The sequence below is a fragment of the Engystomops pustulosus genome, chromosome 1, assembly GCF_040894005.1.
Source record: "Engystomops pustulosus chromosome 1, aEngPut4.maternal, whole genome shotgun sequence".
Lineage (NCBI taxonomy): Eukaryota > Metazoa > Chordata > Amphibia > Anura > Leptodactylidae > Engystomops > Engystomops pustulosus.
In genome coordinates, this window is record NC_092411.1 from 202,549,310 (window position 1) to 202,693,488 (window position 144,179).

At 41.3% G+C, this 144,179-nt stretch overlaps 3 protein-coding genes across 5 annotated transcripts; 2 read left to right on the forward strand and 1 right to left on the reverse strand.

Moving 5' to 3' along the window:
* Nucleotides 1-11,727: 11,727 nt before the first annotated feature.
* Nucleotides 11,728-83,426, reverse strand: MTTP (microsomal triglyceride transfer protein). The gene is made up of 18 exons (XM_072118255.1): nucleotides 83,272-83,426; nucleotides 61,129-61,316; nucleotides 60,276-60,419; nucleotides 42,178-42,285; nucleotides 41,520-41,636; nucleotides 40,805-40,944; nucleotides 37,900-38,050; nucleotides 37,227-37,384; nucleotides 28,479-28,647; nucleotides 25,634-25,741; nucleotides 24,048-24,260; nucleotides 22,710-22,921; nucleotides 20,331-20,428; nucleotides 19,316-19,437; nucleotides 16,667-16,894; nucleotides 15,475-15,599; nucleotides 14,572-14,742; nucleotides 11,728-13,597 (listed from the first exon to the last, which is right to left on the reverse strand). Exons 1-18 carry the CDS (start codon nucleotides 83,333-83,335, stop codon nucleotides 13,429-13,431), a joined length of 2,685 nt encoding a protein of 894 aa, XP_071974356.1. The 5' UTR covers nucleotides 83,336-83,426; the 3' UTR covers nucleotides 11,728-13,428.
* Nucleotides 83,427-89,881: 6,455 nt separating this feature from the next.
* TRMT10A (tRNA methyltransferase 10A) lies at nucleotides 89,882-107,155 on the forward strand. 3 transcript variants are annotated; one of them, XM_072118275.1, is made up of 8 exons: nucleotides 89,882-90,037; nucleotides 98,991-99,274; nucleotides 100,921-101,083; nucleotides 101,168-101,239; nucleotides 101,569-101,643; nucleotides 102,929-103,078; nucleotides 105,567-105,672; nucleotides 106,696-107,155. In XM_072118275.1, exons 2-8 carry the CDS (start codon nucleotides 99,030-99,032, stop codon nucleotides 106,920-106,922), a joined length of 1,038 nt encoding a protein of 345 aa, XP_071974376.1. In that variant the 5' UTR covers nucleotides 89,882-90,037; nucleotides 98,991-99,029; the 3' UTR covers nucleotides 106,923-107,155. The 3 variants fall into 3 exon arrangements, with proteins under 3 accessions (XP_071974376.1, XP_071974366.1, XP_071974385.1); XM_072118265.1 differs by lacking the exon at nucleotides 89,882-90,037 and adding an exon at nucleotides 90,047-90,133; XM_072118284.1 differs by lacking the exon at nucleotides 89,882-90,037 and adding an exon at nucleotides 90,047-90,133 and having other exon boundaries at nucleotides 106,767-106,905.
* On the forward strand, nucleotides 93,457-97,901 carry LOC140128590 (uncharacterized). The gene is made up of 3 exons (XM_072150292.1): nucleotides 93,457-94,328; nucleotides 95,096-97,205; nucleotides 97,278-97,901. The coding sequence occupies exons 1-3, from the start codon at nucleotides 93,457-93,459 to the stop codon at nucleotides 97,578-97,580; spliced, it is 3,285 nt and encodes a 1,094-aa protein (XP_072006393.1). The 3' UTR covers nucleotides 97,581-97,901.
* Nucleotides 107,156-144,179: the final 37,024 nt, after the last annotated feature.

Consider the following 144,179-nt stretch of genomic DNA (forward strand, 5'->3'; position numbering starts at 1 on the left):
CTCCAAAGGTTGTGCAACAAAATATTAAGTTCAGTGGCGTAACTTGAAGCTGATGAGCCCCAGTGCAAAGTCTGTGCAAGGCCCCTGACTATAATTTATGGTTTATAGTAATAGTCTTCTCATATTGGAAAGTGACACCATAAGGGCCCCCTAAACCTCTTGGGCCTGGTTGTGACCGCACCCCCTCAAGTTACGCCCCTGATTAAGTTAAGGGATCCATCATTTCTGTCCAGACCTGTTTCATGAGTTTAATTTCTTTAAAAAAAAAATCTGTTGAATCATGGATGAAAAGCAATGTCTGCCTTTCATTTGTTAATTTTTATAGAAATGCAATTTATTTTTACTTTTGTCAGATTTATTTTATTTCTGTGACCATTGTGAGTTTTTCTTTCATTAAGTGAGGGGTACCAACAATTATGTCCACATGTGTGAATGACAACATAAAGCTCTAAAATCTTCATCATGTCAGAAATGTATGGATTAGACCCCAATTTATGTCTGGAAAGCCATTTACTTTGTTTACACAAGAGTGGGATCACATTGCTGTTGAAGCACACTTATTTATTTTTGGACTGTGAGAACCCTATTTGGCATCACCCTGTGAAACTGAAAACTACTGTATGTAAGATTTACGGTTGCCTGCACAGATGGAAGATTAGTTCTGATGGAGTAAAATATTCCAACACCAATGAGGGCAAGAATGAATGTGGACCTTTCAAAAATAATTTGATATCTTAAAAAATTGCATTTACATATTTCAGAACCAAATACAATGTCTGCTCTGCAGACTTATCGCTAGAAACTGAATTTATGATCCTAAATAGCAGAAATACCCATAAAACTAACATGAACTCTGATCCTGAATACATTTAGGTGAACCTATCCAGTGAATTAGTCCTGAGGCTATACTACTTCTAGATTATTCTCTAACGCAAAATTTTATATTTGGATCTATATGCGGAAATATACAAATCTTATATCATAACTGAATAGAGCGGGTGATAAGAGCAAACTTTGTAATACACTTCATTAAAGGGGTTTGCCCATGAAAGAAAGTTCACATATTTTAATCCCCTAGTGATGTTTACACACAAAAGATAAGTTTAAATCACTGTATATACTCGAGTATAAGCCAAGTTTTTCAGCACATAAAATGTGCTGAAAAACCCCAACTCGGCTTATACTCGGGTCTATATACTCGAGGCTGTATACTGGGGGACAGGGGCTGGCAGTCTGTATACTGGGGGACAGGGGCTGGAAGGCTGTATACTGGGGGACAGGGACTGGCAGGCTGTGTACTGGGGGACAGGGGCTGTAGGCTGTATACTGGGGGGCATGCACTGGCTGGCTGTATACTAGGGGTAGGCTAGGACCAATGCATTTCCTACCCTCAGCTTATACCCAAGTCAATAGTTTTTTTAGAGTTTTATGTGTTAAAATTAAGTATCTCGGCTTATACTCGGGTCGGCTTATACTCGGGTATACATGGTACTTTACAATTTTACTGTTTTATTGCTGTTGTATCTCCTACAACTCAGTGATGGTCAGTATTAAATTCCAGAGTGTGGACGGGGACTCTCTAAGAGGACACTTCATGATTCCAATGGTCTTAGATCATCAGGGTACAGGGTTTATCTATACTTTTATTTAGCTTTTGAACATTCTACTAGTATCTGACACACAGAAAAAGTCAGATGAGACAGATCAGAGATGAGAGATGATAAGATCCTTATCTTGACTGTAGCTTGTAAAGTAAGTCTCTGTACGCTGTTTGATGGCAGGAAGTGCCTGTGTCTAAGCTTGTCTTGGAGTGGGGAGGGCAGGATGTAGAGCACTGCGTCGTGCAGAGAGAAGAAGCTATTTATGAGAAGAATCTGCCCTACCCGAACATACTCAGAAGATTTACGGTTGGATCCTGGGGCAACTGATATTGGAATTATATCTATGAAATTAGAGAATATGAGAATTAGAGAATACAGGAGGTCATGTATTGCAGGTGACCCCTAGTTACAAATGGACCTCTCTGCCCACTGTGACTTCTGATGAAGCTCTCTGGATGCTGCTACTTTATTCCCAGGCTGCAATTATCAGCTGTAATGATAATCATTGTTCCCATGACAGCACAAAACTGAAAATCCAGTTGTCATTCGGAGCTACAATAATAAAATATACCAGTTTAGACATACAAATTAAGAATTAAGAACCTATCTTGTATGTTACCCTGGGACTGCCTGTATGTTACTTTGTTATCCTGAGTATATTTAAGAATCTTGTCTTTGTGGGAATACCTCTTTAAGTAAAACAGCTTAATTGGACCTTGTTTCTGCTCTTTCACTTGTAGTCAGCAGTATACCTGAAAGCATTCTGAGGTGGTATTGGTTTGGGATACTTGGTGCTCCTTGTAGGGTATGGCAGTTGGCATAGCACAGGATTGGTTGATGGGTCTACCTGGGCAGTAACCATCATCTGATTTCGACATTGACCTTGGGCACCATGTAAAATTTCACATCATTGGGTATCCTTCATTATGAGGAAGGTGAGAGATCAGCCTAAAACTACACGGGGAGAACGTATGAATGATCTCAGGGCAGCTGGGACCACAGTCACACAAAATACCATCAGTAACACATCACGTAATGGTCCCACAAGGTCTCTCTGCTCACGAAGGCACAGTTGCAGGCACCTGGATGATTCTGTGAGTGATTGGGAGAAGGTGCTACGGTTGTATCGGACAAAAATGAATCTCTTTGGCATTAACTCAACTTGTGTTTGGAGGAAGAAAAATGCTGCCTATGACGCAAAGTTCACCGTCTCCACTGTCAAGCAGGTGGAAACATTGGGGGAATTTATCATATGGTGGGACTTATGGCCCAGCCTGAAAACTCGCGTAGAAGCAGTGATAGATTCCCCCTATTATGTTTTGGTCGTTTTTATCTGCTAAGGGCACAGGACTTCTTCACTGAATCAAAGGAAGAATGCATGTAGCCATGTACTATACAATGGCAAAGAGACAACCTATTTCCCTTCCCAGGACATCAAAAAGAAGCACATTGTGGTCATGGAGTAGCCATAGTCTCAACACCCTAATCGCATAGAAAACTTATGGATGGAGCTGAAGCTCCCTGTAGCTGAGTGACAGCCACAAAATATTAATGATTAAGAGGAATGGACCTGAAGCCGAATGTTCTGTTGTGGTAGTTTAATAGTAGTTTTGTGGTAGGGTTTTTGAAGAGGGCTAACTGTCTGAACCCTCTTAATGCTGAACAGATGTTTGCTGCATAATGCAGGCCGGCACCAAATGTTGGCGCTAACCATTTAAATGCTGCTGGCAGCATGTAGACACCGCCATCTTGGCAGCAATTATCGTGCACTGTGACATCATTGGGGCGAGACGATCAACAGCCATTGCAGCCATTATGTACTTCAAAATCCCCATTTGGTGCAACCTAGGGGGTCTAAAAATGCAGCAAAAAATGTACATTTTTTTTTACAAAAATAAAAAAATGACAAAAAAACTAAAAGTTCCAATCACCCTCCTTTTTCTATAATTAATATAAAATAAATAATAAAAAAGTAAAATCACAAGCATTGCCATGTGCCAAAATGATTATTCTCGACGATCAATGTACACAATGGAAAATTGCACCCAATTGTCATACAATACGATGCAATACAATTTTTAATAAAAAGTGTCTAAATGGTCAAACAGTCCCCAACATGGTAGCAATGAAAATGTAATCTCATCCCTCAAAAAAATCACACCTTACACTGCAGTACACCAAAGTCTAAAAAGTTATTAGTGTCAGAATAGGGCAAAATGAAGACTTTTTGTACAAAAGGTTTGAATATATTTAAATCTTTTAAAACATCATAAAACATATCCAAATTTGGTACCTCTGTGTTTGTACAGTACCAAAAAATAAAGTGGAGGTGTCATTTGGAGTGCACATTAAAAGTCCTAAAATCCGAGCCCACAAGAAAATGACACATATGTTTTTTTTTTGGCTAATTTCACCATATTTGTATTTTTTCTAGCTTCCCAGTACATGACATAGAATATTAAATATGACCGTGAGAAATATTTGTGTTTGTGGGGGTTTGTTGTGAACTTCTTTCTTATTTACTTCATTACCTCATTAAGAAAATGTGCTTAATTTGTAAAAAAAAAAAAAAAAAAAATAGGCTACACAATGCCCCTTAGTAACAGTGTACTTCTCCATTGTCAAGGCAGATCCACTCTCCCTCTTATCTGTTTGTTTACACAGCTCTAAGCAGTGAAATTAACCCTTTCTGCTGTCTCCCTTGCAGTAGTATTCTATGAGCATTACTTTCAAACATCAATCTGAAAGTGAAGAGTTTAATCCTCAATGCCCAGCAATATAGAAACAAAGTTCTTGATGTTTTGCGGCATCAAGCTGCATTTATGACATTTGATGTCTAAGTAACAATGATATTTTGTCATATCTAATGTTTTGTCATCAATAGGGTTAGTAAACAAAAATACAAAATTTCACAGATATAATTCAAAAAAGTCTCTATCAGTCCTGGTGTACACAATTTTGGTTGCCCCTGAATCTGATCACATATCAAAAGTCTAGGGTCGGGCAGGACACATTGTTCTCCTGTCTGATGCTTCGCTGAGCTCCTCTCTGCAGCAGCCCCCACCCTTGCATTCCAAGACAAGCTCACACACACAGACTTCCTGTCAGCAAGCAGTGTGAGGAGAGTAAAGCTACAAGCTACAGACAGATAAGGTCTTAATCCAGGGGAGGGGGAGGAAGGAACAGCAGAGCTGACTGTGTATGTTATGGCTGTGATCGCAAAGCTGAGAATTTCATATGTAGTATGGATCTCATGGATCTAATCATCTCTTATTTCTGATCTGCCTCATCTCTCTCTTTCTGTGTCAGATACGAGTGCATTTTCAGAAGCTGAAAGTGAATGAAAGTGTATGAAAGTGTAAACCAGGACACTGATAATGTAACCACATTATCAGCACACAGCATTTCACAGCACTAGAGGGATCATAATGTGTCTGCTTAGAGAGTCCTGGCCCACACTTTGGAATTTGACACTGACAATGAGTGATAGGAGCAAAAACAGCAATAAAACTGATTAAAATTATAAAGTAAGTTAAACTTATCTTTATTGTGTAAACATCACTAGGGGATTGAAATTTTAGAATTTTCTTTCATGGGCAAACCCCTTAAACCCCTTTAGGACTCGGCCTATTTTGGCCTCTGGGACACAGTACCATTTTGCCCTGTGTCACTATGTCACTAAGTGGCTATAGCATTTGAATGTTTTAAACAGGGGTGTCACTAGGCTAAAAGATGCGGGACTTGTGCCTCAGATCTTCTGGTCTGTGCCTTGGATCAATTGGACTCTGGTCCTCTCCCCACTCTTACTTCTATCCACATCCCTTCCGGATGCGGATAGAGGCAAGTGCTGCAGTGGAGAACGAACCATTGGCTCCTTCCTTCACTACAAATATCAGGCGACATGGTGACGTCATTAAACCATGTCTCCTGCTTCTACCAGTTGACTACAGTGCTAGGAGGCAGAGATGTGGTCTGGTGATGTCACCGCGACTTGTCCTGCACACTGAGGAAAGGAGAAGAGGACAGAGGAAAGAAAGGAAGGTGAGCATTAGATTGTTTTTTTAATTCACAGTTTAGGAAGTTGCTAGGGGGGCCTCAATTTGCTTGGTGCACATTAAATGACCGGGGGCATATTTTGCTGTGGTACATTTATTTAATTTCTGTGGGTATTTAAACCATTGCTGGGGGGTATATTAATTTATGGGGGGGGGGGGTGATATCCATTGCTGTGGAACCCATTACTGGGGAGCTAATGGGAACATTAATTTATGGGGGGATATAGCTGGGGTGGGTCTGGGAGCAACATCAATTGCTGAGAGGGGCTAATTGGGCAAAATCCATTGCTGGGGGAGGCATCCCATGCTGGGGGCTGGGGTGGAATATTAATTTTGTGGGGTGGGAAAGGCTGTGGCTGACATCCACTGCATGGGAGGTAATGGGAACATTAATTTCTGTGTGGGATTTGTGGGACACATCAATTGCTGAGAGGGGGGCACATCCATTGATGGAGGTGAGGCTAAGGGCAACATCAATTGGTAAGAGAGGCTGGTGGGGGGACATCCAATGATAAGGGGCTGGTGGGGGAGCATCCATAGGTGCGGTGGAATATTTATTTCTGGGGGGCTGTATATGACATCCATTGCTGGGGAGCTAATAGGAACTTGTGGGAGGGGGGATTTGTGGGAAACATGAATTGCTTGGAGGGGGAGAACACCAAATGCTGGGGGTCTGTGGGGCACATCCATTGCTGGGAGTGGGGACAACCATCTCTGAGGGGAGGCATCCATTGTTGGGGGTTTGGGGATGTATCCATTTTTGAGGTGGTTGTGAAGGACAGCAATTGCTCTGGGGCTTTGGGGGACATCAATTACTGGGAGGGAATGGGAAGGCATCAATTCATGTGAGGGGCAGGAGGGACATCTATTGTCGAGGGGGCTGCAGAGAACATAAATTTCTGGTGTCTTCGGGGAACATCAATTTCTTTGGGGATTGTTAAATACTTGGGGTGTTGTTGGGACATTATATACTGCAGGGTTGTAGTGGACATTACTAAATTGGGGTCTGTGTAGACATCACTTATTGGTGAGACTTATTTCATGTGTGAGAATTATTCAGTCAGTGTGGATATTATTATGTGTATCCAGCGATTCTTAAAGTGGCCCGAGCATGGCAGAGGCTGCCATCAGATCCTTGTCTACTTGGCAGACTTAATCTAGAGGCCGAGATGCTCCATCATCTTTGCCTGGCCTTAACCTGGGACCGCCCTCCCAAACTGCATCTGAAGGGAAGCAGCAGCGTTCAGAGAGGCAGCCGAGATAGACTTATCAACTCTAGGAAGCCTAGAAAGCAGGAAGCCTAAGTGTTGTATCAATGGACATTACCCCTAGCTGTAAGTTAATGTGGGGAGATTCTGTATCTTCATAGGGTGAATGTTTCTGTTATCTGATGGAAAATGGGGATGTCACCAAAGGTTTCTGTGTTGAATCCACACCAGTGGACATGGATGAATATTCCTGATTTTTTGTCTTATGCACTTGAAACGCTTACAGGTGGATGTGTTATTATTGCAAGAATCCCATCTAGTCAGCAAAGAGACCAAGTTCATGAAGCGACTATGGGTGGCCGATGCTTTAGGCTCCTAATAATCCAATGAGGGCGGGTTCTGCTTTTGACTAACAAAAACTTTTTGGAATCCCACTCGATCTCTGATGATAATAGAATATTACAGGTTGTTCTAGATACTCCTGCAGTGGAATTGAGTATCTATATTGTCTATGCCCCTTACATTGAACAACAACCGTTCTACATATGTCTGATGTCACAGCTAGCGCTAGATATGTCTCAACACTTAGTGGTAGTGGGAGACTTCAACCAAGTGATGCATCCTTTAGAGGACAGATCGCAATGAGAATACGTTTCACAGACACAGACTGACCTGGCATTGGATTCGGGGTTAACCGACAGTTGGAGATATCTGCACCCAGATGATAGAGAATATTCATTCTTCTTGGAGATGCATCACTTGTCTTTGCGCTTAGACCACATTTTTTGTGCTGAAAAACTTGGCTTAAACATGAGTATATACGGTATGTTTCTAGTTTTATTGGGTAAAATCTGATGACAGAGTCCCTTTTAATACTTATTTGTACTAAATAACATATTTTTTGATGATTCTGAACCTTTTTTGCATGAGTACATGATATCCTCAAGAAAAGGTGTCCAAGTACTGTGCTAGAACGATAGACTGAAACGACACACAGACTTATATATAACCATGCTTCTGGAGTGGGAAGGGGCAAACAGATCTATAATCTCTTGTTTCATTCTACTATAGTAGCTCTGTTATCTTTGTGGGTTTATCTGTGTCTCTGTCTCCAATGAAACTGTCATCCGGCTTTGCAGATAACATAAAATATCCCAGTGATAATCCTCCCTGACTTTTTAAATCATTTGTAATCCAAAGGTCCAAGCATGACCTGCAGCCATTTTTACATGGTTGTCATAGTGCACTGTACAGTACACACATTTGCAAGATACCATATTTTTGGAAGATTAACAGTTTTGTTGTTCTTGTAGTCATGGTGTCTGTGAGTTTTAAGCAGTTACCTCAGGTCCCACAGCTGTTCAGAATAAAGCCACAGGCACTCTCATTATGCTCAGCTGTCGGACAGCTAATAACCAGTCATGTTAACTGACCTCATGGATATTGTATGCATTTACAGAGGACTCATTTACTCCACAAAAGATGTGGGTGACAAATGCACATTTATAAAACGTATTACTTCATTCACTTCTGTGAATTTCCTGTCCTTACACAATTCTATGTCAGTAGTAATCCATGTTTCAACTGATGTCTTGTATATGGAACGGCTTTCCTACTGTAAATATTTAATTCCACAACTATTCGGATCAACTAGTCAGCTCGACTTATGCTAGTCAGATATTTGGGGGATAAGATTTTAAATGTTTCTTTTAAAGATGATTAATTGGAGGAGGAGGAGACACTTCAAAATATTTATGGTAATTCAACTAAATAAAGAAAAAATAAATAAATAATAAGTGTTTGACTACCAGGAAGTAATTACCGTGTTTTCCCAAAAATAAGGCAGTGTCTTATATTAATTTTTGCTCCTAAAGAAAAGTTTTGTGCCGTGTTAGCCAGTTGAAGGAATTCCTGTTGCTTTTGATAGGTCAAATAAAGTTACCTCCTTGAGATTGTGATAGATTTACCACCTAGATAAGTTGCTGAATAACATTTCCCATATGTCTAATTTACATTTTCATTATTTCGATATCACGCGGCTTAGCATTAAAAGCCCCCTACATAGTCAACCCATTTTCAAATCTTCACCCCTCAAACTATCAGAAACAACTTTTAGAAATGATTGTTGATCTTCATAGTAATTAAATCAATATGGAAGTAAAATTTAGAATGGTCAGATTTTGTCGGTTATACGTTCATTTAGCCCTAAAATTTACACATTACCAAAAGATAAAACCCATCTTAAAATGTGTTATGCAATTTCTCCCGAGTACAATTTCCTCACTGGACCCTTTTGTAGGTTATAAAATTTTAGCTTTTTCGTTATTGGGGCCATGTGACAGCATCAATTTTTGCAGAACGAGATGCTTTTTCTAGTGTTTCCATTTTGGTAACCAATTGTTGAAAATTTAGGAACTTTTTTTTGAGGGCAGGAGTAGAAAAGCATCAATTCTGTACTGAATATTGACTTTTTTTTTGGTGTTCAACGTATAGCCTAATAAACATGCCTCTTGATGTATCGGGGCAGGAGGCTGGGCCGCGTTTATTCTTTGCCAGGCAGGGACCTGAAAGTTGCCGGCGGCAGCGAGTGCGCCGATGGGACAGTAACGCCCCATACCGGCCCACTCCCGGACGACCGGGCCCCCCCTCACGCCCTTTCAAGCTCGACTGGCATGAAGGTGGTGGAGAGGGCTAAATAGTCGCAAGTGCTAGCAATAGGCTAGCATTTGCGATTGTTTCAGGGCCTCTGATAATTATGCCCAGTCTTTATTCTATGGGTCACTTCGATTATGGGGATACCATACTTAGATATTTTTTTTCTTATGTTTTACTAAATTTGCCAAACAAAACCCTAATGTGGGGAAAAATCTATCATTTTTGCATCGTTGTCTTCCGAGTGGCATAACATTTTTACTTTGTTGGCTACGGAGCTGGTTGAGGGCTTGTTTTTTGTGGGACATGTTGTCCTGCAGAACGGGAAGGGGTTAAGGACCTGTTGTCTCAACTTTGTTATTGGTATTGTCCTTTCATTTACATTTTGTTTGCATTACGTCTGTGTTCATGGTGTACACCTGCCTGATGAAGGGACCTAAGATGTCCCGAAAGCTTTTAACATCTTATATTTCAGTTAGCCAAGAAGTTTACTTTATCGTCTCATAAAGAGTCATAAGGTCTTATTTTCAGAGGATGTATTATTTTTCAAGAACAAGAATTCACATTTAGTGTTGAAAAAATCAACAATTTCTCTAACTCTCCAATTTCCTTATAATTCTCCAAACTCTGATTTTCATGCCGAATTTCTTGTGACTCCATTCCTATTAGAATCATTGACCGCAATCTCTTATGTTTAGCAATAAAACTTTTTATAAATGACCCCTCCTTGGGATGGTAGCTGCTTGTAGAATATTTGCAACACATAGTCAGTGATTTTATCCCATGAATTCTTCACCTATGTCACTACCTTTTCTAGTATCTAAATAATCTACTAATACTGATGTATGGGTTGGGGGGAGCTGTAGAAATGACTGCCCCTAGGTCTTATTTTCAAGAAGTGTTTTATTTTAGGGGAAACAGGGTAGTTCCAAGAATGGTGGAGTATCATCCTTCCAATCCAAGCACGATCACAATATACACTGATTATAATAATATTTCCTTTATTTACACTTTTCAATAAATCTCTTTTATTAGATGTGTCTCTGCATGTACCCGTGTCTTAGCCTCTTTTGAAAGCTTCAGCCTTTCCCCGTTTTTACCATGCCCTCTGCATATTTACACAGCTTCCTCTCTCTCATTGCTCTAGGCGTTCCGCATTACTTCACCCATGTCTCACTTTTCACTAAAGGAGACTTACAGAGACTGGAATAGGGGAGGGAGAGGGAACAGGATGAGTCCTAACTCTCCTATTGCAGCCCTTCCTATTCAGCAGAGCTCAGACATGTAAACAAATAATGGTGGAGAGTCTGCACACAGTACAAAAGTAAGTAACAGGACTGCTAGTCACTTGATGAACATTCAGGGATTATCCACAAGGCAATAAAGGCACATGGGCAGCTTATGTAAAACAGTGCCTAACCCATTTAACATTATCTCAGTGGTTGATTCATCTCGGCCAATAAAATGTTCATTAAAATGGTCTCCTGGAAAATCTTCAAGGAGGCCGTGGTTCTAGCCTCTACTGTCTAGGATCTGTATTTGGTACATCAACCATAATAACAGGCACAACCCTTATAAAAAGAACCACTGTGTGCTTTGTAACCCTTGGGTCTCATGTCGCTCCTTTAAAAGAAATGTATGACCTATCTGTTTTGTAATTAAATCTATATACTCTTACATAATCTTGACAATCACTTTGAATTACCTGATTGTAAAATTATGGATAGTAAATCGATGGATCTGCATACTTTTCAATTCTATGCTGTGGATCTGCTGTAAATTTCTTCTTCCCATAAATTCTGCAGAAAAATCTGCACAATAATGTTCAGCTTGATGTGATGAATTCTGATTGCAGAACCCAAGTACTTTTTATTTATCACTGTACATACTTAGAAAGTTACATTTTTGAGGATAAACAAAAAGATAACTAGAAACATATCAATTTTAAATTTTACTTTTTATTTTAAAGTCTTTTTATGCTACACTTGGTTACACTTGTAGAGATATACTTTACATTCACTTTCACAGCTGCATATTAAGGTTTTTACACTTAATAATACACTTTTATCACAAGTATTATTTTAAGAATGGCATCATGTGGCAGTGCTTAAAAGCCAGGGGAAGCTTTGACATTTCCAAATACTGTTGGGTAAGACAAAATGTGAGGCTGAATTTAACCTACTGTCTGATTCATACCTTATAAAGCAGGTTCTGGCCTCTAATAGTTTTTATGGTCTCCTTTTCCTAAAAAAATGTTGCAAAATATGCTAATGTGTTGCAAGTGCTCCAGTGGTGTGTAATTGCCTCTGCAACCAGAACCTGGAGGGACTCTGGTGATGCCCACCGCTGCACTTGCAGTTTATTAGAATCTTTTTAAAACATCTTTTTTTACGAAAAGGAAACCATTAACATTATTACAATGCCAGATCCTACATCAGGGTGCAAAAGTGGATTCTTTCAGTGATGTTACTTAAGATTGTGTGAATCAGAAGGTAGATTTCCTTTAAAGGGGCTTTCAAGCCACATACATTTATAACACTACACTGGATAGGTTAACAATTATAGGCTAGAAGGTGGATCAATGACCGGTTGCACACTTGGTTTTTTTTCTCACTCCCATAAAGTTTCAGTAGAGTAGCAGGATTAATACTTAACCAGTGTTTCATTCAGTCATCTCCTTCTCATGGTCTTAGAATATAATATTTATCACCTATTCAGTGGAATATTTGCAAAACACTTGCTGCTAGTTCCAAAACGCAGTTGTTTTGGTCTAATTGCATCTGCGTTGGGGAATAACTTCTCCCTGATTTAATTGCGTTTCAAGAGCAATATGTGCATGTGGTTTTATGGTGTGTGTCGGATGGCTAGTAGGGGGCAAATCGGTCGATAGCAATGGATATATTTTGCTTTCCTCTGCATCAACTAGGGTCTGTTCTGTTTACTAATCTCAGTAGTAAACCCTGTATTTTAACCACCTATGTAACTATTAATGTATTTATCTTAATCTATAAAACATTCTGTAAATGTATTCACTGTCAGCTAAAGATATTGGAAGGGCAACAATGGACTGCCTTAACAATAATTAGCACGACCCCTAGTTAAAGACGGATCCCTCTGCCCACTGTGACCTCTGGTGAAGCTCTCTGGATGCTTTCCTTTAGTCCCAGACTGCAATAATCAGCTGTAACGTGTCAGTAATGAAGCTTTATTGATAACCCTTGGTCCCATTACTGCAAAAAAATGTGAAACTCCAATTGCCACTGGGGCAAAAAAAAATTTGTCCGGAGCTACAATTTCAAAATATACAGTTCCAACTTACATACAAATTTAACTTAAGTACAAACCCAGGAACCTATCTTGTACTTAACCCGGGGACTGTTTGTATTTTAAAACACACGGAGTCAGCAGGCCCGTAAGTTGGTGTATTTGGTTGAAAGTTTGTTTACCCCAGTGGTAGATTTCCTTAAAGGACAATTCACTCCTGCCTGTAATGCCTCACTTTAGGCTTTATATTTTAATACATACGGTATGTAAATGCAACTATTGGCCATTCTTTATAAAATATATTAATAAGTTCAGATGTTCTGTAAAGATTAAGTGACTTCACAAAGCAATAACTCAATTTGTACAGTATTTATTGAAAAGCAAATAACCAAATGGGAATGGAAGGGAAATTGTCAACTTATTTGGTAATGTACTGTATTAGGCAGCGTCAGCACTGAAGGGGATAATACAGAGTCACTTTTTACAACATCAGTGCACTTAGTAACCACCACAATTTATTTATTTCCTAACACTTTACAAATGACTTAAATAAGTGTAAATATGTAAACTTCATGCATGCACCAAAGACATACAGTACATACACAACTCTCCAGTGGTACACAGTGACGGAATGCAAAGATCTACTTCTTAAAACCAACTGTCTGTGGAGTCTTCTTGTTCTCCGAAAACTACCCTGCACATATTGGAGTTCTCTTGATGAAGTGGAAGCTCAGAACCTGCCACATTTTGTACTTTTCCTTTTCTAGATACATATGACTTGCCATAGGATGATCTCTCATATTTGGTGACGTATCGCCTGCAAAATCAAAACCAAGCATATTCATTAAACATAATGCAATTGTGTTACCTTTTATTTATATGTGTCTATTGAGGCATGACACGTAGATCAAGTGTTTTTGTATGGTATCTAGTTGTATCTATTTGTGGCTTTTTCTGCTGGTGCACCTACTTCTGGAAAGTTTATGAAGTGTCCTACACAATGCAGGTCGGTAATAGACTCCATTTAACATTAGGTCATTTATATTGATTTGTTGTGGTCTATCAACTGGAAATCTTACAGATCAGATAAAACAGGAAGCAGGTCCATTTTCTGTGTATTGGCCAGACCTCTTGAATGAGATATGAGCTGCAGTTACTTAGCTCAGCCACTACACAGAGAATGGAGCTTCCTGTTTTCTATGCAGTGATTCCTGAGAATGGATCTGGCAAATACCAGTCTTAATTAATATTTTCACAGTTTCTCTACTAACCTTGTAATTTATTACAAAAAATAACACTGCATTTATTAATAGTGTCATAGGTTCTGTTTTTTTAACAAACTAAATATTAGAAAAGTTAGATAGGGATGTTAGATTGCGGCTCAAGGGATTAATAAATTGGTGCATAACCGGATGGTTCTTAAATGACTCCACATTCATGAAGTGGAAATTGAACATGGTAGACTTGCTTTTTGTGGGTCTAAGTGTGGACACAAGTCTCTCCCAAAAAAGTGTCGGGATCCCGGAAGCACAGGAAATGAGTCTGGATTCCCAGGCTGCGCCCTAAAAAGGTGTGAGTGTCAGAAAAGGCAATATTGTGGCGCCAACATTTCATAAATATGGAGCAAAAGACGCAGTAAGGAAAAAAAAAGCCAACACAAAACTGGTGTAACTCCTATAATAAATGCCCCCCACTGTCTCTATTATTACTATAACTTTCCTGACAATACAAGCATGATTTTATAGATCTACGAATATACAGATCAATCTGTTACAGCTGCAAAGAAATTACCTCATCGGAAATGTCCCTTTATCCATTTGCATGCAAACCAAAAATGGATAGGATGAAAACTTTACAGTTGTAATAAAGTTGAAGGATGACTCAGTTTCAAGACGGCTTTCCATCCCAGCATTTGCAAATTCAGAATCAATGGTTATGTTTCCTACTATAACCATGGCCCCACTGCAAACGAGAAGTCAATTTGAATAATATATGTGTATAAGTAAATGTATACATGACCTTAAATATGACCAAAGGGAAGACATCACATAGATTCACTATGCCTTCTTTCATTTTGAATCATTTTGAATTTACTTAGCAGACTCCTAAGACAAAATGGGGGTAATTATCACAACTTTTTGCATCCAATTCAGTATCCATTCAGTAGCAAAAATACGGACATGTGTAATGCAAAAAAGTGAAGAATTACAGAGATGCAACTTTTTGGTGATAATACACTTATGTCAGTCCAGTCAGAGTTGTCATAAATCCCACTGAATATACTCTGTTTCCATAAAGAATTAAGACCCATTTACATATACCCTATCAGGGAATAGTATGTGCTTGCTCAGTGTCACAGCAAAGTTTGGGTTTAAAGCTTAAAGGGCCTTTTTGCAAGGCAATAGTTAACTGGAGGTGCGACATCGCTGAGCACACAGAGCCAGAGGAATTTGTCTATGTGTCCCTGTGCTGTCACTGCTGTCCCAACTACCATTGAAAATCAAATAGTCCATCAAAAGTAACTCCTGAAAGACCCCTTTAACTTACTGTTTTGGGTAACATGAAGTTTTCTGCAATTTCTATTTTAGTTTAGGTGACATCAAATAAATTTACTAAGATTATTTCCTGTCACTAAGATTTGTCAGTAATCTACTGAAGAGTACATAAAGATAAAGAGTATTAAGTTTATTTTACCGATTATTAACACTGGTTTTGGATTCTCGGTACCACAGGCTGAAATCCATTCCTCCAGAGATATCAATGGCCAGTCCACCTTGGAACTCTGCACTGACTTGTAGCCCAGATTGCAGCTGAATGGTCTAGGAAAGTTATAGGACAGTATTATTACTGGCCCCAGGGTGGACCATTTAAAACATGTTTTCATTATTGCACCATATTATATCTTTGACCAAAATTAATGTATGTGACATCCACCTATAGCTGCAATGACAGTTGCAAGTTTGTTGGGTCATGTCTATTCCTGCTTCGAACTTCTAGAGGCTGGGATATTTGCACATTACACTTTGCTATAAAGCTTAGCTCAAATAGGGACTACAGGGGTGGAAATTATTTTTTGTAACCCTGGAAAACCACTTTATGTCCTTCAAAGTTCACAAAAACAACTAAATTATTACTACTACTACTAGCAGATCCAAACTTTATCCTTTAATTTTTGCTTTAGGTTACACGTTTAAACAGGCGGTCCCCTACTTAAGAACACCCGACTTACATACGACCCCTAGCTACAAACAGACCTCTGGATGTTGGTAATTTCCTGTACTTTAGTCTAAGGCTACAATGATCAATGAACATACAATACAATGAACCTGGTTCTGATGACAACCCAACATTTTTAAAATCCAATTGTCAAAGAGACCAAAAAAAATTTGTCTGGATCTACAATTATAAAATATTCATTTCCTATTTACATACAAATTCAACTTAAGAACAAACCTACAGAACCTATCTTGTACGTAACCCGGGGACTGCCTGTACTTTTGTAAGAAGTATTCCAGTCTGTACTACTTGATATTTCAATAACCAGAGCATCAACATACAACATAGGAACAGATAGAATATGAAAAATTCCTTGTGTATTTTTGAGCGACAGGGTTGCTGGAGTGGTGATATACAATACTGGGAGGTGTTGTATGAGCTGATGTAAAATATAGAGTGTAAACATGTATGCTTGCAAAACGCAAGCCCGTGTGAAAGCACTTTAGCACTATGAAATGCAATATGAGATAGAACTCAATGAGGTGTTGGAAATGTATACATGGCCCTCTTCGTGTCTCATGTAGCAGGTAAGGAGTAGATCATGAATGCACTGAAAACACATAAACCACCTAAAGGAAATGCATATATATATATGTCTTTTTTAATTTACCTCAGAATGATCTGTGAGGAGCACCAATCCTTTCACAACACTTATTGGGGCACCCGTTGCAGAAAACATCTTTGACATCAAATCACTGTATCCTTGAAAAAAGGTTACAGGCCGAAGCTGAACATCAAACAAGATGGCGGACATTCCAGCAAAGGACTCCAGGTCTTCTTCTCCTTCATCGGCAGTGGCAGCTATTAAGCTTTCAAGTCCTTGAGCTTCAATTACAACCTAAAATCAAGAGCGCATATGTAGCCATTATTAGTCTATTGTATATACAGTATTTTGACTCTGCCTACATAACATTTTTGCATTCAGTTGTAAAATAGCTTGCTTAACATGTCCAGGTCTAGGAAAATAATTTTTTGACCATATGATAATTGTACAGTACTTTAACAATGAATGTTGATCACAGAAAAAATTTACATACATGAATACCATACCTATTTTCTTCTATGATGATCATGAAGAACTTTAACCTATAGACACTATCTAGCAACTCTAAGCTTAAAGCTAGCACCCTTGTAAATGTACCACCTGGGAAAAAATTCATTGCAATGGAAACATCTACCTTAGTTTTTTTTTTGCAACAGCAGCCCTTAAATGGCAGTGGGACATGCTTGCCTTAATAGTGATAATAGTATTAAACATAAATAAATATACCTAGTATACACCGGTCCTAGTAAACCAAATAAATTCAACCAAAGTTTGAATAAACACTTTATTATGCATCATTTCAAATAATGATCAGCCAAAAAACCAAAAAACTATCTATTTACAAAGATTCACTGTGGTATCCTAGTGTGACTCTAACATTATGTCCACTCTCCACCTGACATGTAAACTTTCTAAGGGCTCATTGAGGTGGCCATGATCTGGCCTCACCAATTGAAGTGTATGCCTCCCAGTCATGGATCGGTGAGCATACGATGCACCGTACCGAGTCTGCCGCTCGTCTGCCTATGTAGGGAGGAGGGGTGAAGAATGCCTACCCCTCTTCCTCCCAACCCTGTGTTTATCCAGGATCCAGTACAGGTGACCACTCGGCCATTTGAATGCACCCTAAGACTGAACTACTTCTTTTTCCACCATCTAATAACCATGTCAACCCTGACCTTTCCATCTCTGTCTGTGGTATCACCATAACCCCAAGGCTTAGATTTGTGCAGGACCATGACCTCTCTTTTGCACTGTATATCACTGGGATGCTCTTACCGTATGAACTTCAAAAAAATCTTTTGTGAATCCGCCCTTTTCTTGGAATAACAAAACATAAATAGGACATACTTGTATATCCAAAAGACCAGAAATTCGACATACATCATAAAAAAGTAATGCAATATCTAAATAACTACAATACAATTATTAAAATATAAAACCCTCTAAATCCCTCTTGCCCGGATTGAGTCTCGTCTCAACTACTGTGACTCCTTCTCTTCTACAATCTATTTGTAATGGAGCAGCCAGACATGTCTTTCAGATGCTACACAGATTCTTCCATTGTTATTGCCCTTCTCCTTCAAAATACAGTTTAAACTTATAACCCACATCCACAAAGCTCTGCACAATGATGCACCTCCCCATCTCTCTTTGTTCACCTCAGTAACCCAACCTGTGGGCCTCCCTCTTCCAGTGGTTTAGATTATTCTTTTCTTTGATTTTAACCTCCCACTCTCTTGTCCAGGTCTTCTCCCAGCTCTCTGGAATACCCTATTGTCAATAATCAGACTAATATAAAACCCATGTCTGTAGGCAGGCCTATCACATTCCTAAATGCATCTAACTTTAACTTTTTCTTCACTGACCAACCCTGTGCACTCCTCCTGTATATATTATCATGCAAGCACTAGATAACAATTATAGGCTACTCTGCGGTCCTATTCATCTAGTCTATAAGATGGCGGCTGATGACTGGTTCATGCAGCAGCATTATTTATTTAACTATTTTATCTAATTATCATGACATTATCTTATACCTTCTGTATTCCCCCTTTCCGCCTCATACATTGTAAGCACTTGTGAGAAGGGCCCTCATTCTTATTGTTTTATATGACTATGTTATTAATCTGTAATGTATTATTTTGTTTGTACCCCAATGTGTTATATGATGCCGCTGTATAATTTAGCTAATTTAGGTCACAAATAAAAACTTTTCATATCTATATAATATAAGGATTTGATATTTATGCACCTACAAATGCTTGTTAATTTTTATATTTTATATATATACCTGTCCCTCCTCCTTTCCTGCACAACAAATGTAAGTTCATAGATTCATGTATGTTTTTCATGTGTAATATTAAAAATAAACTTTTAAATATACTTTTTAGGAATAGTATTTTGTAGGTTGCTACTTTTGTATACACTGGAACAGAGGTAACATAACAGAAACACTGAACAGTATGTGCTCAGTATGTAAACATTTTGCCTTCTGTTTAGGGAATGGAATACAGTATATGCACTTTACTAGTCCTCAAGGTGGATTGTAGGAATAGACAGCTGCTGGGCTGCTAATTTAGCATGGAATATGACATGTCAGACTGCAGATCTTCCCGGAAGTTCTTATCGCACAGAGCGGGGTCTAAAGGACAAGTCCGGCAAGGGTAAGTTGTAGGCTGTTTGGATAATTAAGTTAGGTATGTATCCAATTACCTGAATGGCATGCAGCTCTGTGTTTTTGGAATAGACAAAGGTATCCATGTTACTTCTTCGCAAGATGCCAGATCCAGAGTATAGAATATCAAGACTGTATGTTACTGATGAGGCAGGGCCACCTAAAGGATGGAAGCATTGATAATGTTATTATCAGTAATATTATACATTGATTTTATACAAATACTAAGTACTACTGCTAACAATAATATGTGAAAGGGAACCTGTCACCAGAGGGCCATTTTTAGCAGGAGGTAGGTTTTTAGAGCGCTGTACTGTATAAATCAGACATGTTTTAAAAAAAGCTCTGCAATATAATGATTTTTGAAATAAACTATATGAAACTCTACATGGTTCCCTGCCAGATTCTTCCGCTGAGTCATGGGACAAAGGAGGGCAATTCAAATCAACGTTTGTCTGCTACTTTGCATCCCTCCCCCCATCAGCGTTGCTTGTCACCCCTCAATTCTCATTGCACATGCTAGAGGAAGAGGCCTCACTGCAAAAACGTGAGAATAGCTTGCTGAGGTGAGAGGAGGTCATCAGGGGGAGGAGGAGAAAGAGGATGTGGGAGGGGTGGAGATCAAGCAACGCTGATGAGAAGACGGATACAAAGTAGCAGACAAACTTTAGGATTTGAAATGCCCCCTTCCCTGGAACTCAGCTGAAGAAACTGGCAGAGAGGCAGGTAAAGTTTCATATAGTTTATTTCACAAATCATATATACGCAAAAAATATTTTATAACAACATGTCTGGAATATACAGTACTGTGTGTGTGGAAACCTGTCCGATGCTAAAAATGGCCTTCTGGTGACAGGTTCTTTTTAATAGTGTAATTATATTACAATTTTAACAGACTCTCTCTAACGGTTAGCAGGTAAGAGCATCCTATAATGTAGCAGTCCTTGTTCTTTAAAGACACAATGCACCCTCTACAAGCTATACAATAAGAATTTGCTTAGCCTTGAGATTGCAGATGTAAAGGTATAAGGAAACAGAGGATATCCAACATACGTGTCACATATCCTGAGTAAGCAGATGAAGATCCAGTCTTTGAAAAACGATCATAGTTATGGACCCGCATATCCTTCAATACTTGGCGAATAAGCTTACTAAAATAAAGAATAAAAGTACACATGTCTGTAAAATTACTAATTCTACTTTATTACTCCTACTGATCTATTCTTCAAACTAGTACATTACTATATATATTACAAAATGTTTTAGCCAAAATTTAAATAAAGATGAGAGAAGTTTCTTTCAGGAGTCACTTTATATTATATTAGTGGACACAGACAACCGGTCACCAGGAATGTGATTTTTAGCTGTTGACTGGTTTCAATAGCATATGCTATACTGTTTTAAAAAATGCCTTAGTCAGCATTCTGAATCATTTTAGTACCTTATAAACCTTTATTTCACATTATGTGTCTCCCTGCCAGCAGCGTATTGCTAGTCCTGGGTGGATGGGGTATGTACCTGTGTCTCAGTCTTCTCTCCTCCACACCACCTGTCATGTGCATTGAGCAGGCAGAGGAGGGAGGGGGGATGGTGTAGTGGAGGAATGCATGAGGAGACTTAGACACAGGCTGCATATGCCCCTCCCCAAACAAGGACTCACCGCACGTTGCTGGCAGGGAGCCAAGTAATGTGAGTTTTATGAAGTACTAAAATGAGGCATATGCTTTCGGAATCAGATAAAAATGACATTCCTGGTCACAGGTTCGATTTAAGCAACACAATGTAACGACATGCAAATTACAATTCTGTGAAATCAACTTGTCCAGTTATAAATGAACAATGAATGTGGGTCAAATTCTCCTGCTGTTGTGCAAATGGAACAGACAACAATTAGCATTAATATGTAATTAGAAAGAAAATCCCTATAAAGGATCAGCCCTGAAGGTTATCAACCCTGTAGAAGTTACTTAGGTAGTGCACATCAATGTGAGCTATTTGAACACAAGATTGGCAGATTTGACAATTGGTGCCTTGTGCTCTTCAAAAATGAGAACAGATTCACACTGAGCACATGTGACAGACTTGAGTCTGGAGACACTGGGGAGAATGTTATGCTGTCTGCAAGATCCTTCAGTATGACCGGTTTGACAGTAGGTCAGTATTTATGTGGGGAGGCATTATTTTTGTGCCTTACACAAAGGTACCCCCTGACTGCCATTAAGTACAAGGATGAGATCCTCAGCCCCATCTTGAGACTATATGCAGGTGCAATGGGCTATGGGTTCCTTCTGATGTATGACAATGGTATATCTATAAATTGATATACAGATAGAGCAGTTTTACATCATACCACAATTCTGTAGTATTGTTGTATTGTATTGTATTGCTGTATTGTTTGAGTGACCAGACCCCCTAAGGGTCAGGTACACTAGGGTGTCTAACAATACAGTAAAAAGAAACTCTTTAAAAGTTTTAAAAACTAAAATATTTTTAAAAAACTAAAAGTTTAAATTTGCCACCTTTCCCTTGAATGCAAATAAAAATACACATATACATATACATCTCAGATATCCAAGTGTCCCAAAATGCCTGTTCTAAAAATTGTTATTCCCGGTGGGGTACCCTGTATTGGAAAAATGGGCCCAAATGTCTGAATCGTCACTGTTTTGCAATGTTGCAACACATAACATATTCAAGAAAAAGTGATTAAGGGGTCAGACCATCTCCAAAATGGTAGCATTGAAAATGTCAGGTCATCCCGCAAAATATGACACTTTACAAAGTATGAAAAAGTTATTTGCCTTGGAAGATTGTGAAATGAAGAAATATTTTTTGCACAAAAGATTTTCATATTTTAAAATCTCTGAAAACCTAATACAACCTATATAAATTTGGTATCACCAAAAAAGTGCATAGGCAGAATGAGTTTGATGCCAAAATAGATCAGAGGTGAATATTTTCATATAGCTGCTTGGTCTTCCAGTGGACAGGATTGCGACGTGAAGGTCTACATATGGAGCTACAATTATGTAAGGTAGAGGTAGAGTTGTATACATTGTATTCACTCACATAAATCTGCAGCATAGAAGTATCATCACTGCAGAAACAAAGAGGGAGTAAAGAGGATGCACCCTATTCAGGTTGGTGGAGATGTGTGATGCAACTCAGCTAGAGAGTACATCAGTAAGGGACTAATATTAATGCATGTAATCCGTTTTCAGTCACAAAAGTTAAAAAAAAATTCTAAATGGCATCACTCATTCCATTTTGACTAGTACTGTGAATATTATATTAAACATGAAAGGGAAAATATCTTCATACAGTAATAACAGATCTTCTTTGCATGCTCCATATATTGCCCTATTGTATCATGAATATTGTTTGTCAGCAGCATCCAACTTCTAATCCCAGTAAATCCACACATACACATACCTGGCTGGCATCTCAAATTGCAGAATATCCTGAAACACAGAGAGCATATACTTGCTCATCTCTAGCGGGAGCTCTCCAATAGATAGAAGTAGATTTTTTATCTCCATGTATGTAGGCTTGCTGTTAAGTATAATATCTGCTGCTGCCGTTCTCACTGTCTTTTCATGAATTTTATAATTCTGGTGATAGATTCTGTTCATGACCTTTTTCACCTAGTTTAATTAGAAAAAACTATTTTAGTAGGTCACCACTTTAGTTAAAATTGTCCTACATTTAAAAGGACATCTATCACCAGATCAAGGATTGTAAACCAAACACACTGATGTACTGGTGTGTGCCCCCTCTGACAGGATCTGCTTTTAGCTTCTTATGCACTTGTTTTTTAAGAAAAAAAAGGGCTTTAAAAATTATGCAAATGAGCCTGAAAATCTCCAAGCTCCATTAACCTCTATGGAGCATGGAGCCACTCAAGCTCATTTGCATAATTTTAAAAGCCTTTTTTTCTAAAAACCATGGCACGAGAAGCTAAAAGAACACCAGATCCTGTCAGATGGGGTACAGACCAGTTTGTCAGTGTGTTTGGTTTACAATCCTTGATCTGGTGATAGATGTCCTTTAAGCAAGTCAATAGCAAGTTGTATTAGGACTTCCATTGCAGTGCATGCAGAGTTAACTATAGATTCATAACCCCTCTGCCATTATTATTGTTGGTTTATGTATAACCGTTAAACTTCTTGTGGTATTATACGTTCTAGTTCCTACATGGTTTACACTGGGCACTGCACTGTAATCCAATGAAATAAAACTCTACAACTGTGTTTTCAGAACTCCTATTAACCCTATGGGAGCTGGAATGACCATTTGGAAGTCTCCAAAACTTGCAAATTGGAAGATCGCAGAAGAGCTGCATATTTCAGCCATGTTTAGCCAAAATTGCTAATATCTATTTATAGAGATAATAACATAATGGATTCCATTTTGTGTTTTTCATGGGTTGTATTTACATAATTAAGACCTTCTGAGGGCCATTCGTTTTTTAAATATAATACCATTAGTGTGTGTATAGCAATAAAAATTCCTCCAGATTCTCATTCAAAAATGAAAAAATTTGCTATAACCGCATCTCCACATAACACAAATGATTAATTCTATTTTTCATGAGATGCTGCTTGAGAAATTTTTATTGCAAGCTCAGAATTTGGGACTGTTGGTCTACATGAATCCAATGGGAGGGCTCCCTTAACTTGGTACTTTGTTTTTTATACATAAATGTAGATATGAACATCACATACTATATATCTATAGTATAGCAGCCAAAAGGCCTCTGTGTTAATTTACCTCATCAGTGATGTAGGAGACATGATATTTCTGGAGCGCACTAATAGCAATGCTGCTGACAGGACCCTCCCCAGATTCTGAATATTTCAGCAGCATCGGAATTCCTTCTGGCAGATTGGCATTTTTCAGGGCTAGAAGATACATCTTAACTTCAGAGGGTTTGTCCGCATTTTGTAAACCGTCCAAGATTAACTTCTTGGCTTCCAAAACTGCCTGTAAAGCAAACAATGAAGATGACTTAATATATCCAACATATTACTTAATTTTCATTTTTAGCTGCCCACACCTCATACCTGACAAAAGCATAAAGGCAATCGCTCAGTGTAGTGTACAACTTCTAGAAGTCAATTCAAAGAAACACAAATCCTCTCTACCCCAGGAGCTTGATTCTGAGTGACGCCTTTCACTCCCTTGAATAAGTATACAACCAGAACAATTCAATCAGCACTCACTTATTCGTCTATAACGTACAAATATAGAGCCATGTAAATGAAACATCTAGATGGCATCTTTCATTTTCATGCTTGTATAAGTGCTTTTATCCTGGAGAAATAAAGACTGTACTACATTTTATACGAACAAGTGAGTGCTGATTGAGTTGTCCTGGTTGTATAACTGCTAGAACCAAGGTAGATTCCTAGTCTAGAGGCGTTAATACTTTCTTGTCATCAGTCTCCTAATCCAGAAAGAAAAGGTTATGTAAAACATATTCTTCACCTGTCTTCAGTTAATGAGCACTTAAGGAAATTGTGGCATACACCTCTTAATAAATTTGGCATGTCTTTTACCTGTTGTGTACCAGAAAAACAAATCTATTCCAGTGGCCGGCTGGTGTAGAATTGTGCTCTAATTTATGCCATTTTCTGTCATGGGAGCCCATGTATCAAATTTTGTCCTTTATTGATTCTATTAAAGGGGTTTTCCCATGAAGGAAAGTTAGGCCCTATCCACGGAATAGGGCCTTACATGCTGATCAGTGGGGATCTCTGTGCTGAGACTGGCTGAGGCCCCCGCAGATTGCGAAAACGAGGGGTCCGTCGTTGCTCCTCAGACTAATGGAGCAGACGGCCGCACATGACCGTTCTGCTCCATTAGTCTCTATAGAACTGACGGAGATCAGTGAGCGCTGCGCTTGGCAATTTCCGTCAGCTCCATAGAGATTAATGGAGCAGAACGGTCATGCGTCTCCATCTGCTCCATTAGTCTGACAGAGCAACAGACCCCTCGTTTTTGCAATCTGCGGGGGTCTCAGCACTGAGATCCCCACTGATCAGCAAGTTAGGCCTTATCCCGTGGATAATAGAGCACCATTAATTCTGTGGTGTTTCACAAACATTACATTAAGACACAAACAAATTCAAGCACAAATTAAAGGAGGACCATGTCTATGAGGGCTCACAATCTATATGGGCATAAAACAATAAGGAAATGTATTGGATTGTTTTTTTTTAATTATTTACTGCCTAAAATATTTACCTAAATTAAATAGGGTTTAAAATCCATTGTTCTGGATTGACAAAAAGTAAAAAGAGACTCACCACCAAGAAAACATAGAAATATGCATTCAAGTAAACTTGTTTATTTACCGGTAATTCAGAGCCTGTAGCCTGCTGGAGTTTCTTCATTAGGGCACCAATGATTATAACCACAGTTTCTCTAATTTCATCATTTGCTATTTTTCCTTTGTACTTATTCTGTAAAATGATACAAAGAAAATTGCCATAAAAACAGATTATAATGTACTTGCTGTTGTATAATTCTTGGTATTATGTATTGAAGTACTCTAAAGATGGTTATATAACATCGCATTCTACATGTCATTGCTGTGTCAGTCGTATCTGTGCTTTATGCCCACAAAACAAATATCAATGTGTCATACTTTGAGGATATGCAAAAAAAATGGTGTATCACCATTAAAAAAAACTTGTAAAAGAACATGGTAACACAAAAATAAAGGAGTTATTCTAATAAAGTACCGTATATACTCGAGTATAAGCCGAACCGAGTATAAGCCGAGACCCCTAATTTCAACACAAAAATCTGTGAAAACCTATTGACTCGAGTATAAGTTGAGGGTGGGAAATGCATTGGTCACAGCCTCCCAGTATATAGCCAGCAAGACCCCAGTAGTGTATACCCTGCCAGTCCCTGTACTGTATAGCCTGCCAGACCCCTGTAGTATACAGCCTGCCCAGCCCCTGTAGTATATAGCCTGCCCAGTCTGTATCTGATGCTCCGGTGCTGCCTCGGGTCCTTCGGCCCTCTTCGGATTCTTCCGCTCCTTCTTGGGTCTTCGCGCTCAGCCGGCACACAGAATTACTTCAGCTGCTTGCCTAAGTCATTGATTGTGAGCTGCCGGCATTGTGAGGGGACCCGAAGAGGATCCGAAGGACCCGCGGCGGCACCAGAGCATCAAATCAAGGATAGGACCTACGGGTGACGTCGGAAAGGTGAGTTTTGACTATTTTTTTTCTTGACTCGAGTATAAGTCAAGTTAGGGTTTTTGAGAACAAATTTTGTGCTGAAAAACTGGGCTTATACTTGAGTATATATGGTAGTTATTTTTTTACAAAGTAGTACAGTAAAACATGAAAAAAAGTTTTACAGTTTCACAGGGTGAACAGGTCAAATGTTTTACTTTAATAAAATAAGTGTTAGAATAGCCATTATATTTTGCTTTCCCACAAGAAAGTTATTTTTTTTTTTACCATAATGGTAATTTTGCACTAAAGATAAATCCACTGGTAAACACAACTTTTAAAGGGAACCTGTCATCAGGAACAGGCACAATAAACATTACATAACCCTTAAAGGACTCAGCCCATTTTCGTTTTTGCATTTGTATTTTACTTCCCTCATTCCAAATGCAATAACTTTCAATTTTTTACACTTGCAGAGACGTGTTAGGGCTTGTTATCTGCGGGGAAATTTGTACTTGTTAGCGGTGCCATTTAATATTCCATGCAATGTGCTGGAAAGCTGGAAGACAATTCCAAGTGCAGTAAAATTGACGAAAAACACATTTGTGGCATTTTCTTTTGGGCTCTGTGTTTACAGGTTTTATTCTGCGCCCCAAATGACACTTTCTCTTTATTCTTTGGGTCGGTACGATCACAGGGATATCAAATTTACATAGGTTTTATTAGGTTTTAATAGATTTTTAAAAAATAAAAATCTTTTGTACATAAAAAAATATTTTCCATTTTGCCAAAATCTGAGGCCAATAACTTTTTCACACTGGTGTAAGGACCTGTGTAAGATATAATTTTTTTTTCGGTATGTTAATTTGGGTGGTATGTTCTAGCGTATTAATTTATATAAATTTGGGACCTATATGACTGCGCGATAATTTTTTATTCAAGTATTCATGGATGGAAAAATGGAGAAAAAGTGGCGATTTGGACATTTGGTGGCTATTTTCTGTTATGTTGTTCACGGCTGGGAATAATCTTTTTTACATTTTGATAGAACGGGCCTTTTAGGATGCGGCGATACCTCTCATGTTTATGATTTTTACTGTTGATTTTTATATGTGATCTAGGGAAAGGGGGGTGATTTAAACTTTTACTTTTTTAACATTTTTTTTAGCATTATTTCAGACCCTGAAGGGTCTAATTGCTAATACTATATACTGCAATATACTGTATTTCAGTATACAGAAATTTTACTGCTGATGTCTAATAGCCTGCCATCTGATGGCTATTAGAGATCATTACACATGGCAAACCAGCAAGTCTCAATGAGACTGTAGGCTGCCATGAGACTGTAGGCTGATGTCACGGGGGCGGCAATCCAAGGTGGAAGCGCCCATGGAATAGTAAGTTAGGTGTGCCCACGGCAGTAACAAGAGGGAGTTAGCTGTATTATACAACTGACACCCGCTGTGTATAGAGAGAGCTCAGCCTGTGAGCTCTCTCCATACACCCCCCGCAGCACCAATTCATCAAACAGTGAAAGGGATAACATTCTGGTAAGGAAAGGAAGTGGACAGGAAGAGGATTTCCTGCTTCTCATATTTGAATAGACTCTGAGCTGTCAGTCAAAATAAGGAAGCGTGGTTCATTTGCAGCCTGGAGAAAACAGGACTCTTCTATTCAATAGTTGCCTCATCTACACTCATTTGCATATGATAAAAATGGCTGTTATTAAGGTACAATGCCTCAGTGACATATATATTTAGGTAATAAGGGGAGGACTTGTATTCCTCATACCAGTAATACCTGCTTGTCAAGGGTTACATTTAAAGCAAAAAAGCAAACCCCCATATGTCTTAAAGATTCTTGAGCACGGAAAAAAATGAAATAATGCTTTATACTGAGAGCACAAACTGTGTTCTCCAGGTGTTAATATTTTAAGATTAAAGTAGATTTTATGTTCTTTTGTGCATATTTTCACAAGTGTGTTTGCTTTTAACAAGTCAAATAAACTTACAAGTAGAACTCGTAGCATGCTTTCATTAGGATGTGAGGCGAGGCCAGTAGCATATAGGAATCTCTCTTGTAACAAAGGTCTTGTTCCATTCTCGAAGTCCAAAAACTCCAAGAGAGCATCCAGAGCATCAGGTGTTTGGGCAAACGTTACAGCATCAACCAGCTGAGGACTGTGGGAAAAGCATAGTTACAGTATGAACATTTTCTCTTGTTTACAATTATTATTTAATTATTATTCAATAACTTTAGCATATAAGGAAATCTTATTGCTATCAATGTGTACATTTACTGGACCCTTGTCATCTCTCCTTTGATGCATTTTATGCATGATGAATTTTTCAGTTTACAAAACCCATTATTATATACCATATTAACCCCTTAACCCCTTAACGCTGAAGCCACTTTTCACCTTCCTGACACGGACCATTTTTTAAAATCTGACATGTGTCTATTTAAGTGGTTATAACTTTGGAACACTTTAACATATCCAGTTGATTTTGAGATTGTTTTTTCGTGACACATTGTACTTCATGCTGGTTGAGAAATTTAATAAATATATTTAGTATTTATTTATGAAATAAATGGAAATTTGGCAAAAATTTTGAAAAAAACAATGTTTTCCAAATTCAAAATTTTCTACTTTTTGGAAAGTTGGTCATATCACTAAAATAACTTGATAACTAACATTTTCCATATGTCTGCTTTAACTTGGCATCATTTTTCAAACATCTTTTCCTTTATTTTGGATGTTAGGAGGCTTATAACTTTAGGTGCAATTTTTCAGATTTTCACGAAAATCATCAAAACCTACTTTTGGAGGGTCAATTTAGTTAGAAGTGACTTTATAAGGCCCACATGACAGAAACCCCCCACAAATGACACCATTTTAGAAACTACACCCCTCAAAATATTCAAAACAACCTTTGGGAATTTTGTTAACCCTTTGAGCGTTTCATGAGGGTGAAAGATAAATGAAAGTGAAATTAGAGAAATGTAATTTTATCTTACTATAGATTCATTGAACACTAAAATATGCACCTTCACAATGGGTTAAAAAGGAAAATGCATTTTACAATGTTGAGGGCAATTCCTCCTGAGCATGCCAATACCCATTTTGTCACTGTACCCTGCTGTACGGGCACAGGGGGGCACTTGGAATGGAAAGAGCGTTGTTTCGTTTTTGCAGGGTAAATATGGCTGAAAAAGTTTACATGTGTCAGGATGCATTTGGAGAGCCATAATGGTACCAAAACAGAGGAAAGCTCCAACATGAGACACCATTTTGGAAAGTACACCCCTTGGAGAGTTTAGCAACGTGTAATTTGTGTATTTTCCCCAACAGGTGTTTGATTCAATTAGGCCCCAAAAGGGAAAAAAGGTGAAAATTTTCTCAAAAAAGTCACTTTTACCCCAAATTTTTGTAAGCCACAAGGGATAAAAGATGAAACAACCCCATAAATGTGTAAAACTATTTCTCCTAAGCACAGAACTGCACCACTTTTGCATATAAAGTGTTGTATGGGTGCAAAGTAGGGCTCAGAAGGGAAAGAGGGGCTTTGGCCTTTTAGAAGCCAGATTTGACAATCATCCTTTACATGTGTCAGGATGCATTTGGAGAGCCCTAGTGGTACCAAAACAGAGGGGAACCCCAACAAGTGTCACCATTTTGGAAAGTTCACCCTTTGGAGAATTCAGAAAGGTGTAATATGTGTATTTACCCCTACAGGTGTTTGCTTCAATTAGGTCCCTAAAAGGAAAAAGGTGAACATTTTCCCAAAAAAGTCACTTTTACGGCTAATTTTTGTATCCCATAAGGCATTAAAGATGAAACAACCCCAAAAAATGTGTACTAGCATTTCTCCCCAGTATAAAATTGCCCCACACATGCAAATAAAATGTTGTATGGGTACGCAGTGAAGCTCAGAAGGGAAAGAGGGGCGTTGGCCTTTTAGAAGCCAAATTTGACAGACATCCTTTACATATGTCAGGATGCATTTAGAGAGCCGTAGTGGTACCAAAACAGAGGGGAACCCCAACAAGTATCACCATTTTGGAAAGCACACCCCTTAGAGAATTTAGCAAGGTGTAATATGTGTATTTGTCCATAAAGGTGTTTGATTTAATTAGGACTTAAATAGATAAAAGGTGAACATTTTCTTATAAAGGTCATTTTACTCCTAATTTTATATAGCCACAAGGGATAAAAAAATGTAATAACCCCTCAAAATGTGTGAACCTATTTCTCTCGAGTGTAGAAGTACCCCACATGTGTATATAAAATGTTGTATGGGCGCACAGTAAAAGGAAAGGGGAATGTTTGCCTTTTAGAAGCCAAATTTGACAGAAATGTTTGACATGCATTTGGAGAACCCTAGTGGTATAAAACAGATAAGAATCCGAAAAGTGACCCTAATCTTTGAATGCACACCCCTTAGAGAATTTTGCAATGTGCAATATATGTATTTGCCCCTACAGGTGAATGATCCAATTAGGCCCGAATCATTAAAAAGGTGAAAATTTTCCTATAAATGTCACTTTACCCCTAATTTTTGTAAGCCACAAGGGATAATATATTAAATAACCCCAAAAAAGGTGTAAAACTATTTCTCCCGAGTGTAGAAGTACCCCACATGTGCATATAAAATGCTTTATGGGCGCACAGTAGAGGAAAAGAGGGGTGTTTGTCTTTTAGAGGCCAAATTTGTAAGAAATCCTTCACATGTGTCAGGATACATTTGGAGAGACGTAGTGGTACCAAAACAGAGGAAAACCCGAAAAGTGACCCTAATTGTTGAATGTACACCCCTTGGGGAATATAGCAAGGTGTAATATGTGGTGTAGGGTAATACACGTGGTGAAATGAGCATTTTGAACATATAGGTGGTTTCCAAATACGATGTGCGATGGAGTCCAAGATGGAAATTGCAATTATTTCTGGAAAGTTCAGTGCCCGTTATGTGGCGCCCCTTATGAAATAATCGAGGGGTATAGGGAGCAACGGGACATAACAGTTGTTACAATTATTCATTTTACCGAAATTAATTCACAATAGGTTGGGCGTGAATTGTGAATGTCTAGTGTATAAGGAGGTAGAGTATACCAGGGGACCAACTAAACTTTTGTCACTCTGGAGTTGTCGCAGGTCTCTTAGTAGTATATAGTGTCCATCCTTAGTATGTAGTGTCCATCCTTAGTATGTAGTGTCCATCCTAACTTCTCTTTTGGAACAGACTCTTTATTGAGTCCTACCATTAGAAGCAGCAGAATTCACCGGGAAAATGCTGTCCTGGCAAAACACAGGAACATCTAAACCAGAGGTACTGGGGCCCCGTCCTTCTTGTCCCAATATTAGTTTCCTAATATCTTCCTCTTGAAAACAGAGAAATGATACGGCAGGACCTGCACATTGGAACAGCTTGTAAGAGTTGTACAGCGTAATCTGTACAATGTGCATGGCCAGCGCTTTTGTACCATATCTTGGTTTTTCGTAGGGAAATTATCGCCAAGTGTTGCTCTTATTCACCCTAGCGATGCCCATTGTGAAGAATATTGCTGCTTTTGGCTGGACCATATCGACCAGCAAATAGCGGCTAACATGGACAGAGGGGGGCAACAAAACCCCTCTGGACCGCAAGGCAAAATTGGTGGCTGTCAGGAACAGCCGCCACCCTGCCCCGATCACCGTGTCTATAGACATGGTGACCGGTGTTACTGACGTCATAAGTAAATTCGCTGCTATCGGCTCGTCTGAATTGATGAGCCAGTAGCAGCGATAATAAACTGGGGGTGTGTGGGGGGGACGTAACCCTTCTGGTCCATGGGGCAGGATGGATGGCTGTCAGGAACAGCCGCCGTCTTACCCCGATCAGTGAACAGCCGCCGTCTTACCCTGACCGGTGTTGGCAAGTCACTACCCGCCGCACCGTTCTATAACAACGCTCGTTGGGAATAGGCTATACAATCTTTATTTATTTTTTAAGCAATTTAGACAAATAAGGGCTTATTTTTTGCGAGACGAGATGCACTGTAAAAAAAACCTTAATTTTAGTGGGTTTTTAGCTTATTGAAGAAATTTTATTAACTTTTTACGTGTGGAGGAAAATAAAATCATCAATTCTTGTTTTGGATTTTTAGCATTTTTTGGGGGGGTTGTTCACTGTAGCATAACAATAATATATTATCTTTATTCTACGGATCACTACGATTACGGTGATACCTCATTTATATAGTTTTATTTACATTTTTCCAATTTTATTGAAGGAAAACTAGAATAGAAAAAATTGCATTTGTTTTAGTATTGCCATTTTTATAGTGGCATAATTATAGTATTTTTTGGTTTACGGAGCTGGTTGTAAGCTTATTTTTTGCGTGACAAGTTGCTCTTTTTATTGGTATCATTTTGGTGCTTGTAACTTTTTCGGATCACTTTTTAGAACATTTTTTGTAAAGCAATTTGATAAAAAGTTTTAATTTTTGGCAAGTTTTTGGTTTTTTTTTTTTACCACGTTCACCGAGCGGGTCCAATTATGATTAGGATTTATTGTACAGATTGTTACGGACGCGGCGATACCAAATAAGTGGGGTTTTTTTGTGATTTAGTGTTTTTTATACTTTATTACTTGTGTAAAGGGAAATGTGGTGTTTGGGGGGACTTTCACTTTCTTTTATTATTTATTTTTACTGTAAAAAACCTTTATTTATTTATTTTTCCTTTTTTTACAGTTAATGACATCTAAGCTTGAACAAGTGATCTTCTGATCACTTGTTCAAGCTTTTTTACAGGTTACACAGTGCAATACACATGTATTGCACTGTGTAATGTAAGACACTGAGCATGCTGCGCATGCCCAGTGTCTTACAGCCGGGTCCTGCCAGGAGGCAGGGACCCGGCACCGAGACGAGGATCGCGCAGCCCCGGGCACCGGCAGTCCCGGGGCTGCGATCGGAGGAGCGGACCCCCCCGGTAAGCGCCGCGGGGGGGTCCGATTGCCATTTAAATAACTTTAAATGCCTCTGACACGCCGCGGTCAGCGCGACCGCGGCGTGTTAGGGGTTAACACCCGCGATCGGAGAAATCTCCGATCGCGGGTGTTAGAGGCGGGTGTCAGCTATAACATATAGCCGACACCCGCAGCTTCTGGCCCCGGCTCCGTTCAGGAGCCGGGGCCAGAAGCTTGACGTAATAGTACTGCATTTTGCGGGAACGCACTTCCCGCGATGCAGTACTATTACGTCAAATGTCGGGAAGGGGTTAAGGACGCAGCCATTTTGTAGCTTAAGGCTCAGTCCCATTTTTTGTATTCTAACCTGTGTCCCTTTATATAGTTATAACTTTTGAACTCTGTTATTTATGTAAACGATTCTGGATTGTTTTTTCCCCACATGTTGTACTTAATTTTAGTGGTAAATATTGGCTGGTAAGTTTTGCGTTTATTTACAAAAAAAAAAAAAGATGAATTTTTAGAAAAATTTGCCATTTTTGAAATTCTAAATCATCGCTTTTTCAGGCAGATAGATTTACCACCTAAATAAGTTGCTGAATAACATTTCCCATAAGTCTACTTTACATTTTCATAGTTTTTGAAATGTCTGGATAATTTATTTTGACGTCACGCAGCTTACAAGTCGAATAGCGATTTTCCATATTTTCAGAATTGACTATTTTGGGGATAAATACTGTTTGAAATTAAATTTTACATATTTAGCATTAAAACCCCCGATATAATCAACCCATTTTCAAATCTGCACCCCTCAAGCTATCAGAAACAGCTTTTAGGAAGTTGTTAACCCCTTGAGATCTTCATAATAATTGAATCAAAATAGAGGTGAAATTTAGAATGGTCAAATTTTGTTGGTTAGACGTTCATTTAGCCCTAAAATTTACACATTTCCAAAAGATAAAAAGAGAAAATCCACCATACAATTTGTTCTGTAATTTCTCCTGAGTGCAGAAACCCCCACATGTAGCCGTTACTTGTTTTATGGGCGCACAGCGAGGCGCAGAATGGAAGGAGAACCCTGCAGCTGCCAGGATTTTAGTTTCCTCATTGGCCCCTTTACAAGGCTATAAAATTTTCGCTTTTTTTTTGTGGGATGAGATGCTTTTTCCAGTGTTGCCATTTTGGGGTTGGTATCACCTATTGTTGAAAATTTAGGAACTCGTTTTTGAGGGCAGGAGTAGAAAAGCATCACCGTTTAGCCTAATAATCATGTTATCTTTATTCTATGGGTCGATACGATTACGGGGATACAAGACCTGAATATATTTTCTGACATTTTTTTGTCAAATAAAACCGTAATTTGGGGAAAAATCCATAATTTTTGCATTGCCGTCTTCCATATGGCATAACATTGTTACGTTTTTTGGCTACAGAGCTAGTTGATGGCTTGTTTTTTGCGGGACATGTTGTACTTTGGAACAGTATCATTCTGGAGTACATATGTTTTGTTGATCACTTTTTATTGCATTCTTAGTGGGATTCAATAGGTAAAAATCATAATTTTTGGAGGGTTTTTAAAGTTTTTTTTACAGCGTTCATCTTACAGGTTCAATAGTTATTTAGTTTTATTCTACGGATTGTTGTGGACGCGGTGATACTATATATGTGGGGTTTGTGCTATAATTTAGACTTTTTTGGGCGTTCTATGTCTCTTTATATGTTTTGGGGCTTATGGGCATTTTTAGTGATTTATTTTTTATTGAAAATCATTTTTTTTTTACATTTTTTACTTGATCCACCATGGGACATGAACAAGCAATCATCTCATTGCTTGTTCATGATAATACTCTGCAATACTAATGCAGACGCCATCTTAAAGGCACTCCCTTCAGGCATCTCTGGGGTCCCGATCAGACTCCAGAGATGCCATAGCAGTGATTGACGGCCCCGAAAATGGCGCGGGGGTGCTGATCGTGCCCCGGAAGGCATGTTAAATGCTGCGGTCACGTTGACCGCGGCATTTAACGGGTTAAACACCCGCGATCAGAGCCCACTCTGATCGCGGGTGTTAGCCGGGGATGTAGATTACCGCTGACATCCTGCAACCCCCGATGCCGGTTCGGCTCTTGTGCAGAGCTGAACCGGCAGTGTCTCTGCGCAGTAGCTGTACTGCGCTGAGTGCTATTCGCAGGACTCAGCGCAGTACAGCTACGGCGCAAAGTGCTAAGGGGTTAAACTCTTTAGGATGCAGCCAGCTTAAAGGGAACCTGTCAGAAGAAATTAACCTAATTAACCACTATCAGTTTGTTGCCAAGCAGCTGAACACCTTCTAGATCGTGTTTTTTTCATGACCCAGTGTGGTGCAGAAAATCGACTTTGAAGTGAGATGGAAATTGGTTGTATAAGGAGAGTTTACCGCTGAAAATCAAGATCTCTCTATCTCAGAAAGTCCCTTTCACTGTAATTGAAGATCCTGAATCCAGAGACATCACTACAGATGTCCTGAAGTCTGATCCATTGTCAATCACAGAGGGGAAGATGTTCAGAGTTCTCCACCTTGACTTGGTGTATAGGAGAGTTTACCGCTGAAAATCAAGATCTCTCTATCTCAGAAAGTCCCTTTCACTGTAATTGAAGATCCTGAATCCAGAGACATCACTACAGATGTCCTGAAGTCTGATACATTGTCAATCACAGAGGGGAAGATGTTCAGAGTTCTCCACCTTGACTTACTGAATCATGTAAGGGCAGTTGCTGATGACAGTTTCCCTTTAAGGCTCCACACCATTTCTTGTAATCTGACATGTGTCACTTTATATGGTTATAATGTAGAACACTATAATTTATCAAAGTGATCCTTCATGTTAGTTGTAAAGTTTGCTTTTTTTGTACAGAAAATTAAACAATGGTGAATTTTTTTTTAAAAAAATTGCTACTTTTAAACATTAACATTTCCCATATGTCTCCTTAATGTTTTAATAATTTAATAATGTCTAGATATTTTATTTAGATGTCAAGCAACTTACAAATCGAACATTGGTTTTCCATATTTTCAACTTTAAGGAAGATTGTTAAGAGGGTGATGCATTAGCCAGTTTGCCCTACCAAATAGTTTTTTTGTTACTTTATGGGCACACTTTTTTGAGCTATAAAATATTTGTTTTACCATTAATGTTGCCATGTAAGTTCTTATTTTTTGAAGTATAAGATGCATTTTTCAGTGGCACAAGATAGGTAAAAATCTTAATTTTGGTGTTTTTTTTAAAGTTTTTTTTTCACCCCGTTCATCCATGCTGGTTGAATAATGATTTTGTTTTAATGTACAGGTCATTACGGAAGTGTTGATACAAAGATGTGGTGTTTCTGTGGTGATTTGCACTTTTTTAATGTTATATGTGAAAAATTTTATGTAATGGGGGCATTTGTATTAATTTATTATAGGCATTTATGCATGGTATATTGTATATGATTAAACTGCATTAGAGGATCACTTTTTGATATTGATGCTTCCAGATTTTGTTAAATATATTGAATATTTGAAATCTCAATGTCATGGACTACGTTTGTAATTTCTGTAATACTCATTCATGTTTCTTATTTTGTGTTTTTATTAAACATTTTTTTTTCTGTATGACAACAGTTGTCATTGTTTCTGTACAAATGAAAAAAAAAAACACACAAATAAAATTCCATGTGAAGCAGGTGGAATTTAGAAGTCGATTAATAAAATTAAATAATAAAAAAATATCAGGAAACCACTGATAAAACCCCACCCCCCTAATGTGTACAAGTATGTCACTAATACTTACAGAACATTCTCTTTTTCTGACTTTAGAAGGGCAACAATGTCAGATTTTTTAGTTCTCCGAAGACTCTGTATCAGTTGCAAAAAGCTACGTGCTGCACTGGCTTTTGAAAGATTTTCAGGTTCCAGGTCCTTACGTATAGCCTTCCATTGCTGTAACAGCTAAAATATATAATTTGGACATTTATGAAATTAATTACATAAATAGTTTATTCTGTCCATTATTACCAATAACCATTATATAAAGGGCATATTACAACTTACCATAATAATTTACTAAGGGTCTGCGGCTACACTTTCGTCGGATTTTCATCGCTGTGACAGGTATTTAACTGGGGATTACATATCACGCGATTGGATTGTGGATGAAGAAGGGGAACTCCGGCGGAGCTGAGCGGGCAAGCGACACATGCAGGATATCGGGCGCACGATGTTAGTGAATCACAGCAGAGTGCATTATCGTCGGACAATGCACTTTCGAGGGAACGCAGCAGGACAGGTAAGTAAATGTGCCCCATTGACTCTAAACCCTATCTTTATGGTGCGCTGTGTATTTCTTATCTCTTCATTTATAAGGTGTAACTCAATAGAAATTATGTTAGCAACTATTTATTTATATAAATATCAATTTGTTTTACAGTTAAAAAAATGTTTATAAAAAGATGAATTGTACTTACCAGTGGGCAGCTTTTACACTCAGACTTTATCTGATCCGCTACTAAAGGGGTGGCTATATATTTAGGATCTACTGCCTTTACCACATTGGACAGCTGCTTTCCTGCAACTTCTTTAGGTCCAACTTCACTGGATTTTAGTTCCAGTTTTTGTCTATGGGAGAGAAGAAATGAAATGTTAAATAACTAACAGAAATTTATTAAAAAGATTTTTGTACACAGCTAAGATGGTTAACAACTACAATGTATTTTAACATATTGTCAATAACATTAGCAGGCTATAAGAAGGGGGTCAGCAAACCCATTCCTGAAATAGATGCAAGTCCCAGAGGTGGGATCCACATCTATCATGTACTTATGACATATCCTGGGGAAATGTCATGAATAGTCTAGATGGAAAAAACTTTTAATGTGTTGTAAAAAAAATAACAGGGAAAAAGTTTTGATAACGCTTACTGAAATTCATTTAATACTTTGTTTCAAGACCTTCTGTAAGGGGAAACTAGTCACATGCATTGCAGACATGATTTTGGGCCACTCTTCCACACAAGCACTCTTCAAATACTGAGGGTTTTGTGGGCTCCTTTTGTTCCTTCCATAAACCTTCTATTGCATTCAGGTGATTGAATTGGGCATCCTAGAAGATTAATTTTCTTTTTTTAAAATCAATTGATTAGTTTCCTTGGCTGGGTGTATAGGATCACTGTGAGAAATTCATAATGGAACAGTTTTCTGGCAGAGAAGGCCGATGAATCTGCCATTCCCAGACAGTTTTCTGGCTTCTGTGACCCTCACTCTAGTCTTAATTAATTACCCCCATTGAAATGTCCACTCTTGTTTCATCATGGCAGCAAATTTTTTATCAAGAATATCTACAGTACTCACTTGAACCTTCAGTTGTTGAGAAATTCTTCTGTAAACCTATGCCATCAGTATGAACAATAAGGTTGCGAAGATCTGGAGACAGTTTACTAGTTTTACTCCCATCATGAAATGTTTCATGTGTGGAATCTTTGTTATGAGACAACTTTTTATAGTTTATCATTTAAATGAGCTTATATTATTTCTTACAAAGTGGCAGGTTTGCTTTTTAATTACTGTTAGATTTAATGTGATTTACTAAGAACTGGTGTCATGACTTTCTATTGCTTTTTGAATCTCTCTTTCTTTGTGTGTTTAATACCTTTTCCTTATGTCGTGTTTCATTATTACACATTAGTGGATTTATAGACAAGTTTATTAATGGAAATCTATGGCTTAATGGGTTGTATGGTTTTTGCAAAACCTAGTGATAATTTCATGTCAATAGCACCCATAGAAATATATACAGTACAGACCAAAAGTTTGGACACACCTTCTCATTCAAATGGATTTCTGTATTTTCATGACTATAAAAATTGTAGATGTAGATCAAAACCATGAAATAACACATGTGGAATTATATACTTAACAAAAAAGTGTGAAACCGAAAATGGGTCTATATTCTTAGTTTTTTAATGTAGCCACATTTTGCTTCAATTACTGCTTTGAACACTTTTGGCATTCTCTTGATGAGCTTCAAGAGGTAGTCACCTGAAATGTTCTTCAAACAGTCTTGAAGGCGTTCCCAGAGATGCTTAACACTTGTTGGCCCTTTTGCCTTCACTCTGTTGTCCAGCTCACCCCAAACCATCTTGATTGGGTTCAAGTCTGGTAACTGTGGAGGCCAGGTCATCTGATGTAGCACCCCATCACTCCCCTTCTTAGTCAAATAGCCCTTACACAGCCTGGAGGTGTGTTTGGGTTCATTGTCCTGTTGAAAAATAAATTATGGTCCAACTAAACACAAACTGGATGGAATAGCATGCCACTGTAAGATGCTATGATTACCATGCCATTTCTGAGGCTAATGAACTTTTCCTCGGCAGTAGAGGTGACTCTTCGTCTTCCTTTCCTGGGGCAGTCCTCACATGAGCCAGTTTCTTTGCAGCACTTGATGGTTTTGGCAACTGCACTTGAGGACGTCAAAGTTTTCCCAATTTTTTGGACTGACCGAAAGTAATGATGGCCACTCGTTTTTACATAATACAAATTCTAATAGTCTATTCAGGAGGACTATCAGCTGTGTATCCACCTGACCTGATAGAAATGTACAGTTACTAAGTTACTACACGCGTTATGGGACAAATTAATGTTCTAATGAAGAATGTATTGAGGTAAATCCTTGAAGTAAAAGTAATACGTTTTGCAAAGTTACTTGTGTGTTTTGGACACTGATCATTGGATGCCATAATTGGGGAGAGTTGGAGAATTTCCTGTCCTAGACCACTGTAATAAAAAGAAACTCCACATACTGTCTTTCTGTTTTATGAAGTTATCAACCTGACTTCTGCACAACACAACTGATGGTCCCAACCCCATTTATAAGGCAAGAAATCCCACTTATCAAACCTGACAGGGCACACCTGTGATGTGAAAACCTTTTCTGGTGACTACCTCTTGAAGCTCATCAAGAGAATGGCAAAAGTGTGCAAAGCAGTAATCAAAGCAAAATGTGGCTACTTTGATGCCTTCAGTGTGTATCTAAATTTTTTTATAGTCATGAAAACTCTTTGAATGAGAAGGTTAGTCTGCACTGTATATTGGTGACAGAGTCAATACCTCACCTGTTGTATGATGTATTTTCATTTATTTAATATCATACTAAAATTCAAATCACTAAATGCATACATAAATGTTCATGTACACAGCTCCCACAGAATTTTCACTAGGAGCCTCAATTGCAGATTTTGTCCTTGAAATATGCTACATTGTTTTTTTAGAATACTGACATATAATACAGTCATTATTCCAGAACTAGATAACAGCGTGGGTCAGTTGCTGTTGTTTTCCATCTTTTGCTGAATCTAGCACTTTAAGAAAAACTTACCTACAGGTGACCTTTGCAGAAATAGCTTCATACACGTTGAGTATTAGCACATGGTTTTCTTCTGCCAGCACATATTTAATGTTATCATCTTCCATGTGGTAAACTGTACTTGATGTTAATTTATTAGAGATTCCCAGAACCTGTTGAGAAATGTATTAGCATAAAGACTGAAAGATATAATACTGTCAGATGTAGGTAGATAGAAAGCTTAGACTACTGTATATAAATAAGATAACACAATGAAGATTGAAATTGATAGACTTCTACACTAAAGTATCTTTTTGTAAAATGTACTTTTGGACAATGAACAAACTAAAGAAAGAATAATATTCTTATGGCAGTCAACATTCAACACATGACAAAAGATTCTATAAAAAGTAAAGATGGCCATACACACAAGACTTGGTGCCACTGGGGACATCTGGCTTTCTTTCTTCACTGTATGAGCAAATCGACAGGCAAACATGTCTGATCTGAAGTGTAAGGTGAGCTTCAACCAAACATAGTGGCCAGAGAGCCATTATTGGTTTTAGCATGAAGCCATGTCTATCAACAATATACTAATGAGAACCGTATGTATCATAAAGACCACATGATGATTTTTAGAAATATTTTGGATGTTTTCTTCCACTGGGGTGCTACTTTTTATTGAGGTACAGGAGCCCAGACAGTAGGCCGTATAGCAATACCTTAACAATAAGAAGTCATAAAGTACCTTGTTGGAATTAGTAAATCCAGTTTTGGAGATTCTGCAGCTGTCAAGTTCCTTGATTTTGGTCACCTGATTTTGTTTTGCCTTGTATGTAACTTTACAATTTCCAGAAACATCAACCTAAAATATACAATTAAATTATATCCCAGCATCTTTAACAATAAACATAAGTTATATGAGAAATCTGCCACAACCTATGTGAAATAAAATGTTTAGGTAAAGTAAAACACTACGTTGAGTGCCCTATTACAGCAACTTAGAGGTTATGGACGCTAATATCTGAAATAAGAGCACTTAAAAATGCATGGATATCTTGTGATTACATAATTATTAAAACTTGTTTGCTAAATACTTAGGCATCCTACTGCCATTCCTGTGGCACTTGCTGGGATGTGTCACAGATAGGAAAATGATTAATGCAGAAACAGGTTTTTCACTTCATGTATAACCCTACACATTCCATTATACACTTCCCTACCCACTGCTACATGATTATGATTCTACGCATCCCATGTTTTGCTTCCTAAGAATTATAAACCCTCACCAGGCACAGGAGATGACATAAGCAGGAAAATTAAAGGACTTTTATGGCCTGACCAGCCTCCTGCTGGGCCACAAGCTGCCACTTGTGTTTACTGCCCACATCTTGTAAGACTATTACCTCAGTGACTGTACCAGGGATGAGCTGGATCTGGAATAAGCTTGCCAAGCCTCTCTTGATATTCACTAGGACCGTGGGTTCATTCTGGTACAGATACAGTGTTTTCACCTAGGGAAACAAACAAGCACTTTGTAACCAGACACTTCACTTAATTACACAAAACAAATAAACACTCAGAAAAGGGTTATTGGTCAGTTTTACACCACTCAGTCCTCCTTTTAAAAGTGGTTTGGAAAGTAGTTGTGATGATCCATTTGCTATAAGCCAAATATTGTAACTAATAAGTTGTTGTTTGTGTTTTAAATATTGTGGCCAACATAATTTCTTCATGTGGGATTATTAAAGATTTACCCTATCCTAATATAACCTATGCCACTTTTACAGAGGTCATACCCCTTTGTTGGACCAGTTGAAAAGTTATCTAAAATCTGTCTAAAGCTCCTGAAAATTTTGCTGCAAGGTGTTTCAGATGCTTTGTGGCACATATCAGGATGGCTAACTGAAAATGTTGCAATTAGCCTGATAAAGCATATCAGCATTGGTAATAAATTTAAATTTACCCCTTACCATTTATTCATATTTCATTTTATAATTAATGGCACCAGCATATTCCACAGTGCAGCATAAACACTTTCCTTACTGTATATGGTTCCTTCCCCCAGTGGGCTAACAGTCTCATTATCCTACTAGCAGTTTAGTCAATTTCATAGGAAACCAGTTATTCCACAGCTATGTTTTATTGTTGATAGATGGAGTCTGGAGAAAACCAATGCCATCTCCTGATGTATAAAATTAGTTAAATATTTGTAATGCATAAAAAAAAACTATGGGGTATTTGTCAGTCTTTGGCACATGGTGCACTAGCACTTCATGTAAACCCCATCCCCATTAGATATATCTAGAGGCTCTGGTCTTCTGATATGATCGGCAGCTGGTGTGCAGACAAGCAATTCAGGCTATTGCATTCCTTACCCATAACGACCAACTCCACAGCCTGGGATTGTTCCATTCACACCTATCTACGCCCTCTTGGCTTGCAGGTGGTGTAAGGGGATGTCAGACTCACAGTGTAGTGAACCCCCTGGACCACTGCAGACGATAACGTAAGCCGACACCTGGGACCGGAATCTAAGTGGTACCCGGTTTTCACCAGAGCCCGCTGCAAAGCGGGTTGGACTTGCTGCAGTGTGGTACCACCAGGTAGTTCCACAGGTGCGACTTTGTCCCCGGTGGCAGCCAAGGCGAGGTACAGAGACATTGAGCAGAATCATAGTCGGGGAGAGGCAGGAAGGGATCAGAGTCAGGGATGTACCAATACGTCAAGGCAGGCAGAACGGGATTAAAGTCAATAACGGAACCGGGGTAACTACAGGAAATCATAACAATAGCACAAGGCATCCAACAAGCTTTTTCTAAGGCTGCATTTACACACATGTATGGGGGACGTATATACGGTCGACGTATGTATGGCCGATATACGTCCCCCATACACTTCTATGGGCTCACGGCCCTGTACGGGAGCGGTACGGTGCAGCACACGTGCGGCACCGTACCGCTCCGTAGCCCGTAGAAAGATAGGACATGTCTTATCTTTCTACGTGATACGGCGCAGTGTGTTGTATAGTCCTATGGAGTGGGGCGGGGGTGAGCTGCGCTCATCCCCTGCTCCTCTCCACAGCGCCGATGTATGCACGGTATACTACGGTACGACGGGCATACATCATGTGCATGTAGCCTAAGGCTGTGAGGCACAAAGATCCGGCGGAGAGCAGAGAAAGGCTGGGTAATATAGGGTTCTGGGAAGGGCCAGCACAAAATCAATGGTGAGCTGGCCCATTAAATCTTCGAGAGCTGGGGTGTTCCCTAGGAGTCAGGGACTTGCGCGCATGACCGTTCGGAAAAGGAATAGGGACAGGTAAGTGGTGCGGGCGCCGCGCTGTGGCAGGGAGAGGGGCACAGGTGAGCCTGTGACCCGACACATAAGAAATAGTCTTCTGGAATTGAGATTATTTCACGGCTTGTACAGCAGAAAACTGTTATACAAACTTTGATAAATATACATCTCACTCTTATTCCTCTGATTGGATGATGTCAGAGCATATAGAGGAACACTTCACTGACATGAATGGTAATAATCATATGTCAATTTTTTAACTAAAGCTTAGCCCCAATTCATGTGATTTATCCATTACATACAGTTGTCCTGTCGAAAAACAGATTAACAGTATCAAAAATGAAGATGGGACTTTAAAACAACAACTTTTGTGATTTTAAAACTAGTAAACTCCCTTTAAAAGGAAACTGCCAAGTATTATAAGATAATATAGGTAATGGCATGTCATCAGTTTAGTAGTCTTTGAACTACTTTTATCTACTGCTATGTGTTGCTTTACACTTAAGGACTTTGTATCCAGCATTCCAGCTAGATTGTAAGAATATGAAATGGTATGATCTCCAATTATATATTACAACACAAAACAGACATCAATAATAAAATGGGAAAACTCCTTCTAACAGAATAAACAGTAAAAGTTTAAACATAGCAAAGTACAAGTGTGTGCTCAAAATTAAACCTTTATGTGTAGATATGAAAAGAAGATTTTACACTGGCAATTTTATATCGTTCTACAACATTCTCGGTTATAACTTAGGAAGAAAACATTATAGCCTTATGCTCATTGCACACTCTGTACACTCCCTACAGGTGTGCATTATGGACTGTAGTCCAGTATAAATCTCAAGTGCCAAGGGCTCGTTCAGGTGCGCATTAGACAGTCTCATGCTTCACACCTATACCATTCCTGAAACGGCACAGACACACATTTTTCTTTTAGATAAAGCCCTTTCCATATTCACATAACAACAAAAACCTCAAGATAATGGTGACTCTGGACCACCTTCAATATGGACCCATGAGAGAGGATACCAGACGGCCTGAATCTGCACCTCAGTAACCATATATGGAAGCACTGGCTAGTTGAGGTGCTGTGTGTACGGTGCACTATTCATACAGAAGGTGGGGGCGTAGGAGATCATGTGGGTCAGAAGCAATACTTGGGACCCTCAAGATCAAGTGATTTAGGCTTCATCCACTGAAGGAATAAAACTTGGATGGAAGAACAGATCCATTCTCTGTGCAGTGAATGGGTTGTATAAGTGCAATAACATAGTTCGACCTCTAATCTAAGAATAGTGCTGTTCTACAGGTTCTGATGGTCCTGATGCCCCCCTTTTAAAATAAAATTTTTTAATAACCCCTTCAAGTCTACATTTTTTTTTATTGAGGCTTTGTCATCAACTAGAGCAGGCAGTAATGAAATTAAAAAAAGATAGGTGAGTGCACTCCAGGACTGTCACCTTACTGTCACTTCTTTGGTCTGAGATAACAAATGAACAATCCTGAAGATAAATGATAAATGATTTCAGGTGATGGCTATCTTTAGTGCCTCAACATTTCCATATAAGGTACAACAAGGCAAACAAATGAGGGGAAAAATGTCAGTTCATGCAAAGCTTATGTACCACATACCATACATAATACGTATAGGCAAAATATACTGTGCGGTGTCACAGTAAAACTACTGAATATTCTATATCTCTACCTAAATCATTTTTCTATTGAAATGTATTCACATGTGTTTGGGGGAATCACTGAAGTTCTTTCTTTTTGACTTTGTTCACATGATTTACGGAAGTTTTACTTCATATGTTGGGAAGGACTCTTTTTCCATTGATGCATAATCTCACACAACAGTGGCTTATGTGATGAACCCACTCATTATGTGAAAGTAGATTATTTTATCAAAATAGTTATGGTTATAGTGAGGTCAGCTATCTGAATCATTTACACAGAGACACACTTCACCTCCCAGAAGCCAACATTTGGACAGATCATCTGTCCAAAACTCAATGTCAAAAGTTGCTGGAAAAAAAAAATACTTTTGATAGTAGAGCATATAAATTTTAAGTAAAATGGTGATCACTTACCTTGGATTCTCTTGTTTGTTTAGTCTTATTGCCCACGAGTGAATCTGATGTGTCCAACACGCATCAAACTTGCATTGTGTGTTTGCTGGAACACCCAGCCCAAACACCCAGAAACTCAGCATGTCAGTTCAGTTCCAATTGCCAAGCATGCAATGTGAGTCTGATGCAAGTTGAAAACATCAAACTCGCTCACAGGCAATAGGCCTTACAGCTGTAGTAGGCTGCACTGAGACACCAGTTGATAATAGGTCAAAGGCAACAAAAAAAAAAAAAATACATTCCAGCATCCTCTTCTTTGAAAATATACTCATTCATAAATACTTCATAATTCATAAATACTTATTCATAAAACATTACAAATAGTAGCGGTACATTAGACGGGAATGTTAGGAAAAGAAGTAGTATCTTCTGCGACATGTTTCATATGGCTATGAGGATAAAGCTCTAGTGTGAGCGGAAAAATGGCCGAGACACTGGCGTCTGCGCACTAGCTTATATGTAGGCACCAAGGTAACTGGTCACACCTCTCTTATATCTTGTGGGGCCAGGGATATTTCTTAGGGCTTTCTAGGGGTTTGTTGACACAAAGTGACTCCTGCCTACTGATGGGATCTCTAACTTTAGCTCCTATATTTGACTAGTGAGGTAAGACTGTTCCTTTTCACTTGCTCTAATTTGCTTTTGGGGCTTTGCAGTGGCATGACAATCACTGTGCTTGTGCTTGAAGGTGCTTGTGTGAAAATAGGTCCATAGGTTTTTATAGCCTTAAGGGGTAATTACAAATACATTTTTTAACTATTATTGAAAGTTAAGTTTTAACCACTTTGTGCTGTAGCTTTATAAACATTGATTGTCCCATAGCACCAGTTCTGGGTTATGTCGAACCACAAGTCCTATCATGGAAAATCTCATTAATGGGTAGGCTTTGCAACCATCCACATTAATAAGATTTACCATGATGGGGCACTGATGCTATGGGACAAACAATGTTCATGCACAATTAGACTCCTCTAACCAAAGGTTTAAATATGTTTTATTTCCTATTGTGGCAGGGTGGCTGCCACTAGAGAAGCTTTTGGGCATAAAATGTGCATTTTGCCTTATGAAAAGCTGAGTAGAAGACAGACCTGGAAAAGTTGGGTCTGTCTAATTAAGTTGATTAGTTTTCAGCTGGAGGGGCTGCACTAATACATGGGGCAGACTTCACACTGGGCTCCACCCTGGGGAAGAGACAGGCTATGGCAAAGGCCTGTGGAGCGGTGGCAGTAAACTGTTACTGTGTTTTTGGGGTGGCTGGCAGTAGGCCAGCACCTGGTGAGGTAGGGAACCTCGATGTGTAGTTAGTGCCGGAGAGGCTTAGGTGTTATTTTTATGTTTTGAGTTTGTGTACTGCCAAATTAAGCTGGCTGAGGCCAGTCTTAACCTTACTCACATTGTGTGGATTCCCTGTGTGTGCTGGTCGTCTGCTTAGGAGACGACGATCCCCGGAGCTAATCCCTTACATATGGTGGCGGTATGCTGTGGCATGGAAATCAGCACACACAGCGAGATTTAAAGGGCCAGTAGCCCTCATGTGAGAGACTGTTGTTCCTGCTGCTGGAGGCGCTGTGGTCACGGGAAGATTTGTCTTGGTGTGAGAGATATACAGAGACTGCTTGTTTGCTGTGGGAGTAATCGCCATGGGTCCGATGGATGAGTTCCAGAGACGCTGGCGGCAGATGATGTGGGAGGACCTTGGAATGCCAGAAGCCATTCGGGTTATGGAGACCCCAACTGCCAAGGCGAGCGGATCCCAGCCGATGGTTCAAGATGTCTGTGATCGGTCTGCAGTTCCTGAGGAGAGGTTGCTATGTGCCGTTGCCGGGGGCAACCGACGGGAACAGCTTTGCAGATGTCTACGGATGAACCGGTGTGTGGCGGAATGTCCTGCGGCCAAGTGGCCACGTGTTGCAGCGTGTATGCAGCAGCGCAAAGATGTGGTTGCTAGGGGCAACCAACGGCGACAGCATGCGGCTGTGCCATGTGAGGTCAGTGCACCTCATTGTCCTCTGGTCAGGAGACCAGAGAAGTTGCCAGTCAAGACCTGTGAGATGATAGTGGGTGGAATCCCGCTGATGGTGGAACTGGACTGTTCTCAGGATGTCTCCAGAGTTAATCCGGACATCTTATTGTTCCTGAAGTACCAGCCATGGAAGGGCAAGACTGTCTGGATTGACTTTGAAAGTGATATTGCGATTGTGACACATAAGCTGGAGATTTGTGCAGATCTGGAGGTGGAGTTCATCCTGGGGAAAAACTTCCCTTTTTTCTGGGACTTGTGGGAAAGTATTCCAAGTGGTGGGAATAGCTGCTTTTCCTGGGAGACCCCTCTGACATCGGGTACAGTCCCAATCTCCCCAAAGGACGATCTGGAGAAGTCTCAGCGACCTGAGGTGATGGTGGGTGGAGTCTCAACAGGTTGCAGTCTGAACTGTGACCAAGGGGTCTTGATGCCACAGAAGGAGACTCTGCCACTGAGACTGATAAAGTCTGATGGACTATGTGATGATGATAATATTTGTGATGCCTTAATTTCTGAAGTTAAACCAGAAAAGTGTAATGTTGTGCATAATCTGCCTCTAACCTGTGATTATAGTGTTAATTGTGATTATATGACACTACCTGTAACATGTGACAATTCTGCAATGCCGATAACATCTGATAGCGTTACAATGTCTGTTCAGAATTATGCAGAGTGTGAACTAGGTGCAGCCCTAGATACTGAGAGAGTTAGCTCAGAGGTGCCCCTAGAGGTTGTGAGTTGTAATGACACAGGTAGCGAGCCTGAGATGTGTAATGTAGCTAATGGCAGTTCAGATAGGGATACCGCCATAGCAAGGGCAGGTGAAGATAATGAGATCCTGATTGTTAGTGGTTTCCCTTCAGCCCAGAGTTACACAAACAGTGAGTGTGAACAGAGCCCTAGAGAAGCAGCTACTCGCTCAGAACCTGCAGGAGGTGGGGATAGCCTGTGTCAGTCACCTGTGGAGGAGTCTCACATCAGTGTTCAGGAAATGTCAGGGGGAGACCAGACATCTGATACACCTGAGGCTTCTGAGGAGATTGATGTACTGAGTTCGTGTGTGAACAAGGCCAGAAGAAGCATCAATAAACTGAAGCGTCATGTGAATACTGGTTTGCGGAATAACTGGTATAAATGCTACAATTGTCACGTGTCTTATAGAAGAAAAGATGACCTAAAGAGACATATATTACAGAAACATGAGTTGAAGATTGATATCTCGTACTGTCCTTTCTGTGATACAGTGTTTGCAAAGAAAAGTGAATGGGAGGTTCACATGTGTACGTGTTCGGGGAACAAAAGAAAGTGCCAAAATGGTGATGCCGACCTCCAGGTGTGTTCTGTCGTGATGTGGCACCAGAAGTGTCCTAGGAAGGAGACCAGGCGTAAACCAGACCCCTGTACACCTGCTGATGAACCGCAGAATACGCATGATGGCGTGCTGACTGAAATTGTGTGTGAACAGGGTGGAAGCGCCACTCTTAATCATACACCTACGGATGAGGGGACCCCAGATCCACAGAAGGTGGTGGAACATGTGATGCACCAGCCCTTTGGTAGTTCTGCCTGCAGTGTGGTGAGTGCAGTCTACAACTCTGTGAGGGAAGGTCGCCCATGCATCCGCAGTGATCGTGATGTTGCTGAGAAGGAGGAGAAGCCCTTGACTGACGTTACAGTGACTGGATCAAGGCCTCTCATAGGCATTCTGGAGCCACCGGTTGCCACAAGTAATGACTTTGCTTGCAAAGGTTTGGGGAAACAGGAGTCCAACCTGGCTTTTCTTCAGCAGCCAACTGGAAAAGCCGTATTGAAGACAAATACAGTGACTGGTGCCCGAGACACTGTTACAGGTGCGATGTCCGGTATATTGGGCTGGGAAGCTGGTGCAGTACAAGGCGGTGTGGGTGTGACTAAGTATGTAGTCTCACCCGTGATGGCCACCCAAGTGGGATCACTTATAACCAGTAGCCTGAATACAGTCTTGGGAAAATCCGAAGAATGGGTTGGTTACCTCCCGAAGACAGGTGAAGAGCTGTCTCAGCCTGCTGAACCTGTGGAGAAGGTTGAAGTGGCGCCAAGTCTACAACAAAGGGACCAGCCGAGTTGCTGTGTACGTGTGGAAGCTCTGTCGTCTCGTCTCTGTCATAGTGCATGCCAGCATTCTCTGGGCAAGTGGAGGAATACCCAGATGGGCCCTACAGAGACTCCAGCACAGCTGCACCCAACGGTAGATCTGCCTGATCATCTGAAGAGCGAAAGTGAAGATGGTCTGGATGGTGAGAAGTGCCTTGAAGATATACCGGGTGATGACTGCAGTGGATGTGAGGAGAAGGTGTCTGATATAATGTCAACAGAGCCCTCGAAATTCCTACACAGGAAAGACTCGGTGAAGACTGTGGTGTTGGCCAGCAAGGCGTATGAAGGACTGACCGAGGAAGAGGTCAGCCAGGAACCTAGTGCAAGCCATGAAGAGCTTAAGGCTGCCATTGTGGAAAGTCCATGCCAGGACTTGGGTCCGAAGTCCGAAGTGTTAGCTGGAGGTGATGAGGATGATGCTGATGTTGAGATGAGTTTCACCTACACCGAGAGCGGAGGTTGTGACCTCAGAGGTAGCAAGCGCACAGCTTTGCAGACATGTGACCAGAAGCTCACCAATGTGAATCGTGCCCTGGTTCTGAACGGTAATGCCCCCTTCAATGCCAAAGAAGGTGCCGAAGCTGAAGACTGGAAAACGGGCAAACCTGTGCGGGTCGTGTGCAATGCTAAGGGGAATAAGCACAGTGCATATGCCTCAGTGGATGGTAACCGGTGTGACGGCATCCACAAGGTGATGAAGAGATGGGGCCTAACCATGCCAAGCCCTGAGGGGTATGTGGAGTCTCCAGTAAAAGGCAAGAGAAAGAGGAGAAGAAAATCTATCATTGTTAATAGAGACATGATTGATGATGATCAGTTGTGTGAAGGAAGAGATGCTGGGACTAATTTTAAGCTGTCTGTGTCTCCTGCAGTTAAGGAAAAAAGCTGTCATTTTCCAGGTATAGAAGATGTAGTAGATAGTAGGGTCTCTACAGTGCTTCTAGGAACCGTAGGGATTAGACCCCAATATAGGAGCTTTGACCCCGGAGGGAGAATTAAGCTTATTGATCAGGCCTACGGCCTTGATCACAGGGGGAGGATATGTGGCAGGGTGGCTGCCACTAGAGAAGCTTTTGGGCATAAAATGTGCATTTTGCCTTATGAAAAGCTGAGTAGAAGACAGACCTGGAAAAGTTGGGTCTGTCTAATTAAGTTGATTAGTTTTCAGCTGGAGGGGCTGCACTAATACATGGGGCAGACTTCACACTGGGCTCCACCCTGGGGAAGAGACAGGCTATGGCAAAGGCCTGTGGAGCGGTGGCAGTAAACTGTTACTGTGTTTTTGGGGTGGCTGGCAGTAGGCCAGCACCTGGTGAGGTAGGGAACCTCGATGTGTAGTTAGTGCCGGAGAGGCTTAGGTGTTATTTTTATGTTTTGAGTTTGTGTACTGCCAAATAAAGCTGGCTGAGGCCAGTCTTAACCTTACTCACATTGTGTGGATTCCCTGTGTGTGCTGGTCGTCTGCTTAGGAGACGACGATCCCCGGAGCTAATCCCTTACACTATATACAATATTGACAATACTATTATGTCCAAAGTTATGTGTGCATTATGACCCTGACCCAATGTAATATAATAGTTTTATATGTTAGTTCTACAAGTATATGGTCATATGTTACATCACCCAAAGCGACGCATGACGTAGTAATATGTCACATGCCTTCCATGGGTTAAAGGGCTAAAGTGCACTACCTACTGCATTTTAGATTGATTTAACAAGCAATCAACATGTGCAAGTCAGAATTATTTGCAACTTTTTAAAAAAGTAACAAATTTATGTGCAAATCCACGTCAGTCCCCTCAGCGTGTAGGAAATAGTTCTTCTGAAATAGTGCAACTTCTGAAAAAAAAACAGCTCATATGCCTAATTTATCAAGCTGTCACTCTTTCTCAAGCCACTCTAAAGACAATTTAAACACTGCTGCGCAATACCTCAAGTTTAAGTTTGGTGTGAGGTGTAGCCCTCAAGGTTAGATCAACACTTACCTGTTTTTGTGGAAAAATTACCCTATTCCAAATATGACAGATAAATCTGAACTTTCATAATACATTGACATGCTACTGCTATCATACAACTACATGTCTCCTATTTAGTTGTGGATGAATTAATGGAGTGGAAAATTGTCCTCACTCCCTTCATTTAGGGGTATAAGAGACCCAAAATCTCATAATCAATGGGTTTCCAGGAGTCATACCCATATTGATCATAATATAATTTGAATAGGGGATACCTTGCCATTGTGGTCTTCACTGTTCTTCTAAAATAAGAAGGAGACTTTCACTTGCAGAAGTACATGCACCCTCTGCATCTGTAGATGAACCTGGGAAAGGTTGATGGAATAATGCTGTGCATATTCATAACATATTTTGGTAAAAGTACTACTTGGTTACTATTTTAAAAACTTTAATTTAAAAATGACAATTGACATTACTGTAAAAGCCGACACCCCAGTGTAACACCTGTGGTCGGAGTGGGCTCCGATCACGGGTGTTTAACCCATAAAATGCCGCGGCCAGCGCAACTGCAGAATTTAACCTGCCTTTGGTGGGGGTCCCCCGCGATGTCCCCCCCCCCGTGTGCTGTCTTTGGGGGACACAGAACGTTTCCTTGGCAGCCCCGAGGTCCGATCAGGACCCCAGGGCTGCCTGGCGGCAGTGCCTGAAAGATGGCGTCGATGATGTCATCTTAAAGGCACAATGTCAGCCTATGCATGTGCATAGGCTGACATAACTAATACCCTGCAATACATCAGTATTGCAGATTATTATCATGGACAAGCAACCAGATGATTGCTTGTTCATGTCCCATGGTGGAAATAATAAAAAAAGTTAAAAAAAATTGTTATTCAATAAAAAATAAAGCAATAAATCAATAAAAATGCCCATAATCCCCATAACATATAAAGAGAGATATAAGACAAAAAAGTCCATATCATAACACAAACCCCACACAAAGTATTACCACGTCCGTAACAACCTGTACAATAAAAGTAAATAATTATAGAACCTATACGATGAACACCGCTAAAAATAAATTGTTAATAACCTGCCAAAGATTTTTACCAATTGTATACCACAAAAAATTCTATAAAAAGTGATAAAAAAAAACATATGTACGCCAGAATGATACTGTTGCAAAGTAAAACATGTCCCTCAAAAAACAAGCCATCAACTAGCTCCATAGCCAAAAAAGTAAAAATGTTATGCCACTTGAAAGACGACAATGCAAAAATGATAGATTTTTCCCCACATTAGGGTTTTATTTGGAAAATTTAGAAAAAAGGTAACAAAAAAATTAAAGTATGGTCTCACCGCAATTGTATTGACCCACAGAATAAAGATAACATGATTTTTAAGCTATACAGTAAACATAAAAAAAAAAGAAAGTAAAATAATCCAGTACAGAATTGATGCTTTTCTACACTTGCCCTCAAAAAAAAGTTCCTAAACTTTCAACAACCCCAAAATGGTAACACTGTCAAAAGCATCTTATCCTGCAAAAAAAGCTGCACGACATCAAAATAAATTATCCAGACATTTCAAAAATGATGAAAATGTAAAGTAGACATATGTCAAATGTTATTAAGCAACTTATTTAGGTGGTAAATCTATCTGCCTGAAAACGCAATGATTTAGAATTTCGAAAATTTTTTCAAAAAATTCATTACTTTTTCTTTTTTTAAAAAATAAACGCAAAACTTATCAGCCAACATTTACCACTAAAATGAAGTACAACATGCGAGGAAAAAGAAACTATCTCATAATTGTTTTAATAGGTAACAGTGTTCAAAAGTTATAACCATATAAAGCAACACATGTCAGAATGCAAAAAATGGGGCTGAGCCTTAAAGGACACCTGTCATCAGGTCTATGTCACTTGTCCTGTCACCTCTACCTGTTGGAGCAGCTCACAAGGATCCATCACAGCCTTTATCTAGTTATTTCATACATTATTCATTGTAAAATCATCTATTCTTTATCATGTAAATGAGGCTGGTCACATGGTCAGAGGCAGTGATGTCACCCCTGTTACCCCTCCCCTCTCCTCCCCCTGCTCATGTCTGTGTGTAATGTATAGTAAAGCATGGCTAGTGTGTGTGCTGCATCTGCTGACATGCTGCATCCTCCTAATATACATGTGAGAGACACAGACATCAGCTACACATGAATCTGACATGTTCTACTGTAAAATGGCTGCCTGGAGCTGTTGTATCTCTCCTAAACACACACACATGCACACACAGGCTGCAGGGGGTGTGGCCACCAGCACCAGGAAGCACATCATTATACAGCCTCACATCATTATACAGGCTGTCAGTCATGCACTGGGGGTGTGGCTGTGCCTCCCACTCATGAATAAGGTGGACAGCTTGAATATGCTAATGCTTCATTGGACATTTCACAGGTCATTTGCATACAGCTTTAGGACCTCATTGCTTAGGTTTACAGGCGTGTAGAGGGACAATGAAGGGATAGAGGCAATGCACTCTAATGGCAGTTTATGAAAATATATTTAGTTTAGGGGGGTTATTTTGCATGACGGGTTCTCTTTAAGCTATAAACTGGCTGTGTCCATAAGGAGTTAAAGAAGCGCATAACAGAATATCAAAAATTGACCAGGACATTCAGGCACCAATGACCATCGGTCATGAAGAAGTTAAAATAGGCTTCAACATTACTAATCTTCTGTCCACAACCACTGCATTGTGACAATATATTCTGTTTTTGATATGTTCTGCTAGCACTATACTTACATTAATATGATTAATCCTTCATTCAATCTAAAAACCTCTACATGGACTATATAAATAAGTATATTTTATTTGGCTATCCATGCCCTGTATTGTGACATTTCTTCATTGTCAAGTTGAGAATATCACATTCTGCACTGTTCTAGGAATTACCCTTTGTGCTATCCCAGAGTAACCTCTTATATATAAGATGACTCATGGCCAGAAAATTGAACTTTGAAATGTTTAAAACTGATTAGGAGCTACATTACAGAATGTACAAGCAAACTAATTTACATTTCAAATAAAGTCATGCAGATGCAAAAAACATACCAGTTATTTATTTCCTAACTAGGTACAACATGAAAACAAACTAAACATAACACTAAAAATATTTTAAAAAATGGTAACTTTTTACAAGCAAAACTGACATGTTTAATCTATTAACATAGCAATTAGAAAGATTAAGCCGGTTCCAATAAAAAAAAAAATATATAAAAAATTTGACATACCTTATATTCTCGTGTAAAAGCCGAGCTTTTCAGCACAAAAATGTGGTAAAAAAACTCACCTCTGCTAATACACGATTCAATATAAAAATAAACTTATATACTCACCTTCCGGTGCACTCGATGCTCAGCGTGGCTCCCCGCAGCTCCTTTTCTGTCTTCTTTCTGCTGTTACAACAGAGGCAGAGGCTCAGCCATGCGCTCTTCCGGCCAGCACACACTTTGATGCGGCGGTGTCGCTGCTGATTATGTCATGGTGTGCGCGGGCAGGCAGAGTGCAGGGATTTGTCTCTGCCAGCTGTTACAGCAGAGAGAAGAAAAAAGAGGAGCTGCGGGGACGGGAGCATTGTGGAGCTGCGCCAAGCATCAGGACCGCCAGAAGGTGAGTATATAAGTTTATTTTTTTATGTGCTGGGCAAACTGGGGGCTGGCTGGCTACTAAAGGGGGGCTGACTGGCTGTATACAACTGGGGGCTGGCTGTATACTAAAGGGGGCTGGCTGGCTGTACACTAAAGGGGGCTGGCTGGCTGTATACTAAAGGGGGCTGGCTGTATACTAAAGGGGGCTGGCTGGCTGTATACTAAAGGGGGCTGGCTGGCTGTATACTAAAGGGGGCTGGCTGTATGCTAAAGGGGGCTGGCTGTATACTACATGGGGGCTGGCTGGCTACATACTGGAAGGCTGTGACCAATGCATTTCCCACCCTTGGCTTATACTTAAGTCAATAGGTTTTCCCAATTTCTGGTTATTAAAATTAAGGGGCCTCGGCTTATACAGTACTCGGGTCAGCTTATACTCGAATATATATGGTACTTTTCCACTAAGGCAAAGTGGACAGGTTAGAAACATTGAGACATAAGGAAAAACAAACGAAGAGGTTTTTTTTGAGAAATGAAAGAATGGTGACCCCATTTGAACTGATGACATGGTATAACATGGGAGTACTTCCGGGCTCTCCAGCTTTGAAATAGTTACCAAAGAGTGATACCAGATATGAGGAAAGCTGGTATTATATCAGTACTTCAGATAGATGTCACATGTCCCCCAGGAAGTTGTACAGTGAGTCAACCATAAGGGAGGCAAAAACACCCCATCCCCCATGCACTATCCTTCCAACTGTAAGCCAATAACAACAGACCATTGATAATGCAAGAACAAATGCCTCAAAGGGAATCTGTAAGCAGAAATTGACCTAATGAACCACCGCTATCAGTATGTTGTTAAGCAGATTTAATTTGCAAAGCGCTATGGAATATGATGGGGCTGTATACATATTATTATTATACATTATACAACCAAGTAACATCTGACTTCAAAGTTGATTTTCTGGATGATGTCACCACACTGGACCATGAAAGAAACATGGTCTGGAAGGTGTAAATAATAATAACAACATACTAGTAGTGGTCTATTTGGTCCATTTGTACCGTTAGGTTCCCTTTAAGTACACAACAGAGCGAATCAAACACTCTATAACCTATACATGTGAACACATATATCCTTATTTTATTCTAAAAAGAGTTAATTGGGATATAGAGATCTTTTTTCCGTCCTACTGCTTCCCTGGTCCATGGCTGTGCACACGCGTACCCATCTCCTAGGGCACGCAAGCCAGCTTCAGGAGATTTAAAGGTCCAGTTGTGATTTCGGTTTCGTATTTAACTCTTATTCCGTGCTGCCCATCCTGACCTCCTGCGTGTCCCCGACCATGATTCTGCCTGTCGTCTTGGTGCCCCGCTTTGCTGCCACCGCGGACAGAGTCGTACCTGTGGAACGACCTGGTGGTACCACGCCACAGCAAGTCCAACCTGCTTTGCGGCGGGCTCTGGTGAAAACCAGTTACCACTTAGATTCCGGTACCAGGTGTCGGCTTACGTCATCGCCTGCGGTGGCCCAGGACGTCCACTACCCCTGGAGCCTGACACTCATCTCTCCATATTATTTTATGTTGGACTGTAGCTTTACTTCACTTTAATCGAACCTAGTCAAGAGTTATAGACAGGACAGGGTCTGTTTCTGGAAGACATTTGGCATTTTCAAAGCATAGGCCAAAAAATCAAGAGTTTTAAAACATCTAAATAAAAACTTGTTATATTCTCAGAGAAAACAACATCAGCTTTGTGTGTTACCTTTGAATAGTTATTGGTAAGGACACCCACAGATCTGATATTAATGAATTATCCAAAGGGTAAGTCATCAATACTTCCAACTGAAACATAATCCTTGTATATTTACAAAAGTAAAACAGAAAGACAACCTTGTGTTCTTAGAAAAGTTTGAGGACACTTTATACTACAGTTTTAAGCAATGTTTGAAGCTACTTTGTCTCTAAGCACTTTTCCCTGTTTTCAGATAAGGTTTCCACTGATTTCGACATGTGTCTTTTTTTGATTGGCTGTGGGTGACCTTTATACAGATATCTTATTCATTAGTTTTAATGATACATGGTGATAAGAGAAGGTTACTTTACAGAACATCAGTGTCACTAAAGACTTTCCTTCAGCCTTAGAAGGAAAGTCTGCTTGCTGCATTTTGTAAATTAAAATCCCTCTCATATTGTTAAGAAATGATTTGCTGGCAACAATCATGTACGTTGTGTCCACAATATTGCCGTTCTGTGTGGCCCTATTCTCTGCAGGGGAAACTGATGTTACATGCTGGTGATGTTACTGCAGGATTTACACAATGCCCTCCACATTAAAAGCTTATATGTGCAGGGGGTTTCCATTGAATTAAATGGAATGTATTCATGTTTTTTTCCCCATAACCTGTGATATTTTTTCTCTTTTGAAAGGCATCCAGGCCTCTTGAAGATGTACAAAGAGTCTACCATAACAGCCTCCTGCGGCAGAGAGTTCCATAGTCTCACTGCTCTTACAGTAAAGAACCTTTGTCTATGGTGATGGTAGAATCGCCTCTTCTCTAGGTGTAGATGATGCCCCCTTGTCCTGGTCACAGGCCTAGGAATAAAAAGATCTTTGGAGAGATCCTTGTACTGTCCTTTAAGGTATTTGTACATTGTAATGAGGTCTCCCTTCGTCTTTTTTCTAAACTGAATCATCCCAAGTTTTGTAATTTGTCATTGTATTCTAGCCCCCCATTCTCCTAATAATCTACTTTTTATACATTGGTGCCCAAAACTGTACACAATATTCCATGTGTGGTCTGACCAGTCATTTGTATAAGGGCAAAACTATGTCTTTATCATGAGAACCTATTCCTCTGTTGATACATCCCATAATTCTATGTGCTTTAGCAGCAGACACCTGGCTCTGGTCACTAAAATTAAGTTTACCATCCACCAATACCCCAAGTCTTTTTCAGCTCCAGTTTTACTAAGTAATTGACTGCTTAGAACATATTTATACTTTTTGTTTCCATGGCCCAAGTGCATAACTTTCCATTTATCTACATTAAACCTCATCAGCCCTTTCTCTGCCCACTCCTCAAGCTTCCACAAATCCCTCTGTAATGCTAAACTATCAACCTCAGTATTAATTACTTTACACAGCTTAGTATCATCTGCAAATATTGAAACTTGATTGTGTAAACCCACTTCACTACATGTGCAACACCCTCGCCGATGCAATGGCGCAGGAATGTTTGCGAATACGTCCCACCTGCATGTATCCACATCACACTACATGGTCCTGATAGGACATAGGGGATATTGCAGTGGTGAATCCTGCCTGGCAAGGCAGAAGTTAAGTGTTTTGTATGATGCAAGATGCTATTATCCAATGATCTGTGTTACATCCTGTCCTCTGTAAGCTGAGATGTGATTGGAGGAGCAGCCACCACCTGACCAGAGGGGAAGTAATAAAACCCCTGGCCAGGAATGTTCTGTAGATGATTCTAGTTTAGAGAGATTCCAGTGTAGGAGAATCCTAGAGACTGAGTGAGTGAGTGAGTGAGCAATCTCTGTCTAGCCCATACCAGAGCAGGAAGAGCCTAGCCCCTGCCTCTGAAGAGTGGAGTATAAGACTAGAGTTAGTATAGTGAGGAAAGGGGTATCATCTTACCTTTAAAGGTGATACCTGAAACCCTACAGGACAAGCTGAAGCTTCCTACCAGGACACAGCTGCCTCCCAGCCTGCCCTCTACATCCAGGCTGGTGAACTATCTCCTGAGGCTCCCTCCAAAAGCATCTCAGCACTCCATCTACCTGTTAAAGGCACGTTGTTGCGGTTCCTGCCGGTTCGAATAAAGAACTGTAAGTTGTTTTCTTCAACTACTGTCTCCGTCTGGTCCCTGCTAATACGGCTGCCTTCATCACCGGCACCCTGTCCATCACACAGAGATTCAAACTCGGGACATTAAAGGGGTTGCCCCAGGGAGATCCGCTATAGCCGCCTCTCCCCCATCATTTCTTGCCAACACCACCCTGCTGGAGACCTGCCAGGCTGTAGGACAGCCCTCCGGTTCCCCCGTACCAAACACCGTGACCATAGCGTGCTTAGGCCGCAACCGCCAGCCACTCAGGTACTGCGGGCCCCGACTGTCTCCAGGCCTCACCTCAAAGGCTAGGCCCCGGTGGGGGATGTTGCACATGTCTATATGCAGCAAGTTTGGATGCCATGCATTGCAGCATTTTGTGGTTAAATCAATCAAGAAGGTATAAATTGGGCTATATAACTGAGATCATGAATCCAAGATAAAAATTTATTTCGTTACCTTTCCATTTGTCCACTGCACAAGAATTGGCCTCTGAAGAATATTCAGGTTAGTGTCACCTAGTAGTTTTGCAGCATTGGTTTCAGTAAAAACATTTTGACCTTGTGGGCGTATGTTTATGTTTTCGATTTTAATATTTTTCATCTGTAATGAAAAGAAACAACTAAAACATGGTGTCACCATCCAAACATAATGCAGTACTCATGATGAATGCCCCCGGCAATCTATGAATATTAGAAACATATATGTGACTGTATATGTGGGTGTCTATATATGTGTATGGTATGTACCTGTTTATATATGTATATGTGCACTTTTATTCATGTATATGTATATATCCTTGAGTTTACATATACTGTCTGTGTCATATATTTACTAATCTAAATACATGTTTACTCCTTTTCTACCACATCAATCTATCTCCTGTGAACTCTGCTCCAGTTTGCAAACTGCTGTGATGGACAGAATCTCTCCCCACTCACATTTCTGCCCTGTCTGGATGTCACTAATCCTGATAGAACTAATCCAATCATCTTCTGAATTGCTCCTACCACTTAGGGTAGGAAGGGCAATTAGGTGGGGACATTTGGGAAGAAGCTTTTGTCTAAGGGATCACTGCTCTTGGCCATTGCCTGACCCCTGCATAACAGGCATATAAAAATTACACCTATACTGGACTGGCACAAAAATGTGACTTTGAGTCTAATGATTTCTAGCAAATCAGAAGTCTAACTTTTTCTATTCGATCATTGTATGTACATTACTGAGGGTAAAAGGGGCATAAAAAAGCTTAGTCAGTGTGCATTATAGTATCACTATATAACAACTGTAATATTTTGATGAGAGAACATACCACAATCTTGACCAGTTGGTCGTCTTTGTTGGTAGGGTTTCTCCATACTAAGTTGACTTCTACATCTGATGAAATCTTGTAGCCCACACTGTCCTCAAGCGATCCATTAGGTTTATCGATGAGCACTTCTGAAGTATATGCATATTTATATACCTTGTCATTGTTTAGCCTTGGACCCGCTGTATGCACTGTATCAAAAAGAATAAAGAGCTCTCATTATAAAATAGATATGTAAGTGGACAGAATACACATTGTATGTGTACCAATCAATGTGTGTACTTAAGTTGAATTTGTATGCAAGTCAGAACAAGTATATTTTATAGTTGAAGCACTAGGGGACAATTGGATTTTCAAAATTTTGTGTTGTCATGGGAACAGTAAACAATACAGATATCTTAAAGCTGAATATTGCTGTTTGGAGCTAAAGTAGAGCATCCAGAGAGCTTCACCAGTCATGGGAAGTCACAGTGTGCAGAGAGGTACATCTGTTTGGTTATGCTTAAGTTAGGGACTGCCTGTACTGTATTTTGTTTATATTATTTTGTATATATGTATGTTATTTTCACAAGAATTAAACAATATTCTTTCAATAAAAATGTTGTATAAGAAACAAAATAACATCCATCTACTATAGTTGACAGGCGAGTGATGTTCTGGTCTTGTTTGGCAATCCAATGGGAAAGAAATTTTATTTTTGATTGAAGCACTATGGTGGTTAAATAGACTGGAGCACATTTACAATGGACCTTGTGCCATTATTTCATGTGTAAACCGCTTACACATGTATTTAAAGGGAACCTGTCACCGCTGTTCCAAAAAAATGAAACTAAGACAGATTCCCATAGAGCCCTTTAGTCCTAAGGGCACCCATTTATAAACTAACACTGGCAATGCATAGAAAAGCAAAAAATCACATTTTATTCTGTACCTGGTAACCAGGGAGAACCCAGCGAGTCCACGTGGGAGGATCACCGCGGCTCGAGTCCTCGCCCTCCTCTGTGCACATCAGCCAGCGCACGCCTCCATCTTTCCTACGTCACACGGCTCCCTGGCTTCCTGCTCGCTGATAAGCAGTGACACAGCTGAGAGCAGCCAGTGCGCGTGTGCGGAACTCAGCTGTGCGATGTAGGAAAAATCATACAGGGGGCGTGCTCTGGCTAATGTGCACAGAGGTGGGCGAGGACTCGAGCCATGGTGATCCTCCCACGTGGACTCGCTGGGTTCTCCCTGGTTACCAGGTACAGAATAAAATGTGATTTTTTGCTTTTCTATGCATCGCCAGTGTAAGTTGATAAATGGGTGCCCTTAGGACTAAAGGGCTCTATGGGAACCTGTCTTAGTTTCATTTTTTTGGAACAGCGGTGACAGGTTCCCTTTAAGGAGCGCCCGCGCCACATATGTGTCACATGCGACCCTTTTGTGTCGCAGCTACACTATTCTTCATGCGACACAAATCTTGTCATTGCGATGGGCGTTCTGTTGCACAGTCGGAGCGTGTGCCACATTTAACATGTAGAGTCCAACAGAAGTGTGTTGCATGTAGGGAGTGTGTTCCCTACACTCCCCCATGCAGGCAGGGGGAGTGTAGGGAGTGCCGGATTCATGAAGAACAGACATCACAATTCATGAATCTGGTGCCTTCTGCACACTATACAGGCAAACTGCACATAGTACAGACTGCACAGTTCTTGGTAAATGTAGCCACTGTGTTAAATCAAACTTTGTCTCTGAATTCTTACATGAAACAAAATTAGATTTCAGTGAAGTGGGTACAGATGATTTAGATTTGTATGTGAACAACTTTTAAGAAAACATCTACTGGTCACCAATTGCATAAGTATGTTTGGTCTATAATTAAATCATGTCATAGTATACTGCCTAACTTTGTAATGCATGCACAAGCAAGTGTCACTAGCTGGGTCAGTGACATGCTAAGTATGCATATTTGTCACCTGCCCAACATACTCCTATGTTATACTTTGAAAATTCTTTATTAGGCATGTTGACAGTGAAGATTTGGTAAGTAATAAATTATTTGTGTTTACTTTTACATTTTCTCATTCAATATATTGTTGTCACACCGTTGACTTACATTTCATTGACACATATTCAATTTCACATTCAGTAGATACTAACACTCTTGCTAAATGTTCTCATAGTAGTAATAAGCTGCCATTAAGGGTAAATTTCTGATTTAAAATGGAGGAGGGGATAAGTAACAGCTGCCAATAATATGTGTAGTTACACCTACTTAAAGGGGTTTTCCAGCTCCAGCATATCAATGACCTTGCATACGATGACTAATAGGAGATTGGGGGTGGTGTGGCACCCAACTTGCCCACTGATCAGCTATTATGAGTCATTTTTCCAAACTAAAGTGCACAATTTGAAGAGAGAAATGGTTCAGGTTGTCTACAATCCACTCGCCTGCTCTCTGGAGGTCTACACTATTTGACCTAATGTCATATAAGATAGAAATTGTTATATAAGCAAGTTAAAGAGGTCTCCTGGGGTTTATGTGTTTGAGCAATGTATTATGTGAACATTTAAAAAAAAAAAATATTCACCTTATCTACCCCCTTCTGTATTTTAAGCATTTGCCTACACATGAGACAGTGCCCAAGAAGGGAAAGTAAGAGAGAATCAGTCGGTGTTGGAAGGGCAAATGATGGGTAAGGTATTTCTGGGTTTTTTTCCAATTCAAATTATTTTTTCTGATAAAAAACAATCCCCTGAAAATCCCATTTCGAATATGACCTAAAGCTTTATGAGCCAGTTAAGAAACAGGCAACAGCAAGCACCAATGTGAATTACATGTACTAGAGAGAGAAATATATGAACATATTAGCCAACAGTAGCTTGATGAACACGCTCAAGCAGAACTAGTATTATTTGTTACACAGAGAAGCTTTTAATTTAAAGTTTCATTTAAATACTTAATTTGCCCATCATATGACAAGTATATGCACATTTTGAAAAGTGTAATTTGGGAGGATGAACACTTCAGTAAGCTTTGTGAGCAACAAACCATTTGTCATAAATACACTCATATTTGCAATGAACATGTTTGTGGACACTGAGGACACTAAAGAGGCTCGAAATTATTTTAAGGATTATTCCATTCTTGGAGGATCTTGGAATCTTCAACACTTTTCTAGTAATTTAGTATTTTTTTGTTCTGTCAGGAGTCCAGGAGGTTTCCCATTATTATATAAGCTCCCCAGATATTCAAGGGGAGTTAACAAGTATACCAAGTCTGGTTTCACAAGTTTGCCTCCTCTGTATGTTATTTTCTAATTGTCAGCTTTCCAGTAATAGCTGGCTGATATGATGTCTTCCATACCCAGGGCCGCATCTTCCATGAGGTTTGATGATGATTCTGTCTCAGGTAGCAGAATGCAGTGCCCTGAAGGGGGTGGTCGAAGAAGGGCCAATTATAATGTGGGCAATTTGAGCACCCATGGCCTCCAGCATTGCTCACCATAAGAATCAATAACATCTGTGTCTTTAAGGCGATTGATGTGCGGAGTGGTGCAGAGAAGATACTTATATATGCGCCGCTGTGTATGGTTGTATCTATTTTATTATTTGACTACTGGACACTTTCATTATGCAAAATCATGGGGAGTCTGTATATGCTAAAACTGGGGAGGAGGGCTCAATATACTAAGACTGGGGATGAGAGGCTGTATATAAAAAGACTGGGGAGGGGGGCTCTAAATACAAAGACTGGGGCAGGGGAGGCTGTATATACTAAGACTGCATGGGGCTGTATATACTAATATTGGGTAGGGGAAGGCAGTATATATTTTAAATGAGAAAGGAAAAGCTGTATATAATACAACTAGGGTTGCAAGATGCATCAAAATCTCGGTACTTGTACGATACTTTCAAAGCCAGAACAGTTCAATGCCGGGTTTCTGTTACTTGCGATGCTAAAAGACTTCCACAGGCTCTACAGAATGAATGCAGGTACTCAGCTTCGTTGATAAGGCTTTAAGAAAAGGACTAATGAGCTTAGCACTGATGATACAGGTTGGGTGTCCGCTTTGTTATACAGTAGATTAATAGCTTCCTAACGTGTTTAGTGCTACAACACCGAAAAGTGTACTGTGATACAGTTGTATAGTGGAATACTGTATGAGTGATGAGGTAAAAAAAAATAATAATAAAAAATAAAAATTCTGAAATAAAATTACAAAAAAATAATTCAAATCACCCAACTTTCCCTAGATGCACATAAAACGTAAAGGGGTTTTCCCATGAAGGAAAATCTCAATCCCCTAGTGATGCTAACACAATAAGGATAATTTTAACCCCTTGCTTTACAATTTTACCCAGTGTTATTGCTGTTTTAGCTCCTCTCACTTCCTTGGCTGCTCATTGCAAAATTCCAGGGTGTGGGCGGGGACTCATTATAATCCATCTAGTAATGTGGGGTGACAATGTGGTTAGGTTATCAGGGTGCAGGTATATATATATATATACACTTTCATCTGGATTTTGAACATTGTACTAACACACTGACACATAGAAAGAGAGATGAGACAGTTCAGAGATGATGAAATGCATGAGATGCCTATTACACAGAGGCATGACAGACAGAGACAGACAGACTTTTACACTGTCAGCTCTGCTACATCTCTGTTCTCACAGATATGTGCTGCCTCTCCCTTCCCCCTGGATCACTTATTTCCTTGTAGTTTGAAGCTTTTTTCTGCTCAGGATGTGCTGGCAGGAACTAATGAATAGCTGTGAGCACCGTGCAGGAGGTGTGGCTACAGGCTCAGAGCAGAAAGACACAGAAACTCATCAAGCACAGCCTCACATAAAAACTCCAAGATGGTGGCCCGACCCTAAAGTCAGAAGTTAGAGGGTCTTGTCTAGGGGTAACTGAAATTGTGTACAGCAGGACTGATAGAGACAGGTTGGTCTGGGAAATGCTGTATTTTTGTTAATAACACTCATTTAGGGAAGATGTTATTTTGTTATCCTGAGTACATATAAGAAATGTGTCTTCTTGGGAATATCCCTTTAAAAATAAATAAACAAACATAAATATGGTATTCCCCATGTCCCATGTTTTACTAAAATAAATTAAAAAAAAATCCCATACAGTAAACATCGTAATGGGAAAGTTATCAAAAAGCTATACAATTCCTATGCTAGGTCAATTTAAGATCACCATACATTGAAGTATACAAAAGTATTGGTTGTCAGCAAATGGAGATGAGAAGAAATGTCATTTTCAGATCAAAATTTGTATTTGCAATTTTATTCCAATTCAGCAGTAAAAGAGTTTACACCGGCAAAACAAGTAACCATTGAAATTTACAAGCATCTGTGCCTGCGTCATCCCCCGTCCATGGACTATGGCATAAGATGCAATGCTAAGTATAATTTTGTTTCATTCTGTCCTTGCTATTCTGAACACTGGTTTAATAATTCCTAGAAGTCTTGATTTCTACCAAACCTATCTGTTTCCTGCAAACTCTGCTCTTGTTCACAAATAGTTAGCCCGCTGTCATTGACAGAATCTCTCCCCACTGTAATTGCTGCCCCTGATGTCAGACACCAGATCCAATCATCTATTGGACTGGGCTCTAGCAACTTATTTAAGGTTTTGTGGAATTGTGCTCTTTTCCTGCTATAATTTTGTCCCTGACTAGCTGTGTTATTCTATATACATGTAATCAGTTTGCCTCGGAACTATGTACTGCATTGTTCTCTTGGTCCTGACCCGTATTTGGTGATTATCCCACTCTATTTTAATTGTCTTTGCCTTTTGGAACATTGTCTAGTTGCCTCCTACCACTCATGGTAGGCTGGGCAATTAGGCAGGGCAGCAGAGAAAGGTGTTTTGTGTTAGGGCACATTTAGGTGAAAACAGCTTGCACAGGTATTTAAGAAGTGTCCGCACATGACCCTGGCACAGCTGGGCTAGCCTCAATGCAACACAAATTAGATGGCGTTCCAGCAGTCAGTCAAACCGTGCGCCGTATTTAACATACAAAGTCTGTCACAAACCCTATGTTAAAGGTGCACCACAAAAAAGTTGGTGAACTATGTTGGTCCAGTGCAGAGAAGCGACAGATTCATGATTTCTGGCACATGTGCCTAATGAATCGGTCGCACCCAGCATCATACACATTAGAGCACTTTAGTGCTGTACATGTACACACTGTATCTCAGCATATATGTACAAGACTAAGCAAAGCCCTTATGCTTTCAGTACATGAGCCACATAGGCAAATACAATAGACAGTAATTGACAAATTTTATACAATACTGTATCTCCCCTGTAACTTCCCCAAATTTATAATTTCCTACCCAAAGGTCAACACCAACATATTGACCACTGGTTGAACACTTAATCATTAAACAGCATAGTTTAGGACAGTGATGGCGAACCTTTTAGGGACAGAGTGCCGAAACTACAAGCAAAAGCCACATATTCTTCACAACGGGCCAAATAGCAATTTAAAGTAACAGGTTTCAAACGTATTGGCGCCCTGAGGACACCAATACAGGAGAAAGAAGGAAAAACTCGTATTATTATTGTAGTTTCCCTTAAGTCCCCTTAACAGGATGAATCAGAGGTCCAGAGAAGGGGCTACAATGATAATCAAGCTCAGTCCACACCTCCTTGATTCAGGTCTTGAGTCCTGAATGGAGACCTTTGTGCTGGGGTGATGGCCTGGGTGCCCAAAGAGAGGGCTACGAGTGCCACCTCTGGCACCCATGCCATAGGTTCGCCACCACTGGTCTAGGAGTATATGTGATTCAGTTATTACCATAGTTACCCTTTACCTCTCACAGGGTTAGGTAAGGGCAAATCTGTAAGTCTGTGAAATTTGCTTGCCTGAACGTAGACCTGTTGAACTAAACTCATGTTAGTTCAGTTAGCAGTTTTATGATTGATCTGTTAAATCTTGCAGACATACCGAGTGTGTGCTTGAGAGCAAATTCATGCGTGTACAACCATGGCCTCATGAACATGGTCTAAATTTTACAAATGAAAATTGGGACACAAATTGCAGCTAACTCACGGTCACTGTGCGGTGAGACTGCTGTCTCTTACTGCATGGTGATTGTATCTGGCAGCTGAATCGAAAAATACAGAGCAGTTTCATATTTTTGCTCGGATTTGTGGTACACCTTTCATGGACACTGTCAGAAATTATGGATTAAAATGCCCCATCTTTGCCAGTTATGTGTGGCGGCAGGGCCGCATCTGCCATGAGGCGAGATGAAAATCTCGCCTCAGGCGGCAGAATGCGGGTCCCTGTAAAGGGCGGCGAAATTTGCCGCTCTAAAGTGGGCGATTCGGGCGTCCATTAACGCCCGAATCGCCCACCAGCTAAATAAATCGCGCCTGTCTCTTTAAGACACAGGCGCGATTTATATGCGGAGCGACGCAGTGCCTTTCCGGCAGCTGCGTCGCTCCGTCCTAAGCAGTGACACAGGCGTCATGACGTCATGCGCCTGTGTCACTGTGCGGAGCCGCGGCACACAGGAAGACCGGAGTGAAGGCCGCGTGAAGACGGGACCGCGCGCCGAGGGAGCAGCTGCCTGCAGGTGAGTATGATTTTATTATTTTTCATGTACTTTAATTAAATGTGGGGAGGTTTTATGTTATACTGGGAGGGGGGTACTATACAGGGCTAGAAAACGTTTAATACTGGGGGAGGGGGGGACGCTATAGATATCATATGGGGCCATAATTATTTTATACTAAGGGGGGGGTGCTATATGTATTATTTGGGGCCATACTTATCTTATACTAGGGGGGGGGGATGCTATATGTATTATTTGGGGCCATAATTATCTTATACTAGGGGGGGGGTGCTATATGTATTATTTGGGGCCCTACTTATCTTATACTAGGGGGGGGGGTGCTATATGTATTATTTGGGGCCATACTTATCTTATACTAGGGGGGGGGATGCTATATGTATTATTTGGGGCCATACTTATCTTATACTGGGGGGGGGATGCTATATGTATTATTTGGGGCCATAATTATCTTATACTAGGGGGGGGGTGCTATATGTATTATTTGGGGCCATAATTATCTTATACTGGGGGGGGTGTGTGTGATATGTATTATTTGGGGCCATAATTATCTTATACTAGGGGGGGGGGTGCTATATGTATTATTTGGGGCCATACTTATCTTATACTGGGGGGGGGATGCTATATGTATTATTTGGGGCCATAATTATCTTATACTAGGGGGGGGGGTGCTATATGTATTATTTGGGGCCATAATTATCTTATACTAGGGGGGGGGGTGCTATATGTATTATTTGGGGCCATAATTATCTTATACTAGGGGGGGGTGCTATATGTATTATTTGGGGCCATACTTATCTTATACTGGGGCGGGGGGGGGGATGCTATATGTATTATTTGGGGCCATAATTATCTTATACTAGGGGGGGGGGATGCTATATGTATTATTTGGGGCCATAATTATTTTATACTAGGGGGGGGGGGGATGCTATATATATTATTTGGGGCCATAATTATTTTATACTAGGCTGGGGGGATGCTATATATATTATTTGGGGCCATAATTATTTTATACTAGGGGGGGGGGTGCTATATATATTATTTGGGGCCATAATTATTTTATACTAGGGGGGGGGGATGCTATATGTATTATTTGGGGCCATAATTATTTTATACTAGGGGGAGGGGATTCTATATTTTATTTGGGGATTTGGGGCTATAATTATTTTATACTGGGGGGATGCTATATATTATATATTACTAAGCTGGGGCTGTATATGGAGTACAGTATATTACTAAGCTGGGGGGCTGTATATGGGATACAGTATATTACTAAGCTGGGGGGCTGTATATGGGATACAGTATATTACTAAGCTGGGGGGATGTATATGGGATACAGTATATTACTAAGCTGGGGGGATGTATATGGGATACAGTGTATTACTAAGCTGGGGGGATGTATATGGGATACAGTATATTACTAAGCTGGGGGGATGTATATGGGGTACAGTATATTACTAAGCTGGGGGGATGTATATGGGATACAGTATATTACTAAGCTGGGGAGCTGTATATGGGGTACAGTATATTACTAAGCTGGGGGGGCTGTATATGGGATACAGTGTATTACTAAGCTGGGGGGATGTATATGGGATACAGTATATTACTAAGCTGGGGGGATGTATATGGGATACAGTATATTACTAAGCTGGGGGGATGTATATGGGATACAGTATATTACTAAGCTGGGGGGATGTATATGGGGTACAGTATATTACTAAGCTGGGGGATGTATATGTGGGGCAAGATTTTATTTAAGCTGTAGGTGATCTGTATATAATTTAATTGGGTGGTGAATAACGAGGCCTTTAAATATATGAGAGCAGGGATAATGAAGGGATGTGTTATATGTGGGGAGAGTGCGGTCAGTTGTGTTGTGAGGGGTATATATTATTTAGGAGCGCAGTGTTGTTATCCAGGAGACTTCATATTGTAAGTGACTGTGGTATTTTTAGGGACGCCGGGTCGAGATGCTGCACGGAGCTGAAGTTATCTGGCCGTGAATTCACCTTTGATACTTTATGGATTGGAGAACCCGGAATAAAGTCCTCCTGATGGAAGAGATTGTCATCTATAAGGTACTAGATGCCACTAATGCCTCTCAGATCCTGTAGTCAGTCACACAGTGTCAGGGAGCTGCCTGTAGGGTTGTTAGTAAAGTTTAAGGATTTACTTAACAGGGAGCGGGGGGGGGGCAGCATTTTAATATTCGCCTCAGGCAGCAAATATGCTAGAATCGGCCCTGTGTGGCGGGGAAATCAACCTGCCTCTATGATATAACACAAACAGCACCTGGTCAGTAGACCAACTGCCACCCCCATGGTTCCCCTTATTCCCATGTCCACTTATTCCCTCTGGAAAAGAAATTTCCCGTGTCCCTTGAATGACATTTTTCATTGACCCAGACGTCATGACTCCAGCCATTTGACTTAAAATGGCTACTTAAGGATATGGAAAAATAATACTGTTAAGGTAACATAGTCAGAAAACAAATATTTTAAAGTCTTATCAAAAAAAATTGTGATCAGCTTCATCTGCTTATCCTGGGGTGTTGAGCACCAAGGATTTCGGAGTTGGGGAGCCAAGAAAATGGCTTTTAGGCCATAAGGCCAACATTGTTGGATATGTTAATTCATGCTGTGAAATGTGGTGGTCATATCTTCTTCTCAGGAGACCCTTGGGAGAAGATATGACATAAGTTAGGAAATATGTCCCCAACTTTTCACCTTGAGTCAGGCGTTGATACACCCCTTTAACATGATCAAGGGGGCGGATTAGGTGGTTAGTTAAAAGTAACATGCCACCATTCAATCGTTGTCTGTCTATGGAGTTGCATTGAGTTTGCAGGGCGGTCCAAGATTTTCATCAGTTTCTCCACTGAGGATCTCTATGCCAATCCAATTCGTAATTGGTCTGTCTTTTCTTTATTTTGTAACTCTTAAGCATTGTGCCTATTTTGCATGTTAAATAGTCCTTTAATAATTTTTTTCTTGTGCTCCATATGATCCCATAACTCTGGAGAGGTGAATTACCTTTACGCTGTGTTACCTTGTGTGTGTCTGTGTGCTAGCAGTAGCTATAGGCAGCTGTACGGCATTGAAAAGTGTGTGTATCTGGGTGTATGTGTGCGGTCCTTGTGTGGGCGTCTCGTGAGCCGTAATTACGAGTGGTGGCAGCTGTGAGAAGTGTGACTGTAACTGAGAGCAGAGTGGCTCTGTGCAGTAGCGTTCCATAGGCACGTAAGTGGTAGGGGGGTACATAGTGTTGCGCGTCCCCTTGGCTGTACGTGTGTAGTGTTTAGTGTCTTGGATTTGGATGCATTTGGTTTCCCTGACATGAGGGTGGGTTGTCTGGGTGTGTTGTGTGCTAGAGGAGTAGGAATTAGCATAAGGACCCCATTTTGTGTGCTAATTTGCGTGGTTCCCTGGCGTAGTTGCGACCCTGTGTTTGGACACCAGTGAGGAGGGTTCATGACTGACACGGCCTAGGGTTTGCATATGGTAGTGGGCATGACGCCCAGTTGACACTACATAAGTCTCTTACTTGTCCCTACAGCCTAGCTTTTCGTAGAAAACAATAGAAAAAGCATGAACAGTCAGCAAGCAGTGAGTATTAAAGTTTTTTTTTTTAGTGACCAAATTTTAAAAAGTTTATATTTTCCAGATAAACAACTTAGGGCCAGTTATTGAGCATATTGTTATAGCCAGAAAAACAAATAGTGGAACAGCACAGCGAACAGAGGGATCAGGGTCCCAATCAAGGTGCAGACTTCAACAGCCCCTGCTCCAGGGAATGCATAAGTAATGTCCAATGACACAGGGAAGCAGCAAACCTGAAAAGTGTGAAGATTTAATTACCCAAGGGTAAGAGGTGACGTTTCAGCTCCTCATTGGAGATATGTACAATCATTGCATCAGGATGCTTGTTAATAACTTCATTGAGGAGCTGAAACATTGCATCTTACTTTTTGGTGTATAACTCTTCATATTGTTATAGCATACTTTTCTGAAGAATCATGTACATATTTTAGGGCTTTCAATGAAAATAGACATAGCTGCTATCTGATTTTGGGTAACCTAATTTTTATTTTTAGAAACACAAGGGGCCTTTTTTTGCAGTGGAGCTCCAAAGACAGACATAGGACTATCCCAAAGAGCTGGCCTAATGATAAATAACCACCAAATTTCCAAGAGCATATTGTAAATTGGTAGCCCTTTCTTGGGTTGAGCACTGATGGCCTTATCTTAAGTATAGTATATTAATGAAAAACTCCTTTATAAAAGAACTACAATGTGCTATATTTTCCTTACAATGTACTGTATTATGGCTAATTCCTCCACAGCATAAACCTGAAAAATCTGCACAAAGAATATCATATTCCAGACAGGGCAGAGAGGTAAGGCTCCTGTTGCTTTTCTGTCTCGCATAAGAGCGTGAAAAGATTTTAATATGCAATTTAAAAAATGGTCAAAGGAAATGACAACAATGCAGATGAGATATATTTATATTTTTGTTACTACACTTTCTTTAAAAGTACGTTCACTGCAACAATTTATCTTTTAATTCATTTGTCCGCAGAAGAGCTGTAGTGCTATAAAATGCCCTATGGAACACAGATAAAAAGAAGAACAATTTTGGATGTCCACATTAACCGCTATCATAATGCATACTTTTGAAATAAAATTATGCAAGTGCATGTCATATGAAATTAAAGCACAAATATACCACTGATACATTGTGATCTTAGGTGCATAAGTCTTAATAGGTTACCTTGACATTAGATGTCATTAGGAACAAATCTTATTAAGGTGGATCAAGAAGAGAAATTCTTACTGTGACTCTGAGCAGCCTCCCACACAGAACACATGCAGCATCGTGGACTCTGCCTGTCACAGGGCCATAGATCCTGTCACAGGATAACAACAGCTGTGACTGTGGGGTTATGTAGGAGGCAATGTCTTATAATCGAAAGATAGCTTACTAAAGTTTTTGGCTCCTATTATTGTTGTTAAGTATTTCCTTACAAAACAAATTCTAATAATTAAGTAAAAAAACACAAGCAAAAATTCAAAATAAATCTTGTATTTCTACAAAGAACTGGAACTAATTTTGTGTGTAGAAAGATACAGATATATAGGGGGTTATTTATCATTAGGAGGGCTCCTGACTCCTTGGGACAGTTTTATATCTATTTTTGGAGCTCAGCTGCCCATCAGATTCATTAAAGTGGCTTTGGCCCGTTAATAAATATTCTTATAAATGTTTTTATGGTCTACTTTCAAAAAGTCCCCAAAAAGTTTGAAAATGCATAAAAAGTCCCAGCACATACACCGGCAGGGGACTGTCTTATGAGACTTTTTACAAAAGTCCCAAATCATGAATCTGGCTTTGCATGGCATCTTACCCCAGTTTGAAGGGGTTTTCCCACAAATTCAAGTTGCTGATCGGTGGGGGTCTCTGTGATGAGACTCTCACAGATCACAAAAACAAGGAGTCCGATGGGGTCCCAAGTACCTCCGTCAGACACCTCGTCACTCCATGAGAGTAATGGGACAGACAGCCGCGCATGACCTTTCTGCTCCATACATCTCAATGGAGCCGACGGAAATTGCAAGCGCCGCGCTCAGCAATCTCCGTCAGCTCCATAGAGATGAATGGATCAGAACGGTCATGGAGCGACGAGGGGTCCGATGGAGCTACCTGGGACCCCAATGGACCCCTCGTTTTCAGCAAGATAGGCGCTATCCTGTGGATAGGGCTTAACGTGAATTTGTGGGAAAACCCTTTTAATGAAGAGATGGAAAAAGCCCTGTGAGACTTTTTAGTAGTGAAAATTCTCAAAAACCTCATTGCGACTTTTTTGAGACTTTTTATGCTAAAAAAGGCCAGGAAAACCAGCCACGGAAAGGATAAATAACCTCCTTAGGTCACCTTTGCATAGAAAACAAACCATTTTGGTTGAGATGCCTACATGGAGTTTTTTTTTTTTCAAAAAGCAGCACTCATCATAGGATAGCTACAATGGGGAAAATAACGATTTGATATACAGCTGATTTAGCACTTAGCATTTAGTTTACTACCGATAAAGAATGGAGAGGTCTGTAATTGTTATCATTGGTACACTTCAACTGTGAGAGACAGAATCTAAAAATAAAAAGGTGAAATGTCAGTTATACTTATTATTTTAATAAAGTGGGTGTTTGGTGTACCTAATATGTTTAAGATTTTGTTTAGTTGATTTAAAATTACTTTTTTTTTTTTATATATTCCTTAACTCCTTAATGACCCATTTCATTTTTGTGCTTTCATTTTTTCACTCCCCGCCTTCAAAAATCCATAACATTTTTATTTTATTTATTTATTATTACCAGGAAGCTGTGAAATTGACAAAAAAAACCATGCATTTGCGCTATATGCTTGTGGGCTTTACAGCTTTCACCGTACACTCCAAACGACACATAGCCTTTATTCATTGGGTCCTTATGATCATAAGGATACCAAATTTATATTATTTTAAAAGATTTTTAAAAATGAAAACCTTATGAACAAAAAAAGTATTTGTTTCCCCTTATTCTGACAACAATAACTTTTTCATATTTCAAAGTACGGAACTGTGTAAGGAGTCTTTTTTGCAGGACTGTACTAGCTTTTTATATAGCTATAGCAATCTTTTGGTCTTATGATCAGTTAAGGTGAAAGGAAGAGTCAAAAGATGTAGTTAGAAAAGTCTGGATTTGCAGGATTTATAAAATTCCCGCTTTTATAGGTTGGATATGGAGAGCAGCACTTATGTCCACCAATTCTCTCTTAGATTCTGATCTCTCAGTAGACTTAGCTTTAGAATACTAAACTAGGACATCTGGATAGCTTAAATGAATGTGACCTTCATAGCTGTCATTGGGTTAGTGTTATGTTAAATGTCCCTGTGGAGCATGGGTAATGGAAGCCAAGATAAAGGAAGTAGATAGGTCATCATTCACAGCAAGTGCACAAGACATCTGTACTCTTCATCCCAACCATGGGTAAAATCCAAAGGATAGTACATCTAGGAAAGAATGAGCAGAACATGTAGATATTTTAAGACTGGCATTGGTTTGTCTGTTCATATCCTAAAAGAAATATCAATGACACATCTAAGACCTGAGATGTTATATAATCCTAAGGAAAAAAGAATCTTTCTAAATGCTTTGTTTACTGCATAAAAAGTATGGGAAATGATGCATATTATATATGTTGTCCAATGTTGTCCTAAATGACTGATGATGATAGATATAATCCACCTGTGTGTAATAAAGTCTCTGTATAAATACACCTGCTCTGTGATAGTCTCAGGGCTCTGTTTAAAGTGCAAAGAGCATCATGAAGACCAAGGAACACACCAGGCAGGTCCATGATACTGTTGTGGAGAAGTTTATAGCTGGATTTGGATAAAAAAAGATTTCACAAACTTTAAACATTCCAAAGAGCAGTGTGCAAGCGATCAGATTGAAAAGTAACGAGTATCAGACCAAACCAACTTTCATCTCAAAAAAGAAGAAGACTGACCAGAGATGCAGCCAAGAGGCCCTTGATCACTCTGGATGAGCTGCAGAGATCTACAGCTGAGGTGGGAAAGTCTGTTCATAGGACAACAATCACGTACAAAAATCTGGCCTTTATGGAAGAGTGGCAAGAAGTAAACCATTTCTCAAAGATGTCCATAAAAAGTCAAGTTAAAAGGTTGCCACAAGCCACCTAGGAGATACACCAAACATGTGGAGGAAGGTGCTCTGGTCAGATGAAACCAAAATCAAACTTTTAGCAAAACAATGGGGCTCATTTACTTACCCGACCACTAAAGTTCACCGAAAGTGCATTGTGCAAAGACAATACACTGTGCCACGATTCACTAAAATTGTGCGCCTGATATCCTGTATGTGTTGATTCCCTGCTCAGATCCGACAGGATTCACCATCTTTTTTGTGGTGCATGTACATGCATTGGTTTGCAAAACAATTTAAATGTTAAATCCAGCGCTCAGTGTCCGATGGCACGCCCCCCTATTTGTGTCGCATGGAAGCCAGCGCAGCCGCGCCAAATATTCAGGAGCAGACACTTATTAAATACCTGTACAAGAAGTGTAATCCCTGAAAACAGTGCACAGTCCGACGAAAGTGCACTTCGCAACCCTTAGTAAATTAGCCCCAATATGTTTGGTGTAAAATTAACACAGCTCATCACCCTGAACACACCATCCCCACTGTCAAACATGGTGGTGGCAGCATCATGCTTTGGGCCATGATCCCAAACATAAAGCAAAATATATAATGAAATGGTTCACAAATATCCAGGTGTTAGAATGACCAAGCCAAAGTCCAAACCTGAATTCAATAGAGAATCTGTGGAAAGAGCTGAAAACTGTAGTTCACAACTCTCTCCATCCAACCTCACTGAGCTCAAGCTGTTTTCCAATGAAGAATGGGCAAAATTTTTAGTCTCTCGATATGCAAATGGATAGAGACACATCCCAAGCCACTTGCAGCTATAATCTCAGCCAAAGGTGGCACAAAAAGGATTAACTTAAGGGGGCTGAATAATATTGCCCACCCCACTTTTCAGTTTATTATTTTTTTACAAAAGTTTCACCCCTTACTATCATGTGACAAAGTATTACATCACATACCAGCTGTAAGTGTATGGAGTGGGCTCATGGGCTGAGCCCTCTCCAAACAAGGTAGGCAAAACACCCACTGGTAGCATCCACAGTCGCTGCTGGCAACGATTGTGTCTGTTTACCCTTTAAATGCCCCTGGCAAAGCCGAGAGCCAACAATAAAGCAGAGTTGATATAAAGAAAAATAGCTCATAGGAGGAGTGGCCTATTCTTGCTACACATATATTTTTCTACATGAATCCCAGGATGGACAAGGGATGTGAAGAGGGGAGGCAGTATATTTACCGCTGATCGGAGCCCCGTTGTCTCACAAATGCCGGATCAGTGTACCTACGGCTTGTGTAAGGGCCGGCATTAAGTTGTGGACCGTGGTAAGTGACCACCCATTATGCTAACCTATCAGGAGACGGCACCAGGAGTGATAGGCTCCAACAAAATGGTGGAGGTCCGTGCACTTCAACTCTGTTGGTCCGAGTCCGGGACAGGAGTAGGAGCACACAGGTCACGCATGCATGCGCATGAACTGCAATGTCTGATAGAAAACTGTTGCAAGGTCCGAATAAAATGTGCCCCATTGTGTTGTTATTATTATTATATTAATTTGGATAAGGATTTATCAACTTCCCAGGTCACTGTCACACAGGCCATCAATGTCAAGCACAACATTGAAACATAAAAAGAACATACAAAAAAACATAAATCATAAAAAACATAAAACAAATATTGCTAGGAGTAGCACAGGAGAACCTAATACATCCAGGGGCAGATTTATCAAACTGTCTGAAAGTCAGAATATTTCAAGTTGCCCATGGCAAGCAATCACAGCTCCTCTTTAAAATATTCATGAGCACTGGTAAAATGAAAGCTGAGCTGTGATTGCTTGCCATGGGCAACTACAAATATGCAGACAACTTGATAAATCTGCCCCCACCAAAGTTGTGGCAACTTCTGACACGGATAAAATAGAAAGTAGAAGTATTTCATGTATTTACCACAGGCCATATTATATTCTTTTAAATGTCATATTATATTCTCTAAATGTCATAACTTACAATTGCAGGTTGAAATAAAAGAGAGAGGTATGTATATTTTCAAGAGTTGAGTGAAGACATCTATAGCAAGATCTAGTTTTGTCTATTGGCTATGGGTATGAGACATACATGTTCTTTAAAAATCCAAGGCAACTGGGGATATTAGCAATACGTTTAATAGCCCAGAATGGTGAGTTCCAAAGAATGGATGAATGATGGAAGAATTCATATGAAGAATGAAGCGGAGAAAAGATGTGATGATGAAAAATTAGAGCATTGTAAATGGCAAATGGAAGGGCTCATCAAGCTGCTGCAAACATGATGGATCAAAGTAGCACCAATTTGGAGAAAAAGAAAAAGCTCAGGTTTAGAAAACGGAGTTTCTTTAGAATAGTTGATAGACTGGCTGTCCGCTTGAGCCCACTAAGAAAAGAAATGCTCCTACAGGGCGGAATGACCCTCTAGGATGTCCATATACCACAGTTTGGCTAATGCACAAGGGCTGCCTTCCTGAGATAATCTAAGTCTATGGACTTTTAATTACTTAGAAAATGGAAAGTGACTGCACAAGGACACAATAAGCACACATGTTCAATCAAAGATTCCTTGGCTCAGGTCAAAACACCTATGATAACACCTAAGTATGAAATGATACTGCATTCCAGTAACTTGTTTATCAAAAGCTATATTATCAATGAGTGTGCAGAAATGCCAGCTACCCAACTTCTTATCTAAACTTTGGTATCTAATAACTTGCTCAACCAACAAGTGTCTAAGCTTTACAAATCAATGGGCAAAGGACCCTTACTTATCTCCACAGCAGGAGTAACCTTCAGAATAATATGATTTAATCAATAAATAGGAGCAATAAAAAAAAACTATGAAATAGAAGATAATGACTAATACAGAGAAAACCTTGCACTTATACTGGTTACCTCATACTGACAACGTTTTCCAAATCAAAGCAATGTCCAATTCCAAATGCAACTAGTACAGTTATCATGTATCTCAATTCACTCTAGCTGTCATACTGTAATAAAATGTGTAAATAGCTCTACTCTTGATTTTCATCTGTAACTAGGCAGATTTACTACTTATGAGACTATATCTGATTCACCAGAGAAGAGAACTTATATGGTGTATAGCTCACGGGGAATTTCGAAAACTTAGATGTGAGCTACAGAGGAGATCAAAGTTTCAAACCCGTGAATATAAGAAGTGATTTACAAAATGACAAAAAAATTCAAATGACAAAAAAGAATTTAAACAAAGGTAAAACTAGCTTACTGCAGAATGACCCCCATAATTTGAATAGAAGCTATGCTATAATGACTCGGTGCAGTTACTACCCTGAGAATTGAGTTGATAGCTTCCTACTCTATTCCCTTTTTTTTACAACTGAACTGAAGTGCTGGGTGTTGGACATCCATTAATCTGATATTGAACAACCCTTAGAATAGGTCATCAGCATTTCTTGAATAGGAGCTGAGTAAGTTACCCAGCCAGGCCATTATAGAAAATAGAGCAGTTCTTACAGCTCCATTCTTTATGTTGATTATGGTACTCCCACAATCAGATATCACATATAACACATTTTAACTCTATATCCCGCAATCGTGGAAATATTGATTTATAAAAGTTAAGCAAATGAGCCTTGGACACTCAGGGTACATCACTAAACTGAAGGTAGAGGAAATCTGCCATCCAAATCCATTATGATGAACCAGGGACCCTTCCCCTTTTCTTATTACTATTCTTCTTATATTGTTATCCATGGCCTTCTTCCTTCTAAAATATTTTTTTTTAGTTATGCTAATTAGTCTGTAGGGCTCTGGGGGGAGGGGCGGCACCAGCTCCAAGCATTCCTGGGAAAGTGCTGGGGCCCAGACGGCCAAATCCCAGTGTATAATAAAACCAGTTGGGCTGTATGTAATGAAACTATGAGGGTCTGTATATACAGCAATTAAACTATAAGAGAGCTGTATCAGGGACTTCCACAGTTTAGCTGATTGGTTTCTGGCACAATACAGAAGAATACTAGTGTTCCAGTCAGTTACTTACCGCCACTAAGGCACTTTGTCACTACGCAGAAAACAGAGCATCCCCTGTTTGCTTCGGAAGTCAGAGGCATCTGGAATATGCTGATTTATGTGAATCTCAACGGCCAAAACCTCACATATGATATTGATGATGATCCACTAACAAGGAAAACCCCTTTAAATAAAAGCCTTGACTACTTTTGGCCAGTGGAGGATAATAATTACAGGCAGTTCTCTGTTATGGCTTACAGAATGGCGTAATGATCGCAGTCGCACATGCCAGAGGCAGGTGCGGAACCTTTTCAACACTCCTCTCTATGACCCAGACATGGTCCCTGCTGCAGCAGGGAGATAAGTAGTGATTTTATTATTTTTTTAATGAGCAATGATTCCTCTACGCCGGCCATCTTGGAGCAAGAGAACCAAAAAGCGTCCATTTTAAGTCATGCCGGGACCAAGCACTGTCCAGCTAAGCTCATGATTCAAACTACATTTCTATGTAACCTGTTTACTCGCCTGCCAGCTAATTCCCTTGACATTTAATGAGAAGCCAGTCTGTCCTTCACTATTGTTATATATTTCTGCTCTAGCACCAACTTATCTCTTGTTTTGACTGGCCCGAGTCTTCTTCTCAGGGAAATTAGTATAAACATGTCTGTTAACAAGGCCTATTAAGCTTTTCAGAGAATGTGCAGGTAAATTCATTATGGGCAATAGCATTACAGTATTCCTATCTCCTTTTTCACGCCCTCTGCAAGCTTTTTCTGTTTTGATAATCGACTGTGGTTTTGAAATAAACAGTGTGATTTGAGTGCAGCTGAAGACCATGTCTGTGTCTTGGGTTTGTTCTCTCATCTCGGTACCGGGGCAGCCATGAAAGAGTTAAAAAGTAAGGACTGTTTTGAGTCCTAGATAAAAATCTCTAACAATACCCTCCATGTATGCATCAATAAAACTGAACAATGCACTGTATGCAATGATGAGAACACCCCTTAGGAGGTCACTGTGACGTAATATGTGGGGTGTTGTACCCTCCAGCATGTCCCCTGCCTCTATTCCCTTATTTTGCTTGTGTTCATTTGTGTCAGTGGCTGTCCGGCAAGTATAGGTTTTGTTCTTGTATTTTGGCACTTTTTGTTTTGTCCAACTTGGCCTCTGTGTATTGTATTCCCTTATTCCATATGCAGCACAGTAGCACCTTATCTGTTGAAATCTCCATTCTTCTGGGTGTACTAACAGGGCACTTTATCTCCTAAGTGTAGGAGAGTAGTTACATGCGGTACATGATCCCAATGGCAACATGGTCTATTTTTGGGTGTCATGTGTGTTCAGTGTATTTCAATAAAGGTATCATTTCTATTTTTAATGGGTTGTCTAGGTTTTTATTATTTTCTATATATGGCTGAGGGGAATTAAAAAAAAAAAAAATCACATATTTACCTCTCTCCCTGCTCCTGCTTAGCTGGGGCTATAACCATTACTGTTGACAGTGTTGGTAGGTGTGTGTCAGTGGTTGGAATGGCACTGCCAGCCTCTGTACACAAACAGAGATGACCAGTGCCACAGCTGAGCGGGAGAGGGCTAAATATGAGCTCTTTATTATTTTTAACCCACCCCCAGCCATGTATGTAAAAAAATGAAAACCTGGACAATCCCTTTAATTCTTCTTTGAAACCTCAATTATATTTCTCCATGAACAATTACGAGAATACTACATTCCTAAAAAATATTCATGCCATTTACCAGCAAAGTAAAAATAGAGTACATTTATTTTTTAAGAGAAAATGAAACTGTACATATAAAAGAGTGAATGAATGAAGTCAATAAGGCTCAGACATTGCAGCATATGTGTGCAGCAGAAACCACAGCTTTCCACAGTAGCCAATGAAAGCACAAGTTTGCGGGTAAAATTGCCTTATGAAATTCAAACATATTGGCGATTGTGGAATTATATCCTTGAAAGGCTTGCCGTAACTGGACAACCCCTCTCCCCCCTAAAATGCAGTTGAACCGAGAGTTTGCTATGAATCCAGCTTCTGAAATATTAGGAAAGATTGCAGGTAGTCACATATTTCCCATGCAGTAAAATGTATTGTCTTCCACATAGCTATCACCCTCTGACATCATATTTTAACATTGTTTTGATGACAATGCCTGGGTGATATGCTTTATGTAGAGCCCCCTCTTTCATGGCTGAATTTGGTTGAAAAAAACCTAAATCTGGCTTTATATTGTCCTAACACATAAATGACATCTCTCTAAAACAATGGCATCATGTATCACTACATGTATCTTCTAGTCTTGATTTTTTCGGAATCCCCTTTGAAAAAATGCAGACACCAAAGTCTGCATCCTCTATTGCTACACCTCTGGAAGGAATAATTCTTATATAGAACCCCCTCTGCAATACTACAGGGCGGGCGCTTATGCCACCTAAGGTTCATCGGAGCCAAAAAAAACCATTAAAAATCTCAGACTCTGAATCCCATTTTTACAAACTCCTATCTACACACATGTAACAATATTTATATGTTAGTATTTGTTTTGTAATATCATACAGTATTCTGCTTACTGTAAACTCTCAGAAACATATATTGTACAACTAGGAAAAACAACAGCAGGGCCCTTTCCACATTTCTAAGCACATCATACACAGGAATGCTATACAATATCACACCAGACTATCTTCTGTTATGTATAGCACATGTAAATATAGAATATGACACATTATATGGCTTGTGAGGGCTTGCTATTACTTACACTCAGTCTGTACTATCTAAGGAATACAACCCAAGTAAAAACAAGCCTTTGAAAGTATCTTCCAAATTATGTAGAAAGATGCTTACCTTTAATGGATGCAGAAAATGTGGAGAATATACCAAGTAAAAACAACAAGGTTAGCGATATCATTATTCCGCTCTCCGGATCCAAAGGCAGCTTTAGTTCATTTACTAGGAATCAGTGACCAGTTGTTACTGGGAAGAGATTCCGACTAGGTAAGGAAAGATTGAGCCTGGAGAACAATGTTTATCTAGATGTAGTAAAGGTCAGAATCCAAACTCCATGTGTTAGTTTTGTTGACTAAAGGTCTTTTAGTTAATAATTATTGTAGAACACTCTTTAGATGGTACCCTCTTTATTTAAAAAGGGATCCTTCCTTACATTGTTTCCACAAAACATGTATAGTAAACACAGAGGTCATTGAGATGAGTGGCAATGATGAGGATGATATCTACTAAGACAAATAACAATCTGCATAACCTGAAAGGCACTTTTACCGTGATACCAATAGTCAAAGCCTAATATAACTGTATGATGGAGCAGTTATTTTTACATGTGAATTGAAAAAGGTGGTTTATAGAATTTATATTTTTTATTTTTCTCCAATCAAAGTTACTTTCCAGTTTAATTGGAATCAGTGGGTGCAATGGGCTATGTTGACTTAAAACCAGGTACCACAATGCAAGACCAGGGAGCCAGAAGACTTGTGTGTCCTAATTTATGCCATGGCATTTCCTTGGTGCATCACAACCATTCATCACCCTGTGATCTTGTTGCAGGGGCCTAAAAAGGTCACAACACTTCCTTTCATTAACCTCTAAGATTGCAATGTTTTGGTAACATGCCCAGAAGTCTCACTACTCATGAACATACCTAACAGGAAATACAGAACATAAAGTTAGGGTAAAAAGGAGTTTTAAAATTCCTAATTATTAGAAAAAAATGCTGATAACTGTTACCCAGGACTACAATCGGTTGTATTCTGTTAAGAAAACTGGGTTTGCCCCCCCCCCAAAAAAAAATAAGAGAGTTCAACTTCTTTCTAGACACGGTTTCTTCGTAAACTTATCCTGAATCGCCATTTTCCCATAACTCAGGCTAAAAGCAAAGCCAATCAGGAATAATCTAGTGATCCTTTTATTCATACAACTCGGCTTATACTCAAGTGTATAAAGTACGTTTTTTAGAATTTAATCTCCTTGGGAAGGTACAAGCCTTTCCTTTTAATGAGATCAGCACACAAGCCACCACAGTACATCCCTAGTGTCTCACACAGCAGAGGTTTTCCATTGGGTTTAGATTAGGACTCTGAATTCATTGTTTCAATGTTTTCCGTTTTAAGGAACTGCTGTACCTGTTTTGCTGTGTGACAGGGACATTGTCGAAAATTGCTGCCCGAGTGAAGAACGCAAGGAAGGAACTATGTGTTGTTGAAGAAGGTTCTGATATACACATGTTCCATGTAGCTGTATGAGAGGTACAACTCCTGCTGCAGAAAACATTCCCCAAACGATCACTCTCTACTAATGAGATGTTTGGTCACTGCAGAGTAGGCTTTCAGCCCAAATTCTCTTAAATATTGTGACACTGTATGAGTAGGAAAATCCTTACCTTGCTCAGTGCCAAACTAGTGAACAATTCCAGCTGCAGTACTGAAGCAATTACTCACAGAGATTCTCTGCTTTATACTCTCCTCTCTTGCATATATCTTTTGAGAGTAACCAGACTTCTTAGGGGACTCAATGAAGTTTGTGATGGTGAAAAGATGCAATATTCTAGAAATCACAGACTTGGAAAGACCAACTTCTCTATCTATGGTTTAAGAGTCACTCCTTTGGCCATCATGTGGACAACCTACAGCCGGATAGTTTCAGTCACTTTGGAATGGCACAACATTTTTGCAAAGTCAGTGAAAACTGAAGTTAGGCTGCCAGGTAAATAGGCATTGTCAGATAAGTAAGGAAATAAGCACCAGGTGCCATATTAACACCAATAACCTGCAGGTATCCTAAAGTGCTCTCTAAAGTATACCTGTAACTTTGCCTTCTTTGAGAGCTTAAGCCTTTCCCTGTTCTTACCATGCTGTACTCTGCATACTGTATATAAAGAGCTTCCTGTTTCTGACTCCTTCAGTTCATTCTAATGGCATCACCATTAATGGCCACTAAAAGTGCCTCTTTCTTTCACAGTCTGTCCCACTGACAGACACAGGAAGAGGGGAAGGAGGAAAACAGGATGAGCCATACTCTCCTGCTGCAGGCCCCTCCTATAATTAGAGCTCAGACATTGTCAGGATCAGTGGTAGTGGATCCTCTGTACCATCACGGATGATGACATAAGCCGACACCTAGGACCAGTGTCTAAGTAGTTTCCAGTCTTCACCAGAGCCTGGTGCAAAGCAGGTTGGACTTGTTGCGGCGTGGTACCACCAGGTCGTTCCACAGGCCAACTTTGTCTTCAGTGGGGGCCAAGGCAAAGTACAGAATCATAAGCCAAACTCGTGGTCGGGGACAGGCGGCACAGGATCGGAGTCAATAACGGAACCAGGGTCACAACGGGGATTCAGGAACACAGTAAATCTGAGGCACTAGGCACAAAAATCCGCCGGGGAATGCTGGGAGAGGCCGGCTTTTATAAATGTCCTGGAAATGGCCAGCACCAATTAGTGGTGCGCTAGCCCTTTAAATCTTCAAGTGCGGGGCGCACGCCCTAGGAGGCAGGGACGCGTGCGCCAGGCTGCCGGAGCAGGAAAGCAGACAGGTAAGGCAAGGAGATGAGCCACAGAGAGGCACGGGTGTGCCCGTGAGAGACATGTAGAGAGATTGCAGACAGCACTCATCCAGACACAGACTGCTTCAGATAACCCACCCTCCCTCCATAACCACACACAGCTGGAATGGAGCCAGGTAATGTAAAATAAAGTTTTTTAAAGTTTAAAAATCAGCATAGCTATTGGAACCTGTCACCAGCTAAAAATTACATTCCTGGTGACAGTTTCACTTTAATCTGCAGTTAGCAGATTTTGAAGCAGTAGAAGCATAGAAGTTGAATTTATACTATTAAAAGTAAAATTCACCACAACTTTTTCACAACTTCCATCAAGGCAATGAAGTTATCTTTGTAGGTACAGTTCAATATGGAAATCTTTTCCCATAAAACTTTATTTGACGGCTCATTCCCACAGACAAAATGGGAACCAATATATTGGTCTCCATTCACGTCTATGGCTCCTGGTCACGGTGCAGTGAGCACCATGACACTGCACAGCGAAATATAGGACAGGTCTGCTCTATGGAGAGGGGAGGGGTGAGCAGGCTCATCCCTCCTCCTCTCCATTGCGGTGATGTGTGCCTGCCGGGCCTGTGCATGTGCCCTGAGGCCGGTTCCACACTCAGCATATCAGTTCAGTTCCTGTTTGCAGCGTTCGGGCCGGGAGACCCGGGCAGCATGCATTGCAGGTGTGAGGCGAGTTCATCGCATCACACTCGCAAGTGTGGAACCGGCCTTACTCTGGTCAGCTCAGTATACAGATCTAGCAAAAAAGGAAAAACCTAGTGGACTTTTTAAAGGGGATATCTAGTTCTTGGGACAATAATAACAATCTAACCTCAAAATAAGAAGCCTCTGTCCACTGTATATCTGTGGGGCTCGAAAACTGCAACAAATGAAGTGAATTTGACTGAGAGCCTTTCTGGCAATGGATAAAAAGCTACAAAAAACATCAGTATAAACAGGCGCTATAAAATCATGAGATGAAAATTCTTCAATGAGATAGTAATTTTTTTGGCACTTTTATGTAGATGAATCTGCCTTTTGAACTAATTAAGATTAGATTAAAATAATCTTTCATAAAAATGAGTAAAAGTTAGGCATAAGGCCCTTAGTATAACGCATTTCAGGTTACCATGACCCATCATTAGATACAGGCTTGCTTTTTATGTGTACCCCTCTGGCTCATTATGGTTATAAAGTATTTGAGGAAATCACCTTCCGACAAAAAGGCCGTATTAAGGATCCATTCTGCCAGGTTCGGACCCTTTACTGTTACCCTATATAGAGTACAGTATATGCATTGACTAAGTTTTGCCCAGATGAGCTCTACTATTGTGTGAGGCTCTTTGTGGACTGTTTCTTGACAATCGTTTCTTACCTGAGGTGCCGCCCTCTGTGTGTTCTTTTTAACCTGTCTTGTGTTATTCTTCTTCTGGTTATGTGCACCTCATAACTCCAACACTGGAGGAGCAGTATCAACCTCAACTGGGAAACCAGAAATGGTTAATTATCCACAAACACAAAGATATTCTGTAGAAACTTTAGTAGACAAGACAATGCATTGTATAACGGCAGTCTATGTTATTGGGTACGATAAACATTCAGAAATATTCATAATAATTAACCTTTTTCCACAAGTCAGATACAATCTGAAAGATGAGATACTTTTCTTTAATATGACAAAAGTATGCTACTAGATACCATAGAACTAAAAATTGCATGTGACACTCCCCCTGCAGCCTTTAAAGGAAACCTACCACTTGAAGTGGCCGGTATAAAGGGGAACTACCGAGCACCAGCTCAGGGTGCGCGATGCTGCGGTTTAAAACACTAACAAAACTAAGCTCCGGCACCAGCTCACCCTGAGCTGGTGCTCGGTAGTTCCCCCTTATACCTGCCATTTCAAGTGGTAGGTTTCCTTTAAACTTGACTCATCTCAAGGAAACGTACCAAACTTATCAAATCAAGCATGATAAAACAGTGATATCTTCTTATATTTGTTATCTATGGCCTCCTTCCTTCTAAAATCAACTTTTATAATTTTGCTAATGAGCCTGAAGGGCTCTGAGGGGTGTGTAAGGAACTTTGTTATTAGCTATGTCAGCACTGAATCAGCTCTATTCCTGAACGGTGGCTACACTCACTGCCATATCCAGCTGAAGAAAAAAAGTTTCATATGCAATATTATGTAGTTATAGGAAAGACACTTGTTAAAATTTGTATGTAAAAGCATCTATGATACTTGTACACATATTAATGCGACCTCTGGAGCAAATCTACATTAGTAAATATGGTAAATGGCCATAGAAAAATGTGCCAAATCTGTTAAGAGGCAAATCAGAACTGCAAGTCTGATTAGAGAACAGCTATGTTGGTAATGCCCATAGACTTCAACGGAGACTTCTGTGCACAGTTATGGCAGGAAGAGTCTGTCTACTGTTTTACTATTAGAGAAATAGCCTAAAAAGCAGTATTCTGTCTAAATAGTGGAGGTTGCAGCACGGGGATGAACCCGAAATGTGGAGTGGAATGCTTACAAAAGAAGTTGTTTCTTTATATACATCTCCATCTAGTGGTTATGCTTAGGAATGAGCTAAATGTAAAAGCACATGGTTATGAAACTCTGTACGTAATACTACAACCTTTTAATACAGTTCCTCATATTGTGGTGACCCCCAACCATAAAGTATTTTTGTGGCTATTTCATAACTGTAATTTTGCTAATGAATCATGATCATAGTCAGTTATCCCCCAGTAACAAGTAGTCACAGCTACTGCCCCAAAAGCCAGACCAGAAGACACATTGATTCCCATAGTAGCCAGTAGTCACAGGGATTCCTCTAGTAGTCACAGGGATGACATAAGTAGCCAGCAATAACAGGAATGCCCCCACATGGAAAAAACATATATACTTTCCTCCTTCTCTCTGCTCGTGCTGCCTACTTCATTTTGATGCTCTGGCTGCATAATGACATCATGCGTCAGCCTACCCGGGTCATCTCTTGCCACAGGCCTCTGCGGCATTTGACCCTGTACAATACTGTAATTAAACAATACTAAAAAACACAGCAGATTTTCTACATTGTGTTACCCTTTTCAATCGCTGTAGTGGAAGGAGAATGGGCACCAGCTGGGATTTTGGGGACTGCGCATCTTCCAGCCTCAGGGCGCATTCACACGGTGCGTTGCGTTTTTGACGCATTCTGGCTTCAGCCTCAATTACATGATAAGGTTACATTGTGTTTCAGCAGATGCAGTGAAAACGCAATGTAACCTTAGCATGTAATCAAGGCTGAAGACAGTGGAATGCGTCAAAAATGCAACGCACAACGCAACGTATCGTGTGAATGCGCCCTCAGAGTTAAATGCAATGGTGAAACGAGGGGCGTATTACGGATCTGCACCATCTGAAAAGTTGGAGGGTTTGTAAACTCAAACCGCTCAGGTGTTGTGCATATGGATAGTAGTTACAATCAGTTACGTATAGAAGTAGATAACAAAGTGGTCATGAACATGGGGTGCAATATATGACTGCTGAGGGTCTAACCTCTGGGAACACTGGAAAAGAGAGGTCTCATAGGGGAGTAATGGGGTTCAGTGTAACATTTCCCCTTTGTTACCACTATGACAAAACCTGAAATCATGTGTATGGGGGGGTCTTCATATTTTACTATATATATTCAATTAACATCTTCTTAACTAAATTCCTGAAAAGTAAAAAAAAAAGATTCATATGGCCCTGTAATATTCAGTGAGAAATATATGATGAGGGGAGAATTCTCCACAATGCTCCTATTCTTCTGGTAGCCATGTCCATATTCCCATAATAAGCACTACTGCCACTGGTGATACAATAACTATGGTCACACTAACCCTGCAAATAAACTGCTATTTTCTCGCCTTTGCCAGTGTCAAGAATGGCGGCTGCGAGCCTGTGCGACCGTGACGTCAGAGGAGCGACGGAAAAGCCGTGTTCCTGTCAGCACGTTGCAATGAGAGCCTGGAAGAGTTTCTGAGGGGCGGTTTATATGTGTGAATAGACATCGGCGGTGTGTAGCGGTAATGTATATCTGCCTGGACGGAACATGGCGCATCTTATCTCTGTATACAGCTTCTCAGGGGGCAGTAATGTCAGATTCTGGGCGGGTTTTTAGGGTGTTTTTGAGATGATATTTACCACTATTTCTGTAGTCTGTGGATGCAGGTAGCCAGTACTAAAGGGACCTGTCCTAGTTATAGTCACATAACATTACAATATACTTTCTGTTACTACAGAAATCTGTTTACATTTTCTTATAAGAACACCATGTTTACTAAGAGTTATACACATTTTTGACAGGTTTGACATAAATCCCATGGCTTAGATTCTGCTGAAAATTTACTTAGATATAGAGTCTTAGGCTGCAGTCACACATTGCGTTTTGCTTGCGTTTATGGCATGCGGTTTTAACCCCTACGGGACTCAGCCTCTTTTGGCCTTAAAGGAAACCTACCATTTCAAATGGTAGGTTTAAGCTGTAAACACCGAGCACCAGCTCAGGGTGAGCTGGTGCCGGTGCTTAGTTTCGTTAGTGTTAAAACCGCGGTATCGCGGTTTTAACACTTTTTAAACTTTATAGCAGAAGCCGCTTCGGCGCTGCGCGCGACCGTGCGCGCGCAACGCCTGCGGCATTTCCTATGTAGGCGCGCACGATCGTGCGCACGCAGCGCCGAAGCAGTTTATGCTATAAAGTTTAAAAAGTGTTAAAACCGCAATACCGCGGTTTTAACACTAACGAAACTAAGCACCGGCACCAGCTCACCCTGAGCTGGTGCTCGGTGTTTACAGCTTGAACCTACCTTTTGAAATGGTAGGTTTCCTTTAAGGACGCGGCCCCATTTTTCAAATCTGCTCTGTGTCCCTGTAAGTGGTTATAGCTTTGGAACACTATGAGATATCCAGGGGATTTTGAGAATGTTTTCTCGTGACACATTGTTCTTCAAATTAGTTTAAAAATTTGGATGGTATCTTTTGTGTTTAGTTATGAAAAAAGCTAAATTTTGCAAAAATTTGGAAAAATTCTTTATTTTCAAAGTTCTAAATTCTCTAGTTTTGATGCAGACAGTTATAGCACCCAAATAAATTCATAACTTACATTTCCCAAATGTCTGCTTTATGCTGGCATGGTTTTTTAAGATTCCACATATTTTACTAGAATGTTATGAGGCTTAGAATCTGGGGCCATTTTTCAAATTTTTGGAAAAATCACCAAAACTAATATTTAGATGGACTTGCTCAACTTTTAACCCCTTCCCAACATGTGACGTAATAGTACGTCACATGTCGGGTGCCGGTGCATGGAGAGGGCTCGCGGGCCGAGCCCTCTCCATAGCCGGTAAGTCTTTGCTGCATATTGCAACAAAGACTTACCGGTAACTCCCACGGTCGGTGCGTGGGAGCTGCCATCTTTCTGAGGATCGTCGCTCCCCGTGATGTCATCGGGGAGCGGCGATCCGTTGCCATGGTAGCTTCGGGTCTCACGAAGACCCGAACCTACTTCGGGTTAACCCATTCATGAGTAGTAAAATCCCCATATACTGCCATACTGTAGTATGGCAGTATATGATAGGATAATACAGACACCCTTGGGTTAAAGTACCCTAGGGAGTCTGAAAAATAGTAAAAATAAAAATTAAAAAAAAGTTTAAAAAAAAAGTATAATAAAAAAACCTAAAAATTCAAATCACACCCCTTTCCCTAGAACTGATATAAATATAAATAAACAGTAAAAATCATAAACAAATTAGATATCGCCGCGTCCAAAAATGCCCGGTCTATCAAAATATGATAAGTTTTTCACTGCGTTTAACCCCGTAATGGAAAATCGCGGCCAAATTCGAAAATGGCACTTTTTTTGCCATTTAAAAAAATTTTAAAAATTCTATAAAAAATGATCAAAAGGTCGTACAGTCCTTAAAATGATAACATTGTAAACGTCATCAAAATCCGCAAAAATCGGCACCACCCACAGCTCTGTACACCAAAGTATAAAAAAGTTATTAGCGCCAGAAGATGGCAAAATCCCCCCCAAAATTTTTGTACAGGAGGTTTTAATTTTTTTTTTTATGTATGAAAATATTATAAAACCTATACAAATTTGGGATCCCCACAATCGTACCGACCCAAAGAATAAAGTAGACATGTCATTTGGGGCGCACAATGAAATCTGTAAAATCCAAGCCCACAAGAATACGGCACAAATGCGTTTTTTACCAATTTCACTGCATTTGGAATTTTTTTCCTGCTTCCCAGTACACGACATGGAATATTAAAAACCACCATTTTGAAGTGTAATTTGTTACGCAGAAAATAAGCCAGCACACAGCTCTGTACATGGAAAAATAAAAAAGTTACAGATTTTTGAATGTGGGGAGTGAAAAATGAAAACGCAAAAACAAAAAAGGGCTGCGGCGGGAAGGGGTTAATTGACTGTGAGAGGCCTAAATAATAGCTAGGTTAATTGCTATGTCACATTGTACAGGCTATAATTTTTTTTTTTATTTTTTTTATTGTGGACCTATAGGGGCTTATTTTTTTGCCACATGAGATGCACTTTTCTGGTACTTAATTTTGGGGCATCTATAGCTAATTGGTGAGATGTTGGTGGAGGAAATGAAAATCATCAATTTCCATAACGTCCCCCATGACGGCCCACTAGGAGGATGACCCTTGACCTCTGTAGGGACAGGAAGCAGAGAGGTTAAAAGCCTCCCCCCCACATCCTCCCGCCAGTGTCTTCCTGTCCCTACAGGGGTCAGGTCAAGAGAGGGTCTCTCTCCTCCTAGGGGGGGGGGGGACGTTTTTAAAAAAAAAAAAAAAAAAACGGAGAAGGATCTCCATACTTACCACCTTACCTGGGGTTACGCCGACTGCGGTCCAAGTTCCCCTCCGGACAGATCCTCGGTTAGCCCGGCGGCTGCGGGCTCTCCCTGGACGGAAACATCGTCCGGCTGGCGTCCTCTCCGGCGGGCTGGTCCGCCAGACTCTCGCGCGGACGCAGGGAACTACGTTTCCCAGAATTCCTCCTGTCCGATGACGACTTCCGGTCGCGACCGGATGTGACCGCGGCGCCGCGCGCGGAACGCGGAGGAGGCCACCGGCAGGGGGATGGGCTCCCCATGAAGGTACTTAAATCCTCAAAAGCGGGTAGTCAGTTGGTCTGAGGTCTATGACTCGTTTTCTTCTTGGCTGGCCGTCCCAGACATCATAATGGCTGATGAGGCAGACTTGGGCCTACTCCACCCCCCGGTGCACGTGAGTGGTGCTGTGTGGCAACATATACAATTGTTTTTTGTTGTGATCTCCAAGTCATTGTCTCCTTGCCTTCCTTCCCTAGGAGCAAGTTTCTAAGGGGAAAGGCAAGGAAGAGAAATCAGGGAAGTCTGAAAAGAGTAGAGAAAAACCTGAAAAAAGCAGGATTCCTGTTAAAAAATGCAGTATGTGCTTCCGTACCCTACTAGAAGGCTATAAGAAGCCGATCTGCAAAGCCTGCATCGAAGAATTTATGCGGGAGGAGAAAACGTCTTTTATGGACGAGCTTAAGTCCTTTATAGATGAGAAAGTGGTTTCTTCGGTGGCGGTGGCAACGCAGGGAGCCCCCCCACGTAAGAAAGCTCGGATAGTATCGGCTTCCTCCTCAGAGGAAGAAGAGGGGTGCATTTCAGACTCTCCTTCCTGCTCTCTGGCGGGAGACCAGGATCATCAGGATCGTGAGCAGGCAACAAGCTCCCGCTACTTATTCCAAAATGAAGATCTGGACGATCTTCTGAAAGCTATGCGGGATACATTGAACCTTGAGGACGAGGAACCCCCTCTTTCTCGTGAAGATGAATTATTTGGGGGACTTAAAGCCAGGAAACAGCGTGTTTTTCCCCTTAACGATACCCTTAGGGGACTAATTAGTCAGGAATGGAGAGACCCTGAGAGGAAAATCGCGGTCTCTAAGAATTTCAGGAAACGCTTAGTCTTCGACCCTGAAGAGTCAAAGGATTGGGACTCGTTTCCCAAAGTTGATGTACAGGTTTCCAAGGTCTCTAGGAAGATGGACCTGCCCTTTGAAGATTCGGCTCAGTTAAGAGACCCGACGGACAGAAAATCTGAAGCTCTTTTAAAGAAAGCATGGGAAACCTCCATGCTAAGCCTAAAGTCAAACTTAGGAGCCACATCGGTGGCAAGAACACTATATTTCTGGCTGGGGAAATTAGAGTCCCATATCCGGGAGGGTACTCCCAGAGAAGACTTACTGGAAAGCATACCATTGTTAAGATCAGCTACTGCCTTCCTTGCTGACGCATCTGCCGAAGGAATAAGGTTTGCTGCAAAAGAAGGAGCTCTTACCAATGCCACCAGGAGGGCCTTATGGCTGAAGCAGTGGAGCGGGGACATCCGCTCTAAATCCAAATTGTGCAGCATTCCTTTTTCCGGGGACTTTGTGTTCGGACCCGAATTGGACGCTATACTTGAAAAGGCGTCTGACAGAAAAAGGGGATTTCCAGAGTCCAAAACAATACACAAGAAATCTTCCTTTCGTCCTTTTAGGAACACCGGAGAGACTTACCGTGGCAAAGGTAAGCAAGGACGATGGAGTTATCCCAAAGGAGGTAGGGGAAGGGGTTTCCTTTTCTCTAACCTCCCAGAGGGTCCAGGAAACAAGAAACAATGACGCCAGAGTGGGGGGGCGTCTCCTGGGATTCCTATCCCAGTGGACAAAGGTCACCTCGAATCCCTGGGTACTGTCTATCTTGGAATCGGGCTACAGGATAGAATTCTCATCACCCCCCCCCCTTCTCCAAGGTTTGTCGCTCCCTTACCATCTCTCTCTCACTCTACACATTCCTTCATTTGGCAGGAAGTATTTCATCTAATCCACATGGGAGTGGTGGTGCCGGTCCCTCAAGAACAAGAAAAATTGGGATTCTACTCCCCGTTGTTCCTTGTCAAAAAACCAGATGGATCAAATCGCCTAATTATCAACTTGAAAGAGCTAAACCGCTTCATCGTTTACAGAAGATTTCGCATGGAGTCGGTAAGAACAGCTACCCAACTTATTCACACAGACTCCTATATGTGCACACTAGATCTAAGAGATGCATACTATCATGTACCTATCCACCCCTCATCTCAGAGATTCCTAAGATTCTCGGGTTCTGTCTTACACTTTCAGTTCCGTGCACTTCCATTCGGTATCTCTTCGGCTCCAAGGGTCTTTACCAAGATCATGGTGGAGGTGGTAGCCTTTTTAAGACTACAAGGCATATCAATCATCCCTTACCTAGACGACTTGCTAATTATAGGGAAAGACAAACAAAACCTAATTTTGGCAAGAGAGTCTTCCCTAAGAATTTTAACAGAATTGGGGTGGTTAATCAACCTGAAAAAATCAAGTTTAGTACCCTCCACTCGAAAGACCTTTCTAGGGATCATTCTAGACTCAACTCACCAAATGTCTTTTCTTCCTCAGGAGAAAATATCCAACATAAAGCATCAGATTCGTTCATTCAGACGGAAGGACTCTGTACCAGTCAGACAGGCGATGAAGATCCTGGGGCTCCTCACAGCATGCCTACCGGCGGTCGCCTGGAGTCAGAGCCATACTCGGATCCTTCAGAATTGGATCCTAACTTTCTGGAACAGGAAGTCTTCAGGTCTAGACAAGAAGATCCGGATTCCTTCCTTTGTAAAGAGGGACCTGCTGTGGTGGACGGAATTAAGGAACCTAGAGAAAGGGGTATGTTGGCACCACCTCCCAACCATCACCATAGTGACGGACGCAAGCAGCTCAGGCTGGGGAGCAATCCTTCCTTCCCACTACGAGCAAGGGTCCTGGACTCTAGCCCAAGCAAGAAACAGCTCAAACTACAGGGAGTTAAGAGCGGTCTGGGAAGCGCTAAGATCGAACACAGCCTATCTGAGGAATCTTCATATCCACATTCTCTCGGACAACGTCTCGACAGTGTCCTATTTAAGGAGACAAGGGGGTACAAGATCCCCAGTATTATCGAGTCTGGCTCGTACCATCTTCCAGTGGGCAGAAGAAAACATCCTTTCCATCTCAGCCACTCATTTGAAGGGATCCCTAAACAGAGAAGCGGATTATCTCAGCAGGAGAGAAATCCTACCGAACGAATGGTGTCTCAACCAGGAGATCTTCCTACATCTAACCAGCGTCTGGGGCATGCCCCAAATAGACCTATTTGCCACGAGGGAGAATTCAAAATGCCAACAATACTTCTCTCTGGAGGCCGGCGAGTCCAGAGACCACTTGGACGCGTTCAGCCATCGTTGGAGCGGAAGTCTCATGTATGCCTTTTCCCCAATTCCCCTAATTGCGAGAGTACTCAGAAAAATCTTGCTCGACCGGTCAAGGGTGATCCTGATCTGCCCAAACTGGCCAAAAAGAAGCTGGTACCCACTGTTGAGGTCCCTATCTGTCCAGCAACCTTTTATTCTACCGATTCAGAAGGACCTTCTATACCAAGGTCCGATTTTCCATCCCGATCCAGGAAGACTCCGTCTGGCGGCTTGGATCCTGAGTTCGAGTTCCTAAGGTCCCAAGGTCTCTCTCGGGCTGTAATAACTACTTTGAAGGCAAGTAGAAAAAAGGTTACTTTCGCCATATATCATAAGATATGGAAAAAGTTTGTGACCTTTTGTGGGGCTAATCCCCCCTCTCAGTCTAACCCAAATATTTTACAGGTACTAGACTTCCTGCAAAAAGGACTAGAAATTGGTCTTTCTACTAGCACTCTGAAAGTCCAAATTTCGGCTCTGAGCGCATTCTTCGACCATCCCCTGGCGGACCACAGGTGGGTCAAAAGATTTATTGCTGCTGCAAATAGAATTAGGCCTCAGATTCTGAAGCGGGTTCCCTCCTGGGATCTCTCCCTGGTTCTGGATGCTCTCTCCAGACCTCCCTTTGAGCCTTTAAAGGACGCTAGTATAAAAAACTTAACTTTAAAGACTTCCTTATTAGTAGCTGTGACTTCAGCTAGAAGGCTGGGGGAACTCCAAGCCATTTCTATTAGAGAACCCTATATGTGTATTCTCCCTGACAGGATAACTCTGACTCTGGATCCAAGCTTTGTTCCAAAAGTGGCGTCTAGGTTTCACAAGAATCAAGAAATAATCCTTCCATCATTCTACGGGAATCCTTCTTCAAGCAAGGAATTGGAGTGGCATTCCCTGGATGTAAGGCGCTCGGTCTTAGAGTACTTAAAAGCTACAAAACCCTGGCGCAAAGATCACAATCTCTTTGTTCAGTTTCAGGGGAAGAACAAAGGGGTAAAGGCATCCAAAACCACGATCGCCAGATGGTTAAAGACTGCCATAGCCTCTTGTTACACAGAACAAGGGAAAGAAGTTCCTCCTAACCTTAAAGCCCATTCCACCAGAGCCATATCCGCCTCCTGGGCAGAGAAGAGGGGCGCTTCTCTTGAACAAATCTGCAGAGCTGCCACCTGGGTTTCTTCATCCACCTTTGCAAAACACTATCGGCTGGACTTACCCAACTCACAGGATCTCTCCTTCGGTCAGAAGGTTCTCCAGGCTGTGGTCCCACCCTAACTCTACTAATTTTGTAGATCTCCTAGTGGGCCGTCATGGGGGACGTTATGGAAATTGTGAATTAGACTCACCGGTAATTCGGTTTCCATCTAGTCCTCCATGACGGCCTATATATTTTTCCCTCCCATGTTTCTTTCACTTTGTTGAAAATTCTGTATGTGATTCAAACAAGACAGAATAAAAATATGTTGTATCTTCCACCGGTGTAGTTATTTGGTAGACACTGGCGGGAGGATGTGGGGGGGAGGCTTTTAACCTCTCTGCTTCCTGTCCCTACAGAGGTCAAGGGTCATCCTCCTAGTGGGCCGTCATGGAGGACTAGATGGAAACCGAATTACCGGTGAGTCTAATTCACAATTTTTAGGAACCTTTTTTTATTTTTTTTTGCCCGTTTACCATACCGTAAAAATAATATATTATTTTTATTCTATGGGTCACCACGATTACGATAAGACCTCATTTATATAGTGTTTTCCCCCCCCCCATTTGCAGACTTCGGGGCTGCCCAGAATAGGATCGGATCCCCCGGTAAACAGCACGGGGGATCCGATCCATAGCAAAAACACCCTTACACGCCGCGGTCATGACCGTGTGTAAGGGGTTCGCAGTTGTTACAGCGTTCGTGAGCCAGTGCCAGAAGCAGGACATTGTAGTGCGTCCTGGTGCGTGAAGTATCTAGCCACCGGGTCGTACTATAACGTCCAGGTGCGCCTAGGGGTTAAACAACTGAATAGGAGAATTGCCTAATTACATCGTTGTCAACATTGTGTTTACCAACACACATGTTAACGCTTTAACACGTTTGTTAACAAACACATATTCACATCACACGCAATGTTGACAATGATGTCATTCGACAAATCTCCTCTTCAGCTGTTTAAAAACTCATGCGTTAACGCAACGTGTGACCGCAATCTTAGAGCTCATTGGCGTTGTTTTTCACATTCATGGTTCAGTTAATCCAAGGGTGCCTCACAAAGCTATTGTTTTCAATGGGTGTTCACATTGGCTTGTTTTATAACTGATCTGATGTTCATGGAAAAAATTATGAAACCTCTAAGGGTGCGCAAAAAAAACCTGATTGTGTTTTTTTTCACTGATGAGGCTAAGAAACCAGGCGTTATGTTTTCAAAGCACCAGCGCCATTGTGAAACTACACTTAATCTACACCACATTTGTCATCCAGCAGTGACTGTGATAAATGTTGCGCAGTTGAAAGCTGAGGTCACACCAGCGTTTCACAGGTTCTTTTTCCCTTTTCATTATTTATGGCCAACAAAATAGTGCACCAATGCTAGAACATAATACAGTGCCCCCAAGCTAGTTTTTCATACATAGAGCCCTCCAATGAATCTAGATATACACAGTTTCCCCATATCAAAAGAATAAAACCACTTTTTTGTGTTACAGGTTCAAAGCATAATAATTGCATGGAATATTCGTTGTAAGATGGACTCGGAGCCACCAGTTGTCCCCTCAGAGACCAGTAGACCTTCCCTGCTATCACCTAATAGTGACGAATGTAAAAATGGTGATAGTCCATCCACAGCAAATAGTCATACAGATGTAGATTCTGCTAAAACTGAAAATGATTCTCTTGGGGATGGATGTAAAGGACCTGGGGTCATGTCAAAGAGGCAAATGAAGAAACTGATCAAACAAAAACAATGGGAAGACCAACGAGAGCTCCGAAAGTAAGTGCTTAATCTAGGTTCTGTTCACACTTCCACCTAAAGTATACATAAAACCCATTACACTTTGTATACAACAATAGAGTACCATCTGACAACCTGAGCCAAATGCACTAATGGCCAGCTCGCATCTCTGTAAAGTCTTCAGTTATTTGTATCAGGTACTGTAAGCCAAAACCAGGATAGATGTAACCCACAGGTACATGTCTTTTAATTATACGCTACCTTTGTTCAGATGGCTTATGGTTATGCACTTAAAGGGAACCTGTCAGAAATTGGCCAGCAAAGTATTACCAGTATGTTGTCAAACAGCTGAACAGCTTCTTGATCATGTTTCTTTCATGGCCCAGCTTGGCAGCATCAAAAAAATCGACTTCAGGTGTTAATTTCAGGTAGGCAGAGAATTTAACACTGATATCTAGCCCCCCCCCACCTCTGAAACACCCCCTACCCTGTGATTAGCATCATGCCCCAGACTTCAGGAGATCTGGTCAATGATGTCTCTGGACGCAGGAGCATCAATTACAGTGATGGGGGCTTTCTGAGGCTGGAGAAGCTTGACTTCAGTATTAAACTCTCCGCCTCCTTGACTTCATAAAAGCAATTTACACCTCACTTAAAAGTTGATTTTTAAAGAAACATGAAAGAAACATAATCTACAAGCTGCTCAGCTGCTTGATAACATACTGCTAGTGGATTATTTGGCCAATTTCTGATGACAAATACCTGAACGGACAGTACAATGATCTCTCCAAAGATCTTTTTATAACCAGGCCTGTGACCAGGACAAGGGGGCATCCTCTACGCCTAGAGGAGAGGCGATTCTACCATCAACATAGACAAAGGTTCTTTACTGTTACTCTCTGTTGCCAGATATTGTAATGGCTGATAATTTGAACATGTTCAAGAGGGGGTTGGATGCCTTCCTGAATAGCAATAATATACGGTAACATTGTATAAAAATAAAACTTTTTGTTAGTAGTTTCTGTTGATCCAGGGAGTTATTCTGACCACCATATTATGGGTTGGGAAGGAATTTTTCCTGCTTTTGGTCATTTAACATCAGCCTTGCCGGGTTTTTGCCTTGTTGTGGATCAACGCTTTTGTCTGATTTTTACCTTTATGTATTTATTGTGTCATTTGTCTTGCATGATTGAGCAAGACCAGTCATATTCATGGAGGGCTAGATGAATATACTTTGTCATTTGTCGAATGACTTCTTTTTTTTCTTCTCTAAAGAGAACTTTTTGACTGAAAAAATGTAACGCAAACAGTTTTTTTTGAATATTCCCTTATATAAGGGAATATGTCACAACCTCTCCCTACTAGCCCAATTAACAGAAGAAGTAGAGGGTACAATAAAATTGATTGACTTCTGAATAGCGACATACACCATAGTCTGCTATTAGTTACCACTGAAATGGTATGGGAGCTGTAGGGGCAGTGCTAACCACATGAATACAGCACATTTATTATTCCTAAGTGCATGATGTATGCTTTAGCCTTATACAAGAGCAGACCTGTCCTTGAAGAAGGTGTCAAATCATCTTTGATCAGTTGTATATGTTAAAGTAAAAAATAATCTTGTATTGTTTATTCTTATCTTGATATCGATTGATATCTTGTTTTTACTTCTTTCTAACATATAGGCAAAAACGAAAAGAGAAAAGGCAGAAGAGAAAGCTGGTGCGCCAGGCCCAAGTAACACAGAATCAGGAAGACCATCTCAATAAACGTACACGCAGGGAGATCCGGCCAAGTAACATGCGTCTTGTAATTGACTGCAGCTTTGACGATTTAATGGCATTGAGAGTAAGTATATGGGACTGCACTAATTTTGTTATGTATTTCCTTCTTTTTTTTGTGTTTGGTAAGTTTTTTTTATTTCTCTTGTAGGATGTGAAAAAGTTAAACAAACAGATAAGAAGGTGCTATGCAGAAAATCGCAGAGCGATTCATCCTGTTCAGGTAACCCCTTGGATTGTTTAAACAATAAAATATAGTTGTAGTTCCTCCAGTGTATATGGAGTAATTCCTGAATATGTTCAGAGAATGAGAAGAAAAAATTTTTTTTGTATTCGCTTTCTCATGTACTCTCCATGAATTATTCTGGAGCACAATGTTTTACACTGGAAAGACTGTAAAGCAAGAGTCAAACTTGGCATAAACGTTTTTTTTAAAAAAAATCTAAGTTATCCATAGTCTTTAAACTGATAATATTTATTTCTACTGTTGCTCTTTTCTGTGCTTCGACCTTGATTTTTCACAAAAAAATGACATTGTTTTATTTCCTATAGTTGTATCTAACCAGCCATGGTGGGCAGCTGAAAAGTAACATGGAGGAATATGACAAAGGATGGATCAATTGGAAGGTTGGTGTACAAATGAGAAAATACAGAGGTTTTCACATGTGACAAATAAAATATTAGAACTTATAGGACAAACTAGCAGCTGGTAACAACCAGCTATGAATTATTCCTAAATTGGGAGGAATACAATGTTTCTTTTTTCAGTTTTATAAGGCATTTATAACGCACAAGCGTGGAATCGACGATGTTCAATAGTATGAGAAGTTAATTACTATTTACCTTTTAACAAAATTGGCCAGACAATGGTAGAGATCAATGTGAAAGTTTGTCATACATCTTAAGAGACACAAAACCATTGCTATTGCGTTTCTCTAATTCCCAATCTTCTGTATTCTGCCTTGCTAGCAATTCACAGAAAGGCTTACTTCAGATTATTTATAAGCTGTATACCATTCAGAAGGGAGAAGGTTGTATGACAACAGTTGGTTCTCCTAACTTTCTCTGAGTAGTCTATAGTCTAGAGCAGTGGTGGTGAACCTATGGCACGGGTGCCAGAGGTGGCACACAGAGTCCTTTCTGTGGGCACTCAGGCCATTGTCCCAGTTTCACCAAACCGGACCACATCCACCAAATCTTCCTGCAAAGATACTTAAAAGATACTGCTCTCAGCACTATTTCAAAGCGACATTTCATTGGCTGTTTGAACTGCAGGAAAAGTGAGAAGGTCAGTGGACAGAAATGTATTATCTTTGGAGGTCCTCCTGCTGGACCCACCATTTTTCCTGGAGAGAAGCTACAATGATGGACTGAATTTGCCCACCTTCTTTCAACTCTATTGGTGGCCTTAGGAGAGCCAATACAATTGAATGTTGTTGAAGAACAGGCACCAAGAAGTTACTGCTTAAAATGCCATGTTGGCTCTTCATGGTAAATAAGTTGATTTTGGTTGTAGTTTGAGCACTCTGTCTCTAAAAGGTTCGCCTTCACTGGTCTAGAGCGACAGCTGCTAGACTACTGATTCCTACCAAATATGTCAATAGGTGAGACATGCTATATGTAACATGGCATAAAATGTAAGGAAATAAATCCCAGTGTACATGGTACAAAAGAAGTGTCAGGTAAAAATGTTAGTGAGCAGTTTATAAAAGTGTGCAAAATATTCAATAACCAGGGAAACAAGGGTGCTTAGGTGACTTTCTGGGAATCCCTTCTATGGTGCCATGGCATAATTGTGTGAGGGTGTCCGTTATCAGAAGTTAGTCAAAGCTGGGACAGCAAAATTAAATATAGAGCTGCTATATCACATCTGGTTAAATTTAATCTATTTGCTGTTATCATTTACCATTAGGATATCCATATTAAATCTGAGCATTACAAAGATATTATGAAGCATGAAGACCTGGTGTATCTTACATCAGATTCTCCTGAAGTGCTCCATGAGCTAGATGAAGCCAAAGCTTATATTATTGGAGGCTTAGTAGATCATAACCATCATAAGGTAAATTTAATTTATTTTTTTTATAATGGGTATCTATAGTTTCTAGAATGACATAACAGATGCTGTTGAATAGTTGAGATCATAAGTGGTAAACAGGTGGGGTGTAGATGTGGTTGGCTACTAGGATTGAGGAAACGCTTTACAAATTTGCTACGAAGCGTGTGGTTTGTTTAAATGTTTCAGTTAGTTTATGAGCGGGATATTGATGTCCCAGATTATGGATGCTACCTTCTGTATACAGCTTAATTTACAAAACCTTATCTGGTTTTTCAGAGACATGCTATCTAACTAATACTATGACCTAAAGGGCATCTGCCGTGAGGTTTACTGATGGTAGCCTGCCTAACTTACATGCTGGTTATGTCTGAAGGCCTATGTCACCAGAGTGCCTATTGTCTCCGCCGTCTGATCATATATTCATGCCCCCACTCTGTTAATTTTAGTCTGGCCCCCACTTTTAGTTGGGTGATCCACAGACAATGGTGATGTCATAATTGCTGGGCGGGACCAGGCTAAAATTAAGAGTGGGGGCGTGCATATATGATCAGACAGCGGAGCCGAAAGGCTCTACTGGGACATAGGTCGGAGCGAATCCAGCTCATTTCCATATTTTTGTAATATTCTTTTTAGAAGAATCTGGAAGTTCCTGGACATAAGATAAACCGTGCCATCCCCTGGCAGACGTATAAGTTTGGGCAGTGTACCACCCGTAATTCTGATTGTAGATGTCCTTGAAAGAAAATCTACCATCAAAAATGATAAACCAGGGACACTTACTCATAGATCCAGGCACTTTGATGGTGGTAATATTGTTATATTTGTTATCAATGGCCACCTCCTTTCTAAAATCATCTTTCATAATTATGCTAATGATTGTAATGGTGTTACCGAAAGTTGCTGCAGATTCACAAGCTTTTACAATGAACATAACACATCTCACCCAACCCCCTGCTCTCTCCCTCCAAATTCTGCCTGTATATTGTAGCAGCAGTGGGAAGGGGAAACCTGCTCTGCTCATTGTAAGAACTTGTGAAGCTACAGCACTCAAGGGCTTTGGAAACCCCCCCAGAACATGTCCGGCTCATTAACATAATTATAAAAGTTGAGTTAAAAAGGAAGGAGGCCATGGATAACAAATATCAGAACATTACCAGAGTCACAGTGCCTGGATCTATGAGTAAGTTTGTCTGGTTTTCCATATTTGATTTTGATGTTAGATTTTCTTTTAACCCCTTCACAACTGCCATATGGTTATATACATCTTATTCGCAAATGCCCCGTTCAGAAAGGACATTTATAAACGTCAGGACAGTGACCATCTTCAAACAGCTATGTCTACTGATCCCTGGCATCTAGAGACATACTGGTGTTTAATGTGATATATGGAATATGTATGGATGCACCCTCTACGTATGTAGATGAACTTGGGGGGTAAGACAATGCTGTACATATTTATAACATATTTTGGTAAAATGCATTCAGTTTAACTACTTATTAAAAATAACTTTTGGAAAAATTACAAGAGTGCATTTTTTCACATTTGTAGCATTTATTGGCTAATTTTATAAAAATTAAAATTATTATTATTATTAAAAAAAATTTAAATTAAAATAACTATCCAGTAAGTTTAAAATCTCACATCTCATGAAAAAAAAAAGTAAAAATTGTTTTGATGTTTTGGAAACACTTTACATAACAGAACTGCAAAAATTGACATGGACATTCAGGCATTAATGAGCCTCGGTCACAAAGGGTTTGAAGAATTCTGATAAGTGGGGTTTTTATTGCTAGGATCATGTGTACCCTGGTTTAAATGGACCATCATTGTAATTAGACACTTTTCCCCAAACCTGTAGATGGGGTATGCATTTTACTTTTGGGGGGAAAAATCTTTTTCGGGGGTTTTCTAGGATAAATATATTTTGTATTAGTGACCTCGGCTGCTGTAAAAGCCTTACCTCTGCCCAGTGTGGCTTCTCCTGTCACCCCCAGCCTCTGTTTGTATACAAAGGCTCAATGTTGATGTTGTGCTGCCATTACACACGCACTACAGCTGAGCCCAGTATTAGGGCTCATACGCACTAACGTGTGCCCGCCCAGCCGTAGCTGTACGAGAACAGGTCGGGCGCGCTGGAGAGGAGGAGGAGAAGAGAGCACTGCTCGCCCCTCCTCTCTCCATAGAGAATAGAGCCTTCTGGCCGAAGATAGAGCCAAGCCGAGGGCGCCATAAAAAACTATGGGACACATCTGTACGTAAGTGTGCATGGACCCTTAGGCTGTAGCCAGGGAATGTTGATGATGTGGGGTAAGTGCTGAGCAGCTGTGATGTGAGAACAGAGGTAAGTATTATGCCTTTTGTTTTTCTGTGTGTTTTTACAGCAGGCCATAAATAAAAGAAAAATAATTGATCCTGGAAATCCCTTGAAAGGTTTCATAAACCATAACCATGTTTACACACAGTGTATTATAGAGCAGTGGACTTTTGCAGGGAATTACTTATAAACAAGCTTTGGAACTTGGAATCGCCCATGCGCAGCTGCCTCTGGGGAGTTTTGTAAAGATGAACACTCGCAAAGTTCTAGCGGTGAACCATGGTGAGTGCCTTAATATTTGGGGATGTGTTTTGTTCATGTGTGTGATATATATATATATATATATTTAGGAGGGAAAAAGGGTTGTATAGAGAGGACTTGCTGACTGAGCCCTTTGCATACAGCATGGATGTTTGTTGCAAAGCTGCCAGAAGGACTTAAAAGCTGGATGCATGCAGACGCCACCATATTGTCTCGAATAGTCGCTCCCTGAGAAATCCTCGGGGAGCGAGAATTTGTAACCAAGACAGCCTAAAGTCTTGAACCGAGCACCAGGACCTGTCATTTATTTTAACACTCTGTAGCACACTAGAGTTCTGTAGTGTAGTGCTTTAATGAAGTGTGCCTAAAATCTTTTTTTTTTCCTCTATTGAATGTATTCAGGTTTCCTGTATAAATCCCTATGTCACACATTTATGGCATATCCACCGGATGGGATCTAAATCTATATCGAGAGCAGGGCTACCCTGACCCTTGTCTTGCTGCGGCTGAGGATGAACAGTGGCCACATAATAGGTGTTCTGTGGATATGCCATTAAAGGGAGCCTGTCACCAGGAGACCCATTCTTAGCACCCCCCCCCCCATTCTCCGCAGAGCATAGTACATATACTTTTAAAGAGTTTTTGTATAAAAATAGGTTTTACAGAAAAAAATGTTATACAGTAACTTTTAATGCCGTGTGCTCTGTGACTAGGCACTAGGCACCTGGGAGTGGCTATAGAGGAGCAGGGGGCGTCACTAAGCCGGGTGATGTGCGTTTTCATATATTTGAAAAGAACACTTGGAGCTGTGGTAACCCAAGGGTGGCGGGGGAGACTGCTCCTATACAGCCGCTCCAGGAGGACAAGAGTCAAGTCACAGAGCACAGGGCATTGTGGAAGTGTATGTACTATGGTCTGTAGGGTGCTAAAAATGGGTCTCCTGGTGACAGGTTCCCATTAATATTTGTGATGGGAATACTTTGATCTGTTCTCCCGTATTTTTTTTCTTTATAAACCTCTCCTAAATTTGTAACATTTCCTTAGTGTTTGAGATTATACTTGCTTTCCTGGAGAAAAAAGACTGGAAGGAAGCCTTTTTCTCTGTTCTACCTCAGCGTAAAGGAGCAGTACCTATTGAAGAGGCCTCGGAAGCTCCAGCAGATGTTTCATCTACTCAGGAAGATGGGGAAGAGTCAGACAGCGAATCAGAGACTGAGGATGATGTAACCCAGATCGATTCCATAGACAATGACGATAAGAATGACAGCTGACATCTTGTGAATTTGTATTTATATGCACAGAATGTATATACTAATGTTTTTTAGCAAGGAAAGCTTTACATTTTTACAGTTCACAGCCAACAAAAAAAACTTTTATGAGACTTGTTGTCAAGCAAGAAAGTGTCTTCTCTGTTTTTTGACACATATTCCTAAGGTCTGTTGGAGAGCGATCTGAAAGGCTCACTCGTTAATTTTATTTAATAAAACCTCTATAAAGACAATGTTTATCTTTTATTTTATTGGCCATTTTCTCATAATGTATTGTGTGTGCATTTTATATTCCATTCTGCTATATGTTATACATATGTTTCATGATAACTGCTACTAACGTAGCCCTGGACACTTTTTTCCTTGATTTCTTCCAGGCTTGACTTGTTAAGATAAAGTCAAATCTGATCAAAAAATATGCAATATTTTCTGTCGTTTTCTGCTGGAGACTTTAGTAACTTTGGTGGACCTGGACACACCCCTGCCGGCTTTCCGCCCCCACCTATTCAACTGGTGTGGGTCGTAAATAGCTTAATATCAGCTGAAACGCTGGTTTTAATTATTGTCTGCCAGAAAACTGGAGGACAAGGCTTAGCAAATGCCCCCCACTGTGTCTGGAGTGGGTTGTGGTGCCAGTAGGGATGTGAAGTGGTGCTATGAGTGCATTCTGTTCCCTACTTTAAGACTTTCTTATGTAGCTCTGTAGTTGTTTTGTGTCCTATACAGATGTTTTGTGTTGTATCTACAGATCATTAAATCATAAAACTTTATCAAAGCAAAGAGCCTATGTGGTGAAGTGGACTTTTTTAAAATGTATTTTGTAAGTCCTAGTTTGGACCTCTGTTATTATATTCCGTCACCAAAGTCATAACAACTGAAGTCTAAGGGATTTGTTGAAATGTCCATTGATTTCAGTACTATTACTATTAATGGCTCTAAAGGAAGTGGTGCAATCATACACTAACAGAAGCCATTAAGTCATGTGAAATCAATGGACATTTGAACGGTCAGACACTTCCATATTTTTTGTTTTAGTGATGGTAGAAGTAGTGGAGGAAAGTAAAAAAAAAACAAACCCAAGAAATATGGTACAGTCACTATTTTTCGTTGTCAACATAAACTGCACTTTGGAAACACGGAAGGGATCAGCCATTTGGCTTCTGAATCACAGCTTTGAACTGTTAAGGGTTTTGGATACCACAATACGGTGCCAATGAAACCATTTTGCTAACTAAGCTCCTGAACAGGAATTTATGAAGGGACGCAATGAGCTTTTTGATCCCACAAATGCAACAGGAATGTTTTCACAAATGAACATGGAACTGATGATGAAAAGTACATATTATGACTTTTCCATATTATACTTGTGGAAAAATGTCCTTGAATAATTGCTACACGTTAGCTTTTTGGAAGGAGCCCTAAGGTTAAAATCATTACTATATACCTCGAGCTTTAATATAGTCATATCTTAACGGGGTTTGTTGTCTTTTCAGTTTGATCTTGCATGTCTGCCAATGCAATGTTATTTTCCAAAGCAGGCCTAAAATGTGTATGGTGTTCCTCTGCTTTGGGACATCGTAAAATTTCTAGAAGCCGTGCTTAACTGATTTTTTTTACTTTGTACCCGCCGCTGAATAATTGGTCACGTAACGCACAATACCCCTTGATGCATTCAGTGACTGTTATTTCCATACTTTTCTTATCCACTGTTCCGGTATCTTAGAGGGCTAAAGAATTGTAAATTATTACCCCATAAAGTGACATATGTGAAATATGAAAAAAAAGGCTTCTGTTAGAATGTCGAAAACTGGCTGCAGCAGAATTCCTTAATTGGGTATATAACACTGGGTTTTCTGACCTGGACAATCTCTTTAACAGATAAAGCAGGATCAAGATCTGGTCAGCAGGTCTAGGTGTACGGGGAGATATTGCACATATGTCTTGAAAAGGTGATATTATACACTTTGTAAACTTGTGATGCACCAGAGATAAAACCATAAAAAAAACACTTAACGTCTGTTACTCAAAGACCTACATTCCAAGTCCCTCTGCTCTTTATACACTGCTCAAAAAATAAAGGGAACACTCAAATAGCACATCCTAGGTCTGAATTAATGAAATATTCTCATTGAATACTTTGTTTTGTACAATGTTGAATATGCTGACAACTAAATCACCAACCAAAATCATCAATGGAAATTAAATTTATTATCCAATATAGGCCTGGATTTGGCGTCATCCACACAATTAAAGTGTAAGAACTACACACTCCGGGCTGCATTAGGAGGAACCCAAGCAAAACTGCACCAGCATATGGTCTCACAAGGGGCCTCCCCCCGGCAACTAATGTCAGGTTACCTCTGGTAAGCAAATGGAGGGCAGTGTGGCCCTCCAAAGAAATGCCACTTCACACCATTACTGACCCACTTCCAAACCGGTCAAGCTGAAGGATGTTGCAGGGCGCAGATCGCTCTTCACGGTGTCTCCAGATGTCTGTCACCTGTGGTCAATGTGAAACTACTTTCATCTGTGAAAAGCTCAGGGTGCCAGTGGTGAATCTGCCAATCCTTGTGGTTTCTGGCAAATGCCAAGTATCCTGCGCAGTGTTGGGCTGTTGTCACGACCCGCATCTTTGGACGTTGGACCCTCATTCCATCCTCATGGGGTCGGTTTCTATCCGTTCGTGCATACACATGCACATTTGTGGCCTGCTGGAGGTAATTTTTCAGGGTGCTGTCAGTGCTGCCCCTATCACAAAGGCGGAGTTAGCTGTCCTGCTGCTGGGTTATTGCCATACTATGGCCCGCTTGACATTTCCTGGTGTACTGGCCTGTCTCCTGGTAGCGCTTCTAGACACTACGCTAACAGACACAGCAAACCTTCTGGCCACAGCTTGCATTGATGTGCCATCCTGGATGAGCGGCTTGTGTGGGTTGTAGAGTCCGTCTCATGCACCACCAACATTCAAAATTGACCAAAACATCAGCCAGAAAGCATTGGTACCTAGAAGTGGTCTGTGCTCCCCACCTGCAGAATCATTGAGCTTTATTAAGTGTGTCTTGCTAATTGCCTGTGAAATTGGCTATCGGTGTTTCTTCCTAAATGGACAGATTTATTTCAAAGTTTGATTTACTTAGAGTTATATTGTTATATAAGTTATTATTATTTATATTATGTAAGTGTTCCCTTAGGGGGAAATTAGTGAATAGATCCTATGCTAGTTAGAGATTCTGAGAGAATACCATTGTAATGGAGCTTTGGCACTTCTGGGAGTGTTGCAGCCTTTGGGCACGTTCACATGCTGCATGCTACATTTTGAAACACAGACTTTTTTTAATCAGTCATGGGAAAAGTAGGTAGTTTTTTTTTACTTGCTTTTAGTATCCAAATATTCAAATTCCTTTTGTAGTCTTTGTGTAGAAATTCATAGAACTTGATATCCTAATGTAAATGAATGCATAAGATAAATATTGGGGCACACCCGTCCGGAGGAGTACCTGAAAGTCCTTTGTCCGAAAACGGCGGGGTGCCACCAGGTCGTTCCACAGGTGTGACTAGCCCAAGATGTCAGCCAAGATAGCCGTGCAGGAGACAGTCCGAGCCCAGAGTGACAGTGGGGGAACAGCACTGGAAGTAACACTGGGACTCGCAGCAGGAACACAGGAGCTGGCACACAGAACAGGATAACAGGAACACAGGAGACGCGGGAGCACAGGAATAGGATAACGGGAACACTGGAGACACAGGAGGGATTTCACTTCACTGGAAATAGCTGAAGATCATGGGGGGTAATGATGGGAGCTGTGGCGGTGATGCAATGCAGTTTGAGTGGCATTCTGATCCCAAACTCAGGACCTCCCCAGTCTTCCAGTTGAGGACTGGAGAGTGAAGTTACAGCCATGGAAGACCCAGGAGAAGAAACGAGGTGGATCGTGGCGGGACATAGAAGAATAGTCTTTCTTTGTGATGAGCTCCAACCGGGAGAAGAACTGGCTCAGTGCGGTACCGGACCGGGCCTGACAAGATCTGTCCATCGACAGAGGATAGGGGATTCTTTAGAGGAACCACCGTAATGCGATGCTGGGAGACCAGAGCGGCATCCACAAAATTCCCGACAGAACCAGAGTCACAGGGGAGAGCGAGCACCGACACCGAGGAGCACCGGAACTGTCAGGTGTGGAGACACAGCATTTACACCTGGGGAAGTACCTCCCAGACGACCACGGTGTTGGCGTCTCTTGGACGTGGGAGAACGGACAGGACAAGCCCCAATGGAGTGTTCTGGACTAGCACAGGACAAGCAAAGTTTCTCCCGGCAACGTCTGCAACGTTCCTCGATGGCGAGACAGACTCTGTCTCTTTTTGCATAGGCTCCACTTCAGACTGTGGGGCTGCAGCGGCTTTTGGAAGCCAAGCGAGGAAGAGGAGCCTGCGGTTGCTCGTGATGCAATTCTCCATCACGCTCCATGAACTGCACATCTATCCGAGTGGCCAGGGTGATGAGACCACTCAGAGTAGCCGCCAGATCACGGGCAGCCAGTGTGTCTTTTACCTGGGAGGACAGTCCTTTTTTTGAAGGTTGCAGACAAGGCCGCGTCATTCAAGGAGAGCTCGGAAGCCAGGGTGCGGAACCTGACAGCATACTCGCGCACAGATGTGTCTCCTTGGTGCTGGTTCAGCAGCACCGTTTAATCTGATGAGGCTCATGCGGGTTCCTGAAGCACAGAGCGGAATTCAGCCAGGAAAGTAGTAGGGGCAGCCGTGAATGGATCGTTTCTGTCCCATTGAGGAGTAGCCCAGGCTAGGGCCTTCCCGTAAAGGAGGCTGAAGCTAAATGCCACACTGGAGCATTTGGTGACAAACTGAGATGGCATCAATTCAAAGTGCAGTGAGGACTGGGTGATAAAGCCCCTACACAATTTGGGGTTGCCGTCAAATTTGTCGGAGACGGTCTGAGCCTGGGGTGACAGCGGGAGAATAGCGCTGAAAGGAACACTGAGACTCACGGCAGGAACACAGGAGCTGGCACATCAAACAGGAACGCAGGAACAGAATAACAGGAACACAGGAGACACGGGAGCACAGGAACAGGAGTCCGGGGACACTGGAGACACAGGTGGGCTTTCACTTCACAGGAAATGGCTGAAGATCCGGCGGGGAATGTTGTGAGCCGTCGGATTATATAGCAGAGCCGGATTGACCAGCGCCAATCACCAGGGCGCTGGCCCTTTAAATCCTGAAAAGCCAGTGCACGTGCACCCTAGGGAGCAGGGACATGCGCCGCCTAGTCGGGACCGGAGCGTGTAGAGGTAAGTGGGGGGCTGGGGACGTGGCAGCGCTACACAGAATGTCTCGGATGGCGGGGGCACCTGTGACACTGTTTTATAGCATGGATGTTTACAAAAATGTCTGCTTACATGTTTTAAAGTACAACGGGGGGAAGCTACAGTAAATGGTGTCCCTGTCCTTTGCCCCACGTGTAGAGAATTTCTATGTGTCAGGAATTTCAACTTTTTCATGCGTTAGAAATGGAGAAAATTTCACTATGATCGGAGCTCCCAATATTATTCTTCTTATTCGTTATTCCATCTTAAACCACCGATGAACAGCACCAATCCTCAGTTTCTCCTTCTGAAAGTATGTCACCATTCAGACTAGCACCATCGCATTCTCATCATCCTCCTTTAATTATATTGTAGCTGTAAGAAAATATGCAGGCAAATGGTGTGGTACGTTCCAACAAAGTTAAAATTTATTTCAGTTCATCATACTCACAAGAGTCAATTAAAAATGCGCATATCACAAGTTCAAATAACGGGATGCTAGCTTTCCTATCCGCCTGACCCAGGGTTTCGCCGGCAAGGCTTCTTCCGGGCCTTCTATGCCTTTTTCATGCCTTGTCTGCCTGAAAGCTTGTGTACAAGGCCTGATAAATGCCTCCAATAGCATTTAAGTTTGCAAAAAATAACTTGCCATTTTTTCATATATGTGAAATGTACTAATTTTGAAACAAACCTTAAAGTTGGTGTCCCTGGATTTGTAATTGAGTATCTTATAAAACAAATACTAATACTAAGTAGCAAATTACTATATTTTTCACTACACAAATAGCAAACAAGGCAGCACTCCCAATTATAAAAAAAGAAAGAGCCAATTTTATTTCACCTTATGACACTGATACTTTTATCTTGGTCTCTTGGCTGTCCTGGAGTTTACCATTGTCAGCATAACTGTGTTAACTTATATTTTTGACTTCAAAATAACAAAAATTAAAACAGTGGATGTTGTAAAACCATTGTTACCTTGAGGCCGACGGCACACGTGGCTTTTTGAACCTGTTTTTGGGCCGTTGTAAGCTCAGTGAGTCTGTCTCAGGGGTTCTGGGCGAAGCCTCCGCCACGGATTGTACACCTTCTTATGTCAACCAAGCTTGTCATTACTCGACATTGGAAATCTGCCACCTGCCCATTAGTGGGGAAAATTGTCAACCCCCCTTGGAAAAACTATTGGCCTATCAGTCTGACATCGCCACATCCTTACAAAAAAAAACTGGTCCATCTGGCTAAAGAGTCAGTACTATTGCCCTTAACCTGTTTTCTACAGTATTAGGTAAATACACTATTCTAGAACCAATCCTCTAAATATGTGCCTGGAAATGGATTACTTGTTAGATTATACATTTGATAGTTGCCATCTAATGTGTGCTTTAAATTGTCTTTCATAGTGATGTGATTCTACCCCTTGTGTACGAGTAATTCCCGGCTGCACCCAGGATTGTAATTGTCGTTTGAACATTGCAATGTCTACTTCCTGATATAATGCAATACTCTGTGTTTGTATAAAAACAAGAAAAACTTAAAATCCTTTTGAATTTAAAAAAAAAAAAAAAATATATATATATATATATATATATATATATATATATATATCTTTAATTTATTACACATCTAATCTTATACATTACAAACAATAAAATGAAAAGTCAGATGAACATCTATTCAACATAAAACCCCGCAAAGTTTAATAATCATATCTATCCTATGCTGTATATACAATTCTGGAGCGAAAAATCACAATCCACAATATAAACAACCTATTAAGATGATGATGATGGTGTATTTATTGACTAGCCTATATCCACCTCATGGTTTGTTCTGGGAGAAAAACTATTGTAAAAGTGCAGGTGGAAACTACATGTATAGAAAATATTGTGCTTTGAAACTTATACCTGTTTTCCATTTTCAAAATTAAATTTATGTTAAAACCACCCTAGTGTGCGTTTGTCGACCATTTGCTCCTCTCATTTTGCTGCAGCAATGATTTTGACAACCATTTCCATTCAGTTAAGTAATGAACTTCTACACCAACTGCATTAATACAATTTATTTCATTAAATTCCCTAGTATTTCTTTACGATGCCCAGTGCAGTGCCTAGGGTCTGACCGGCTCACATGTGTTTGTGTGCAGGGGGCCTTATTTGAAATCTCAATGGTAATAGGCAGCGTGATAGTTTTCTGATGCAGATACACATTTACTTGTGTGTTTGTGTTTAACATGAAATTCTATAGGTGAAAGACAATCTGCATGAGATCTACAAAATCTACATCAGCATCAACGAATTTGTATGATTTGTAACCAGATCATGGCCTTCATAGATTTCTGTGGCTCCTGGTGACCGTGCAGTGGGCTGCTCATCTACCTATGGAGGGAGGAGGGGTGAAGAGCGCTAACTCCCTCCCCTCCTGAACCTGTGCTTGCCCAGGATACTGTCTGGGTGAGCACACGGCTGTCTGCATGAGGCCTTAGACTGATTTTGTACCATGATGATTCTGAGAAACAAGGTACACATGTGATAATTAGAGGTTGGCAGTGACAAGCTGTCTGCACCAGTGCCGCTGATTAAAATAATGGTATTGACTGTTTAGAAATGGTGGAGCCAGATATAAAATTTTAAGGGAGCCTTTATCAATGTGAAGGTGGTACAAACATTTTTTATATATCTGTACTGTACAAAAAACAATTACCAGAGGTTTACTTCTGCATTGGAGACTTCCTAGTTTTTTAGTACAAAAAAAAAAAAGATGGACTGAAAAGTGATAACAGACCTTTAAATAAGTCAATGGAGTCCATTTAGCATTGTTGCTCTTTTTTAAAGGATGGATCCAGATTGCCGTCATTTTTAAATATTGGTTTCTACAATGTACGGTAATAACAAAACTGAAATATGTTTGTAAGATGACTTAACAGTAGATGGCACTATTCAGTTAATATATAACACTACACTAATACACATAAGATTCTATGGTAGCTGTATTGAGTTTATGAAAAAAGGTTTTTTAAAATACAAAATTTTCTCTATTTTCAGACATATAGTCCTAACGTCTATTTAGCCACAAAATTTTCTGTCTACCACAGAATAAGCAGGGAATTTCTTGGGATTACAGAAACCCCCCACATGTGGATGCTGCTATTTTGCAAAAAAATAGCAGGACACAGAAGGCAATGATGATCTTTGAGCTTTTGTAGTTTATGTCCTCTTATAAAAGTAAAGTAAAGTATATAATCTCGGGCACATTTGCATATATGTGGGCAGCCAACAGTGTACAGAAGGGTAGGAGCGATATCCAGCTTTTTGAGCACAGATTTTGATGAAATAGATCTCAGGTGCTATGAAACTATACCCCTCAAGAAGTTTATCAAAGGCTATAGAAGGCACCTTAACCCAAAGATATCACATTAATATATTTTCCAGAGATTAAGAAAATATATGGGCTGTATGGAGTACACTAGGTTCACCAGATCCTGCACTATTTGATCTCTAGGATGGGAAGGCGCACTTTGTAGGAGATGAACTCTAAAATGCTTATTCTTTCCTTCTCCAGCTCTCAAGTTCAGCTGCAGCTCCCGCCATATTGGCAGTGTGCACGACTGTTATGATACCGGTTGAAAGACCATAGCAGGTGTGTGCACTGTCAAGTGACATCATAGGTGCAGCTGAACAGGCTGATACAACTGATACTGTAGCAGGCATGACTGTAATAACGGCTGGCTGTATGTGGCAGTGCTGCGGCTGCTGCAATTAGTCCAGTGTTGGTTATAGATTTTGTGTGTACAGTCAATAGAAAATGGAACCTTGCACAGCAGAATACTGCACCAAGTAGAGGTAATAGTCGACACACTCAAAACGAGCAAATCAAGAATCAGGGAAAAAAGTAGTGTGTCACTGACATGATTTGATTCAAAAAACATAACAAATTTTATTAATATTCAACACTGAACACAAACATGCATATAAAATCAAATAAAACTGTACCAAAGTACATACAATTGTCTACCATGTAATGCACTATGGTCGGTGCAAAAACAAGACACCTCCTGAATGGGTGGTATCCACCCAAAACCACCCCTAAACAATGAAAAGACACATATAAAGTGCAAGTGCATCTGTCAAGCTGCCATGGAAGTAAGGGTTAAGTGAATTAATGCCTACAATGTAAACATGGTAAAAAGTCGATAAAGGTAATGGAGGCAAACCCTAGTACATATAACAAGTGGCCTGGCAACAAACCAGAGAAATAGCAGCATACAGGCGGGGTGGTGGAATGATCAGGAGGTGGAGGGCTCCCTATTCTGACTCAATGACCTGGCTGTAAGCAGGTGTTTATAGATAGCCTTATATCTTTGTTTTAACCAGTACTCACAGCAAAAATCACTTTTCGTCAGATAGTGTCAACTCCATCGAAAAAAGCATGTGGGAAGATTCCAGCTTTATTTGGTGCAGAAATCTTGAAGAAATGCTGGTTACAACGGTGTGAAAAGGATATAATTTGCCAGGGTAGCAGAGACATTCAGATATACACTTTTCCTGACAAAGATGGCTGCATACATGAGGGAGAGGGGAGGAGTTACAATACTGCAGCTAGGGAACAGGAAGACAGGAGGGTCAAAAGGCAAAGCAGTATAACACACATACATGTCAATGAATAGAAACAAGTCCTGGGACATGACACTCCCCGTCTGAAATCTTAAGATTTCATAATATACCAAAATTGAAAGAATGTCGTATGAGTCCAAAGGTTGTTCTTAAAACCTGTAAACAAGAGAAAAAACAACATGCAAACAATAACAATAAGTCCAAATCTTGAGGTTGAAGATTTGAAATCCTGATGCGAAACTGTGAAGAAGTTCAAGTAAACCCATCTTCGGATTGGGGAAGACGCAATCAGCAAAACTTCCATCAACCCACACTGTAATCCACAGGTGATATCATAGTCTATGGCGGTATGCTCCCCGCCATAAGCTGAGTGGGTATCCAAGTCACTCATGTAGCTTCTTCTTTTGGTAGCAGAAGCACTAGCTCATGATGGTGTCTGATCAGCAATGTAGCAATGCAATGTCCACCTGGTATGATAATAGGATTTTGTTCCTTGTTACACAGGTCAGATCTCTCTATCCGGCCGCCCACTCTCAGTAACTGGTGGTGATCGAGCATCGGATTGAGTTTGTAGAGTGCACTACTCTTGGACAAACTGATGTTTTTTGAGATAAAGTTTATCTCCTGACGATACACTTCTTGTTGAACACAACAGATGATGACTTGTTCAGCATGTTCAAGGTCTGAAGCAGTAGGGTGTTCCTTACACATATGCCACCCATGACACTGTGATGGTGTGTCCTTAGCAAAGCAGTGAGAGATGTGAACCAATCTGGCAATAGCTCGCACAATGGATGACCAAGTTGAGAAACGCTCGAAGCGATGTGACTTCAGCTTGACCTTTGAAGTTACAGAAGTGTACAACGTGGAGGCTGTGGGCCTGATTTCCTTATCAGACTCAGGATCAATTAGCTCAAAGACATCATTGGATGGAGTCAGACGAGTTTCCTCACACAGAAACCTTGGAGGAGATAACCACATGTGATCTAAAAGACGTGCAATTGGTGCAGGTCTTGTTCCTCGATCAGCAGGGTTAAGTTCCGTGGAGATATACTGCCACTGTTCAGGCATAGAAAAGCTCCTGATGCGTTCTACTCGGTTGCTGACATACATGTAAAACTGTTTAGTCTGGTTATGTATATAACCGAGCACAACTTTGCTGTCGGTGTAAAATGTAAACGAATCAATTGAAATGTCTATTTCGTCTCGTATTACTTCAGCAATTTCAACTGCTAGCACAGCTGCGCAAAGCTCAAGTCTTGGTATGGAGTGTGCGGGTTTTGGAGTAAGTTTTGCCTTACCTAAGACAAATCCGCAATTTGTCTCATTGCTGGCTCCTGTGGTCTTCAGATAGGCTACTGCAGCTATGGCTTCCACTGATGCATCAGAGAAGATGTGGACTTCCCTTCTGATGGCTGTTGAAAGGGAGCTGGTTGAATAACAACGTGGAACTTGGAGTTGCTCTAACACTTCCAGAGACCTTTTCCATTTTTCCCACCTTAGTTGTTTCTCAATAGGTAACGGAGAGTCCCAGTCCGTATTTTCAGTGGTAAGTTGTCTTAGCAGTATCTTGCCTTGGATGGTGATGGGCGCAATGAACCCAAGAGGATCATAAATACTGTTCACAACAGATAAAACTCCTCGCTTGGTGAAAGGTTTATCACAAGCAGACACTTGGAAAGTAAAAGTATCTTGTTCAATGTTCCAGAGCAACCCTAGGCTGCGCACAGGAGGAGCGTCAGAACCGAGATCAAGACTCTTTAAGTTGATTGCATGATCTTCTGAGGGAAAGGCTTTCATTACCTCATGGTTAGTGGAGATGATCTTGTGAAGTCTGAGATTCGCTGCAGACAGCATCTCTTGTGTTCTGGTAAGAAGATCAACTGCCTCTTCACTTGTGGGTAAAGACTTAAGACCATCATCAACATAAAAATTCCTCTCAACAAACTGACGAGCATCAGAACCATACTCCTTCTCACCTTGTTGGGCTGTCCTTCTCAGTCCATAGATGGCTACAGCAGGAGATGGGCTGTTGCCGAAGACATGCACCTTCATTCGATAATCTATGACTTCCTTGTTGACGTCGTTGTCCTTGTGCCAAAGAAACCGAAGATAGTTTCTGTTGTCTTCTTTAACAATGAAGCAATGGAACATCTGTTGAATGTCGGCCATTATTGCAACAGGTTCTTGTCTGAAGCGCATTAGGACCCCTAGAAGACTGTTGTTGAGGTTAGGACCAGTGAGCAGCATGTTGTTGAGAGAAACTCCCTCTAACTGTGCGCTAGAATCAAACACCACTCTGATTTGGTCTGGTTTCCGAGGGTGATACACACCAAATGATGGCAGGTACCAACATTCTTCTCCTTCCTTTAGTGGCGGTGCAGGTTCTGCATGGTCTCTATCAAACACCTTCTGCATAAAGTCTACAAAGTGTTTTTCCATCTCTGGCTTTCTCTTTAAGGTACGCTTTAAAGATGAAAATCTTGAGGCTGCTTGCTGCAGATTGTTTGGTAGTTTTGTTCTTGGAGTACGGAAAGGCAAAGGTGCTACCCAGCTGTTGGAATCATTTTGAGTGAATTCCTTATCCATTACTTTGAGAAATTCTTTATCTTCTCTAGCAGGTGCCAGCTTGTTGTCATCACTTGTGGTGTTGAACACTGTAGATCCAAGGCTATCATCCCATGGAAGGCAAATGTTCATGTCATCTTGCTGATCATGCTGCCCCTTACAGTTACTCATCTTTTCTTTCACCTGGTAATGACATGGGCATGGCTGAAAATAAGTGCTGCGACCATTTGGCAATATATGAGTCTTAAATGAGGATATCTTGGTAGGCCTTTTCATTCGGTCAATGCAGACGTTGCCTATAATAACCCAGCCTAAGTCAAGGCGCTGGGCAAATGGTGCATCATGTGGACCATTGATTTGCTGACGTATTTTGTGCACTCTGAGAATGTCCCTTCCCAGTAAAAGCAGGATCTCTGCATTCTTATCCAGAGCTGGTATTTCACTGGCTATGGTCCTTAGATGAGGATGATGGAGAGCAGCTTCTGGTGTAGGGATCTCCTGTCTGTTTGATGGTATCTGGTTGCATTCAACAAGTGTGGGCAAAGGTACCTCTAGATTTCCCATTAGAGAAGCTACTACAAGTCCACTGGCTCTTCTCCCTGAAACCTCTGTAATGCCACTACAAGTGCCCAAGGTATATGGGTAAGCATCCCCCTTTAGGTTAAACAGATCGAAATGTTCTGACCTTGCAAGTGATCGGTTGCTCTGGTCGTCCAGGATGGCATACACCTTTAAAGTCTTTTCTGGCTGACCATTTGGGTACACCTTGACCAGGCATATCCTTGCACAGGACTTGTCACAAAGATCTTCTCCGCAGACTTCTGTACATGAAGAGGATACTGTAATAGGCCTTGCTGCTTGATCTGTGTTCTCCCCGCCATGCTTTGCTGGAGGAGGGAGATCTGTAGATGGTGTAGGGCTGGACTGAGAGGGGTGAAGAGCTTGTACGTGATTCTCACTGTCACATTCTATGCACTTTATAGTGGATTTACAGTCCTTAGCAACGTGTTCAGTGGAAGCACAACATCGGAAACATATTCCAAACTTCTTTAGCAGCTCCTTGCGCTCTTGAAGTGGCTTCTTTCTGAAGCCAATACACTTCTTGAGAGGATGCGGCTTCTTATGAATAGGGCATAGGCGATTGGGGTTCTCAATCTTTTCACCTTGGTTGATCTTACAGCTGAGCTCCTCAGAAGCTGATGAGGTAGTGGGAAGAACATCAGTCTTTTTTACTGACACTGGACCTCTGTGTTTTCTGTACTCGGAGTGTGGGCTGTCATATTTAGAAGGTGGTGAACTGAGGCCGCTGGACTCACCGTAGGAAAAGCTTGGGTCATTCTTGGACTCTGCAATGTTGCTGACAAACTGACAGAAGTAGTCAAATGGAGGAAAACAGACTTCATTCTCTCTTTTGTATCTTGACCCAACTGTAGCCCATTTTTCTTGAATGTTAAGTGGCAGTTTGGCAACTATTTGGTTTACCCCACGAGAAGTATCCAGGTAGCTGAGACCAGGTAGGTGAGGGTCTGTCTTGGCTAGTTGGAGCTCTGAAAGTAGGTCACTAAGCTCTTGAAATTTTTGGTTGTCCTTGCCAGATAGCCTTGGGAAACTTTGCAACCGTTTGAAGAGAGCACTCTCAATTGCTTCAGGACTGCCATAGGTTCGCTCTAGTCTCTGCCAGGCAGCTGTAAGACCTGCTGCAGGATTGCCAATGTGGACAGACCTGAGTCTCTTAATACGTTCTGTGGACTGTGGGCCTAGCCATCGGATCAACAGATCTAGCTCTTCAGCAGCAGTGATGCCGAGGTCACTAATTGCGGTTCTGAAGGCACATTTCCAGCCTCTGTAGTTCTCAGGCTGGTCATCAAACCTTGTGAGTCCGGTCTTAGTAAGTTCACGGCGTAACATGTATCTTGCAAACTCTGACATGTCTGTTCGTTCTGAGCTTGGACAAGGAAATGCTGGCTGAGTAACGTTGGTCACGTTGTTCTCGGCGTTCTGGCTAAGAAACACAGGTGTAAATGAGGCTGCATAGGCGTTTAGCCCAGGAGGTGGCTTACTGTCCATAGGCTTAGCTGTGGCTTGGTATGATACTAGGCCATTGTTAGGGTTTGGCGTTTTAGCTTGTTGAACGTGCTGGGGTGTAGGGCCGTGGTGATTCATGTAGAGTGAAGAATCAGGATGATGAACAGGCAGAGTGTTGTACTGACCTTGACTTTGGGATATTGCAGGAGGAATTATGTGTTGTCGCTGTGAAGACATATCTGCTCTGTCAGGAACGGTAGTAGCAATCTGGGGTTCACTGCTTTGGCTTAACACATAGTCTCTAGTACGCTTGAGAGGATCCTCTGCATCCATGCCGCTCAAGGCAACACTGTCTCTTTCACTCCCACTGGCTGCTTCTTCCAGGACCTTCACCTTTGCGATGGCTACAGCATGCTCACATTGTTTCTGAAGAGCTTCTATTTCTGCCTTTCTTCTAGCTGCATCTGCTTCTCTGGCTGCTGCCTTTTGCGCTGCCTCTGCTTCCATTTCAGCCTTCCTCTGCGCTGCCTCTGCTTCCATTTCAGCTTTCTTTTGCGCAAAGGCGGCCTGAACCTTAGTCGCCTCGGCTTCTGCACGCGCCTTTATAAGCTGCTCACTGAGTGTTGAATATTTTGAAGATTGCGACCTAGACGTGCGTTTAGAACGTCTTGTGGACTCAGAAGTACAAGATGTTGTTTCTTGAAGTTGCACAATTCTTGCCCTTGTTTTTGACAACGTTTCATATATTAAGCCGTCTCGTTCAGCATTAAGATGCTGGAAGTTTTGCAGTTCTTCTAGACTATCTTGTGTATTGATTCTTTTCAGAATGCTTTCATATTCTTGACACTTCAGCATGTAATGCTCATGCATAGTGGACAGTGTCTCTAGGGCTCCCTCTAGAGGCAATACATTATGTTCAGGCAAGTAAATGGTGAAGACATGTGCCTGTAATTTTTTCCACAGATTCATAATGCCTGATGAAAGTTCATGCTGGAGGCTTTCAAGGTTCTCTCTAACCTTCCATGTAGGCTTAACAGAGCGTTTGTCCTTATCACTGGACAGCAGACTGGGATCCATGCCTCCCTGTACTGAGTGTCCCTCAGCCATGATGATGCAATATACACAGGATGGATTACTCTGAGGAGGGATGGCTGCTATGACTGTAGCTGTAGCTGAGTCTCTGTCCCCACGGCTGGGACTGGCAGTCTATGATCCTTTTCACTATTCTGACTCAATGACCTGGCTGTAAGCAGGTGTTTATAGATAGCCTTATATCTTTGTTTTAACCAGTACTCACAGCAAAAATCACTTTTCGTCAGATAGTGTCAACTCCATCGAAAAAAGCATGTGGGAAGATTCCAGCTTTATTTGGTGCAGAAATCTTGAAGAAATGCTGGTTACAACGGTGTGAAAAGGATATAATTTGCCAGGGTAGCAGAGACATTCAGATATACACTTTTCCTGACAAAGATGGCTGCATACATGAGGGAGAGGGGAGGAGTTACAATACTGCAGCTAGGGAACAGGAAGACAGGAGGGTCAAAAGGCAAAGCAGTATAACACACATACATGTCAATGAATAGAAACAAGTCCTGGGACATGACACTCCCCACGCGTTACGTCTCCAACTGGAGACTTCCTCAGGGGTAAAGATGCCTCCTGTGTTGCTAGGCTCCCCTTATATACCCCCCATATTGCACTCACCCTCAGCTGTAGGAACCAGATGTTTGAATCAGGCGCCATGTCCATCAAAGACCGGAAGTCTCCGGGTTAGTCACATGGCTCGCGTCACTGAAAACTGGAAGTGATGGGTGTCACATGATCGCAAGTGAGTATGAAAACCAGAAGTGACGGGTGTCACATGATCGCAAGTGAGTATGAAAACCGGAAGTGACAGGTGTCACATGATCGCAAGTGAGTATGGTTGCTAGGTAACCAAGAGCTACTATGCAGCGCTTGGTTAGTCACATAGAAGAAGACGCTTATTACATGAAATTCAATATTGTAAATAAAACTCATCTAAGTATAGTACTATTTATAAGAATGAGATAGTATATATAATTAATTTGTTGTGAACAAAAGGTGAATTTTTATTTTTTTTTTATTTTTTTTTTACAGCAAATAAATAGGTGATTATGAAGTGTTGAAGTAAGGTATAGTAATAAGAAGGATTTATACTCCAAAAGTATGTTTATATAAATGGACAACAATTGCCTTAAATATATAGTTATGTCCTAGGGACATACATAAAAAAAGGGGGGTAAAGCACCCCAAAAATGAAACAACGGCGTGATAATATAAATATTGACATATAAAAAGCAGTTAAGGGAAATAACCAGATGCTACTATGTGGCGCCAGGTTATTCAGACGAACGGCGAAACATCAAAACAAAACAGGATGTGTAGTCCATTGATAACATCCACACTGGGAATAGCAATATATATAAAAGAAGATAGAACAAGGTTATATAAGATCCAATGGTATGGATACAAATAAATCCATCTAAACGCAATAAGATAATAAAATGAATAGTATATATTATCCATTTATTACGAGCAAGAGGTAATACGTGCAACACATAAACGAGTGATCTCAAGTGCTCAAATAAAATCAAGTGGTCATGAAAAAGATTTTTTACTCACTAAGCAATGTTATTTATCAAAAGGACGATAATTAAAGACTGCCTTTGAAAAATAATAAGTTCCTAGGAAATACATATAAGGAAGTTCAAGACGGCGAAATCACAGAAGTGACAATGTATTAAGAGAAGTATAAAGGTAAGTAGTCACATATAGGTAAGTATTATCATCCTATGTAATCCGAACATAGGAATTAGGTAGTAGTCACATATTCATAAACTACTTAATAAGTACAGTATATTATTATTATTATGTAGCGCCTGTCAAAATATAATGCCAATCGCGAGTAATTTTTAAGATAATAATCCACTAATGATAAAAAATAGACAAAAAATGAAAATGCCGGCGAGATGCTGAGAGGGGCATACAGGGGAAGTCCATAATCAAGAAGGGCTGTGTAAAGATAACAGTAGTCCATATGGATCAGGGACCTCTTTATCGTCCTCCTCGGAATAAACTTGGAGTGGAACATCGAATCCTAATAGCTCATTCTCTTCATATGGAGGAAGAGGGGCCAGGTGATTCTGAGGAGACAGCTTCCAAATGGTGGATCCTTCTTTTTATTATTAGAAAGGGAGAGAGGCTTTGTCTTTAACTACCAGGTACATCGAGAAGGTTAGTTGCATGGTGATGATTATTACTGAGTTCAAAAACGTGGACAATGATTAGTTAAGTGTACAACGAATAAGTGGGGTGGATGTGAAAGAAGGGGAAGTGACTGTGTGAGTTATAAAGGGGCTATAAGAGTCCCATACTACAGGGGGTGAATAACCCAAAGGAAATGTCTGTGAGAATAATAAAAAATTAATATTAAGGATACCATGTGTACAAAAAGTGAGAGAAGAAGAAGAAAGCGGGAAAAAAGGGGAAAGGGAAAGGAAAGAGAAGAAAAGAAGGGGGGAGGGGGAGAAGGGAAGGAAAAGAGGAAAAAGGAAACAAGTTGTGAATAAAGTGTAAATTAATAAAATAAATGTTTGAACTTACCATACGATGCCATGTCGATCATATATACTTCTAGATGTCCTTCATCAAGAGAAAGTATCACAGATATCCTAATCAACGTTTGTAGTAGCCTGTAAACAACAGATCCTCATTGATACCCTCAGGTGCTCGAGTGCCCAATTGGTATACCCAACGGGCCTCCCGCCTCAGAGGTTCAGAAGTTACATCTTCCCCTCTCACGTTGGTGTGTACCGTGTCCAAACCAACTACTTTAATCCCCCTGGTCTTACTAGCGTGAAAATTATGAAAATGGGCTGCAACAGTCGAGAGAGTCTTACCTGACATAAAATGTGAACCCGCAATCGTAATAGTCGACAGATGTTGCTGAATTCGCTTTCAAAGCTCCTGTGTGGTCTGACCCACATAGGTTTTCTGGCAGGGGCAAATCAGGGCATATACTACATTCCTGGTGCGACAGTTCACGTAATTGCGTAGAGTGAAGCTCTGGAGAGAGATCGGTTGTACAAATGTCTGAGTAGCGGGCATCAGGGAACAAATCGAACAGTTGCCACAGGCGTATGAGCCCCTCAGTTTTCTGCCTCTACTGGTGGTCTGAGTTGGACGCTGGATGTGGCTATTAGATAGATTGTCCTTAAGGTTCCTGGCACGTTTTGCTATTAAGGTGGGTTTGTCTGAAATAAAACTCTTCAATCGTGGTTCACCCCTTAGGATGTTCCAATTCCTTGACAGGATTTCCCGGATGTCAGACCACTGGTTGTTAAAAGTAGTTACAATGCCCAATTTGAATTCCTTTGTGTTACTTTTTGGTGTTAGTAGATCCTGTCTACGAGAATCCCGGGCTCTGCGGTAGGCTTTAGAGATCACTCTTTTAGGGTAACCACTGTTGAGGAATCTGTCCGTCAATTCAAATGCATTCCTGCGAAAATCCTCCTCTTGTGTGCAATTCCGTTTTAACCGGATAAATTGGCCCACCGGAATGCCAGTTCTCAAATGTTCTGGGTGGAAGCTGTTAAAATGAAGTAAACTATTGGTCGCGGTGCTTTTGCGAAAGAGATCAGTGGCCAAATGACCATACTTTTTCATTAGTTTGAGATCCAAGAATTCAACGGCAACCTGTGAAAAGGTGGAAGTTAGGACAATATTCCAGGGGTTGTTGTTTAGCTCAGTTATAAATTCTTTGCACAATTTCAGAGGTCCATCCCACAGCAGAAGAATGTCGTCACAGCAGAAGACACGTGTTCGCCCTCCCACCACCCCAAAAAGAGGTTGGCGTAGGAGGGCGCACAACGTGCACCCATCGCCGTCCCAGAAATTTGTTTATAAAAACAATGGTCAAAAATTAAGTATTTATGCTTCAGCACATACCCAAGTAGGTCCAAAAGGAAGGAGTCATGTCTCCTGTCTCCTGTCGAGCTTTTATCCAAGAAGTAGGGCACAGCGGCGATTCCATCATCATGTGCGATATTGGTATAAAGTGACTCTACGTCTAGAGTCACTAGACATGTATTCTCTGTAGGGCGGATTGGTTGGATCTTCTGTATGAGATCCGTTGAATTCCTAATATAGGATGGCAAAGACAACACCATAGTTTGTAAGAAATAATCCACATAACTGCAGGCCTTCTCACAAAGGCCCCCAATCCCTGACACAATGGGTTGCCCAGGTGGGCATGTCAGGGACTTGTGGACCTTCGGGAGCATATAGAATGTGGGGACTTTGGGGTGACTGTGATGAAATCATGTTCTTTTTTTGAGATAATCCCAAATTTTAGCGCAGAGTCTAATAGGCGCTTCAACTTATCTTGGAAAATGAAGGTAGGATCAGAGGGTAATGGTGTGTAATATGATCTATTGCCCAGTTGGCGTTTGGCTTCCGTCAAATAGAGATCCACGGGCCATAAAACAATATTCCCCCCCTTATCCGCTTCCTTGATAAGGAAGTTTGGGTTTGTTTTAAGTGTTTTTATAGCAAGCCGTTCTTCCCTCGTTAAGTTTTCCCCACTGTGGCGATTGTCCGGTAATGTCCGAATGTCCTGAGCCGCACTGTTATAAAATAACTGTAAAGCTGGTATAAGTGAGAGATTAGGTGTCATTTGGGAGGGGTTACGTAATGGACAGGGTTTCCTACCTGAATTTTCAGATATTTCATTCTCACGCAGTAGGTCCAGAAGATCACGGAAGGCCTGTCGGTCAGATTCTGGGACCTCGTCCAGGAGCGATGATTGGTGGTACAATGTTTTAAATGCTAACTGACGACAGAACAGAAAGACATCTTTGGTTAGTTTGAATTTTTCCAGTTGGCATATAGGTGAAAAGGTTAATCCCTTACTTAAGACAGATGTTTCGGTAGTAGATAAGGTATAGTCAGAGAGGTTAACCCTAGAATGCATACCTGGGGCCTCGCAGGCCCGCCCTGTTAGTTGTTTTCTTTTTACTGCAAGATTACTTTAGGTAGAATTCTGAAACTCTAGGTATTCCTCAGTTATATAGTTGTTAGTCATTTCCAGTTGTTCATAAATTTTTATGTTACAGGCATTTCGGTATAATAACTCTTTTTTGTGAATACCCCATATTTACATACCTGGGGCCTTTTAGGCCCGTACTAGGTTTACATGTAATCCTAAGTCTTTTTGTCTTTTCTGTTGCTGGGGAAAACTTTGACTTAGGCTGCATTCACACTGCTGTTGCCCGCCGTACCGTAGCGGGCAACGGCAGCGCGCGGGGAGAGGAGAGCGCAGCTCACCCCGCCCCTCTCCATAGGGATACATGCCGCACGGCGCCGATAGGACATGTCCTATCTTTTTCCCGGGTACGTAGCGGTACTGTGCCGCGCGTGTGTACCGCTCCCGTAGGGTGCTGTGCGCCCATTGCCATCTATGGGGGACGTATATCGGCCGTATATACGTCCCCCATACGGTCGTGTGAATGTAGCCTTAGTCTTTATGACTCTGCTGTTGCTGCACAGAGTGTGGATTGTGCCTGACTACATGGTCATGTGATCTTGGGAAGGAGGCTACCTCATGATGTCATGCGTCTCTGACATCATCATAGTTCCTGAACAGGAAGGAGGAAGGAGTCAGCTTTCTTGTTTCTTGAAAAAAAAACTCTGAGCTCCAAAAATCCAAAGATTTCCACGTCACCTAAAAGAAAGTGGTGACCTGCTGAAGATGAAAGGAGGGGGCTGCACAGACACTAACAAAGAGTCTACAACCCTTATTGTAATCATTTTTTTGCATTAGTTTACTGACATCTAAGGTTACAATGGCACAGTCCACATCCAGGGGTTTGACTGACCAAGAAATCAAAGCAATCATTTTTGATAGTGGTGAAGATAGTGAACTTTCTTTGTCTGATGAAGAGTACATGCTACCAGCTAATGTCTCTACTTCATCATTGAGTGATTCTTCAGATGATGAAGAAGAAATGGATCCAGCAGAACGTACAACCAGAACATCCAAAACAAATGTTTTTTGGGACAGTACTCCTAGGGTTCTTGGGTGCACCCCATCACATAATATTGTAATAGTTGCTCAAGGAACTGTAGGAATTCCACAATTCTTGTCCAAAAGAGAGATTTTCTGTAAGCTATGATCAGATGTGGTATACGTTTTCAGGAACATCCAGAGCCGAGAGAAAATAAGAAAACAATGTTACATTTGTCCAGCAAAGAAGGACAGGAAATCGGAGCGTGTCTGTAGCACTTGTGGACAAAATGTCTGGAAGGATCATTCTTGTAAACAGATAACATGTGACAGATTTTGCGGTCATTAGTAAATTCGAAAAGGAAACTTTGAAAAGGGATATTCCTGCAGCATGTTTACTGCAACTTTTATATAAAAAAAAAACTTTTATACAAAAAAACATTATTATAAAGAGTTATACCGAATGAGTATATTGGGCGTTTTAAGTAGAGATGAGCGAACATACTCGTCCGAGCTTGATGCTCGATCGAGCATTAGCGTACTCGTAACTGCTCGTTGCTCGGACGAGTATTTCGCCCGCTCGAGAAAATGGCAGCTCCCGCCGTTTTGCTTTTTGGCGGCCAGAAACAGAGCCAATCACAAGCCAGGAGACTCTGCACTCCACCCAGCATGACGTGGTACCCTTACACGTAGATAGCAGTGGTTGGCTGGCCAGATCAGGTGACCCTGGGATAGACTAGCCGCTGCCCGCGCTGCTCGGATCATTCTCTGTCTGGATGCCGCTAGGGAGAGAGCTGCTGCTGCTCAGGGAAAGCGTTAGGGTGTTCTATTAGCTTACTGTTAGGCAGGAGTGATTCTAAAAGAACCCAACAGCCCTTCTTAGGGCTACAATAACGTTATAATTTTTTTTTTTTTTTATTTGCAGCTAGTACCATATTGTGAGGAATTAGCAGGGGGACTTGCTACCGTTGTGTTTAGCTCTTAGTGACACACATATCCACCTCAAACACCAAAGTGGGAAAATTTATTAGGGGTTTGAGTAGAATTAGGCACAGTCTGCCAGTTTCTTTTTATTTTACGTTTATTTTTTTCATAACTCAGTGTCATCTCATCTGGCATAGTAGTGTGCTGTAATACTTGGCTAGAAAATAGCCATAGGAGAATACAAACGTCTTAATTACGCCTACAGTAGCGTTATATATATTTGATTTCTGGTTGATCTGCTGGTGGCTGTACTTGCTGCAGTGCATCTACTATCAAATTGGGAGCAATTTGGAGTCAGACTTGCGACCACTGTGTTTTAGTGACGCACATATCCATCGCAAAGACCGAAGTGGGAAAATTTATTAGGGCCCGGGGTTGTATTTCAATTAGGCACAGTCTGCCAGTTTCTTTTTATTTTACGTTTATTTTTTTCATAACTCAGCGTCATCTCATCTGGCATAGTAGTGTGCTGTAATACTTGGCTAGAAAATAGCCATAGGAGAATACAAACGTCTTAATTACGCCTACAGTAGCGTTATATATATTTGATTTCTGGTTGATCTGCTGGTGGCTGTACTTGCTGCAGTGCATCTACTATCAAATTGGGAGCAATTTGGAGTCAGACTTGCGACCACTGTGTTTTAGTGACGCACATATCCATCGCAAAGACCGAAGTGGGAAAATTTATTAGGGCCCGGGGTTGTATTTCAACTAGGCACAGTCTGCCAGTTTCTTTTTATTTTACGTTTATTTTTTTCATAACTCAGCGTCATCTCATCTGGCATAGTAGTGTGCTGTAATACTTGGCTAGAAAATAGCCATAGGAGAATACAAACGTCTTAATTACGCCTACAGTAGCGTTATATATATTTGATTTCTGGTTGATCTGCTGGTGGCTGTACTTGCTGCAGTGCATCTACTATCAAATTGGGAGCAATTTGGAGTCAGACTTGCGACCACTGTGTTTTAGTGACGCACATATCCATCGCAAAGACCGAAGTGGGAAAATTTATTAGGGCCCGGGGTTGTATTTCAATTAGGCACAGTCTGCCAGTTTCTTTTTATTTTACGTTTATTTTTTTCATAACTCAGCGTCATCTCATCTGGCATAGTAGTGTGCTGTAATACTTGGCTAGAAAATAGCCATAGGAGAATACAAACGTCTTAATTACGCCTACAGTAGCGTTATATATATTTGATTTCTGGTTGATCTGCTGGTGGCTGTACTTGCTGCAGTGCATCTACTATCAAATTGGGAGCAATTTGGAGTCAGACTTGCGACCACTGTGTTTTAGTGACGCACATATCCATCGCAAAGACCGAAGTGGGAAAATTTATTAGGGCCCGGGGTTGTATTTAAACTAGGCACAGTCTGCCAGTTTCTTTTTATTTTACGTTTATTTTTTTCATAACTCAGCGTCATCTCATCTGGCATAGTAGTGTGCTGTAATACTTGGCTAGAAAATAGCCATAGGAGAATACAAACGTCTTAATTACGCCTACAGTAGCGTTATATATATTTGATTTCTGGTTGATCTGCTGGTGGCTGTACTTGCTGCAGTGCATCTACTATCAAATTGGGAGCAATTTGGAGTCAGACTTGCGACCACTGTGTTTTAGTGACGCACATATCCATCGCAAAGACCGAAGTGGGAAAATTTATTAGGGCCCGGGGTTGTATTTCAATTAGGCACAGTCTGCCAGTTTCTTTTTATTTTACGTTTATTTTTTTCATAACTCAGCGTCATCTCATCTGGCATAGTAGTGTGCTGTAATACTTGGCTAGAAAATAGCCATAGGAGAATACAAACGTCTTAATTACGCCTACAGTAGCGTTATATATATTTGATTTCTGGTTGATCTGCTGGTGGCTGTACTTGCTGCAGTGCATCTACTATCAAATTGGGAGCAATTTGGAGTCAGACTTGCGACCACTGTGTTTTAGTGACGCACATATCCATCGCAAAGACCGAAGTGGGAAAATTTATTAGGGCCCGGGGTTGTATTTAAACTAGGCACAGTCTGCCAGTTTCTTTTTATTTTACGTTTATTTTTTTCATAACTCAGCGTCATCTCATCTGGCATAGTAGTGTGCTGTAATACTTGGCTAGAAAATAGCCATAGGAGAATACAAACGTCTTAATTACGCCTACAGTAGCGTTATATATATTTGATTTCTGGTTGATCTGCTGGTGGCTGTACTTGCTGCAGTGCATCTACTATCAAATTGGGAGCAATTTGGAGTCAGACTTGCGACCACTGTGTTTTAGTGACGCACATATCCATCGCAAAGACCGAAGTGGGAAAATTTATTAGGGCCCGGGGTTCTATTTCAACTAGGCACAGTCTGCCAGTTTCTTTTTATTTTACGTTTATTTTTTTCATAACTCAGCGTCATCTCATCTGGCATAGTAGTGTGCTGTAATACTTGGCTAGAAAATAGCCATAGGAGAATACAAACGTCTTAATTACGCCTACAGTAGCGTTATATATATTTGATTTCTGGTTGATCTGCTGGTGGCTGTACTTGCTGCAGTGCATCTACTATCAAATTGGGAGCAATTTGGAGTCAGACTTGCGACCACTGTGTTTTAGTGACGCACATATCCATCGCAAAGACCGAAGTGGGAAAATTTATTAGGGCCCGGGGTTGTATTTCAATTAGGCACAGTCTGCCAGTTTCTTTTTATTTTACGTTTATTTTTTTCATAACTCAGCGTCATCTCATCTGGCATAGTAGTGTGCTGTAATACTTGGCTAGAAAATAGCCATAGGAGAATACAAACGTCTTAATTACGCCTACAGTAGCGTTATATATATTTGATTTCTGGTTGATCTGCTGGTGGCTGTACTTGCTGCAGTGCATCTACTATCAAATTGGGAGCAATTTGGAGTCAGACTTGCGACCACTGTGTTTTAGTGACGCACATATCCATCGCAAAGACCGAAGTGGGAAAATTTATTAGGGCCCGGGGTTGTATTTCAACTAGGCACAGTCTGCCATTTCCTTTTTTATTTTACGTTTATTTTTTTCATAACTCAGCGTCATCTCATCTGGCATAGTAGTGTGCTGTAATACTTGGCTAGAAAATAGCCATAGCAATAGGATAGCATCGTTTGGTTTTAAAAACTAAAAAACACAAAAAAAAAACAAAAAAAAAAAAAAAAAGTTAAAAAAAAAATACAAGTTATAACTCTCATTTTCAAAATGTTTAACCCGAGGGCTAGGGGTAGAGGACGAGGGCGGGGACGTGGGCGTCCAACTACTGCAGGGGTCAGAGGCCGTGGTCCTGGGCGGGGTGAGACACCACCTGCTTATGAGGGAGCAGGGGAACGCCGCAGAGCTACACTCCCTAGGTTCATGTCTGAAGTTACTGGGAATCGTGGTAGAGCACTGTTGAGGCCAGAACAGTGCGAACAGGTGATGTCGTGGATTGCCGACAATGCTTCGAGCAATTTGTCCACCAGTCAGTCTTCCACGCAGTCCACCCATGTCACCGAAATCGGCACTCCTCCAGCTCCTGCACCTCAGCCTCCTCCCCCCCAGTCTGCCCCCTCCCAGCAAAATTTGCCATTTGAACCGGCATACTCTGAGGAACTGTTTTCTGGACCCTTCCCACAGTCACAAACCACTTGTCCGGTTGCTGATGAGCAATTTTCCGATGCCCAGGTTTTCCACCAGTCGCAGTCTGTGGGTGATGATGACCTTGTTGACGTAGTGGAAGAAGTGTGCAAAGAGGTGTCCGACGATGAGGAGACACGGTTGTCAGACAGTGGGGAAGTTGTTGTCAGGGCAGGAAGTCCGAGGGGGGAGCAGACTGAGGGATCGGAGGATGATGAGGTGACAGACCCAAGCTGGGTTGAGAGGCCGGGTGAACACAGTGCTTCTGAGACGGAGGAGAGTCCTCGACCAGAACAGGTTGGAAGAGGCAGTGGTGGGGCCAGACGGAGAGGCAGGGCCAGAGCTGGTGCATCAGCGCCAAATGTGTCAACTAGTGAAGCTCCCGTGGTGAGGGCTCCTGCGGCGAGGGCTAGATTTTCAGAAGTCTGGAGGTTCTTTAAGGAAACACCGGATGACCGACGGACTGTGGTGTGCCACATTTGCCAAACCAGGATCAGCAGGGGTTCCACCTCTACTAGCTTAACTACCACCAGTATGCGCAGGCATATGAATGCTAAACACCCCACTCAGTGGCAACAAGCGCGTTCACCTCCGGCCGTGCACACCACTGCTCCTTCCCCTGTGTCAGCTGATAGTCAGCCCCCTGCCCAGGACCCTGCCACAAAAACCCCATCGTCACCTCCACGATCCTCCACAGCATCCACCAGCGTTCAGCTCTCCATACCCCAGACGCTGGAGCGGAAACGCAAATATAGTGCAACCCACCCGCACGCCCAAGCCCTTAATGTGCACATCTCCAGATTGCTAAGCCTGGAGATGCTGCCCTATAGGCTAGTAGAGACCGAGGCCTTTCGCAGCCTCATGGCGGCGGCCGCCCCTCGGTATTCGGTCCCCAGCCGCCACTACTTTTCCCGATGTGCCGTCCCAGCCCTGCACCAGCACGTGTCAGACAACATAATCCGTGCCCTGACCAACGCCGTTTCTGACAAGGTCCACCTGACCACGGACACGTGGACGAGTGCTGCCGGGCAGGGCCACTATATATCTCTGACGGCACATTGGGTTAACTTGGTGGAGGCTGGGACCGAGTGTGACCCTGCGGCTGGTCATATACTGCCGACGCCGAGGATTGCGGGGCCTACCTCGGTCCAGGTGTTTGAGGCCTACTATGCCTCCTCCTCCTCCCACCCCTCCTCCACCTCCTCCTCCGAACGACCATCCGTGGGCATGGCGCCATCAGTCGGTAGCTCTAGGCACAGCAGCAGTGCCGTCGCTAAGCGACAGCAGGCGGTGCTCAAACTGCTGAGCCTAGGCGATAAAAGGCACACCGCCCAAGAACTATTACAGGGCATCACGGCGCAGACTGATCTGTGGCTGGCACCGCTGAACCTGAAGCCAGGCATGGTTGTGTGTGACAACGGCCGTAACCTGGTGGCGGCTCTGCAACTCGGCAGACTGACACATGTGCCATGCCTGGCCCATGTGTTAAATCTGATAGTTCAGCGTTTCCTCAAGACATACCCCAATCTGTCTGATTTGCTCACGAAGGTGCGCCGCATCTGTGCGCATTTCAGGAAGTCCAGCACAGATGCTGCCACTCTCAGGGCAGCGCAGCGCCGCCTCCAACTGCCCGCTCACCGACTGTTGTGCGACGTGCCCACGAGGTGGAATTCAACACTGACCATGTTATCCAGAGTTTACCAGCAGCGCCGAGCGATTGTAGACTGCCAGATGTCAACTTCCACCAGAACTGGTAGTCAGGTCAGTCAGCTTCCTCAAGTCTACAATGAGGAGTGGACGTGGATGTCTGATATCTGTCAGGTGCTGAGTAACTTTGAGGAGTCAACACAGATGGTCAGTGGCGATGCCGCCATCATCAGCCTCACCATCCCGCTGCTTGGCCTGTTGAAAAACTCTCTGGTCAGCATGAAGTCGGAAGCTTTGCGCTCCTCACAAAAGACAGGGGAAGAAGATTCCCTTGTTGATAGCCAAAGCACCCTTAGGTCTGTTTCTCAGCGCATATCGGAGGAGGTGGAGGTGGAGGAGGATGAGGAGGAAGAGGAGGAGAATGTTGGCGAGACACAAGAGGGGACCATTGTTGAGTCCTACACTGTTGAGCGTGTATGGGCAGAAGAAGAGGAGTTGGAGGAGTTGGAGGAGGAGGAAATGGACAGTCAGGCCAGTGAGGGGAGTGAATTCTTACGCGTTGGTACTCTGGCGCATATGGCAGATTTCATGCTAGGCTGCCTATCCCGTGACCCTCGCGTTCAAAGAATTTATTCCAGCACCGATTACTGGGTGTTCACTCTCCTGGACCCACGGTACAAGCAAAATCTTTCCACTCTCATCCCTGGAGAGGAAAGGAGTGTGAGAATGCATGAATACCAGCAGGCCCTGGTGCACAAGCTGAAACAGTATTTCCCTTCTGACAGCGCTAGCGGCAGAGTGCGTAGTTCTGCGGGACAAGTAGCGAGGGAGAGTAGGCGAGCAGGCAGCTTGTCCAGCACTGGCAAGGGTACGCTTTACAAGGCTTTTGCCAGCTTTATGTCACCCCAGCAAGACACTGTCACCTGTCCCCAGTCTCGGCAGAGTAGGGCTGATCTTTACAGAAAGATGGTGAGGGAGTACGTAGCTGACCATACCATCGTCCTAAATGATCACACAGCTCCCTACAACTACTGGGTTTCAAAGCTGGACATGTGGCACGAACTGGCGCTCTACGCCTTGGAGGTTCTTGCCTGCCCTGCCGCTAGCGTCTTTTCAGAGCGGGTTTTCAGTGCAGCTGGTGGCATCATCACCGATAAGCGTACACGCCTGTCGACTGACAGCGCTGACAGGCTGACGCTTATCAAGATGAATAAAGCATGGATTTCTCCTAATTTCAAATCTCCAGCAGGTGAAGGAAGCTCAACCTGAATAATTTATCCACTCCTCCTCCTCCTCATTTTCCTCCTTCTCCTCCTCTTTCTACAGTAAAGCAGAGGAAACTGGCTGTTTTTTGACAGGGCCCACTGGCTCTAGGTATAGTACTTTATGCATTTAATTTTTCTGGAGGGCCACCGACACGGTCCTCTGTTTTAAACAATTTTTGGGAGTGCCACATACAGGCACTCAATCTATTCAATTTTTCTGGAGGGCCACCTTTCCGGTCCTCTGTTTTAAACAATTTTTTGGGACTGCCACATACAGGCACTCAATCTATTCCATTTTTCTGGAGGGCCACCTACCTGCTCCTCTGGTTTAAAAACTTTTTTGGACTGCCACACAGGCACTCAATCTATTCCATTTTTCTGGAGGGCCACCTACCTGCTCCTCTGGTTTAAAAACTTTTTTGGACTGCCACATACAGGCACTCAATCTATTCCATTTTTCTGGAGGGCCACCTACCTGCTCCTCTGGTTTGAAAACTTTTTTGGACTGCCACATACAGGCACTCAATCTATTCCATTTTTCTGGAGGGCCACCTACCTGCTCCTCTGGTTTGAAAAATTTTTTGGACTGCCACATACAGGCACTCAATCTATTCCATTTTTCTGGAGGGCCACCTACCTGCTCCTCTGGTTTGAAAAATTTTTTGGACTGCCACATACAGGCACTATCCAAATTGAATTGTCTCCATAGCAGCCTCCACACGTTGTCTCCATTGCTACCTCCAAAAGTCGTCCATATAGCTGCCTCCATACATCGTCCCTTTATCAAACGAGGTTTGTCAGGCCGAAATTTGGGTTGTTTTCATGGATTCCACATCAAAGTTGTTAACTTTGTCGCCACCCTGCTGTGTTATCCACAAAATACACTGGCAAACTTTTACCATTTACGGATATTATTTCAGCGCTTCTTGCGCATCTGTTTACATTCCCCTCACCCGCCATATCCTAAACTTATAAGAACGCTACTACACTTGATCTTATACAAAAGGTTCTTAGAAGTGCTGTTTGGGGAGTAGCCTAGAGACAGGGGCTTGGATTGGCGAAAGCTCGCCTAGCAGCGGAGCGCCAGCTCCATGCGCATCATGCGCTTCTTGCGCATCTGTTTACATTCCCCTCACCCGCCATATCCCAAACTTATAAGAACGCTACTACACTTAACTTGGTGCAGGCTGGGACCGAGTCTGACCCTGGGGCTGGTCATATACTGCCGACGCAGAGGATTGCGGGGCCTACCTCGGTCCAGGTCTCAAAGGCCTACTATACCTCCAAATCCTCCCACCCCTCCTCCACCTCCTCCTCCTCCGAATTACCATCCGTGGGCATGGCGCCATCAGTCGGTAGCTCTAGGCACAGCAGCAGTGCCGTTGCTAAGCGACAGCAGGCGGTGCTCAAACTGCTGAGCCTAGGTGATAAAAGGCACACCGCCCAAGAGCTATTGCAGGGCATTCCACATCAAACTTGTTAACTTTGTCGCCACCCTGCTGTGTAAGCCACAAAATATACTGGAAAACTTTTTTCATTTACGGATATTATTTCAGCGCTTCTTGCGCAGATGTTTACATTCCCCTCACCCGCCATATCCCAAACTTATAAGAACGCTACTACACTTGATCTTATCCGAAAGGTTCTTAGAAGTGCTGTTTGGGGAGTAGCCTAGAGACAGGGGCTTGGATTGGCGAAAGCTCGCCTGGCAGCGGAGCGCCAGCTCCATGCCAAGAACCAACTAACATAGTTTTAACTGCAGCACCTTTAATCTACTACTAGTTCACTGCCTCCATACATCGTCCCCTTATCAAACGAGCTGTGTCAGGCAGAATTTTGGATTGTTTTCATGGCTTCCATGTTAACTTTGTCGCCACCCTGCTGTGTAATCCACAAAATATACTGGCAAACTTTTATCATGTACCAATATTATTTGAGCGCTTCTTGCTCACCTCCTTTGGTTCCTCTCTGCTACCCATTGGTTTGAAGCCTGAGTCCATTTAGGGTATGTCGCCATGCCACTCTCTAGCCTTCCGCTGCTGCCGCTGCCTCTGCATGCCGTCCCCTATAGTGTCAGGGTCAATTATTGGATGTTTTAGATGCTATCTAGCTTCATTCTGTCACTCTGTCATGGCCATGCTGTTGCCCATAATTTTGGCATAATGGTGCATTTAAGCAGCCTCAGAGGCATCCATGCATGCTGCCCCTGCTGTTTCCTGTCCATTTCCGTGGTGTTTCCATCCTTTTCTGAGGTTCCCAGGTGTTTGGCCAAGCTTCCCTGTGCAGAGCCTTGGTCCCCTTGAAAAATGCTCGAGTCTCCCATTGACTTCAATGGGGCTCGTAACTCGAAACGAGCACTCGAGCATCGGGAAAAGTTCGTCTCGAATAACGAGTACCCGAGCATTTTAGTGCTCGCTCATCTCTAGTTTTAAGCCCATTCAGTTACTTTGGGTTTTTTTTGCACAAAATGTTTTGAATTATTAACATCTTAGGATGCATTCTCACTAGTGCTGGTGTTTGCCAGGAGGTGATCCGTAATGGATATGATCTCTTGGTAACTCCAGTTAAGGCTGCCGGCATGCCCGGATTCTACCAGCCTTAGCTGGGGACACCAGGAGGTCAGATCCATTACAGATCCCCTCCTGGCAGACACCAGCGCTAGTAGGAATGCATCCTTACCTTGCATTTTTCAAATAAACTTTGAAAAGTAATTTTATTTGCGTTATTCCATGTTATTTGCACACGGGCCTAAAAGGCCCCAGGTATGTAAAAGTGTAGATTTTCATGGTCATGCATTCTAGGGTTAATAACCCGTAGTTGTTCCCCCTGTTGACCTCTCGGGTTTGTTAATTCCTGTTGTTCCGTCGTTTGTCCCTCTTGTAGGTGGGAGAGGGTCCCGCATAACGTCGTGTTCTTTTTTTGTGGTTTGTTTGGTTTGTTTGATCTTGAGTCTCCTTTGCTGGTATCTGAGACTAAAAAATCATCTCCAGAGGATGATTCAGAAGGTCTACTGCCTATGATATTTCTACTAGTGGGTTGCCTCCGATTGCCCCTGTGTGTCCATCTGTATGCTCGGTCTTTGTCAAAGTCAGTTTTATCCCTGTGCATTCTGTCTTTTTTCTTTTGGATGACATCCTTCTCTGACCTTTCAATGGTTTCCTGTAACTGTGCCTGGAATGGCTGTATCATAGTCGTTTTGTCAAAATTGACTAGTTTGGCCTCAAAGTCCTTGATCTTCTCCCTGGTCTGTGCCAAAATCATCTTGTCATGAGTGATCAACATATGTATTAATATGCTGGAGCACTGAAGTAATCCCATCTCCCAATTAGTTTTAAATTCCTCATCTGGTTCCCATGATGGGAAAATTTGAACCCTAAGTCCACGTGGTATCAACTTGAGGCGTAGATACTCCTCTAGGCTCTTAATGTTCCAATATACCCTCGTAAGGGTTTTATGAGCCTCAGTGAGCCCCATAGTAATGGACTTAAAGTCCCCATCCACTTGTGGTTCACTATTCAGGTCAAAAACCGACCCCCCTTGACTGGACCAATATGACTCCCGAGTCTTTAAATCCAGATTTTGTGTGTAGTTATCTCCTGGATCTTTGTTCCTGTATTCATGTGTATTGCCCGCCTTGCGATTCTGTACTGCCTTTGCCCTCTCGCTTGGAGGTTTCTCTTCTGTGTTTGAATTGTCTTGCCTACATCTTGCACATGTTTTGCACTTGCGCAGGAAGGGAATGTCAACCAGTTGTTCCTTACCGTCTAGGGCAGTGGTGGCGAACCTATGGCACGGGTGCCAGAGGTGGCACTCAGAGCCCTTTCTGTGGGCACTCAGGCCATCACCCCAGGACAGAGTTCAGCAAACAAGAGCAAATATATCAAGTCTTCCTGCAATCCTAGGCAACTTAAGAGATGCTGCTCTTAGCATTATTTTACATTGACACTCCATTGACTGTTTGGAACTGCTTGAAAAGTAAGAAGGTGTTGATAGAAGTATCTTTGTAGGTCATCCTGCTACAGCCACCATTCTTCCTGTACAGTGAGACCCCAGAGAGAAGCTACAATAATAGTGTGAATTTGCCCACCTTCTTTCAACTGTATTGGTGGCCTCGGTGGAAGAACAGGTAGCAATAAGTTACTGCTTAAAATGCCATGTTGGCACTTCATGGTAAATAAGTGGATTTTGGTTGTAGTTTGGGCACTCGGTCTCTAAAAGGTTCACCATCACTGGTCTAGGGTATTGTGAGGTAATAAAGTGGGGATTGCTGAAAAGGGGATTTAGTCTCAGGGGGAAACTGTCTCTGTCTGTGTGAACCATTCCCAGATCCTTCATTACATTACAGTCAGCCTTTAAATTACCACTAGCTCTCTTCCTGGCCTGGTTCAGTATGACTACCACATCAAGGGGTTGGTGGACCTGGATTATGTGTTGTCTAAACAGGTCCATACTATTTTGCAAAACAATGCACAAACTGCTGCTGCACCTCTTGAGGCCCAACAGCATAACGTGAAGATATTCGTTTCTCAGGTGACCTTGAAATAACTCTTGAAAAAATGTTGTCTCCTAGTGTTCTATTGCTTACTCCCAGGATCTAGCCCAAAGTAATACTCTAAAGCTAAACCTGGGGTGCGTGTTCATATAATCTCACATGGATTTTGCATTCCTTATACATTACACACCCTGTCTCAGACTCTTTTGCCCTAAAGGACTAATGAGACTTTAACATCTGTGTTGGCATCATCTTCTGTCCTTGGAGCGCAGCTGAGGAAGCACTGATTTTGTCATTAAGTCTCTCTTACATTGTCAATGTAAACACGGGTTTAGGCTTGCTGTCTGGATTTAATTGTACCACACACTACTCCACCTGCAGCTCTGCTTTGGTTTATGAATAGTTAACCCACTGTGACAGACAGAGCTCTGCTCCAATGCTTTCTGGGGCAGGGACTCTGGTTTCACATAAATCTTCTGCTCGCAACAGTTTTCTTTGGATTTTCATTGCCCATCTTTACAAACTATAAAACAAATTTTTTTGCATATTTATTGACAGGTTGTTTACATGGATATTAAGCTATTGTTTTCTTTTCTCTTGAAAGCAGTTTTAGACTGTTTGTAGGATATTCAGTTATTGTTTTAATAATAATAATTCCTTTATTTATATAGCGCACACAGATTACACAATGCTGCACAGAGCTTGCCACACATGTCCCCGTCCCCAATGGGGCTCACAATCTAATCAACCTACCAGTATGTTTTGGAGTGTGGGAGGAAACTGGAGGACCTGGAGAAAACCCACACAAACACCGAGAGAACATACAAACTCTTTGCAGATGTTGATGATGGGACTTGAACCCAGGTCCCCAGTGCTGCAAGGCTGTAATGCTAACCACTAAGGCACTGTGCCGCCCCTATGTCAGGAAAGCAGTCTCAGACAGACATGTTTGGAGAAAGTGACATTGAATTATATAAAGCTGCCTCATTTATACGCTGCAATAGGAATCCCTTAGTTTTAATGAGTTTTTTTGTACAGGCCATCCCTGACTTACAGACGACCCCTAGTTACAGACTTATCTCTGTTCCCCCTGTTATTTTCTGGTGAAGCTCTCTGGATCCTTAACTTTAGTCCCAGGCTGCAATAATAACTGTAAAGTGTCTCTAATGAAGTTTTAATGATAATCCTTGTTCCCATGAATTTTGAAAATCCAAATGTCACAGGGACAAAAAAAAAGTTTTGTCCCTGTGATAAAATATACCTGTTCTGACTTTCATACAATTCAAATTCAGCTTAAGAACAAACCCAAAGAACCAATCTTGTTTGTACATATCTTGTATGTGCATCTTTAGTGCATCTTTAGTACATAAATTAAATTGGTCTGTTTTTGCATTAACCTAGGGAACATGCTAGAAGCGTGGGCAGAGTCGCATGTGATTGCCATGTTTTAAGAATGTCTCATCAAGGCAAACTATTACATAACTATGAAGAAGTACTGAATTAACTATTGTGTGTCTTGTAAGTACTGCTGGGAGCTGTCGTGACAGACAAGACATCCACTGTAATCTCTACAAATCTGAACAAGTTATACATTTATTGCTTCACTTACCATGATGCAACAAATCTCAACACTTCAAATAGAATGTGTTTCATATATATTCAATGTTATAGCATAATGGTATGCAATATGTTAAATGTTACGTTAAAGTACTTCTGGTGTCACAATTTGTTTTTTTATTTTTCTGTAGTACATTAGAATGAGTCACAGGGTCCAAGGACGCACTGTGCAATTACAATCAGGTAAGGTAAAATGTTACAAGATCTGTAACCAGCTTTATTGCAGGTTGCTGAAGGTTGATGTGGGTTTGAATCTAGGGGTCATTCATATCAGATTTGTGGGGTCAGACACTTAGGACCCCACAGATCAGTTAATTCTGGCTACCTCGGCCACCAGAAACAACATAGAGAATGGATCAAGAAGATTTCTGTTCTCTGTGTAGTGACTATGGTAGGTAATGTAACTTCAGCTCAGATGCCATAACAAAAATAATAAAAAAGGAATTGTCATCTATTATTGCAACTGTGATGTAAACCTCTGCCCAACTGGTTCTAATCGCCATGTGAGTGGAGCTCACCCACTAACATATGTACCTCAAACAACGCATAGCATTCTATGACTATGGGTGTTTGTATGCCCAAAACTTGTAAAATGACTTAATTATAGCATGTATCTGTATTTTTAAAAGTGTATTAATAAAGTTGTTTCAACCCCTTAATACATGAAAGTCATAATACCATTAAGGGTGTATGAAATAGGCTCACAGGCTGTGCCCTCTTCATACATGATAAACACGTATACCTCATACTCACAAACAAGTGATCATAAATGTGCATATAATCACTATAAAATCACCCAGACGCCAGTGGACGTAATGCCCGACCTAGGTTTCACCCCTTCAGCAGGGGGGGGGGGGCTCTAGGGGTCTCCAGTATTATATGTCCGCTGTAGTGAAGTGTTATAGGACTGCCCTGAGGGCTCTTATAGGTCTGCTCTGGGAAGGGGTCTCTGGTATTATCAGCTGGTTTGTGCACTGTTGTTGTCACTTTCCCATATGAGAAGACTATTACTATAAATTATACATTATATTCAGGGGGGCTGGCACAGTCTTTGCACTGGGGCCCATCAGCTTGTAGTTACGCCACTGGCTCTAGGGTCTGTATTAGTTATTGTACAAATGCATATGTGCTGTACTGAGGTTTATGAGGGCGATATACAGAGCATTTTAGATTTGTAACACGAGTCACAAAAATTAGCTGTTTCTGAATATATCCTGTTATTTTGCGATCTAAGAAATAGCTTCAATTCTGATTTGGTATTTGTTTGGTTTGTACTGAAAAATGAACAATTATGTTTGCCTGAAAATGTTTTCCTTTTTCTCTCTGTTTGCTATGGTTGTTTTACTTGCCTACCGTCCATCTATTCCACCAGTACCAACTATCCATATCAATGCCTCCCTTCTTCAATCACCTTTCTTTACCACTCACACACCACTCTTTTGACCTGCTTGCCATTACGGAAACATGGATCCAGCAGGATGACTCCGCCTCTGTTACGGCATTGTCTCATGGCGGTTTACACTTTTTGCACTGTTCCAGACCGGAGAATAGGCAGGGAGGTGGGGTAGGCATACTCCTCTCTCCACAATGCACTTTCCAGGTCATTCCTCCTGTACCCTCTCTTACTTTCCCATCTTTTGAGGTCCACACCCTTAGACTTTTCCTCCTGGCTCACCCTATCAGTTCCTTGACCACTTTGCCTCTTGGCTCTCTCACTTTCTATCCTGTGAGATTCCAACCATCATCATGGGAGACTTCAACATCCCTGTTAACACTCCCATTTCCCCTCCTGCCTCTCAGCTCTTAGCTCTAACTACTTCTCTAGGTCTTTCACAACTCTGCGATTCCCCCACTTATAGTGAAGGAAACATCCTCGATTTGGTCTTCTCCCGACCATCTTCAATATCTGATTTTACCAATTCCTCCTTTCTACTTTCAGACCATAATCTCCTTTCTTTTACTTTCAATAATCCTTCACATTCTCAGAATCCTTCCACCCATCATTCACACCGGAACCCACGTGCAATAGATACTCATCAACTCACAGAAAACTTACAGATTGCACTGTCCCCCATCTTCTCA

Excerpts from the sequence above, each read along its gene's own strand:
- LOC140128590 (XM_072150292.1), top strand. The coding sequence starts at position 93,457 with ATGTGCTTCCGTACCCTACTAGAAGGCTATAAGAAGCCGATCTGCAAA. Across the intron at positions 94,329-95,095 it reads GCATCTGCCGAAGGAATAAG|ATCTAAGAGATGCATACTAT; the intron begins GTTTGCTGCAAA and ends TGTGCACACTAG. Across the intron at positions 97,206-97,277 it reads TGGAGTGGCATTCCCTGGAT|TTTCAGGGGAAGAACAAAGG; the intron begins GTAAGGCGCTCG and ends CTCTTTGTTCAG.
- TRMT10A (XM_072118265.1), top strand. The coding sequence starts at position 90,107 with ATGTCAGATTCTGGGCGGGTTTTTAGG. Across the intron at positions 90,134-98,990 it reads ATTCTGGGCGGGTTTTTAGG|GTTCAAAGCATAATAATTGC; the intron begins GTGTTTTTGAGA and ends TTTGTGTTACAG. Across the intron at positions 101,644-102,928 it reads AAGGATGGATCAATTGGAAG|GATATCCATATTAAATCTGA; the intron begins GTTGGTGTACAA and ends ATTTACCATTAG.
- MTTP (XM_072118255.1), bottom strand. The coding sequence starts at position 83,335 with ATGATATCGCTAACCTTGTTGTTTTTACTTGGTATATTCTCCACATTT. Across the intron at positions 60,420-61,128 it reads ACCAACTGGTCAAGATTGTG|ATGAAAAATATTAAAATCGA; the intron begins GTATGTTCTCTC and ends TTTTCATTACAG. Across the intron at positions 37,385-37,899 it reads AGTGTAAAAGCTGCCCACTG|CTGTTACAGCAATGGAAGGC; the intron begins GTAAGTACAATT and ends TATATATTTTAG.